The sequence below is a fragment of the Numenius arquata genome, chromosome 15 (genome assembly GCF_964106895.1).
Source record: "Numenius arquata chromosome 15, bNumArq3.hap1.1, whole genome shotgun sequence".
NCBI classification, from domain to species: domain Eukaryota; kingdom Metazoa; phylum Chordata; class Aves; order Charadriiformes; family Scolopacidae; genus Numenius; species Numenius arquata.
The window spans coordinates 55282-199460 of record NC_133590.1 but is presented as its reverse complement, the minus strand read 5'-3'; the positions used below and the strand labels follow the sequence as shown (position 1 = coordinate 199460).

Below are 144179 nucleotides of genomic sequence, written 5' to 3'. Positions count from 1 at the left end.
AATCCACAGGAGCTAGAGAGGAAGTGAGACAAAGAAATTTGGTCAGGAAACAGAAACAAATAGCAGCAGGATGGACAAAGAGTGTCTGAGCAGCAGGGAAGAAAGTGAACTAGAAATTGATGAAGACTGAATTTGTAAGTAGGCCTACCTAGAAGTCCTGAAGTGGTCAGAAAAGTTTATAAAAGCTTTTCTGAGCCACCATTTCTTACTGGTCTCAGCTTTCAGGTAGGATACTCAGCAAATATCTGTCCTAGCTTTGTTGCTCTAGGGGGCACTGTAATCCTTGATTTGCTTTAAGAGTAGAGGAATTACGAAGACATATACGTGAACATGCATTTAGAGAAACTAATGGGGTCACAGTCCAGCATCTAGTTGTCCTAGTAAGTTCCACAAATTTACTTCAACTAGTGATACAATACAAATAACCATTCATATTTTTCATAATACACCTAGATACATATACAAGTTTCCTTCTGATCTCAGTAAAATAACTGTTTATATATCTGGAGGAAAACTTGTTCTTCCAGATGTTACAGTAAGAGTGGTATCATTAAGTATACAGTGATGTATAGAAATGTCACTCTAAATGCACATCATTTATGCTAAATCAGGTTTTCCAATTAGCAGTGCCAGTTTTTGTCTTATGACAGCATAAGAGACAGAAAAGAGCTACAAAAAAACCCAACACAAACAATGAGTCAGACTGCAGGTCTATCTAGGCACTATTCAGTCTCCAATAAAGACAATAAAATACATCTGCAGAGCAAGTAAATGATACTTTAAGTACTCTTCCAGCATTAGGTACTCTGTATTTCACATACCTGTTAAAGTTCAGGACCTTTATAGGCAACAGTTCATAACAGGTTTCTTCCATTAGTTTATCCAGTCTCGCTCTCAACCTGCACACATTTTTAGCCCTAACAATATTCTGGAATATGGTCTTCTACTCTGGGAAGGACTTTCTTCTTTTAATTGGTACTAAGTTGTCCCTGAAAGCTCTGACAATGCCTGTCTAACCTTTCTGTTTGAAGAGAAAGGGAATAGTTGTGCACTGTTCATCTTCTGCATTCTATTACTGATTTTATAGACATTCATCGTGTGCTTTTCCTTTCTAAGCCATCTCCTTTCCAGGTTAGCATGCACTTGCACATTCAACTGTAATTCCTTATATAAAAGCACACCTTTAAATTGATTTCACTAACCTCCTCTCCCATTTCTGAAGAAAGTTTTCCATCTTTGAGATGAGGGGCAGACCTGCAATACTATCCGAAAAGGTAGGGCAGTCTAGGTTTTATTAAGTGGCATAACAATATCCTCTTTTATTCCCTGTTCCGTTCCAACTAATTCATAGCACTCATTTCTTTTCTGACCAGCACTGATCTGATGTCAGATCTAGTAGAACTGTGAAGTTTCAAAATTTCCGAAACTTTTACTAGGTCATAAGCTATCACTGCACACAAGGAGCTGGAATTATTGTTTCCTCTATGCCATTTGCTATTTTCGTGCTTTTTCATGCAAATCTTCTGCAATCTTCATGTTTGTTTTCTAACTTCCATCACTCTGCATAGCTTAGGACTGTAAACAAACTTTGCTTCATGTTCTTATTCGCATTCTCACCAGACACTGCAATATTCCCTAGCTCACACTCTCCAACTGCAATAGCAACAACGGGAACCAAGCCTCCTGCTTTTTCTGAGCTTCAAATTCATCCGAGGGAAGATACTTCCAAAGAAAATAAATATTTCTAGTCAATACACATATCAACTACATTTACTAGAAGTGATACATCTGTACTCAAAGTAAATAGATGCACCTGAAACTAGAAATATTTGAACAAGTGGTAACACTTCACAGAAGTCCATTTGCAAATACATTGTTTCTGATCTATAGATGCTCATGCAAAAAATTGGTCGAATAAATGTATATTGTACCATTTCCCTCCTTCTTTAATGGGGAATATTCTATATATATTATATATATTATATTCAATAATTTAAAAATAATTTAAAAACCACCCTGTCCAACATGACATCAAATATTCTGTGTTATTTTACTACTACTTATAAAGCACTCCGTCTGGGGGAGAAATAGACAACTGCTGGGATGATCAGTTGGTTTCAAGCACTAGCCAAAAAAGTGTCCTGTCCTACTTTATAATCTGCTAGATCGGGTGACGACAATAGATTGTTATGGGTTTTCTTAAACTATAACATTTTCTCATGCAAAAATCAGGAGTGTGAATTAGTCACGGGCTAGTTCCTAGCCTACGATTCTTAACAACTGAAGGCACTTTTAGTGAAGAGTCCCAATCATGCCATTTGCTCCCTCTCGTGATTACAGCTCAAATCTGTGTTTCAGAGATGACTGCAAAGCCTATTACTCAGGGGAGGCTGAAGGGATGGGGTAGGGTGTGTCCCAATTGAGACTAGTACTTTATACAATGAAAATAAAATGCTGTGAAGAACCTATCCCATTTAAACCAGTACTTAACATTAAATTAATCAGGAATACTAGGTAGTTTCCCACTGTATCACTGGAAAGAAAACAGAGCTATTGTTCAGAGGGCTGTTTCAATTTTTTTTCCAAATGCCAAAGCCACCTTTTCAAGATATTTGGTTTACAGTATGGCTTAACTGTGACTACTTGATATTCCTTCAATCTAACAATACAATCAAACTGCATCCAAACATCCCTCAAAAACATACAAATATTTCTTTGAAAAAATCCAAGCCAAATCACTGAATGCAATTTTTCCCTTTTCAAAGGGGACTCTGCTCCCATCAGCTGCACTGATGCAAATCCACACTACTTCCATTCAAAAACAAAAGAAGAGCTACTACAGATTTATACTAGCATTGCTATTAACAGACTTTTGTACTTTTAAATTTTCATTTATATCCCCAAAAACTCTTCTTTGATTAAAAAGAATAAAGACTCCACAACTTCAAATAATGATTCAATTAAAAATGTAAGTGCCCATCTGATGTTTAGTAACTATACAGGAGATTAAAAAGTGAAGTTATGCTAAAAGTAATATGCAAAAATAAACAGGTATGAACTATCAGTTTGTACTGAAAGCCAAGAGGAATAATCCAATATGAAAACCATCACAAACAACATCTGGAAAGCATATTTGTAAGTTTCGTAAATGAGGCATCTCAAAAATGCTGTATGAAAGCACTTACTCTAGGGCAAGAGTGAAGAAAGTTTTTGAGGAAGTAAGATACAACAGAGCAAAGAAGATCAAACTCAAAATATTTGCTTAAAATATTTAATGTACATGATCCATGTTAAATGATACAGTACCAAGTAGATGTCAAAACATATTAATAAACAAATTATGAGGACCAACATTACAGCAGCTGTTTGACTGCAAATCACAGTTTAAATTTTCAGAACAAGCTTCTAATACCAACAACCCTTCTGGCTGTCATCCACTGATGACAACTCAAGAGTAGTGTGCAGGAGTACATGGGAATAATTAAGCAAACCAAACAACATCACCTAATGAAATTTCAAGGACATTAAAAAGAAAAATTAATTGGTTTAAAGCAAGGAAGATGATTAGCTGTTTTTTAAATCTGCATTACTCGCATATCCTTGACTAAGGAGATGGTCAATTTTGAAACATCTAGTTAGAAAAGAAGCTGGCATGAGCTCTAGCTGTGAAGGAGATACTCCATTTAATCCATGCTGCTACCATATCTGACACTACACTCAAGTGACAGCGAAGAAAAGCGTCAGCTTTGGGAATGTGTCATAATTTCAAAGTACATTTTGTGCTACTACCAGAAAATTGCATCTAAATAGGGTTGAGTGATAATGAGAACTTGACTTGAACCTAGAGACCCCCTTGTGACCTACAGATGAAAAGGCACTGCACAGACCAAATAAAGAAAATATAAAATCTCAAAAAACCCTGTACGGGTGACAGAACAAAACTGATGAAAGAATGTTAAATTCTGGCAGAACTAAAGCAATGCATATTTTTCAAGGTACATACACTCATACAAGATATTTTTTAATAACAAAGCTGCTCTACGCAAGAAACGTACATTACACCTACAAAAGGTAACCTGAAAAAGCAGTCACTGTAAAAAATTAACTGGAAGTTAAAAACCAAAACCAAACTGCAGATAAAATTCCATGTAAATGTAAAGCAAAAAGAACAGGTATAATCTTTGGTTGTAGAAACAGTAACAATGTAAGAGCACAGAGGAATTGCAAATCTAGATAGCACTGACCAAGCCAACACTAATGCAACTTAAGGCTCCGTATTTTAAAACACGACAGAGGAAAACAAGAACCAACACAGTAAAAAGCTGCAAAATAATTATGAGAAGGCTAGAAAAGTTTCTTATAGAGGGATTCGAGAACTGTAATAAATTATGTGGTATTGAAATCATATTTCCATCTTCTTAAGCACAGTGAAAGAACCTACCATGCCCACAATGACTACTCTTGTAGAGAAAAAGAAGTAAGAACCAGGAAACTGAATAAAAACTATAAGTAAAATATGTTAGTGATTAAATATGGGTATAAACTAAGACAAGGAAGTGGATGCTCCATCCCCAGAGAGATACAAATGGAGCAGGATGGTTGCTTGTATTCTAATTTTTAATATAGGTGTAAATCAATTAAATTGAGCAAGCTGAAATATAAAGGGAGTCATACTCAAAAACAACAGCCCAGCCTGCCCCTCCCCCACCCCTTGCAGGCACCTATGAAACAAACCTAAACATAATTCAACACAACAGAATTTAGCAACAATTTCTCCAGGTGCAGACAGTAATTAAAGCTGTTCAAGTTCAGACTACAAATATTATTCTTCTTGTCCAAAATAATGACATTTTACAAATTTCCAAACAAAAAAATTTGTATCACTATAATCCAAATACAATTCAAATTTAGTATTAACAATTAAACAAAGCCTGTTTACAACAGAATCCAATGACCTTCACTTTGAAGAAAAAGTTATTTTAAAAGGGTCCACAAGTATTTACTTGCAAAATACATTTTTTACAACTTCAGTTCCTTAGAGGATAGTTCTGCTCTTTCTTGATAAAACAGCAGTATTATTAGTTGTTTTAGTAAACTAGACTTAAAGCCAATTTTAAATTACAAGACCACTAACGGATCAGTTTTTTTTTTTTCTCTAAATGTGTTAAAACTGTGTAACTACTAGAGAAGAGCATCACTAGTTATTTGTACTGCTTATGCAGCTGCTGTCATTCATACTGATGCATAGTAAGGTATCCCAAAACTACATACAGGAATCATAGCATTTTAATTACCTGAGAAATGACAACGATGAAGTACTTTTGTCTTTAAATACAAGGACATTTGGTTATACTTACTACATTAAAAGATAACATTAACAAAGCACTTTTTTTTAACTCTCCTAAAGATTTTTTTTTTCCCCCACAACTCTTTCTTCTTTCTGGCTAATTAAAAATAATATTGTAGAGATGGATTACATGCTTACTGTTTATAGAATAACATCACTAATATGAGATGACAATAAAGTTGATAATAAATTGCTGTAACGCACAAGGTGACAGCTCAGAAGTCCCGGAAATTAATCAGTGCCTTGACATCCTACTTCAACTGTGCAGCTGAGAAGTTCCAACTACTGTCTTTGCTTTTCCTTGTTGCACTACCTGGCTGAATGACTGCTAATTACATGTTTGCCTGCTGTACTCTAACTTGACGTGGCAAGCTCTGGCAGTATCCTATGCAAAATATTCAGAAGAGACAGAAACCAGAAAACAGGCATTTTCTTTGTTAAAAATTACATACCAGACCAAATATATCAGCCTTCTTACTCTAGGGCTACAAAGATTATTTTACTTGAATCCTAATATAGTTTCAAAAACTTTTTCCTCTGACGCTGGCTTTGTAAATTATTAGGTAATAAAGTGATTGCATTAACTACATCACACCTTGCTTAGAAGGACCTTACTGATGAGCAAATGTTTTCTAGCAAAAGAAAGAGGACGCTAAACAACTGATATCACTTGAATTATTAGGTTTTAGTATGAATACTTTATACTTAAGCGTTATGAGAATTTCAAGAATTTATGGCCCTCTCTTAAAAAGAGCACCTTATGATTCCACAAGATTCTTCTAAACAATTGTGAGTTAAGCTATGGCCTTTAGCTTTCCCTCAGATTAAAATATTTTAGGATTTACAAGTTTTGTTTTCTTCCTTGAAGACACAGGATTTTTTTCCGCCCATTTCTGGAAGTGAAAAAGACAGCATAGCACTACCCTTGCATAAAGTCTTGAAAATACTGCTATAAAACACTGATGACTATGTTATACTTGATGGCTAAAATATGAGTAGCTTTCACAGCACTCACAAACCTGAAGAAAACCCAAGATATAATCTGCATTTTACTATTCTCAGACTCTTAAGTTTTATACTCAAGAACAAAAAACTTAAGAAGAAAACCTCTAATACTCCTATTGATCAGATTTCACAACAATAAACTTATCCAAAACTGTGTTGTGGTAAGCATACAAATCATTACAGTCATCTCTAAGAAACAAATGCTTTACAGAACCCAACAGCTACCCAGCTAATGAAAAGATACAATGCCAGTTCAATTTTCTAAAAACCACTATTTTACTCTCAGCAGATACAAATTCAATAACCCTTCAGTACACTTGTCTTTTTACAGTGCAGTTACAACACACATGTCCTCATAGATGCAGTTCAATCCATTTTCCTACATAGCACTTTTAGAGAAAAGCAGAGAAGACACTCTATGGCCCACTCCACTCTATACTGAATACTTCAGGGTGCTTGTGTGCCAACTGGATGGGAGTTTAAACTTGCTGACCCAGATGAGGTGGCACGGAGGTGGGGAAGGAGGAAAAACAAGCCAAAAATGAACTATGAGAAGCTCAGCCGAGGCCTACGCTACTATTACGACAAGAACATCATCCACAAGACTTCAGGGAAACGCTACGTGTATCGCTTCGTGTGCGATCTGCAGAACCTGCTGGGGCACACGGCGGAGGAGCTGCACGCCATGCTGGGGGTGCAGCCCGACATGGAGGACTGAGCCCGGAGACGTGGTGCTGCAGGGGTTAATTAATTTTAAAAAAATTTAATTCTTTACGGTGAGGGTGACAGAGCCCTGGAACAGGCTGCCCAGGGAGGTTGTGGAGTCCCCTTCTTTGGAGATTTTCAAGACCCGCCTGGATGCAGTCCTGAGTAGCATTCTCTAAGCAATCCTGCTTCAGCAGGGGAGTTGGACTAGATGATCTATATGGTCGCTTCCAACTCTAAAAAATTCAGTGAAATTCAGTGAAACTGCTACAGTATCATGAAATAGCAGCGCAGAAAGCCAAGTGATAAAATACCGTGGAATAGCTGTCCCCATTTTCTCAGAATAAACCACAGAGGCATGTTCAGACAGCACTTCAGCAGAGAATGAACATGACTGCTCTCACAGAAAACTTACTTGGTTAATAGCTGGAATAGTTGCTTGGTTAAGCTACTAACACCTCACTAAAGGCGTGGTCACGTACTGAAGAATTGTTTTCCTGCACACATCAAATGGATTTCAATAAGACTGGCCATTCTACATGGAACTATGTCACAACTTCTCAGCTTCAAATTGAGGTTTGGGGTAGGCTGGAGGGATGTTGCTTTATGTTTTAAAGAACATCAAGCTATTTCCATTCTTACATGTATCAAAAAGATTGTTACCATCTAACCTGAATGCTCAGCTGTAAAGCATCAACTAGAGACCTTCTGCTCTCATTCCACTGATTTAGTGAAATCAGTCATGAAACATTTCTTACACGGATGTGGTAAAAAGGTAGAAAGCGAAGACTCCTAGCAAAACAGAACACTTACGTAACTCAACACATTTGGTATGTATTTTTCCAGTTCTTACTTTACAGTAGTGTGAAAATACTTCCCTTCATTATTTCATCTGACAACATTTTATTTCTGATCAGGATCCATTTGTTTTAAGTGTGTGCATTAAAAAAAGAAATGTTTTAACATGCATACTGGAAAAAGAAGCACTGCTTCAGAGTACATTCAATTCAGCAAATATATAAACTTTGCTTTAAAGTGTGCGATAAACACTTTGAAGCAGTAAGACACTAACATATATTCAGGAGCTATAGTTCTTCTTTCTCCATGCATTAACTTAAAAATAACCCACACAACTGCTGAAATCTGTAATACTCTAGTAGGAGAAATGTTAAAAGTTTACCATCTTGACAAACAGAAATAAAGTTGTTCTGTTTCTCCAATATCAGCATGATAATTTCAGACTAAATTGCAGCTCTGAAATTAATAAACAGGCTTATCAATAACGTGGTAAAGGACTTCGGGTGTGAAATTTAACACTGGCAACTTCTGCCTCATATAAAAAAGCAGATGGGAAGTGCAAGAATGCTATTACCATTTCACAGCGTTTGTACATTAATACACTGTAAGCTATTTTAAATGACAAACACTCTGAGGAGTTTCAGAAACAACTTAAAGGCCAGCCTTTAGTTTATGAAAAGTAATACCGCAGACTACACATTAAAGTAAGTGAGCTAGCACTAGCTCACCCATTACCTCTCCTTCTCTCCCTGTCTGCCTTCCATTTTAAAAAGAAGAGGCCACGTCCTTCATCTACCCACATGTCAACAGAATATTGCCGCAAACCAGAGGCGGCAGGCAGGGCGGCGGACAGCGATCCACAGTAAAAGAAAAAAAAAAAAAAAAAAAAACAACAAAAAACAAAGCAAAGCAAGCACAGCGAGAAAGAATCGAAAGCAGCCTCGAAGAGCTTGGCGTCTCTTCCGAGAGGAACGGCGCAGACGGGGCCGCAGTGCATCTCTCAATGTAAGCTGAGGGCAGCACGTCCTTCCTGACCCGCGCGCTTCTCCCTCAGAATCCTTCAAGCCTCCACAGCTCCGCGGGGCTTCCGCTAAGGGCTCACGCAGCGGCTCCGCCAAGCCCCAACTCCCGGGCCGCACCTGACACAAAACTTCCCCATCAAGAAAAAACCCCCATAGCCATCTCTTTCCGCCCGCCCATAAGCCCAGAAGGAGCCGAAGGGCCCCTCACCGGCCACCCCCCAGCACCCGCCCACGCTACGAGCCGCCGCGCGCAGGCTCGGGCTCCGGCCTCGCCCCGCGCCCCGCTGCAGACGCATGCGCCCTGAGCCTTGCCCCTTCACCCACGCGCTTGCTGCGCACGCGCAGAGGCACACACCCCCGCGTCCTATTGGCCAGCAGCTTATTGCACGCTCCGGAGCCGCTCGCCCGTTCTCCAGCTGCTGCGCATGCGCTCTCGGCGCTGCGCGGTCCGGCCGCAGAGGAGCAGGCGCAATCCCCTTCCGCCGCCGCACTGGCCGGCCTCTGCGCAGGCGCAGTCGAGATCTTTTTCGGGAACGTTCTGTCGCTCAACAACATCCTCTGCAAGGGAAATCCTGTCAGGGTACGGGCCGCCCGCAGCCCCGATCTTCCCCGCCCCGCCTCACCGGTGCCTGGGCCTTTCCCTGTTACCGACTCCTGCTGCAGCCCACTCCCTCTCCGACTGCCCACCCCTTCGCAGTCGGACCGCGAACCCCCCCCCGCCTCCGTCCCTGGTCTCCTTTTGCCCTTTTCCTCTTTTCCTCCCCCGAGCTCGGCTGCCTCTCGCTAAGAGAGCGTCCCGAGCCGGCCTCGGAGGCGGTCCTGCCCGGGGCTCCCCGCCTTGGTGGGGGCATGCGGTTGTGAGGAAGAAGCCTCACGCCAGCCTCAAGCGTCTTCTCTGCAGTGGCGGGCATGGGCCCTCCGCGGAGCGGGGGAGCTCCCCTCGCCCCTCTCCTCTCTGCCCCGGTCCGGCTGAGATCGGCGGGCGCTGAGGGTGCCCCGGATCCGGCGGCATCGGATTCATCTAGCTTAGAGTGGGACAGGTGACAGTCCTTCCCTTGCTGAGGTGCCGGCCTCGCCTCTTTCAGCTGCCTGGAGTTTCTTCTTGAGACAAGAGTTGTAGCTGTGGGAGCACGAGGTCAGAACAGACTGCTCCGAGCCACAGGAGAGGGAACGGGAAGATCTTCATCCCTGCAGCGCTGCTGCTAAGAGTTAGAAACCTGCTGCCTCTCCTCTCTGTTTCTTTTGATCTCCCGGAGAGGAGAGGTGAGTTGTTGTCTTTCCCTCTTGCTGTACTGTAGCGGTGTGGAAAATAGGCTAGCTTGCAAGCTGCAGAACTTGTTCAGGATGGCTTTAAGCCCCAGCTGACTGCTCGGTTTATTTCACTTGAGAGTCAGTCCTGTGAAAAGGCCCACTGATGGAGAAAGAGACTAGCACCGTGTTAACTGCGCGGTTCTCTCTCCTTTGCTGCAGTGCCCACTTTCACCGCTGTCTCCTGCTCTGCTTGCTCCTGCTTTCAGTATGGTAAAGAAGAATACTATCCCTGACGGGTAAGTATCTCTCACACTAAGCAAGAGGCAGGAGCAGGCACAGTCCTGCCCACAGAGAATGGGCACTGACTGCCCCAGGCACTTTCTTGCCACGAGCATCTTCAGCACCTGCAGCCAGGTAAGGTAGGTGTCTCCTTCAAGACAGGAACAACCCAGCCCTTCATCCCCCAGGTGAGTATAATGCTCCAGCCTGTCTGTGAACACTTCATCAGCCAAACACAGTCCCTTCTTCCTAACCTTCTTATGCCCAAGTGTATACTTACTGGGGAAGTGGGAGAGTAGTCCGTCCTTCTGACTACTTAGATGTTTGCTACTAGGAGTTGGGGAAGAGTTGATAAGACGGGAGCAGGTGGTTGCATGCATGTGATCAAGGCTTCAGGTCCAGAAACATGGTGCGGTTTTGTTTTTAAGAAGAGGAGAACAGACATGTTTTATCAGCAAAAATAATAATAAAAAAACCCCAAATGCATGACAGAGGCTTTCTGATGACTTGATTTGGAGTGCATATGGAGACCATAGAATGATCTCATTTAAAACAGATAGAGTTCTCCAGCTCTACTGAGAAAAAAAAAAAAAAAGAGGGAAGTCAAGTTTAAAAGTTTAGCCGATGTGTTATTGGTGACATCAGTATAAACTTGGATAGGAGGTTGTGCTGAGATATAAAGGCACACTATAATGGGGCAATAACTTGTGGTTTATACATTATTTGAGGGACGGTTGACATCCTGGTTTCAGGGGAAGTGTTAGATAAGTTTATTAACATTTTTAAGAGGAGCAATAAAATACAAAAAGCATGATTTCCTGCATAATATGTTGGCCTAAAAGCAATAAATAGAAAGAAAAGATGAACAAAATTTCAAAAATAACTTCAAAAAACTGAAGTTTTTTTCATAGCTGACAAACTCGGGGATTAAAATTAGAATAAAACTTAAGCCATTAAGCATGTCTTGCTATGAAGTTTCTATGAAATTTCAGTTTTAACAGTTGGACAAAATTGAGGTAAAGTGAGTTAGGTTTGCTGCTGAAAGCCTGAAAGAATAACTGTCCTACTTGTTTTCTCTATACTTGGAAATTATTACTAAACCTTTGGGAATCGGGTGCTTGTTTCTCCTTTCTTTTTCCCCCTGGCGTTTGAACTGGAGCAGCTTTCAAGCTACATGCATTTCTTAAGTATGGAAGAAGCAGTGGACTGTACTTTCAGCTTCTGTGATTGGAAACTAATACCTGTGTGTCTTTCAAGGAGAGAAACATCTACTGTGGAGTAATTGGTTATAAAATTAGTATTACCATCTGACAAAACTCATCATACTGTAAGTGCTTTCAGCTTCTCCAGATACTTACTTTTTGATACTATTACCAAGTCAGACTAGGCACTATGGGGTTTCTGGCGGTAAAGGAGTTTAAGGAATTGTCAGTCTCCCAGTCTGATTCAGCAGTATATTGATGTCATCCTTGTGCTAGCACAGCACGTTGTAGTTCTTCACTGTGAATTAGTTTAGTACACCAGGAAAAATAGCAGTGAATGCTGGAAGAGGACTTAAGGAAATGTAATTTTAGCCTAGGTAATCCTGCACATGCAGTTTACTGGCCCCAGAAATAGCTGTTAGGAGAAGTGAGATTGTGGTACACTATAGCATAAGGACCAGGACGGATGGTAGCATACTATGGAAGTAAAACCTCAGTCATGTCACGGTATTATTATAATGGCAGTAAATATAACAGTAACTGTTTTGTTTTTAACGATGCTGCAAGAGAAACACCCTCATAGATAAACAGACATAGAAGGCATTTTTTGAAATTGTCTTTCTGTACTGCCTCAGTTCTTTATACAGTTCTTAACAGTTTTAATCAAAATTCTATTATGCTAATTAAAGTGATACAATAAACTTGAGTTTTCAGTTAAGTTAAAGTAGGTAGGAATAGTGAAACTAAGCAAGAAATGCTGATTTTTTTTTAAACTGGTCATCTAATTACTAACACCTTTTGCAATACTGTGTCTGCGGTATAATTAAAGCTGGCTTTATGTAAGGGTTGTGCTATAGTACTGCACTTTGAGTGTACTTAGCACCTAAATTAATAAATGGTATTAATAGCCAGTGTTTCCACTGCACTGGATCTGCACTGCTAGTCTTGCACCTTGTTCTTCTTAGCACACTCTTGTTGTGTCCCTGTCACTCAGCCCTAGCCCTGAATGTTTGATCTGATGCTATTTGCACAGTCTTTGCTCCAGCAGTGAGAGGAGGAGGTGGACTGGAAGTAAGACTTCCTGTATTTCTTCATGGCAAAAAGCATTTCTCCCTTTTCCCAGTAATGTCTTGGAGCAGAGCTAAGGTGTACAGGGTCCATTGCAATCTCAATCATAGGAAGTAGTGCTGGAGAAGTATTTTTGTAATGAAGTGAGACATCAGTATAAGAGAGGGATTCAAGTGACCCCTTGCACTGGAGATTCCACCATGTAGTCAAGTTCTGGTTCTTCACAGTGTCTGAAATGCTATTGTCCTTCAGTATTGTATACTGCAGTATTTTATTGGAGAACCAGCCAGTAAAGAGAGTTCAAGTTACATTAACAAACAGTCATAAAATACTATGATGTTTTTACAGATTTATACATTTGTGCATCAGCATCCAAAATCTTACTGTTGGTATAATTTCATAAACTCAGGTTCAGTTCTGAAATGCATGTGCAGAGCGTAATGTACACCTGTTTACGCTGTTTTACTAACAGTGATTTTTAACTGTTAGATGAAAATCAATCTGAATTCGTGCCTTGAGCTCAGTACTAGTTTCTCTTACTCTGGAATACTGGACACATTATTGCTGAACTGAATGTTACACATGGAAATGTAAGATAAGAGAACTTACTTATTTTTATACTTTGTATACTTAATTTTTTAATATACTTTTTAAATATACACTTTATACTTAATGCTTTCATATTAGTAGGTGATTTTTGCTAGGTTTTGGTGTGACAGAATATTCTCTGTATTTTTCAAAGTACCAAGAGAAAGTAGTCAAGACTTTCTTTGAAAAATAAGCATATTACAGAGTAAATGCGTTTGCAAAACCTAGAAGCTCTGTATTTTTAATAAAAGTAAACTTTGCATTTCATTGTCAATTAAATGATTGATGCAATCATATGACAACTTTCGAAATATGTTTGATTGAGCTAAGTTGAAAAATTTCCACCAACTGTAAGAATACCTTTTTACCTGTTGAACTTTGCCCATCTGCTTTGCTTCATATCGGTGCTACTTGCTTGTAAATGCTGTCCTATCATTTTGAGGGGAGGAATTTCTTGGAAGTTGAAGAAGGAAGGAAGAAGACTGTTTTCAAACATCCTCACAATACCTTGAAAGCACTTCATAGAATGATTCCAGATTTAGGGACATAATTGTACTGCATGATAAGAGCAATCATGCATATTATCTCTAAGAAGCATTTTTCTTGTGTGGTGCCCTGTGGAGAATAAAGATTCATTTTATTATGGCTCCTGACTTTAGACTTGCAAACAATAAAAATGTCTTTATTTAAGCTGTGTAGTGTGCTAAATAAGCTTCTGCCCTGATCAGTGCTGTAGCAATAATCGGTTTATATTCTTCCCAAATCTGTTTCTTTTATCCCAAAGTAATGCTAATCTATTAGCTTTATTCAAATATATAATAAATTTTTACAGTTATTCTGAAAAGATTTTTGTTTCTTGGTGAAACAGCAGGTTACTAATGGAAGATGGATTTTTAAAAAATATTTTACTTATATATCAGGATTTAATGGGTCATTTTTTTAAAAACTCGTGCACATCAGTTACTATTTCTTGCTTAGTGTTCAAGGAATTTTAGGAACTATTGGTTCCTGCTGTTTGGAAGTCTAAATCTTAATATATTGTGCTAGTAGCTGCATGGCCCATTGTAGGAAAAAAAGATAACTATCATATCTTTCTGCTTGGAGATATTATATTCAAACTGTGTCAATCCGGCACCAGATTTGCCTGATATTTGTAAGATACTTCACATAATTTGAAATAACTGTTATTATAATTTTAAAGGAACATAATTTTTATATGTCTTGTTTTACCAAAGTTTTTAAAAATATTTAAAAGTAACTGTTTGTTTCATTACAGATGGCGGAGTTTGACACCAGTTGGACAGCCTATACCAGGAACTAGATTTATTGCATTCAAAGTACCTTTAAAAGGGGTATGTATAAAAAGTAACTACAGATTGGCTTTATTAGATATAGTGCAAAAGTAATAAAGAACAGCATGAATACTCATGCAAACTTCAGGAAAGCTTTATGAAAAAATAATTTATTCAGATTTAGCCTTTCCAGTCATCTACTAGTGATTTTTTTACATAATATTCTATATTTTTTCTCTTTCTTTTAAAATTTGTATTTGGTGTTACTCTTTTTATTTACCTTTTAAAACTCATAAGATCTTTAACCAATCAGTAAAATTCATTTGATCGCTATTGTGGCCTAAATTCATTATCTTATTTCACAGCTTTTCATGTCTGTTGTAAGAAAATCATATGGAAGGGCTTATGATATGAATAATAATCTAGGTAATGTAAGCCAAAAAATAATTTTACAGAAATAAAAGACTACAGTTTTCCCACATTCTTAGAGCAGTTTTTCAGAAAATTCCAGATAGTCTTTCAAAACGTAGTCTATCATAACACGTTTAACTGTTTACTCATGCAATTAAGCAATATGTCTAGAGAGACCTTATTTTTGAAAATTGTATTCCACCTCAGTTTGTGTGATTTCACATAATAAAAAAATCAGGAACATTCTACCATAGACCTTTTGCAGATTCACTGTTGTCACCTCAAAGTTAGTAAATTCAGTTTCAGATTTTACTAAAAGTCACTGCTGAATAGCAGTGAAATAACTGACTCGGGCTCATTTTGTTTGAACCTCAACCAACCTCCACTGTTTTTTCAGCAGTGCACCAGTATCTGAAATACACAGGACTGAATACTTCTATATGCTTTCTACCTTACTCTTTTTAGCTTAAGCTTCATGATGACCAGTTTTGACAGGACTGTTCTGCTCTTTATTCTTTAATTTGGTTTCCTGTCCCTGTTTCTAGGGTCAGGATAAGTGCTTGCTAGCATCTTAGATTATAATCCGTACAGTCAAAAGAAGGAATGGTTAATTGCCCTATAGCATGTGTGGTTCTGAGAGGTACGTGGTCTGTGACTGCCCTCCTTTCCATCAGTTCTGAGTCCAGTCTGCTTGAATATCTTGTTGACAAAGGAACTGAGAGGTGGTTGAGGCTGCTGTGTCTTTTGACACTGTCTTTATTAGTTATGGCTGAGCCTGTGTCAAAAGGCTCTCACAATGGACAAGCGCGCTATTCAGAGAAAATCCAGTCTTGCGTATATGAGGCATTTTCATACCTAGAGTGAAGAACACATTTCAAAAAACACAGCTACAATAGGGTGAGTAAACATTTTTCCCACTGGGTATGTCAAATGAAGTTATTATTCATTACCCACCAACATGCAGCTTTCTTAGTCACCGTATTTTAGTCTTATCCAGTGCTGAATGACATGCAAGTACACTCTGCCTAGAGATGAAGCAGGAATAGAAATGTCTGCACATTTGTGGGGAGAAAGTTAAAACCTTTAGAAGAAAGGAGCTCTCGGTCACAACTTCAAATATTTTACATCAAATATACTGTTAATTTTGTGTTATCATGCAGGACAAAGTGTGCTTGGGGAAAGGGGATTGTGGTTTACTTCTTGCTGATGTTTAGTTACTTAATCAGTAATACATGATCAGTATGCACATGCTGCATTTTGCAGGATTTTTGTGCCTATCAAATTAGTGCTTATTTTAATAATATTTGTTAACATTGTACACGTGGAAATTCTCACACAACAAATTCCTGCTTTTTATTTGGTTCCTTTTTATTTTTTTTTTGTATAGTACGTGGACATGGTTCTGATACTGTAAACATTTCCTTCTGAATACTGATATTTCCTAGTCCTAATTAAAACAGCTGAATATTAGAAATGTCATGTTACTAGAACTTAAAATCTCTCTTTTCCATTTTAATTGTAGGCAATTAACCAGAGGCTTACCCCAACCCAGAAATTTACACCAAAAGATTTAATTGCTGCAATGAAAGCCCTAAATGTGGAGCTTGGATTAATTATTGATTTAACATATACCACACGATACTATGAAGTTAAGGTAATATAAGCATAATAACAAAATTACTCAGTTACTGCAACCTTTGTTGTGTTTCCAATAGAAACAAAATGCTTTATCACAGAGGAAGTAACTCTATCTCCCAGCTAGTTGTATTTGTGGCTCATTTGTATTATGGGAACTCAGAGTAATGGGTAAAGACTTTAGTGCCAGGCACTGCAGAAAAGATGCAGGAGATTTACAGGCTGTGCCCTGAAAACATTCTTGTTTATTCCAAGGGTCTTTTTTGTCACTGATCTTTAGCGGAATCCACTAAGAAAGTGTACGTTTTTAAACTACTCTATTAATTTCACATTTTTTATCAGTACGATCCAAACAATTGTGATTAATCAGCCTCCTATTGAAAAGGAGAATAAATAGCAGTGTTATAACTGCATGTTAATCTTTCAACGTACACGGGCTGTAAGCATTAAGGGGGTGAACATGTGAGTATATATATGATTGTGGTTGGGAAGGACAAATATTGCTAATAATTGTGAAATGGGTTCGAATGGAATTACAGGAATCTCGTCTCTTTAGTCAATGTGCTATATCTTCTGTAAAAACTGTTCTTTGTTTGAGATCAGGTCTTTAAAGTGGAAATATAAATGGTAGTTTCTGAGAGTGCATCTCTATACAATTGCATCGAGATTGTTTTCAGTTTCTACTCAGGATTTGAACTACTGTTTTACATTGGCATTATGTTAGATACTGCTTCAGGTTTTTCATTGATGCAAGAAATCAATAATTTTTACCATTTTTTTTTTTCTTCTTGTTCCTAGGATTTACCTAAAAGTGTGCAGTATAAGAAACTTTATACAGTTGGACTTGAAGTCCCTGATAATGCTACTATCCTACAGTTCAAAAAATGGGTCAGAAAATTCCTATGGGAAAATGCAGGAAATGGTAAATATCAGCATTTTATGCTGTAAAAAAACCCTAAAATTTTATTTCAGTGCTTGCAGTACCATTTATTAATTTTAAGAGATATGTAAAGCACCAGGGATCTCAGACTTTCCATAGCACTTTCCACTTTGCTATCACAATAAGATACACGTGAAACACTACATATCATTTTGCATTCAAAGCATGTCTTTTTCAAAAATGACTGCTAACTTAAATGCCCTTTCTAATACTGATATTTGCCATATATGTCAAAGCAACCACAACAAGGCTTTCATCTGTCTGACCCGGTTGTCCACCATCAGCTTAGTGTTGTAGCTGCCAGCCTTTATGGATGTTCTAAATAGCACAGTATTTCTCTGATGGCACTTAACACTGATACATGTGAGCAACCTAAGTCCGTTTAGTCTGACGTAGCAGTTTTTTGATTTATGAGTCCATTATTGGCTTCATATCCTAGCAATTCTTAAAAATCATATTACAGACACAGGGCCAGTGTTTCCACAGTGTGGATCTGCTGTTGTTTTAGTGTTTATGCAATAGTACAGTTCTTTCTGAGATGGTATAAGGTACTTTTTGCATAAATAGATTTGCATGTATTTTGCCAAAGCCTGTATGCAGCTCTTACCTTTTCCCTTTTTCTGCTAGTGATTCTTTGTAGGTAGATTTTAACTGTTTGTCCAATATTGGAGGACCATTCTTTCAAGCTTTTTCATGCTATTTGCTGTGATTACTTTGGCATTTTCTGTGAGAAAGTACATATTAACCACCCAAGCGCATACAGTGTTTGCTGCAGAGCATAACCGTGGTTTTGCTGTGGATTGTCAACTCTGTTTTGTGAAAGAGCTCTGACCTAAATCTCAGGTATGAGAGCCTGAATTAGAAGTGCTGAGAAAATTAAAAGGTATAAGAAGAATCCTTTGTCCCTGCTCAGGAAATTAGTGTGCATGTTCTTCCTTTGCTCTTTTTTGGCCTAGGGAAAATACTTGGAGGTTATTAGTTTTCTTCTGGTTTTGATCTAGTGACTTCTTGTGTGACAAAGAATAGTCTGTATTGGAATCTAATTATTTCCGATTCTCAGAATTGAGAAAATTAATTCCTAATTTGTTACTGGATGAAGACCTGCAGTTCCAGCTAGTAAGACCATTTTGGCAGGGGTTATGTAACTTCAGAGTTGGGAGAACTTTCATTTTTATGTTAACTTACTCATTGTAACTTGCCCTCTGATTTAATTACCCCTAAAATTTCTAAGGATTCTTCTTACAAATAATTTTTGAGAAGTTAGGTTTTTTTAGCGTCTGAATTGTTAGGACACCAACTTAAAATAAACTTACATGGCAATGTGACTATGCTGTGGCAAACAGTTATATTTTATCTCGCTCAAAAATTTATCAAAGTCCCATTTCAAAGACCATCTGTCAGTATTTAATTTCTGCAACAACTTTGTTTTTCTGATGATTAAAGTTTTGTCATCTAAAACTCTCGATCACTTAAAATACATTTATTCTTATGCTGCCTTTACCCTTAAGTATTGTTGTTCTACATGCCCGTTACTATATTCAGTATCTCTGATTTGGTTTTACAGACTAAATAAGACAAGCTTCCTAGACCCCTTTTCATAAATCTGTTTTTGTGACCATCATAGTAGCCCTTTCTATACGTATTTCAATTTTTTTTTTTAATTAAATATGGGTAATTAGAATTGTATGGAATAGTCTGGATGAGGTTTTATCAGTGCCTTGCATGACCATAGTAGTGTTTCCCTATTTCTGTTGGAAATACCTCAATAGTTAAGTTATTCTGCTTTTTAGCCTTTAACTGATGAGTATAACTTTTCCAAAAAAGACAGGATTTCTTTAAAGATTACTGCTTCCCATTAGAGTGCTTCTTTTCTCCATGCATGAACCTAAATTCCTCATTGCTATGCTTCCTCCCAATAATGATCCAAATTTTTAGTTAACTTAAATGAATTATTCTAGTAATGTATTTCATACTCCAAGACATGAGGGGTGTTTATTTTCTCCTTTTTGTAAGGTTTACAAGAATCTAAGTTAAGTTCCTCAATTCTACATGTGCTTGTTTAGATTTGCTTTCAAAACCATATTTTATTCTTTTTCTCCTGTTACTGCAGTTCTGGCTGAGGCCAGCCACTTTATCTGTCATCGCTCCTCTTTCTTTTTTCCTGTGTTCTGCAGCGTTAATCTCAGTCTTCACAGGTTTGGAAATAGTGAGCTAACTGCTGCTAGAGATCCAGCATGAAGAGGACAAAGTCTGGATGTGTCTGTTCTTTTACAGGCGTGACAGTATAATTTTGTAAATAGCAATCATTATTTATCATTACTTTGCTAGAAAAGTACAGCTTTTTTTTTTTTTTTTGTCTTGCACTAATCTTTTAGTAAATTCACTTTCTGAACTATTAAAGACTATGTTTTCCTTTTTGATAGAGAAACTTATTGGCGTTCACTGTACTAATGGAATTAATAGAACTGGCTACCTTATATGTAGGTAAGGGTTGTATAAAATCAGAAATCATTGTTCACAAAAGATAGTGTCCTTATATTAACCTGTAATCCCTTTGGGACAATAATCCAATCATATTTTTCTTCAGATATCTTATAGATGTTGAAGGCTGGGATCCAGAGGCAGCAATTCAAGGTATTTATAGTTTGAACTAAGGTACATGTTGGGCTGTAACTCACAATGAACTACAATTGTATTCAGAAATACTACAATTCTATTTTAGTATCCTTATTTAACATGCTGGCTTCCATAGATTTTCTCTGACTGTTGATTCTATTCCAGGCAAGGCTTGAGCATTAGCAAATTGACGGCATAGTAAGAATATTTTCAGCTGCTTAAAATCTTTTTTTGTTTTCCTTTTGCTTTGAAGGGTTTTCAGTCATAGGTTGCTACCACTACTAGTTTCAGTTGTTAAAAAAAAAAAAAATCAACAATATTGCCAGCCTGCTGAAGTGTTTAATATCAAGTTATAATTGTTTCAAAGTCAGCATCTCATGGTGAACAGAAACTTGCCTTTCACGTTCTTGTGGCTCAGTTTGAGCACATTTCATTAGACTTGTATCATTTTTTTGTAGCTTTTGGTGATGCTAGAGGTCATCGCATGGATGGTCTTGTGTATCTCACAGATCTCAGAACACAACCAATGAGAAGGTAAACAAAAGCTTTCAGTTGTATGGTTAAGATTTTCCAGTGTGTCTACTGGTATTTTGAAAAGTTCACTTCTAGTCATAAGCCAAAATTAACCCCCTCTTAAGCCTTTAATGTGCAACTACACGTGTATTGTAAGACTTCTGATATGAATAACACGAAGTGCAGTGTACTTCCTTTGTTCATCTTTTCAATTTATATGATTCAAAAGATTTTTTTTTTAATCTGACATACTATTGAGCATTGGTGTGGTTTTATCATACTATGACAAGTGTATTGAGTCTGTAGTCTCTCATTTTAAGAGGAAAGAAGCCACTGCAAAGATTTTTTTTATAAGCTCTATGATCTGCCTGCTGTTGTTGGCATGGTAGAACCAGATACTTAAAAAAAAAAAGGTACAACAGTTTTAGGAATAAAAAAGTATGGGAAAGTGGAAGTTTGTTCTTAACTCCTCTATTCATAGTAATTGTATCCCTGATGTGTAAGAATGTTATGCTTATCATATTCACCTAAGAATAGCTAACCTTTACATCTTCCTCAGTTATGTGTGCCAATGGTATCTTGTAGCAGTAAATTGATTTTAAAATAATACCTGACTGATTTGTGTCTTTTTAGTTTATGTCCTTTGGTTTACTGCTATCATTGTTTTATAGTCTGTGCGTGACTAAGTTAGTCCCGTGCCAGATTTTTGAATACGTATGGTGCTTGTCTCACATCCTTTAGGATGGTGTTCCAAGCTTATGACATCTAGGTATTCTCTTTGTTTCCCTGCAGCCCTTCCCAAATGAATTTACAAGATTAAAATTTGATAAGTTTTGAATATCTGTAAATTTAACTTAACATACAAAAATTTCTGTCATTCTAAATCGAAGAATTTCATGTGGGATTTTTTCCTCTCTCAATGGTATGTTTTAAAAAAAGAAACCTATTTGAGATGTTTTTATTCTTCTTAGTAACCTTGGAATGGATGTATGGGATTCAGATGAAGAAGTTATTCCACCCCCACCTGCAGAGCGGTTCCCAAATGAAGATTTTCAGGGGTAATAGTCTGAAACATGGAATTAAAAGCCAAAAAAACCCACACTGTGGGAAAGAGAACTGTTTCTTATTAAAAACACTATAGATACTCTAATGTAAAAGAAATTTTATTAATGTAGCCTACTCATGCAAAATATATTTACAGACTTTGAAGAAACAGTGAAAAGACAAGGGAAAGGAAGAGAATGTGTGCTATTATAAGTCTCTAATTAGTTCACTTGGAAAAATTTAGAGTTTTACTTTGCCTGTCCTTCTTTATTATTCTACAATTATTTTTAATTTGCAAATATTTTTAATTAATTTGGAATCACTGGTTTTCACTGTTTAACAAGTGCTATAGAATTACAATTTAATGTTTGTCACAGCTATGACATGGAAAGTTTTACAGTCTTACTTACAGTTTGGATTCTTAGTAGCTTTGATACCTATATATTTGTAATGTTTTTCGTATCAATTCTTAGTTAAAAAAACTTTGTTTTCATTAATGACTTGTAGCACTTAGAAGTATGATGTTCTGTTTAAGATAAAAACTTCTTTACAGGTCTGGGAAAAGATTAAGAATTTATGATGACCACTCTCACAATGATTTGCAAGGACAGATGCAGTTGAGAGATTTTGATTTCATTAATAAGGGGCCTGGACAAAGACGAAGACTGTTTCATGACCATCAGACTCAGGATGATTTAAGAGCACCAATGCAGATGAGAAATTGGGACTACAATAGGGGACCAGGACAGAGACGAAGACCCTTTCCTGATCATCAGTTTTATGATGATTATCAAGAAGACATGCAGCTGAAGGACCTGGACTTCAATAGCAAGGGACCTGGACAGAGGTTGAGGCCTTTCCATGGACACCAGTTTCATGATGATTTACAGGCAGAGAGACAATTTAAGGGCATTGAATTTAACAGAGGCGGTGGACAAAGGCAGAGATCGTTTCCAGACCATCCATCTCATAATGATCTGCAGGAAGACATGCAGTCAAAGGATTTTGATTTTGGTAGCAGGAGCTGTGGCCAGAGACGAAGACCATTCCATGACCACCAGTCTTGTGATGAATTTCAGACTCAAGTGCAGTTGAAAGAGTTAGATTGTGTCAGCAAAGGTCCTGGCCAAAGACTAAGATCTTTCCATGACTATCAGTCACATGATGACTTACAGCCACAGATGCAACTGGGAGATTTTGAGTTTGGTAATAGGGGTTGTGGGCAGAGGTTGAGACCTTTCAATGATCACCAGCCTTGCAATGACTTACAAACAGAGATGCAACTAAAAGATTATGATAATAAAGGTCCTGGACAAAGGCGCAGACCTTTTCATGACCATCAGCCTTATGATGACTTACAGGAACAGACTCAGTTAAAAGACCTTGATTATGTTAATAAAGGGCATGGACAAAGGCCAAGACCTTTTCATGATCATCCAGGTCGCAATGACTTGCCACGTGAATGGTGTTCAGACAGGTAAAGCATCCTTGAGCTGTAAGACCAGAATTAGAAAATAAAAGTGTAAACCTCAGCACTTATAATTAATTAATTTCAAAAAATAAATTAATTTGAAATAAATTAATCATCCTTTTGAAATAATATATAAATGATCAGTTAATTAACTCTTTTTATTTTGACATATGGAAGGGTTTGATGTAAGCTGGAGTGTTGCAGCTTTGAAAGCCAATATTTCCTACATTAGAAGGTTGCGCTTATTTAAAGCTTATGTGTTTCCTTTACTTTTTTAGAGTCAACTTGAAACAAAACTCTTTGTCCCACTTTGTTTTGTATAGAAACTTAATTTAAAAAGCAATCCTCAAGACAGAAGAGGAAGATCCTTCCGTATATATTTTGTAGGAGAGTGAATCTTCTGTTATGGAATAATTAAGAATTAAAATATTTGGAGCCATAAATCCAAAGTATATTATTGCCTGTTAAACTATGTTCTAGAGAGCTGCTATTACATATTATCCACAAAAATGAAAACATGGGTTTAGGAACAAAAATGGCCCCTGGGTAAAGAAATGCTCAGTAAATAGGGAATTTTAATTAGAAACAGCACTTTAAACAAAACAATCTTCTAGTAGAATTACTTAATATAAAGCCATAATTTTAATTGCTAGAATTGAAAAATTAATATAAACAAGTTTGCAATGTCTGGTAGAGAGAATTTTAGGAGGTAAAAACAGGATTGAGGGTCTGAATTGTTCTTTCAAAGTTATACAAGTTTAATGTCTAATGGTGGCCACCAACAACAAATCAGCTGTTTTATTTCTAAGGATTTCACCGTTCATATTTGTTCTTATTACAGTAATCGACCAAATTGTCCCGAAGACCATAGGAGAATGCATCCCTCAGATGAATTTAATAGAGGAAAAAACAGATTTGCACCATATTCTTCCCGAACAATGTATCCATCTTCATCCGTACACCAAGAAGATAATTCAATAGGGTATGAAGGAAAACCTTTTCAAGGTGAAGCTGCCAGAGAGATGGAACAAAGCAAAAGATTACCGGTTGTAACGGTTGATTACAATTATGGTCTGCCATTAGATTATGGACCTGAAGAGGAAGAGAGAACACATAATGATTTACCTCCAAGAGACTGCTACAACTGGAACTGAATAAAAAGGACAATGTTTGCTCAGCTTATATTTACTTTTACCCATTTTACTTTGTATGTGGACCAATTTTATTTTTTTTTTAACAAATCAGGAAAATACAAATTTCAGTAGTAGAGAACTGGTCTCTATTGTAAGGTTAGCTTCTGCTGATGTTTGGTTCTTTAAATTTATTAGGGTGTATTCGTTAAGTGTAGTTGAAGACAAGGTCTCAGTACACATGGAATTAAAGTAGCCCTTCCTTTTAGTGAAATTGGAACCCTGTAGCTTAAAAGAAGCTTCTTTTGCAGTGATTGTAGTTGTGTCTTTTGTATCACATTTCTTTAAAATGTAGTTTCCAGATGCGAAAGTCATAATAAAATACTGCACTATGCAAAACTAGCATTGAGATTATAGAAAAAATACTATGAAATGAATGAAGTTATGTCCACTTGATCCTTTAATTTGAAAATAGTTTGAATTATTGCTAACAATCTGCAGCATTGCAGTTTAATTCCATATTTTCTGTACCATCAACTGAACTCTTTTTTCATAGCAGAATTTTTCCCAGATTGCTAAGAACACAGAAGCAAATGGTGTTTGAATACTCTAAATGTGAAACTTGCTTTTCGGTAATCTGCATATCCCATCATGATTGTGTATTTTTTCCTGGTGCCATAAGTTATATGTGTTTTAGAATAGCCCAGTGCAGGTATATGTCACAGTTTTCTCAGCAACACATCCAAATGAGGTAGCTTATGTTGTCATCAGCTTACCTGTCTCTACTGGCCAAGATCACTGGTGCCTGTATAGTTACACCACCTTGTTTGTCAGTCATATTTGTCCAGTTCTATTTTTTTACTAGTTTATTTTTACAGCACAGAAGAGTAATGTAATCAGAATAGAAGAATAACCTCTTCAGGTAAGTTACTTTTAAAAGTCATATATTGGACAGCCTCCTCTGAATTGCCACGTCAGTGGTCTCAAGAAGGTAGTACAACAAACAGGAACAGGCAGCTGCACGGCAGCACCAAGAGTTCCTACTGTGGATAAAGAAATCTTAGTTCATAGGATGGAAAACAATGTAATACTTGGGTAAATTTAAAAATTTACATTTTTCATTGTTATTACATTTTCATAAATTCATATTTTTAAAAGGCATCACAGTGAATAAGGATAAAACTAGACTGTGATATTAAAATAAGCAATTGAGTGCTAGATATGTAAGTCAGGCAGTTAAGAAACTGCCTCAAAAGCAGCGTAGCTGTAGAGCATAAAGCAAGAGGGTGCAGGTATATGGTAGAAAACTTTAAAAAAAAAAAAAAGTTCATAACCAGAACCCACAGAGCTTTTCTGCCTTTTAATTAGCAGTATAAACCCCAGATTTCTGAATTCATGGTTCTATAGCTGCTAAATAAGGACTAGATTTGAAAAGCGTGGAACATGTGGCAGCTCCTGTTGTTTTTTAACACGTGCAAAAAGTTCCCCAAATGAAAGGATTCTGTGGATATGAATTTAAACTGAAAAAGCTTCATTGCCTTTGCAACTGATAGAACAACTTTGGCTTTGTTTACGTACAAAGTAAATAGTTTCCTCATTTTCACAGCGGCTGGTCAATTGTATTTCCCATTAAATGTCTGAGTGTGAGCCTCATTCATGTGGTTTCAGGAGTGAAGCGCTCTCTGTATAAACTGGTTGTGGGACTGAGCACTAAGTGTTTAAAAAAAAGCATTTGTTCCTTCGCTTGCCTTTTTTTTTTTTTTTTTTCTTTTTCAAATGAGGGGTAAACAGAATCTTGAGGCTTCTTTATTTGGAGGCGAGGAAGATCTGCAACATGGGCCACTATATTGCCAGATTCTTTAAAAAAAAAAAAAAAAAAAAACACAGAAAAACCTTTCCTGGTATTCTGCAGCAGGAAGCTAAGAATTAGGGACTGATATTACAACCATTTGGTTTTGTTTGGGGTTTTGGGGTTGTTTTTTTACAGTATGTATGCAGTATTCATAAAGTGAATAAAGAGCGAACATTCGCCCATCATATTTTTGTTTTGGCGTTTGAATTACGTTTTTCAGGATTGAAGTGACCCTAACGGTCAGTCATTTGTTACCCCAGACCGGGGGTGCCGGGACTCCGGGGAGAGCCGGGAGGCGGCTGCGCTGGGAAGTTCAGCGCAAAGAGAAACGCGGCGTAAGGAGCCGGATCAGCGCTCGGCGCCCGCGGGACCTGGGGCGGGGGGAGACAGACGGTCAGAGACGGTGTCGCTCCTGTTACCTGACAGAGTAAGTATCACTTCCGCAAATATATTGGATTTATCTTCTCAAGCAAAATTAAAAGACACAATGTTTCCATAAATAGCTTTGAGATGAAAATAGCCAAAGCGTGTGCCGCGGTTTGGCCTCAGACGGCGACAAAGAACCAGGGGGCAGCCGCTCGCTCAGATCGGGCCCCCACCGCCAGCGCGGCCGGGAGGGGAGAATGGGGAGAAAAAGGCAAAACTCACGGGTTGAGACAAAGGCAGTTTAACAGAACAGCAAAGGGAGCAAGAAACAACAACAACAATAACACAGAGAGGAATATACACCCACGATTACAATACCACCACTTGCCGCCCGGACCCGGGACGCCCCAGCCCGCTCCACTCCTGTCCCTCCCCTTCCCCGGCCAGCTCCGGCTACCCCTGGGCATGGCTCCCCCTGGGCATGGCTCCCATGGGATGGGATACCGGTGTCCCTGCTGGATCCTGGGGAGAATTAACCCTATCCCCGCCAGACCCAGGACAGGTGGGTTTGTATATATTTATTTTTTTAGCATTGAGGATAATAAGGCTTTTCGCCCTGTTGTTGGTGATGGAATTGGGCAGAGCTAAGCCCACATAACACATTACATACTGACATTTATCTCAAATTCCACAGCTGAGTCATCACTGCGTATTCACATCTGTAGTATTCAATTACTAATTGATCCACATGGTGGAGAATGAAATTAAATGAAATAAAATGCTTCTCTTTTTTTAGCTGAATATTGTGTTACAGTGACACTGAAAAAAATCACACAAAAATAATTCCAACACTTTTATTTATTTCGCAGTTCCACAAAAATGTCATAAAATCTTGCTGGCCTCCTTTGTGTATGTTCTCAGAAAATCTAGAACGAGCTATTGTTCTATCACAGAGCAGTAAAAAGCAAGACTTGGATGGACAGCCTTGGTTTCCCACTGCCCTGATTGTGAAATCTTGAAGAACACCACAAGGATACAGAAAAATCCAGAGGTAGCACAAAACTATTTGAAGGACTTGTAAGGGGTTTAATATATGTAACTATTGAACTCTGAATTCACAGAAAACTGCTTTTTCTGTTGCTGTCCTGAAGCCCTGATTTAATTGCGGGCCTGATTTTTATTGGGTGGTGAAGCCATGGGGCCAGCTTGCCCAGAGGTATGATCATACTGAGTTAGGAAAGGTTCAGGTGGTTCCTGGAAAGTGCTGGGAGAAAGTTCGGGAGAGCTCTATGCAGAAGGATGATTCCCAAGAAGGGGTTGGAGAAAAAGAGAGGTTTCCAGTGGAAAACTAGAACAACTAAATTTATACTTAGAAATCTGCATTATATGTACAGCTAATTTAGTTTTGTGTGTGAAGAACAAACAGTTATGTAAAAAAAGGACTAGAGAGGTTTGCGTGTGACTCTCAGCTGGAGTAAAAGGTAAATGTCCTACAAGGAGCCACAAGTACAATTAGGATCATTTCCTGTTTTATTTTCATCTAAAGTAACTGCTAGCAAGCTGCAGGCTTTTTTTTTTCATGTGGAAAAGTGATCAGTGATGTGTTATGAATCAAATTTGGGGTGCGCTAGTACAACCAGTGGGCCAGGTGCAGTGGTTAAATGACCTGAGCACTAGCTTCTGAAGATCTGGTCCTTCTTAAGATGTATCATAGGAGGCAACCAGAAATGCAGATACCCAGAGATCATTTGTGGTTTAGAATCTGCTCAGTGGTGGCGAAATGTATTCTCCGTCTGGTTTCAGCAAGGGTATATGTGAACCCCTGGCTGCTGTGAACAGCGGTTTATTTAAAACGTGTGCAAACAAAAAGCAATAGCTTCCATGCTGTTATCAACCACTAGTGTTTGCTTCCTCTCCAGAATGTCTCTTATTTGCTCCAGTTGTCAGCAGACCGTGCTTCGCTGGTTCCAGTGGACAGCAATTACCAAACCTGCAGACCCCTTTCTTCTTCTTGTGGGGAGTCAGAAAAAACATGACAAAAAGGAAGCTGGTGAGAAGGCAATCTGATTCTCCTTCCTCCTGAGGTGAGAAGACAGTAGGGTGGTGGGAGGCGAAGGGCAGGAAAAAAAAATATTTGAAAAGAGAAAAATGAAGGGGGGGGGGAAATGCAAATGGGAATGTCAGAGGGAGAGAGTTATCAGTGTGAGGGAAGAAATGTGCAAGAGATGTACGCATAAAGAGCTGGTCAAAGATTACTGGGTATAAAGAGAGGGCACATGCTGCAGGAATTCCTGCCAACTTCTTATCTGGACCTTCTGTGTGACACACTGTGTGAGTGCCATGCTGGTGTAAATAACAGTTATCAAAAAAATACAGAAGCACTTGGACCTCTAATCCTAGCAAAAAAGTCGCATGGGAGTTTAAAACTAATTAAGGCTTCCCTTTAGGCTTTTAATCTAGTCTATGTGTAGTATAATATCCTGAAGGTATTCCCTCCAGAATCCAGTGAGACTTTCAGACAATCAAGTAAGAAACTACTCCACAAATCTGTTTCACACATTGAAAACGAGCTGGGTTTTTACTGGATATCAGGAATCCTATCATTTGAAGAATCTGAGAATCAAAGCCAATTTGTTTATTACAAATCGTACCTGTCTTATTGCAAGCTTTCAGAACGGTGTCAAAACACACTGCAATGTTGTTATTGCTGTACCCACCACACAAAACCTACAGTTATGAATTAAAGTGTGACAAACATCTGGAGTACCCACCTCTATAAGAAGTACAATGAGCAAGTTAATGTAGAGTCATACTGAAAGCAGGAGGCATCTGGCATTTTCTTCCTCTGTGAGGAACATTCAGGTCTGGATGTTCCACAAGGGAAGATAGATAGAGAAGCCACCACAACAGATAAACTTAAAAGTTGACAGAGATGAGGATCCTCATGCAGTTCTTCAAAGGACCTCTTCTAACATAAACAGAGATAAGTTTTTATGTTGCAAGTTAATACTACCAAACAAAAGCAAAATTAACCCTTTAAGGAGAAACTAAGAGAGTACAAGCTATTGTTGATATCTCTTAATCACATCTCAATCCATCTTTGGGATGCACCTAGTAAATAGAAGACAGTTAAGTACAAACTGACATTGCAAAGTGAATGCCACGGCTGATTGTCTGCACACCCCAGATGAAAACTGGGACCACCATATCCTGATATCTACATCGTGTTGGAGCAATGCAATAGCAATTTTGGTACATGGTGAATGGTAAATCTTTAATAGGCCTAAAATATATTCTGAGAAATAGTGTAACAAATTAAAAGAAAAACTTTATTGTTTTCTGTCACTTAATATACTAGTTATAATAAAATATATAGAGAGCAAAGGATATGTTCACCCAATTTGTTTTTAAATCTAAGGTAAACTTATTAACTGCAGCAGAACTTGTGATGATGGCCACAGATTAGCCTTCTGTTCTGTCCTGTCTTTTCTATAGCTTTTGGAAAGAGCTGGACTAGATGTGAAACCTCTGGCTCTGTTTATTCAGCATTATAGTGTGTTTCTGAATCCTTATGTCTCTGATGATAGAGGTGCTTTTCTATTTATGCTCTTTGTATTCAGTTTGTGCACAGTGGAACTATATGCACTGTTTTTTTTCACTGCACAGGCTAATGTCCCTCTTGCCTTAGCCCATGAAAAAAGGAACAATCTGACTACTGAAATTAAATAAAGGAAAAAAAACCTTACAGCCACAAAAGCTTAAACAATAGAAGAACTTAATAAATAAGTCTCTACTTGTTTCTCTCATGTTATTTTCAGGTTGTGTTTAGAAACCTAAACACTGTAGAAAGACCTGCAGATTTATAGGAAGAATTTGACCTCATTATTTCCACTTCTCTTTGTCTCTAACTGTGACTCATTTTTGCCTGTTACCTTGATGTAAAAAAAAGCCCACTTAAATACTTAACAGGAGCTTTTTGCCTTCATGCTTCTTTCTGGATATGAAATATTAAATTCATTTTAATATATGTGTGTGCATCTATGTATAAAGGTATCTATATGTGCATTATAAACATGTATATAAATTTCTGTATATAAATGGAGATCTCTAAATGGCAGTGAGAGATCGGGTATAAAGATGCAATTGTCCATGTGAGTTACTATTGTTACAAATCTCCTAATACTTGAGAGCTCATAAGCTGGATTTAGTGAATGTACATAAACTTTAGTCACTTGCTTGACAAGTGGTGTAATTACTAATAACACCCTGCAGAGAGAGGTGAAAAGAGGGAGGATTTAAATGTAAACGTAAAAGGTTTTTTTGGGAAAGAACAACTGTATCAAGTTGATAGATTGTACTGTTTCCTACAAAACATGTCACAGGCACAACAGACTACAGAAAGTATAAAATGTTTATTTACATCAGAAGCATGGATAACAGCTAGACAAAACTAAGGAAATTCCAGTTTTTATATGTAAAGTGTATCTCAAGAATATCAGTAATTTAAGTCTTCATCTGTTATAAAATAGTGCAGAAAGTGGAGCTGAGGTAGAAAATGAAACATTTGACATCATGGAACTAAATGCTGGAGAAATTACAGACCATGGTTAACAAAACTGAGGTTGTTGTACAACCTCGTACAACAAGGTTGATCAGTTGTACAGAATATCTGTTTATAATGAAAATAATGGGGATGGGCAAGGAGCAGCACTTCTGAACAAGTCTGTGCAATCTCATGAGATAAAATCCCTGGGAACAGAAGATCACAAAAGAGAACCACAAGTTTTCTCTCTCTACTTTGTAATATCAGGAGCCTCTCATTCAGGAAAATTGTCCTGAATGTACAATGTTAAATATGATCAGAAGGAATGAAATGTAATGAGACAATTACACAGCATTGATGACATTTGGAACCTTTTAGATGTTGGTGATTTTTCACTGATTGTTTTTATAATCCTGTTTGATGTTGAGAAATCGGAGCCCATCAAACTTTTTTCTCAAATGTTGCTCTCTTGTGAGTGGCAGTGACTTCACCCTGATTTGTATTCTGATACAGTATTTCACTGGTATCTCTGAGGTGCTTTTTGGACTGCAAGAGCTACCAGTCAGCATCCAGCCACCATCACTTATGGTGAAGAAATTAAAAGGAAGACCGTGTATAAGTTACCACTTTTTAAGGAGGCTTTCAAGAAGGTTATGCAGCTAGTCAAAAATTTCCTTGGAGTAGAAATGAGACAATTAAAAGCATGAGAGTTGCCATGGAAGCTAGTGAAGCTTGAATGATAAAAAATAAATACACCTTTAAATAAAAAAATAAGAATAGCAATAAAAAGTATTGATTATCAAGAAACAGAGATTACTCAAGAAAAAATATCCTGACACTAGTAAAAAGGGGCCTAACCTACAGAGATAGAATGTAAAATAAAAACTAGGAAGATTAAATAATACTTGGAGAAGAAACAGTTAAATATATAAAAATAAATAAGAATTTTAAAGTATGTTAGAAATAGCCTACAGGATAACTTGTTAGTTTGCAGACCTTGGAAGAGAAAGCATCATGAAGAAATACATGTTGCAAAGACCCTGCATAATTTACCTGCGTAAGATCATAGTACATAAATTTATCTCAGAGCAATTTTCCCCCAGATAATCAAAATAATGATAGTGATTAAGACACCAGCAGAGAAGATGTCTGAACAAACTGCTGGGCAGGAACAAGCTTCTAAGACTAGCTTCTCTTCAGACAAGATTTCTGAGGGAATTTAGAAATCAAATAAGACAGCCGTTAAAATACATGCAAACTATTATGAAAATAATCTTTTTTACCAGACTAGGAGCTGTCAAATGTTATACCTACAGTTAAAGAGAGGCTGGTGGGATCCTAAGCGATACAAATCTACAAAACTTCAGGACACTAAAAACTAACTGGAAAAATAAAACTAGAAGACTAGAACACTTAGAAGATTATGCTATGTCAGGTCTAATCGGGAGGGATTCCACCAGGAAAACTGTGCCTCTGTCATCCACTATTTGCACTGTAGCTGTAGCTGCAGCACTTGGAGACTGCACCATTTTCCCCCTGGGCTCTGGAGGCACACACCAAGCAAGAAAGCAGCAGTTGCTATGAATCTGTGGACTAAGCAATAAGAGTTCACGGGTGGACATAGCTGGCAGCAGGAGGAAAACAAAAATAATTGAGATCCATGCAGGAAGTAATCATCATAACATACCAACTGAATGGAAATTACTGAGTTTTATCTAATTTAGGAAGAGGTTTGAGAGAGTATACTGGCACACAGCAGATATGCAGAGGGGGTTCTTGTATGTGAAAAGTAACAGGAGAAAATGTATGGCTACTCCTTGAAAAATGGATCAAAAGAAAACAAATGTGCAAAAAGGATTGGTATGACATACAGAGCAGGTGAACAGATGCATGGACAAATAAGAATTCGTTTTCGTAGGGTGTAGGAAAAATACTGAGCAGAAGATACAGGTGAATAGTTAAGTAACGATGTGCTTTACATAAATGTCAAGTCAAAATACAAAAATATATGTTGTGAAACTTGAATGTATTGTGTTTCAGTCCAGAATTTATTAGGTAAATAACAGATCGTTCTTTCTGTCTTGCAGATTGTTTTGCTTGGACTGCAGTTTATCATCATTTCAGCAAGTACTCGGTGCATAAAACGCACTACAAATATTTTCCCTGCACTTATTTTTATCAGGTAGGCTAACCCCTATGAAGCTGTTCTAAACAACTTTTATTGCATGTTTGACGTGCGTTCTGCCTTGACTGCTATTAAACCAATGCACAAAATGTTTTTAAGGAACCTAAGAGGAAATAGGGTGTTGGAAATAGCACCTGAGGGTCATTTCAATAATGCTCAGAGCAGGACAGGACTTCTGACTAAGCAAACGCAGAAATATTATCAGGAATGTTTGCTATACATCTGTGTCAACAGCATCGAACACACAAGAAAAATATATCCACCTTCAGCCTGCTCCTCGCCACTCCATACCTCAACCCCCTACCGTTCCTCCCCATGATGTGGCTGAACAGCAGGCAGCCCATCATGCGAAAACACATCACACATGGGACAGGAGCACGCATGTGCCTTGGATCATGGGTCAGGGACCCAGGCAGATGCACCTGCAACACAGGATGGCAGAAAGGAAGGTGCATGTAGTTTTAGAGTACTTGAATAAGAGGGTCTTGGCCTCCAATTAACCCTTGGTATTCTTTGTGTATTCTGCTACAGGAGTCATACTGAGCTCTCTAAAGGTAGCTACTACATCAGAGCCGTGACAGGGAAGAGAAAAATGCATTATCTGGGTCATTGTGTGTAGCACTGTGGCAAAAACCATCTTTGCCACCAAAAATCATAGAATCGTCTAAGTTGGAAGGGACCTTTAAGATCATCTAGTCCAACCATCAACCTAACTCTGATAAAAAAAACCCACAAGCACAAAAAAACCAACCAAACAAAAAAACCCAACAACCCACCACTAAACCATGTCACTAAGCACTATGTCAACCCATCTTCTGAATACCTCCAGGGATGGGGACTCAACCACTTCCCTGGGCAGCCCATTCCAAGGCTTAATAACCCTTTCAGTGTAAACTTTTTTCCTAATATCCAATCTGAACTTCCCCTGGGGCAACTTGAGGGCATTTCCTCTTGTCCTATCACCTGTGACTTGGGAGAAGAGACTGACCCCCCCGGCTACACCCTCCTTGCAGGGAGTTGTAGAGAGCGAGAAGGTCTCCCCTCAGCCTCCTTTTCTCCAGGCTGAACACCCCCAGCTCCCTCAGCTGCTCCTCACAAGACTTGTTCTCCAGACCCCTCACCAGCTCCATTGCCCTTCTCTGGGCCTGCTCCAGCCCCTCAATGTCTTTTTTGTGGTGAGGGGCCCAAAACTGGACACAGCCCTCGAGGTGGAGCCTCACCAGTGCCCAGTACAGGGGGACGATCACCTCCTGAGTCCTACTCACCACGCTGTTCCTGATCCAGGCCAGGATGCCGTTGGCCTTCTTGGCCACCTGGGCACACTGCTGGCTCATGTTCAGCCCACAGTCGACCAACACCCCCAGGTCCTTTTCTGCCGGGCAGCTCCAGCCACTCTGCCCCCAGCCTGTAGCGCTGCAGGGGGTTGGTGTGACCCAAGGGCAGGACCCGGCACTTGGCCTTGTTGAACCTCACACCACTGGCCTTGGCCCATTCATCCAGCCTGTCCAGATCCCTCTTCAAAGCCTTCCTACCCTCCAGCAGGTCAACACTCCCACCCAGCTTGGTGTCATCTGCAAACTTACCGAGGGTGCACTCGATCCCCTCGTCCAGATCATTGATAAAGGTGTTAAAGAGAGCCGGCCCCAATACCGAGCCCTGGGGGACACCACTCGCAACTGGCCACCAAGTGGATTTAACTCCATTCACCACCACTCTCTGGGCCTGGCCTCCAGCCAGTTTTCTACCCAGCGGAGAGTCCTCCCATCCAAGCCATGGGCAGCCAGTTTCTCCAGGAGGTTGCTGTGGGAAACGGTGTCAAAGGCCTTACTAAAGTCCAGGTAAAAAATGTCCACAGCCTTTCCCTCACCCACCAAGCGGGTCACTTTGTCATAGAAGGAGATCAGGTTTGTCAAGCAGGACCTGGCCCTCATGAACCCGTGCTGGCTGGGCCTGATCGCCTGGGTGTCCTTCATAGATTCATAGATTGGTCCAGGCCGGAAGGGACCTCCAAAGGTCATCTAGTCCGACCTCCCCGCAGTCAGCAGGGACACCCCCAACTAGACCAGGTTGCCCAGGGCCTCGTCGAGCTTCACCTTGAATATCTCAAGGGAAGGGGCCTCAACCACCTCCCTGGGCAACCTGTTCCAGTGTTCCACCACCCTCAGAGGAAAGAACTTGTTCCTAGTATCCAATCTAAATCTCCCCTTCTCCAACTTAAAACCATTGCCCCTCGTCCTGTCACTGCAGGCCTTTGTAAACAGACCCTCCCCAGCCTTCCTGTAGGCCCCCCTCAGGAACTGGAAGGCCGCTATGAGGTCTCCCCGGAGCCTCCTTTTCTCCAGGCTGAACAACCCCAGCTCCCTCAGCCTGTCGTCATAGCAGAGGTGCTCCAGCCCCCTGATCATTTTAGTGGCCCTCCTCTGGACCTGCTCCATCAGGTCCATGTCCTTTCTATATTGAGGGCTCCAGACCTGCACACAGTACTCCAGGTGAGGTCTCACCAGAGCAGAGTAAAGTGGCAGAATCACCTCTCTGGATCTGCTGGCAACACTTCTTTTGATGCAGCCCAGGATGTGATTAGCCTTCTGGGCTGCGAGAGCACACTGCCTGCTCATGTCCAGCTTCTCGTCCATCAGCACCCCCAAGTCCCTCTCCTCAGGGCTGCTTTCTAATACCTCATCCCCCAGTCTGTATTTATACTGAGGATTGTTTCTTCCCAGGTGCAGAATCCTGCACTTGCTTTTGTTGAACCTCATGAGGTTCATCTGGGCCCACCTCTCCAGCCTGTCCAGGTCCCTCTGAATGCCATCCCGTTCCTCTGGTGTATCGACAACACCACACAGCTTGGTGTCATCTGCAAACTTGCTGATGGTGCTCTCAATCCCTCTGTCTATGTCTTTGATAAAAATGTTAAACAGTACTGGCCCCAGCATGGACCCTTGAGGGACACCACTTGTCACTGCTCTCCATCTGGACTTAAAGCCATTGAGTACCACCCTCTGGGTGCGACCATCCAGCCAGTTCCTTATCCACTGAACAGTCCACCCATCAAATCCATATCCCTCCAATTTGGCAAGCAGGATGTTGTGAGGAACCGTGTCAAAGGCCTTACAGAAGTCCAGATAGATCACATCCATAGGTTGCCCCTTGTCTACTGACCTAGTCACTTCATCATAGAAGGTCACTAGGTTAGTCAGGCAGGACTTGCCCCTAGTAAAGCCATGTTGGCATTATGTGAGTGCCACATAATGGCACTCAGCATGGTCTGTTCCATGACCTTCCCAGGCACTGAGCTCAGACTGACAGGGCTGGAGTTCCCCCAAAAATGAAGTCTGTGGTTTGCTCTGGCTACATGCAGAGGCCTTGGGCTGTCCCTTATTGCTGGTGTTTGGTGTCCCCTGAAGTTGCTGCTTTAATGCCAGCTGCTAGTCACTGTAGAGCTCCCATCAAAGGACAGGAGAGGGAACAGACAGGAAAGAGACACCCAGGGCAAACCTTATAGACAACTCAAGTATAGGCTGGACCCATGTGGATATGAGTTATTATGCACCACTGTCTTGTTTCTAGAACCATAGAAAGACAGTCAACATGCAGATGATATTAGTGTATCAATTTGGAATGTGCCTGTTAGTGGGAAATGAACGAGTGAACCCACACCTGAAGAGTTAACTACTACAGGGAAAGGGGAGCCATCCAGTACCGAGGCTGGGGGCGAGCAGAAATCCCTTTAGAAAGGTTTGCTGTGAAATACACACCACAATAGGCTTCAGAGCAAAACTTTATCATACAGTATTATGCAAATTCATGTATTTATGCAAGTTTATGCATCGCTTACAGGAAAGAAAAATTATTGTTTTCAGCTTTATCAGATGAAAGGTTACACACATCAGCTAAATTTACATCCCCGTCTAGGATCATTAATTTAAACGAGTAGTCAAAAGCTAATTTCTCAATTCGTATTTCCCTGGGTCTGACCGAAGCCGACAGCAAGCACTTGCACAGCTCGGTGGTCCTTCCCCAGAGCTAAGGTCAGCTGCGGCCGCCCGGGGTACCCGCCTGGCGGAGGGGACTGCCGGCCGCCATCCTGGGGATCTTTTAAGCCCTGTTCTGCTTTGCAGGCCGCCCGGAGCCCCGCCGGGATGGGCTGGCTGCCTCAGAGGAGGCGGCGGGAAGCGAAAGGAAGGCCGTACCGCGAGGAGCGGCCCGGATACCCCCGTGCTGCCTGGGGTGGCGGCGGCGGTTAATAACCCCTTGCGAGTAACCGAAGGAAAGCGCTGCCAACCCACCGCCACCCCCGAGCGCCCAACTCCCCGCGAGCAGGGACGGGGCCGGCCGCCCGCTGGGCCAGGCCCGGCCCCCGGAGGCGGCGGGGCGGTGGGGCCGAGGCTCTGGGCGCGCTGCACGCCGGGAGCCGTAGTCTCCGTGGGCCGAGCGGCTGCGCTGCGGCACCGAGGGGCAGCGCACCTCGGCGGCGCGGGGAGCTCGGCGGGAGCTCGGCGAGTTCCCGGCCGCCCTCTCCCGCCACACTGGCGGGGGTAAGGGCCATCACCCGGTGGACTGACAAGAAAACACGCGTAGTTCGCGGTCCAGTTCCCCTCTTCTCCCCTCGGGGTGAGGCATTAGGGCGCTCTCCTTTGAGCCTCCACCCTTGCAGATAGTACGCCCCGCCGGAGGCCGGCGCACCCCCCAGCCGGCTCGGCAGGCTGCAGGGCCGATCCTGCTTAGTCCAGGCGCTGTGTGCGCCCGCCCTCCTTGTGCTTAGAAGCGCTCCCTCCATTGGCTGTGGCTGGGCGCTCTTGCCAATCAGGAAGCGGCTATCATGGAGGAAGGGAATAAATACAAGATGGCTGCTCATATAAAACCAGGCATTGGGCTTTGCCCCGGCGATGGGGGAATAGAAGCTTTAACTCGTGCTCGGAGGGTTGTGCACCGTTCCCGCCCGCGCTGCTGCCGCCCCCCCAGGGGGAGCGAGACTCTGATAGTTGTCGGCCACAGCTGCGCTCAGCCGCTCCCCGCGGATCACCGGTGGGGCCGAGGCCGGGTGCGGCGCCCGAGAGGCTTGAGCTAGGCCCTGCGCCCTCCTCCCTGGGAGAACGGCGCCGGTCCCCCCCCGCCCCGCCTGCTGTCCCGCCGCTCGCCTCCAGCAAGCCTTAGCTCCGGGCGGCCATGGCCGTCTCCAGGTCGGTAGGAGCCGGGAAGGGGAGGAGAGGGAGGGACGGCAGCGGCGGCCCGGCGTCCCCGGTTCTCCGTGTGGCCTGGCTTGGGGGGGCTGAGGGGGTGGAGAGGGTTGCCCGGTATCCACCCCGCTTCTTGCTTTGGGAGGCTGTGGAGGCTTCGCCAGGGCCTCCGCGCTCCTCGGCGGCGTGGGTCGCCTCTGTGGGGTTTGGGGCTGACTGCGTACCCCGGCGCCTGGGTTTGGTTCCTGGCCCGGAGTGAGCCCTGTCCCTGGGCGCAGGGAAGCTCTCTCCCGTCCCCAGGCCGCAGGGGCTCTGCCTGGGGCGTTTCGGGCTTCCTCCTGGATTCGATGCCTTCGTTTTGTTGGCCAGTCTTTCCTCGGGTTAAAGTGCTAAGGAATAGGGGATAATGATGTCGAGCCTCAAAAACTGGCAACAAACCGTTTTGCCTTTCAGAGAGCTTAGTTGTAAAGTAAGTGATATAAAACAGGCTTCCATGAAGAAAAGTGATAAGTGTGTTCTGGCTCTGCCTCAAGATGTTGGGCAGTATCTGCTTACACACATGTGCGCTGGGGTGTGCCAGCATTTAAAGTACTCACAGATACAGAGGTATGCCTTAATAGAGCTGTTCTATAAAAAATGCTGAGCAGCATTTCTTACCATCTTTTTTGTGTGTGTGAACTGAGCATGTTAAGCTTCCTAATAGGATAGTTGAAAGGAAACCATAAATCCAAATTAACCTTGTGATAGATTAGCCTCAAGTCACGTGTTCGTAGTATCTTTGTACTTCTGAAGTGCTATAACAAAAGTAAATTCTTTTTCTGAAGCTGTGTATGAATAAGTTTACAATTCTATTTAGCGAAGTAAAGGTGTGCATATTTGTAATAGAAATCCATTATTAATCAAAATTTATAGGAGCAATACACTTTTTAAGACTTCTAGTAGCAGGTGTCTTAGCTTGAGCTTTCTAGTTTCTATAAAGTATCCCTTTATCTTATTCTACTTTTATATTTAGCATCTTGTTATATATTAGTTTTACTTTTTTTTTTTTTCCAAAGCTGTTTGTAAGAATCTGGAAGTAGTAAGTATTGCTGTAACAAGACTGCTGTGTACATTAAAATACTACTGTAAGCCATCGTGTAAAATAGAGTACTATTCTAATTATATTAGGTCTGGGACAGTCTGCTTAAATAACTACTAATGTACATGTGATACGAGGGCTAACTGGAATATGAAGATACGTCCTCAGCATACAGCTGAAAAGCTGTGTCTACTGTAAAGATCAGTTTCAAATTCAGCTACCAGTGTTGCTGTATTTCTGTAAAACCATGTGGCTTTAGTGAAAAGCAGTAGTGCTCTATGCAAAGATTTAGTTAACGCCTGTTTAGTCTGGTAACTAACAGGAAAAAAAAATCTGTTTTAGATAAGGCTCCTTCTAAGCTTCACTGTGGAGCACTAAAAAAGTTGGTATGTTAATATGTCACGTGATAGATTGCTTCAGAGTACGGTTTTAAGATCAAAATGTTACACAAGTTGAACATAAGGTATAGAACTTTAATAAAGGTGCTGTAATAGTTGTGTGTGGATATAGAATTGTTTCAAGTCCATATGTAAATTAGGTAAAAGAATTACACATTAAGTGCTGTAACATCCTGGTTATTCCTGATAAGCTCCAATGTTCCTATAATAGTAAGAAGTGATACTGTGTAAATTTGGCCTCATGCATGTTTTTTAATAGATATGGCAAAATCTGTCCATATCCCATTGAAGTTACACGGCAGCTCCTGACACATGAACCTTTTGGCAGCTGTACCATAGGAGCACTGATGATACAATGTCAGTGTAGCCCTTGTAAATAAAAGAAATCTTGTCTTCACCTTTTACTTCAGAACATTTAATTCCTAAGGTTCTTTCTTCTTCAGACATATTACAAATAATTGTTTTGTACACTCTTATACCACATAGCTATGTTTCTGTGAAGGATGTAGTTGTTACAGCTTCTGTACCAGCTCAACTTAATTGTAGAGTTCTGCACTTTTCCTCATTTATATTTTGTGTTTTTGAAGGACCAACATAACACTTCATTGTTGAACGATTCTACCTATACAATCGTGGAGGGTGAGGGAGATGTTGGTTCAAATTAATCTTTCTCCAAGAACCATAGTCTCTGCTGAGTGCATACCAAACACTGATATTAACAAAAAACTTCCTTAGGGTTTGTTCTGTATTGGAACCATATTTTTAAAAAATCTCCATTTTTGGAGGTGGAAGGAGGGATATTTCTGCATTCTCAAAACAACAAATTATCAAGTGGTTGTTTTCCCAGTAAAGTTTAGTTTCTGCTGTTTGGGCAATTGAAAACCTTTCTTAAAACCCTTGTCTGTTCAGGAAAATCTAAACAAATAGAGGGATTATTCTGAAATTTCTCAGAATTAGATTGAGAATTTGGAGCTTTGCTATTAATAAGGTAATCTTAAAAATAATTGTCACTTATTTGTAATCTATTGACAAAAGAGATTCTGATGTTTATTCTGCTTTATATGAGCATACATGCTTGTTTTACCAGATTCTGCTATTACATGGACTGAAAACTGGCTTCTATGTAGCACTTCTGTGGTGATAATGCTAGAAAACAGACCTAAAAGCTGACCAGTAGATACTTCATACCAAAAAATGTTGCAGAATAGTTGCTTCATATATGCTTTTTGGTAGTTTTATGCTGAAAAGACTAACTAATGAATACCATCCTGTAGAAGTATGTATAGGTGAGTGGGAAGGTTAATGTTCTTTCTGTGAATGCGCAAGCTAATTTAGGAGGCTTTATCTCATGTCTCTGGTCTTAAAAGTATATATGAAGTAATATAATGTTTGCATAACTAGAAAAATAAAAATAATTCTTGGTAGTGGAACTGAGAAGGAAAAAAGGAAGAGAAGTTTTGCTTCAGTTTCATTCCAACAAAATATATGAACCAAAAGAATAAATACAATGGCTCACTAATGATCTTTTGTGATACTGTAGTTGAAAAAACAATACTACCAGTTAATGGAAAACGTCAATGCTCATACATTACTCACGGTGATTGAGTTTCAGTGGTAATAGTGTTGATAGTACCTTTCAATACTGAAGAAAACTTTTTTCCAGTTTTTTAATGTGTTCAAAGGTGCCTCCTGTATCATTCCAACACCAAGGCTGTTAATGGCTTTCTACTATTTTTTGAGGGCCTTCACAGTATGAAGGAGAACAAACATGCTTTCAAAATGTGGTGAAAGGCATGAAGCTGGTAAGATACATAAAGTTATCTGTTAAAATTGTTTATTCTTAAAGTTCACCCTGAAATACCTTAAAGGCAACCTCTTCAGGGTATTTTCAAGACAATTCCTTAAGCAAGTATGGGAGAGCATAACAACTTGCTGTTCTTGCAAGCCGTCCTTGATTTGGTCCCTGTAAGTTTAAAACTGATTTCTAGAGTTTTCTGTGGTTTTGTTTACTTGGATTTGTGTATGACTGGTAATATGTAGGTTAGGTACCTAGTTTTTATTTTAAAATAAATAATAATGTCAGAAGGCTGTAATAGTAAAGCTCCTCATGCGTTGCTTTTGGCTTTTGAAGTGTAGGACTGACTTCCTAAGAAGAAATGGCTGCACTGGCTGACACGATTTCTTACATAACACTTCAAGTTTAATACTGCATCATTGGGAGGTTGAAGTTCTTACAAGATGGCAAAATTATCCAAAGTCTCTTTTAGGGGCCCTTTGTACCTTCTAGAAACATTCTTTTGGAGTTACCACAAACTTTCTAAAGAGAGAATTCAGCTTCTGGCTAGTTTGGAAGCTACTATTTCATGACTGCTCTAGTATGAAAAGCAAGAGTTAAACTGAAAAAGTATGTTTTCACAACTACTTAAAGGCATATGCCTGTACCATCAGAACAGGTAAATGCTCTATAGCCGATGAGATTACAGGAGTTCTGAATCAAAAGGGCGTGAAAAAGAATAGTGTAACTCTTCTCTCCTTGATGGAGATTAGCTTGAAGACCAGAGCAGTGCCTTCTGTGTTGCTGTTTGTGGGAGGCAGTGCTGACACAGGGTGGAGGGAAGCAGAAGTACCAAAATGATACCAATACCAATATACCAGTAGTGTCCAAATGAGATAGAGCTGTGAAATTTTGTGGACACTTAACAGACTGAAATAGAAGCTGAAAGTCAGGATTGCACTCTGAGAAGAATTCTAACCTGCTCTAGCAGCTACAACTTGAATTCTTACCAAGGCATTCTTTATATAACTTGTTGATACACTTTTTGTATTATATGTCTTTGCAGCTGTTTTAATTTCCTATTTTTTCTCATAGTTTTTGTAATGTAATTGGTCATACAGTTTTGGGCTGCATTGTTGGATGTAGATACATATGCAATAGTTTACAAATAAAACTTGTACAGCCTGATGCTACTGATCACATATGAAATACACTTTCCATATGGAATTAATTACACTAATTGCAGCATTCAGTTGGCTTCCATATGCAGTATATAATACTTTGACCAGTGTGGTCATAGAGCTCTTGTTTCATCCAAGATGTCCCACTGCTCTATAGGAAACAACAAGATTTCTTCATAACTGTTTACTTCATAGTCTCCCATCTACGAGAAGGAAAATCACAATCCATTCTTTGTGTATCATCACATTTTTTTGTTCTGAATTCTGTTCAGTGATTATTTTTTTTCCTCTTGCTTGCTGATTGTATATTGGAAAGTTGTTTACTTGATTATTTAACAGTTTGTGTGGTTTAGTAGGGGTTGGAGTTTTTTGAGCTGTGAAGGTAACCAAGCTGGGATTTGATCAAATGATGAAACACCATCAAAGCAACAAGAAAAGCAAAGGCATCTCCATTAGAACTTAGATTTGAATTTTACAATGTTAGCCCTTGTCAAGTCTAAATTCTAATTTAGTGGTTTGCTAGGTTTCTCAGCTATTTCTTTATGAAGAAATAGTGCCTGGGAGGAAGCTGCTGGGTGTTGGCATACGATTTATACTTTTAACTCCTAAGAGTACTCCCTTGCCTTCTGATGGGTGCTAGCTAGTGGTTTTCTGAAGAGCTCTAGGCAGAATTTGACATTAGAGTGTTCCAGGGACTATGCCACTAAAAGTTTTTTGTACAATCACACAACTTTATAAGGTTGGAGGATATGCTGGGATAGTTATCAGCTGTTCTGTACCAGTTGGCCTTTACTGTCAGAGACTGCTCCTTGGCCAGTTAAACAGGCTGGTGCACACAGAGATGAAGAGTCCAAGCAGATCACTTCATTGGCAGCAGTGATTGGTTCACTGTCCCTTTCAAGCTTCAACTCATTGAAATCAAGAAATTGGAAGTTTCCCCATTTGAAGCTCTGCAGGGACCCAATCCAGTCAGAATGCTTACACTGGGACCATCAGGATCTTTATACAATTCACATGTCGTCTTTTGGAAACATTTTGGAGATACTGTTGATAACCTCTGTATCCTGACCTGGTCATTAACTATCCCGCTACTAGCTTTCTGATGCCTCTCTAGCTGAAGGGCTTTCAGGTTGACATCATCTGGTTTCCACAGGAGTGTCATAAGGCTCACTTTAAATATTATAACTGTCCCTTCAAATGGAGATAAGCCCTCTGTTTGGAGACCTATCTTTGGGCAGCAAAGAGCTGAAGACTAGCATGAAAAACAGAACAGGTCCTTTGTTGCAATATTTGCCTACTGTGCCATATCTTAGTTCAATGCTGAATATGCAAAACTGATTGGAAAGCAGACTAGAACATAAAATCACCTAGCTACCTGGAGAGTGCCACTGAGTTAGTTGTCGTGGCTCTTTTGAAAGTACTTGCTCTTGTGTTTGTCCATTGTCTTTTTTTATTATTTTTTATTTGTAGTCTTTGCTGTGATAATGCACTGGAAGAGGAAAAGGCTTGTTATGTTTAGTGACTGGGTGTCAATAATAGTTTCTATGTACTTTTAGTCACAAAACACACTTTAGTTAACTGAACTCAGCCTGTATACATAATCATTCTGCATAACAGCGTTGATTAGAGAGATGATATTCCTCCTTATGACAGTGAACCTTGCTATTCTGATTAATAGCAACACAAATAAAATTTACTGTTAGAATTCTTGTTGCCTGCAATCTTTCTCTAAGAATTAATATTTTTTTTTTTCAGGATTGTTAGATAAAATTGTTTGAGTGGTAGTAGTCTAGTGGTGGAAGTCTGGTCCAATTTGGGATGGCTGCTCCACTTGACATCCTGATCATAGCCCTCCTGATTATTCTTGAGTATCTCTCAGGTGGTTCTATTCTGAAAGTAAGAATTCAAGCTTTAATCTTTTCAAAATTAGTGTGCTTTAATGAAGTGCTCTGGGTTTGACTTGGAATATTTGTGTGGGGAGGATTTGCTTGCCTAATTGTAGAATGGTTCAGGTTGGAAGGGACCTTAAAGCCCACCCAGTACCACCCCCTGTCCTGGGCGGGGACACCTCCCACCAGACCAGGTTGCTCAAAGCCCCGTCCAGCCTGGCCTTGAACCCCTCCAGGGACGGGGCAGCCACAGCTTCTCTGGGCAACCTGGGCCAGGCTCTCACCACCCTCACAGGAAAGAATTTCTTCCTGAGATCTCATCTGAATCTCCCCTCTTTCAGTTTAAAACCGCTACCCCTCGTTCTACGGCTACACTCCCTCATAAAGAGTCCCTCCCCAGCTCTCCTGTAGGCCCCTAAGGCTGCTATGAGGTCTCCCCGGAGCCTTCTCTTCTCCAGGCTGAACAACCCCAGCTCTCTCATCCTGTCTTCATAGGGGAGATGCTCCAGCCCTCTGATCATCTTTGTGGCCCTCCTTTGGACCCGTTCCAACAGGTCCATGTCCTTCCTGTGCCGAGAACTCCAGAGCTGGACACAGTATCCCAGGTGGGGTCTCCGCAGCGCAGAGTAGAGGGGTAGAATCGCCTCCCACGACCTGCTGGCCACACTTCTTCTGATGCAGCCCAGGATGTGGTTGGCCTTCTGGGCTGCCAGTGCACACTGCCTGCTCACATTGAGCTTCTCATCCACCAACACCCATCCCCAAGTCCTTCTTGTCAGGGCTGCTCTCAAACTATTCTCTGCCCAACCTGTATTTGTGTTTGGGATTGCCCTGACCCAGGTGCAGGACCTTGCACTTTGCCTGGTTGAACTTCACGAGGTTTGCACCTAGGTCTGGTGCCGGTTTAGGTGACACAATGTCTCCTTGCCCCTTCAGAATGATGTGAGCCATGCAGTGCTTTGCTTATGGCACTGTCTAGCATGAGCGACAGAACCACATGCTGTTAGAAAGCTCTTAGTTCTCTTTGCCTTTAAGAACTAGTTTAGAGACTGTAAGTTTGTTCTGAGAATGAAAACCTTGTCAGAACATAGGAAATTTCTTTCCAGACTGCAGGTCCTCAAAATTAAATCACTTAGAATTTTTACTGTGTTTTTGTTCTTAATGAAACTAAGAATGAAAGTTGTAATTAAAAAAAAAAAAAAAAAAGAAAAGCACTGCTTCTCAGTGGCAACTGTCTCAATGCTGCCCTTCTTACTAGAGCTGGAGTGTTCAGGCTCTGCCATACTCTGCTGCAGCAACACCAGAACTTAATTTAAGAATCTTAATACCTTGAAAATATTACCTGTTTGGGAATTGTACATCAGGGAAGTCTGGTGGAGGGAAAGGAAGAATGATTAGTGTGACCAGGAGTACTGTTAGTCAGATATTGTTAGCTCTGTTTGCTAATCTTGTTCCATTTATTTTCCCGGGGTTGAACACTGAAACCTTCCTATGCTGATGTGAGACAGTAGAAAGATTTTTTGTTTGTTTGTTTGTTTTGCATTTGTGTGTAAGTTAAGCGTATTACAATTTAAAATTACAAACTACAAACCAGGCATACTGTAGGTTAAAAAAAAAAGCAAAACAACAATACACAAACAACTGTATTTTGTAGGTAATAGCTTCAAAAAGTTGTGGGTTTTAGGAGTGAATAGTTAGTGTTGTAACTAAGATTGGAATAAAAGTTGAGGTTTTTTGAGGGTAGGCTGTCACAGTGGTTTCCTACTGTTTTGACACATGAAGAGTTCTAGCTGAGGAAGTGGTCTAAGTTGCATGTTCTGCTTGACTTTAGAGATGAAAAAAGATACTTTGATAGTTAAAAGAGTGGGTGGTGCTAAATGGCAAACTGTATGGAATGCTGACGTTTCATAGAGAGACGAAGAATGAAAGGGGTGAGTTTAAGAATGAGAGAACAAGCAAGTTAGAGCAAGCTGTGGTTGCTCTGCAAGCTAGCATATTTTGTATTGGATAATACTGAGTGCTGCAAATCAGGTTGGGTTATTAGTGTCAAATGTACTAGGGAAAAAATACTGGTAAACAACTAAGTATCTGGTATGTTCCTCCTGACTAGTCGACTAGCAGTGATTTGGAAGAGTTGGATCTATAAAGCTTTTGCTTTCCTTGACTGTCTAATGACACGAAAGTTCTGGTTTAGATATGTTCGGGTTTTCATTTTTGTGCAACTTTAAATCAATTCGCTAACTAGTAAATCACAGCAATTGAAACTGCAGTTCTATCTACAGAAATTGAAATGGACTCACCTATTTTAGTAGTAGGAAGAGAATTATTTCAAAGCTGGCAAATACCAGAAGTGTGTCTAAAATACTGGAATTATTTGAAATACTTTCAGTTAGAAATTATTTTTTTATCTAATGACTATTTAATCTAGTACCTCCAGTTGTTACAACATTTGGGTTTTGGAACTTTATTTCTGTGATGTTACTACCTTGGCTCTGTAGCACTTCTTTTTCTAATGCATTGTGACACATTAATAAGATATTCTCAGGAATAACTGTGTTTTAAGTGTCAAAGAAAATACAAAATCCAGTGATGGTGGAAAGAGGGAATTTTGTGTTTTAAATGATTGGAACTAATGTTAAAGGCAATTTTGGTGAAATGTAATTAGTGGCAATGGACTAACAGGCAAAAACATTTGTCCAGTGTTTGCTCAAACCTAGGATTTATGAGGAAGGGGTGTCTGTATCCTTATTTTGTTAGGCTGAACTAGGTGAGTTTTACTGCTGTGTAAATTCCAACTTTATATTGTTGCAATATTTGGAGGAGGTTTTTTTATGATTAAGGCTAGACGGGACAATTCTGATTGTACTATATGGACAGATTCTAGACTTGCATTCAGTCAGTAATAACCTCATACTGCCCAGGAACTAATGGATAAATGAGGCACCCTGTAAAGACAGTTCTAACTGTCCCACTTACAGTGGAGCGAATAATGAAAGCTTGTTACTTCCATCATTGATTTGATTAGGTAGTTGCTATGTAATGACTTTCTTACTCAGTAACTCTAAAAAAGAAATAAGCTAACTATTCTGAAAATAAATCATCAGGTCTCTTTCATTACATACAGAGTTACTGTGAAAACAGATCTGCTGATTATATTCCTGTATTTCATGGGAAGACCAGAAGTATCGGATTATTTCAAAGCTGTAAATACAACAACAGGTTTGGTCTAATATATTCCAGGTAGTTAGGGGAAAAATATGTGACAAGTAGAAAATTGTGAAATCCTGGAAAAGCAAAGTTTGATATTATAGATCGCAGGCTATGTCTTCAAAAGAAATGATAATGCACAATACGAGCAGTGAAGCCCTTTGCTTTCTCTTATCAGACAGAATTTGCTAAAGATCATTTACAACTTAACAGTATTTGTTCTGTGATTGAAAATGCTCTTATCTTGAACAATAAAGAAGGGAACAATTTAATTTTTTCTTGCAACTGCAGTTTTTTTTTAAACTAATGTTTTTAACAATTTGTCTTTTGTTTTTGCTTACCAAATTAAGTGTGCTTTTAAGAGCTATGCTTAATACTAGGAAAAAGTACATTTGTCACCCAGTCAACTGATACTCTCCAGGCAAACATTTATTCTGTTTGCATTAGATAAACTGAAAGATATGGGGGAATATTAATAGAGATGGGTAGCTGAACTATGAATAGTGTAACATTTTTGGGTTTTGTCAATCGTGTTTAGGCTTGATCGTCTCTTTATTTTACTGGACACCGGTACAACACCAGTAACAAGAAAAGCAGCTGCACAGCAACTTGGGGAAGTAGTGAAACTGCACCCTCATGAACTGAATAATCTCTTATCTAAAGTAAGCATCTCTTTTTTTTTTTTTTCCCCGTACTTTAATGGCGAGAATAAAACTAGTTTAAATGGGGTGTGGGTTCTGTGGGAAGAAGAAAAAGCGGAGTAGTCTTGTGTTCTCATAAAAAAGGAGACTGAAGAAAATTAGGAGACTACTTCTGTTAGGAGACTATTTCTGCTATTTTGTCAGCCTCTGAAATGGTTACATAAGTGAAGCTTCACTTTGCAGTCAGTATTGATATTCAATGTTTGCTGTAAGTTTATATTTCCTTCTATAAAGATAAGCTGCCTTATAAAAATTTCTGCTCCTGCCTTTAAAGATTGTTACTTGTGTGATACAGCATTAAAAACATAGGAGGCTGCATGTCTTTAAAGGGGCTGGGAAATGGAAAGAGTTTTCCATTAGTTTGAGACTTCAGTCTGGCCTAGTCTAGTAAAACCACCAGAAATAGGCTGTATCTGACAGCTGGAGATGGCTGAGTGACCTCAATTCTGCTCTTATTGAACAGGTGCCCTCGCCACAATTGGTGGTATCAACAGAGTGGCCAAGGAATCATGAATGTCAAACCACTTTCAGAGAAAGAAGTAGTTTTTCCAGAATTGAGACATAGTTGTAAATTGATTTAGAGGAACATGTTGCTTCAAGTGACCCATGTTGTTGCTCTTCTTGGGTTAAATGACTTCAGAGTTTTAAGGACTATTAATCTCTTTTGAACACTTCCTTTTAGAAAGCAAAACCCAAAAGTCTCAAGCCTTGTTCAGTACTGGGAGGAAATCAAGATTGAGTTTGACTGATGGGACTGAATATATCTTATAAATTCTGAATGTCTGGCTGTGGCAAGAGCTCTACTAAGCAGTGAGCAATATAGAGAAGGCTACTTGCATTTCTTTGGTTTGTTTTCTTGTCTTTTGTTTTTGTAGTTTGAATGTTGTCTTAATCCATAGCAGCAAAAATAAATGTTAAAACATAGAGCATAACAAATGATGGATTTTCTGAAAGTATGTTTTAAGCAAATCTTTATTTTATTAATCTCTCCCTAAAGGTGTTGGTGTATTTAAGAAGTACGAATTGGGATACTCGTATTGCAGCTGGCCAGGCTGTTGAAGCAATAGTGAAAAATGTACCCGAGTGGAATCCAACTCCAAGATCAAGACAAGGTGCTTCTTAAATGAATTATGTGGAATTCATTGGTTATCTGATGCAAACTGTCTTTGATATGAGACTTTTCAAGGCAACCATGTCATTCTGGTTTTTTATGAGCATAGACTTCTGGCTTTAGATGTTCATATTCAGTTACAGTGATGTGCCTGACCTTTGTTTCTTCTAAGATTCCCATGGTTGTGCTCTGTGCCCTCATAAAGCTTTTATAAATAAAAAGAATAATAACTGGGAAAATGGCCAAACTTTTAACCAATCAACTTCGTCATGTTATTTTTGCAGACACTCTTTCTTCTCTGTTCCCTTGCTAAAAGCACCTTCTGAGGGAGCTTGCTGGAGTCTATTCTGTTTGTACTCACTCTGCATCTGAAATTCATGTTAGGGGTGTCAGAGTTGTTTTTATTGTCAACTTATGGATCTGTTGTCAGTGATTTTGTCTAAACCTCTTGGCACTATGTTCACAACCGTATGTGGCACAGGTTCCAGAAATTCAGTAACAGTAAAAAAAAAAAACCAAACCGAAACACAAAACCCAAAAAAACCCCCCAAACCCAACCAAACAAAAAACCCACCCCAAAACCCAAACAGAAAACAAACACACAACCCAAAACAAAAAAAACCCTCCAACAAAGCCACTACCCAAAACAACAAAATTTATATCTGTTTTGTGGTGACCTCATATTTGTTTATTTCAGATCCTCCAGGTTCTGTTGCTATAGGATTTGACAAGCAAGTTCTGCATTTGCCTTAATGATTTTTATAAGCTGTTGTACTTGGTCTCCTCCAACAACTTGGCTCCACATTGAAGAGTTGCAGTCTCTTCAGTCTTTTTCTCCCAAGCCAGCTGCTTTGTCTTTTAGATAACTTTATTTGTCCTTCTCTGTGCTCTTTCTTACTCATGTCCTCCTTGAGAGACACTGTGTGCGGTTCTGTGCATCTCCATCCCTAGAGTACTGATATTTATACATGGTGACAAAATGATGCACTTTGTCATGTTTTCAGTGTCCTTCTTGATGATACCCAGTACTTAGTTGGCTGTTTTGCCTATCACTGTCCAATGAAGACAGAACTGTTATAAGTGCCTCCAAGATCTTTATTAAGTGCCAGTTCTGAATTCAGTGTTGCGTAGGGATGATTTAGGTTATTAATTTTGCACCTTATCTGCCTCTTTGCCCATTTAGTCTGCTCTGAGATTCCTCCTAGGATTCCTTAGTGCCATTGTGACTTTTGGTTACCCAAAAGAGCTTCATGTAATCTACATGCTTGGAGAAGAGTGTGTAGTGAAATCTCCTTACCATTGCTAAAGACTAATAGAATTGGTTCCAGCACTGATCCCTGAAGGACTCCAAAGCTAACTTTTATCCTTTTTAACCACCTTTCAGTGTGTGAAAGGATGTTTTCCCCAATTCTGTGGTAACTTAGTTCCTTTGTGGTTTCTTTTTTTAATATGAAACCTTGCCAAAAGCTTTTATATGTCCATTGCACCCCCTCTATCCACTTGTTAAAGCTTTTCAAGGACATTGATAATGAAGTTAATGAGAGGGTTGGTTTGTTTCAGGAGGCATCCTGAGTTTCCTGGTAAATCAGATGTATTCATATACTTTATAACTTTATTTATAGATTCTACTGTCTTACCAAAGATAGAAGTTAATTTCACTAGCCTAGTTCCAAGAATTATTTACAGCACTCCTTTTGTACTTGGAAATTGGGCAACCTCTCAGTCTTTGAGTACAGCAGATTCTTTCGAATGCATTGCCTCTGTACTCGGCGCTGGTGAGGCCTCACCTCGAGTACTGTGTTCAGTTCAGGTTGTGGGAGTTTGTTTTGGTTTTGGTGTTGGTGTTGGTGTTCTGGGATTTTTTGGGTGTGTTTTTTTTTTTTTTTGTTGGTTGGACTTGATCTCAAAGGTCCCATCCAACCAAAAATATTCTGTGATTGTCCAATTCTTGCATATCTATCAGATATGAAATGGAAAAGGTAATTATTTGTGTTTGAGAAGAAGGTACCATTTGATAGGGCTAACTGCCTATGCAGACATTCGTTTCTTTTATTTCAGTTAAACTGTTTGATGTAGTAGTCAAATATGCAGGTTTTACAGTGGCCTGGTTGTGTTTAGGTTCTCAGGCTTGCTATAAATCATTTATCTTTATGCAAATGTCTAACGAAATGTTAACTTCAGGTCTGAAGAAATGTAGGTGGTGTTTATATTGTACAGTGTTCTGTGCACTCTAGACTCATTCTACTGTAAATGCACAAACTGTCATAAATAAGTGTGAGTGTGGGATGTAACAGACCAAACTAAACGTTGTATTTCCTGTAGGCAACAATTGTATTTATACTGCTGGTTGTAATTCAGGATGTAAGCGTGCTGGATTATGTAGGAATATCCAGTCTTTTTGGATACTAAGCAGCATGTGACTAGGAGCCACAAAACACACTATTGTTTGAATGTTGAGGGAAGGGAATACTTTGGAAGCGAATTCATAGCTAGGAAATGATAAGACACCTTTGTGAGGAACAAATCTCTTCCGTAGCAGTATTGAACCACACTGTACCTGCAGTCTTCCGCAGCTCTTGGTGGCTGACTTTCTTCCATGCCTGTAAAGACTACTGTCCAGCTTCCATACCAAGGATGCTTGGCTGTTGGTGGTATGATACAGTATTGGCATGATAATTGTTCAAACTATTTGTGAGCCATATGCAGTTCAAATGGCAAGTTGGCCATATGTGTACAGAGAAGACCTAGTGGTATGTCAATGTCACAACAACCCCAGGCAATGCTACAGGCTTGGGGAAGAGTGGCTGGAAAGCTGCCCAGCAGAAAAGGACCTGGGGGTGTTGGTGGACAGCCGGCTTAACGTGAGCCAGCCGTGTGCCCAGGTGGCCAAGAAGGCCAACGGCATCCCGGCCTGTATCAGGAATAGCTGGGCCAGCAGGAGTAGGGAAGTGATGGTGCCTCTGTACTCGGCACCGGTGAGGCCTCACCTTGAGCGCTGTGTCCAGTTCTGGGCCCCTCACTACAGGAAGGACATTGAGCTGCTGGACCGTGTCCAGAGGAGAGCCACCAAGCTGGTGGGGGGTCTAGAGAACAAGTCATACGAGGAGAGGCTGAGGGAACTGGGCATGTTTAGTTTGGAGAAGAGGAGGCTGAGGGGAGACCTCATTGCCCTCTACAACTCCCTGAAAGGAGGGTGTAGAGAGCTGGGCGTTGGCCTCTTCTCCCAAGGGAATAAAGACAGGACCAGAGGAAATGGTCTGAAGTTGCGGCAGGGGAGGTTTACATTAGATATTAGGAAGCACTGCTTTACCGAGAGAGCGGTCAGGCACTGGAACAGCCTGCCCAGGGAGGTGGTGGAGTCGCCATCCCTGGAGATATTTAAGAAACGTTTAGACGTGGCTCTCCAGGGCATGCTCTAGTGCCCGAGATTGTTGGTTTGTGTCTGTTTGTGGGTGGGTGTGCTGTGTGGTGTTTTGTGGGTTTTTTGTGTGTGTGTGTTTTTTCTTTGTGTGGTTGGACTCGATGATCTCAAAGGTCCCATGCAACCATGAAGATTCTGTGATTCTATGTCCAGGTTTTAAAAAGCTAAATTTATCAAGGGGAGAACATTTAAAATATTTTCTACTCAATTAAGTGTGTTAAGTGAGCTTTTTCAGTCTTTGCGAAACAGAGCCTTTACACTTTGTGAATCAAAATGCTGTATGTCTGATGATTCCTTTGGAGGAGAGACATTATTTCTTCCTCTTGCTTAATCTTGTGTCAGAATTTTGAACAAAAACTTCATCACGTTCTCCTTAATATTATTTTCAATGTCCTATCTAGAACCAGGCTCAGAAAGTCCTATGGAAGATTCACCTTCAACAGATCGGTTGCGTTTTGACAGATTTGATATATGTCGGTTGTTAAAACATGGTGCATCTCTTCTTGGATCTGCTGGTGCAGAATTTGAAGTCCAAGATGATAAATCAGGTATATCTTTATATTTTACTTGCAGATGAGAAAACTTACCGATTTGAAAAAGTTTGTTACGGCGATATTATGAGTCTAGTCATCCATGGTTTCTCAGAATGCTAGGAAATAACCAAAGAAAATATTCCCCAACAAAACTGTTTTGTGTTAAGTTAAATGACTTTTTTAGGGGTTGTGTATTGTTTGGTTTTTCTTTCTTTTATCAGAATTAGTATGTGTACAGGGGGAAGAGGAGAGTGGAAACCTGAAAGAGGAAGCAGAAAAAGCAATATTACAGACTCCTGTAGAATTTTTATAGACTTTTTAACAGGTGCGGGAGCTATCACCACTTTTTCTTCATTAAAACAGAGTTCCTAAATATAGTAGTAGGATGTGGCTTATTTAAAAGCTGGAAGGTTTCAAGTATAGAAAGATTGTGTGAAAAATACTGTGATAAAACTGTCGAAGTGGAAACGTCAAATATCGGTGTCTGTGTGATGTCTTGTTTCAAGTGACTTGTCTGATATCTTTCTGCAACTTTTTAGTTGAGAGTTGGTTTATATCAGTGTAATGACATTGAATTATTTTAATCTGTTGCTGTTTTTTTGCTATCACTGTACTTTCCTGCTCTAATTCCAGTTCATCTTCCAGTTTCTGCACCAAATGAAATAATGCTATAGATAAGAATCTGCTCTGATGGCATAGCCCTGATTCACTTGTTCCCTGCGTGTGTTGCGTTCTGTGCAGTGTACACAGAAGATCACTAGCTCAGCAAGCAACCGAGCCTATGGCTGCTGGCACTTAAACAGTATCCTGTCTGTTAAGCCTGGCTGCTATTTTATTGCTTGCCATCTTCTATGCTAGGTTAATAAAGTGTTGTACAAGTTTCATCTCTTCTAATGAAATCCTACCTGTTCAGAAATCGAATAGATGGAATAGGACACTTCAGTTCATAGAATTCTGATATTTAGGCCAGTGTTGTATGATTGCACATAAATGATTTTATGAATGAGTAAAAATTAAAAAAAAAATCAAAAAAATAGCTATTTTTCATTTAACTTTCTTTTGTTGCTGCTTTTTTAACTGGTGGGGAAATGTACAAAAGCTACTCTTCTCCATGTTGTAGCAGCTTTGCTTTTCAAGTAAGTAGCCAACATGAATGAATGTAAAAACAAGTTAAATAATCTTGAGAATTAGCAGTCTTTGACACTTTTTCTTAAGGTGAACTTGTGAAAGTAAACGTACTTTCTAGAGATGGAAGTTGTTTTTATTTCTCAGCTTGTTAGTTAAATGGAATTAAAAAACCAAACCTATTGGTATAGATATAATTAACTACTAATTACTACTCAACCTGGTGTATATACCAAAATTCTGCCAGTGTTGGTCACCTACTTAAAAGTTTATGTGCAGATATTTGACCAAAAAAACCCAAATCTCTTGACTGGTTTCCATACCATACACGTAAAAAGAGAGAGTAAAGTCTGACAGCCATACAAACCACAAGTTTTGGTTTACTTGGAGGGTTTATTTTCCTTAGGCACTACAATCTTCTATTTTTTTATGTAAATGTGGGTGCTCCTAAAGTCTAGGTGTTCAGTAATTAGTGTTGAAGCTTCACAACATTGAGGTAGCTTCTATTAACTTCCTAAATGAGCCTTGCTTGACATGTGGAAGTTGAGGATAGGCTTGTTAACAGACTGCAGCACCCTGGGAAAATCATGCTTATGCTTCAGTCTGTTTTGCCATCAGGAGTTAGTTTGGGCAGAAGGAAAGGAGACACCTGTGTCTAGTGCATTTTACAAGGAAGAATGTTTCTGAAGAAAACAGGTTCAGATTCAACCTAGCTTAATACAGGATATTGGCTTGAATATCATTTGAGGGGTTTTATTGGTGGTTGTTGTTTCTTAGGTCTTTGTTTCCCAACAGAAGATAAAGATTAGCAGGAAAAGAAACCTTTTAAGAAGAAAAAAAAAAACACCACCCCAAAGCCCAAACTGCCAAAATTAACAGATCCCACAAGGATGCACGTGCTAAATTAAAAAACACTAGTTCTTGAATCAGTTGCTGGATTTAGTGTGTTAATTCAATACTTTCAAAGTGCACTTTCCAAAAAAATCAGGGAAAATTTGGGGTTTCTTATGTAGACCAAGTGTAATTTAATGATTTTCAGGGGCGTTACTTTGTGCTTAAAAATTGATCACAGTTTTAAGTACTAGTATAGCTTCAGCAGTTCTTCCTAGGAATCAGTGTGATTTGGTTTATAAGATTCTATTGATGTATCAGCCAAGGACAATTTAATTCTGTAACTTTTGGGTTTCTTATGTTGTTCCATTGAGCAAACCTTCCATAAAACATCTGGCTGGAAATCTGTCACATCTTCTCTTTTTAAAAACTTTTTTTTTAAGGTGAAATTGATCCTAAAGAGAGGATAGCACGACAGAGGAAACTGTTACAAAAGAAACTTGGCTTAGATATGGGTGCTGCAATTGGAGTGAATACTGAAGATCTCTTCAATGATGAAGATCTGGACTATTCTCCTTCTTCAGTTTCACTAGTAAACAAACAACCTGTAGGTAAAACCTCGGGCTGTTTAACTGCAAGGAATAATAGAGTGGGTTTGCTTTATTTATGCTTCTGCAATTATAATATCTATACTTAAAGTATGATGATCAACATCTAATATGCTATGCTTTGGCTTCCTGAATTCTTATGCCTCCTAGTTGCGTGTTAGTATTTGATGTCAAACTGCTGCTCTGAGTTTGAAATGAAGGGTTGGGGAAGTTGAAAGAAATGTGGGTTTGAGAATTTTTCAGGACCTTCATTGTAAGAAGAATTGACAATGACTGACTTCTCTTTCAGACTCTTCAGGCTGCTGAGTTAATTGACTCAGAATTTCGAGCTGGTATGAGCAGTAGGCAAAAGAATAAAGCCAAAAGAATGGCTAAGCTTTTTGCAAAGCAAAGATCCAGAGATGCAGTGGAAGCTAATGAGAAGAGGTATAACAGTGAACTGGTTCGCTTTTATTTCAGTTAAACTGGGATTGTGATTTGATTTATCTGTTGAAAAACTTCCTACAGTCTTTGCATCTTAATCTTTTATGTGCTAATTGTGCTGATGGTAAAAAGCTTGCGTGCTGTGCTTATTCGCAGTTGAACTTTAAGGACCTAGCTTCGGAGCGATCTTGAAATAATGGGATGCTACCGCTAAAATTTGCTGTTTGTCCCTGTTATTAAATATAGCGTGAGAATAGTGCATGAAAATGGGGGATTTAAGAAGATAAATGATAATAAAAATTTAAGATACAAATTTCTGATATGTGCTGTGTTCCTCAGTGTAGTTCATAGTGACATTATTGTACCTTGTATGTTTATAACAAGCAGTTAACAAAATTCTTTTTTCTTGACTTTAAGAATTTCTATTTCTTGGAAACAACTGAGACAGTTTGGGACAGTATTCTGCTGTCTCCTCACTGAATTTTTCTACATGTAAACTTACCTATTTTACAGTATTAGACCTCTTTGTTTTGTATGCTTGCCACACTTTATTGTATCTGAAGACTTCAGTTGTAGAAGTAATTACTTCCCCTAAAGCATACTTTCAGTTCATAAACTTGTACTCTTCCTTCTCAGCAATGATAGCACTGATGGGGAACCAGAAGAAAAGAGAAGAAAAGTTGCAAATGTTGTCATCAACCAGACTGCCACAGACTCAAAAACTTTGGTAGAAACTGCTCCAGAAGAGGTACGATGTATTGTTCTGCTTTTAGTAGGAATGATCATTCAATTTTTTAACAGAGTAATGTGAACCAAAACTCCTTTATGCTCAAATTCTCTAGTCATTTTAGCATTAAGAGAAATGGAGTAAAGAATGCTATTGTCAGCTTACATTTGTATGTAATGAAGAAAATGGGCTTCAAACCGTGTATATCATTGAGGAAGAAAGCAAATTTAATCTACTAGTAGCAGTTTGTGACCCAAATGAACCCAAGTAGGTGGATTACAGGTATCAGACCGGGTATTAAACCTTAAAACTGTGCTAAACACTTAGATGATAGGATTACACTGAGCCATAAATAATTTGATCTAAATGTTCGTGTACACTTTATTTAATCTTTGCCTTACTTTAATTAGGCTTATTTTAGAATTAAGTTCTAAATTTAGCAGTTGAAAATTTAGACAGTTGCCTTTAGTCTTAGAAAAACTTGCATTTGATTCAATAGAATTAAAAGATGAAAAATTGTAAGAAGTGCTATACCAGAACACAAAAGGTACATAGAAGTTTATTTGAAGAGACTTTATCTCCATTAGTCTGTATTCTACAAAAAATAAGACTTTTACAGACATAGCTTAGTAGTTAAATTCATATTTGCAAATGATGATTGGAAAATTAATGTGAGATTAATGGTAACTAGCTGCTGGTTGCTAGCCTTTCAAATGCTTTGTGTTTGTGGTGGTGTGAACTTACTGATGTCAGTATCATAATTTCCTTTCCGCAGCCATGTCAGTTTCCTGGTAGGAAATTTTGGAATAGTGGATGTGGTTCTAGTTATCAAAAATGCAGAATGTGTTTTGAAGAAGGTGGTGTTTGTTACTGGATTAATTGACCCAGTTTGATTATGTAGTGTAATTTCAAACTGAAACTTGCCATCCAGAGTGACCTGGACAGGCTTGAGAGATGGGCTTGTGCAAACCTCATGAAGTTCAACCAGGCGAAGTGCACCTGGGTCAGGGCAATCCCAAACACAAATACAGGTTGGGCAGAGAATAGTTTGAGAGCAGCCCTGACAAGAAGGACTTGGGGATGGGTGTTGGTGGATGAGAAGCTCAATGTGAGCAGGCAGTGTGCACTGGCAGCCCAGAAGGCCAACCACATCCTGGGCTGCATCAGAAGAAGTGTGGCCAGCAGGTCGTGGGAGGCGATTCTACCCCTCTACTCTGCACTGCGGAGACCCCACCTGGGATACTGTGTCCAGCTCTGGAGTTCTCGGCACAGGAAGGACATGGACCTGTTGGAACGGGTCCAAAGGAGGGCCACAAAGATGATCAGAGGGCTGGAGCATCTCCCCTATGAAGACAGGATGAGAGAGCTGGGGTTGTTCAGCCTGGAGAAGAGAAGGCTCCGGGGAGACCTCATAGCAGCCTTAGGGGCCTACAGGAGAGCTGGGGAGGGACTCTTTATGAGGGAGTGTAGCCGTAGAACGAGGGGTAGCGGTTTTAAACTGAAAGAGGGGAGATTCAGATGAGATCTCAGGAAGAAATTCTTTCCTGTGAGGGTGGTGAGAGCCTGGCCCAGGTTGCCCAGAGAAGCTGTGGCTGCCCCATCCCTGGAGGGGTTCAAGGCCAGGCTGGATGGGGCTTTGAGCAACCTGGTCTGGTGGGAGGTGTCCCTGCCTGTGGCAGAGGTTGGAACTTGATGATCTCTAAGGTCCCTTCCAACACAAACAATTCTGTGATTCTAGGATTATGTTCTTTAAAGGCAAAGCTCATAAATTTAAAGAATCACTGGGAGGATAAGGAACTTTGCTCAATTTTCTGCCTTAGCATGGTTCCTAAAGGGAGGCCGAGTTCTAGAACATCAAAATTAATTACCACAGAGAAGAGGTTACAATACTAACAAACTTCAAAAGCTTTTTAAAAGATTCAGTGCCAATCAGCAAAGTTTCTGAAATGTGGAAGAAGGTGGTTGTTTTCAATTCTGTCCAGTAACAAGGAAAAACACTTAAGCTTTTGGAGGTCTTTGTTATCTTCACGTATCTAAGTGGCGTACAATATAAGATCCCTTTCTGTTTTAATATCTTAAAATTTTTTTTATGAATTTAGGCAAATGAATGGCCTCTGGAAAGCTTTTGTGAAGAGGTGTGCAATGATCTCTTTAATCCTTCTTGGGAGGTAAGACATGTAGTATCTAAGGTGTAACTAGATTTAAAAATGGCTTCAACAGAAGCACAAAAATTGTATGCATAGGACTTAAGAGCGTTTTGCTAGATACCGAAAATTACGTCCAATCTGCTTTAAAAATTTAAAAATTACAGACCAATCTGCTTTTAGAGAACATAAGTGGTTTTAAAGACTAATTTAAATGGGAAATGAAAACAGGTATGTAACGTATACTCAAGTGGAGAGTGGGAAAGATATGGAAAGTGGTAATTATAAATGAGAATTCTTCAGGTGTTGAAATTCAAGCAAAATAAAAGCATGTGAATCTATAGTCAAAAAGCTTAAGCAATTAAAACAGGCTTGAATTCATCAAGAGTTTGAGGAGTATTGTATATGTTGCTGATAACAGTGGCATGTTTGTCTAGTGCTAAGCTAGCAGAAGAGGGGAGTGGGATCACTCCTTTGGTAACAGAGGGTAGGCTGCAAATTATTAGTTGTTCTCTTCATTTGTAAAAAAACTTCTATTTTTTTTTTTTTTTAGAATTATAGTAAATACTAACTACAAAAACTATATATTTGGTTGCCTAGACAACTTATTTTCGAGGTTCAAAATCTGTTCTGCTCACTCGTACTATTTTCCACAAACTTTATCAGTTCCAAGCGAAAATATGAAGTAGCTGACGATGGTCTCTCTTCCTTGAGCAGACAATGGAAATAACTGTTGTCAAGTAACTTTAGTTTTTTAATCAAAAAGTTGATCTTTTGAAAGATTAAATGTTACTACCAACTGTAGCATAATTATGTGTGTCTGTAGCACAGTTTCAGTGGTAGCAAATTGGCTCTGCCCATACTGACCTCAAACTTGGAAACACAGAGATAGATCACATGCAGCCAGCACAATTATTTTGGGCCCAGAAAAATTCAAGTGGCACATCACGGCATGTGAGCTAATAAGCCTCACCTTATTTGAAAGCAGACTGCTTGCAGTTGAAGCCAAAGTCCACTCGTCTTCTGGAATGCAAACATTCTCAGAGCTTTCTTGGTATGTTTGATACAGGGTGCACACATCTTAATTAAGGAAGTGGATCAATACCGAATCATTATTACGGTATGTTCTAGATGAAAAACAGGTTAAACTACCTCAAAATACATGTTTATAAAACGGCCCTGTGGCATTATCGTGCACTGTCTAGAGGCAGTCTGGATAACTAGTTCAGACTGCTTGTCTACCTTATAGGCTATAAGCAGCTGAAGTCGTGTGAGATGAATCCTGCTACTGGTATTTCCTTTATACACTTGTCTGTTTTGCTGTTGTTTCATGATTGCAGAAGCTGAGCATTTAACTAGTAAAGTCTTCATCTTTTGACTTGTAAAAACTAGCTCATAAGTAATCTTGGACCAAGTAAATGATTGGTGTATTAGGAACAATTAGGATTTTAAGACTAGGCTCTCTGGCTTGTTTTTATTGGCTTGCTTATAGCTTCTACCAACAGCCACTGAGCTGTATGTGTGGGGATGTGTTTGTTTGCATTTCATCTAAGATATTCTGATTAAGGGAGGACCTACCAGCTACTCAGTTCTAGTTGTTACTGTCATGAAATGAAATACAATAATTTTCTGCTAGCAACAAACATGTTACTCAAGCATATCAAGTACCCTCAAAACAAACCAAAAAAATGAGGAGTAAGATCTGGTCTAACCGATGAAAAGGCCTCAATAAAAACCCAGTTCAAAGCTTTGCTTTTGCAACTTTCTGTATATCTATTGAGTGTACTTTTCTGGAGTAGCCAATTACTAGTTCAGTTAGGTATCAAAAATACTGGGAAACAGGTGTGTAGCACATCTTTATACTGGTCTTCTGGTCTTCTGTAAGAATTTCTGAAATTTTTACTACTCTTTTCAACTGTCTGGTGGGAACATACAAGTGGCTATAATTTGCTTTCCCATATCACTTGTTCCCTTATTTTTTTTAATATTTAGCCAAGCAAGGTACGTTTGTAAGCTATGCTGAATAGCAAATGAAGGAATTCTTGTAAATTTATTTTGCAGACCCCAGAATATTCAGTGGGGATCCAAACTCTGTTTAAGAAATACAGAGTTTTAGGGAAATATATACTATAAAGATAAATAGAAAGTGCTTAAGAAATATAAGAATATTGCTTTTCTTTAGCTTATAAACTTTCTAAAAACAGTTATATCTTCTAGTTGCTCTTTCTCTGAAAACCATAGTGATGTAAAACATGATAACACAATATGATAACAGTATCTTCCGTGTTAGAAAATAGAAACAATTCTTAATTGCTTCTGTCCATAAGCTGACAAATATTTAGGGAAAAAAAAAGGTTTGTTTTGGACAGATTAAGTATATGATTTGATCTAATAAAATACTACCCTTTCCCACAAGTTGTAGCACTTGAACTCTGCAGCACTTGAAATGTCTCTATTAAGGACAAAGAAGTATTGTTTCAGTTACCCAGTGTGGTTCTTCTGTTCCTAAATATTTAAAAGCTGACTTTTTATTTCACTTTTCTAGGTTCGACATGGTGCAGGTACTGGACTGAGGGAGATACTTAAAGCTCATGGTAAAAGTGGTGGTAAAATGGGAGACAGCTCTTTAGAAGAGGTAAGTTTCCAGTCATGTAGACTTGACATATTTCTTAAATGAAGTTTAGAAAACTGACTTCTTATAATACTTAAGCTTTGCAGGAGGTGGGTGATTTGGGGTATATAAACCATGACATTTGTCTGCTCAAAATAACCTGGATGAAATCACTTTATGCATCCCTTAAATGTTTACATTCTTTTTAAAAGGCCTGTGCAAAAACCAACACTACTGTATAAGCAGCTATTAACATGTAGGCTGTGCACAAAGTTACTAAATGCTACCTTCTGTACTAGAAAATATTGTTTTCAGGTCATGGTAAAGGTATGCTGAAACAAAATTTACAAGTTCATTATGTAACTCTAGTGAAGTGTCTCAGACCATCTAATTCTATTCACTTAAACAGTAAGGTGACTATCAATCTGCTTGCTTTATTATGAGAAAAAGTACTTAAATAGTCTATTTAAAAGGAAAACACTTTTAAAAAATATGCTGACAGTAATAACTTGATTACTAATAGTGAATCTCATCCAGATTCATGCGAACTTCCATGCTGTAAAAGCCACTGGGAGAGCTTGTGGTTTAGAGATTGTTGAAGAAAGAGGACATACATTTACCAATTGTAAATCAAGCTACATTTTCTATAGGGAAAGCAAAAGCTACTATCTCTCCTTGCTTCCACGTGGAGTAGTATTTGTTCCATGGAGATTGCAGGGTAGTAACATCACACACTGCAATGAAAAGATACTTTAAACAGTTTCTTAACTATTTACAGGAAGAGTGTGTGTACTCTAGGCTAGCTTCAAATGCTGCTGTACATGCTATATGCAGGTTATAAATCTTTGACATGTATTGGAATATGATATCCATAATACGATGGAAGTGTTGTTCATAAAAATCATGGTTTTCAAGGGATGTGGTAATTTAGTAGGCAAACAGCGGGTATGACAGATGGTGCCAGAGCAGTTGCTTTTATGGGGCTTCTTCTCTGAGATTCAGAATTGCAGAGCTATTGGGTCTCTAGCAGAGGCCAGAACTTCAAGAAAAGCTAAATTGGTCTAAATTGCTGCTTTGAATCTGGAGGAGACTTGGCTGAAAAGCAAATTCCTGTAACTGGGTCTCCCACAGTAGAGAAGTACTGCTTCATAGGCTATTTTTATTTGTAAGTATCCTTCAAACACACATTAATCGATTTGCCTAGGATATGTTCCTATCAGTCAGTATAAGTTATCTGAATGACCTTACCTTTATGTACTGTGTAGGGATAAAATTATCTGCCTACCTTACAAGGTGCTCTCTAGCCTTTTGATGAAGGTACTATGTGTTTGTTGTTTTTTTTTTTTTTAAAAATATACACTGTCATGTTTCTAATAAGCCAGGTGACCTGAGCCGGGTCATGTTTCTAATAAGCCAGTGCTGACTATTTTACCTTGACTATCTGTGCAAGATGGCTGTATTCAGTCATTTTAAACGTATGTTGTCATATCTTTTATATAAATTTTAGCTAAAGCAAGCATATCAGAAATCCTTTATGAATAAATATAGTGAAGGTGTTTAATTTTTCTCTTTCTACAGATGATTCAGCAGCATCAGGAGTGGCTAGAAGACTTGGTTATTAGACTCCTTTGTGTGTTTGCATTAGACAGATTTGGAGACTTTGTGTCAGATGAAGTAAGTTGTCGCTGAGTTGAACAGTTAGATCAGCAGGCTTCTGTAGGAGATACTGTAGCAGATCAGCTGTGCTGTGGACAGTTCTACTGCTTGTGCCTGTTGTAACTGTTCACAGATGCTTATTACAAAACAGCCAATATATAAATTTCACCTTGTTTATATAGCAGTTTTGGTCATCTGACTCACTGGTTTTTTTCTAAGTCAAATTTCGTACTTATGTATGAGATTATATAAATAATCTGGTTTATCATTTACTTTATCCTAGGTGGTAGCACCAGTACGTGAGACTTGTGCTCAGACTTTGGGAGTAGTATTGAAACACATGAACGAGACTGGAGTTCATAAAACTGTGGATGTTCTCCTGAAGCTGCTTACACAGGAACAGTGGGAAGTGAGACACGGTGGTCTCCTAGGAATAAAGTATGCTTTGGCAGTACGTCAGGTAATAACCCTCATGACAAACTGCAGAGAGCTTTGGAACAAAAAGCTCTGCTCAAAATTGAGGATGTGGTCGAACGTTAATAGGTATGACAAAGCAAGCTTGCTTGTGTTGCAGCTTCACGTGGGTTATAAATGTGTGCCTGCATTTTTATATCCAGGCTGCAGAAGTCTGCAAGTATATAGCAAAGTTGTACTGTTGTAACTTGAAAAGTTACTTGAACAAAACATGATAAATAGACACTATGGTTCTCTGGTTTTGATAATGCTTTCATGTTCCAGGATAACAGAGCTGAGTGCTACAAGAGTTTAGTCTATTCACGGTGTTTTTCTGCAAACACTGAGCTTTGTTTACACAAAAAAACCCCACCCCAAATCTGAGCTGAGTTACAGTTCATTCAAGTTTATAACCTAGGTTTTGTTTCATGAATGGTGACTTACAATATTTAGATTATAGTCTTGGACCTTTTGCTTCTGTTTTATATAACAAACAGGTTTATTCACACACTCAGAGTACATCTTAGTTGTTTGGGGCGTTATATCCTTTAAGTTTAAAAATGCTTGTGGTCTTTCTGGCAGGACATGATCAACACTCTATTGCCTAAAGTGTTGCCTGCAATAATCGAAGGTCTCCAAGATCTGGATGATGATGTCCGAGCTGTTGCTGCAGCATCTTTAGTACCAGTAGTGGAAAGCCTGGTCCAACTTCAGTCTCAGAAGGTGACCAAATTGTTTTCCATCAGTTCTGACTGAAAATTTCCCTTTTGGTCCGAGTGAAGAAAATAACACTTACAGTCAGCACTTGTTTGTTTTTTTTTTTTTTTTACCATAACCTTTCCTTATTTGTGTAGGTGCCTTTTATTCTTAATACCTTGTGGGATGCACTTCTGGAGTTGGATGACTTGACAGCTTCCACAAACAGTATCATGATCCTTCTTTCTTCCCTTTTGACTTACCCTCAGGTCCGCAAATGCAGGTAACTTTTAAATTAGTATTGCAATTTTTACTCTTGCTTTTCCTTAAAGTGAAGGTTAGGACAGTGCTTCCATTTTCATTACACTAGTAAAGGGCAGCAAAATAATTAAAAGGTACTAGACATTGTTTACGTGTGACTTTCTCCTTTTTTCATCTTGGGTATTTTAGTAAAGGGTATTGGTTCCACTTATGTGGTGGTCCTGCCCACAAACTACTTGTTTGTCTGTTCCTTATTGACAAACTCAAGAGAGTATGAACATCAAAACACATGCATGTACCTGTAGAACTTTACTATTGGAACAGTTCTACAGAAAGCTACAAACTTGAAAATTCACATCAATAGTACAACCAGTAATTCTGTGTGACTGGTTGAAGACAATACCTAGTTCCTTTCTGTTTGGGACTCTGTCTAAAAGAATTGCATGTCAGTATGTTAATATTTTTCATAATACACGTGGTTAACTCACAGCACCTGCACTTAAGGTAGATGTTTTACACATCTTATCTTCCTCATCCTATGTGATTGTCACTGCTGAAGCTGGTTTTTGCCCAGATGCAAAATTATAATGAAGCTTTGTCACTAATGTGATCTTTAATTCAGCATGTACTACTTGCATCAGCTGATGTGCAAGTTCATGCACAAAAGATCCAAATTGTTTTAAATTATTTCTAAACTCATAAATGTCTAATAATACATTCAAAACAAGCCCAAAACACCTCTTTTTATAAATAGTTGAACAAACCCAAAAGTATAATCTAGGAGACAACATAGTAAAAATATATGCTTGAATCAAGTAGTTCTTTGTACCAGCAAGAAAAAACAGTATTTTCCTGAAAAAAGATACTGACTCACAGTATTTTAAATGTTTAAGCTGATCCTTCACTTAAAATCACCAAGCATATGCAGTAATACTTCTGTTTTTTAAAAAAGCATTCTGTTCAGTAAAATGTTAACTGAGGATAAGAAAAATTAACTCAGCTGTGTGGCTTTTTTTTTCCCCCGTCACTGCCTCTATATCTTTCCTTCATGTAATAGTATTCAGCAATCACTCACAGTTTTGGTCCCACGTGTGTGGCCGTTCCTGCATCATACTATATCTTCTGTGCGAAAAGCGGCACTGGAAACTTTATTCACACTTCTGTCTACCCAAGACCAGGTAAGAATTAGTTATTAGTGTTTTATTATGATACATATTGGAATCTGCTTGATCACATGATGTCCTTGTTTCAGAGCTCTTCAACATGGCTGACTCCAATTCTGCAAGACATGTTGAGGCACATATTTCAATTTTGTATTTTAGAAAGCAACCAAGAAATTCTGGATCTTATTCACAAGGTATTTGCATGGTTTACACAAACACTACATATCGCAGTTGTATCCTGCTTTTTCATATCTTCTGCACTTTTGTACCGATAAAGAATAGTTTGTTCATGTTAATTATTTTGTAGTTAGCCTGTTCTATGCTTTACTGTAGAGTGAGGGAGAATAGGATGGTTCCTACAGTTTATCAGCACACATACGATCTTATGTAGACCTCGTACACATTTGTCATGTTTTCCACTGTTTCTTTCCCCAGGTGTGGCTGGAACTGTTAAACAAGGCATCTGTACAGTATGTGGTTGCAGCTGCTTGTCCATGGATGGGAGCCTGGCTCTGCTTAATGATGCAGCCATCTCATTTGCCCATTGACTTAAACATGTTGCTAGAAGTAAAAACCAGATCAAAAGTAAGTGAAATGTGACCTCTCTAAGTGTTCTGGGGAAAATAGGAAATTGATTAGTTGTGTATAAAGACATGTTTTAAAGGTGTTAGAGGGCAGTGATGGTGGCTTTCTACAACTCTAAATGTAACCTGTCTTACAAACCTCAAGTCTGTGCAGCAAAATAGTTGTCAGATTATCCGTGAGAACTCAAAGCTCTGTCATGTAGCATGCTCCCAGTGAATACTTGATTTACATGGTTCCAAAACTATCTGTTTGCAGGACTGAGTTAAGTCTGAAAGTATTCTGGTGTTTATGAAAACATGCTGAAAGAGGACCATCGAATACTTAGCAGAGAGATGATTTGCAATGAATAGCTAGTTTAAGAAGTCTGTTATCCAAGAAATGTTCTGGCTTACCCTGCAAAAGTTGGACTATGCTGGCTATTGGAAATGTTACGGAATATGAATTCATCTTTTCTATTACGAACACATTTACTTTCAATCTCTCCCAACTTTATTCTGTAGGAAAAGGCAGGCGCTAAACTGCGGCAAGGTCAAACCCAGAATAAGGAAGTGATTCAGGAATATATTGCTGGGGCAGACAGCATTGCAGAAGATCCAGCAACCAGGGACTATGTTGTCATGCGAGCTCGGATGATGGCAGCAAAGTAAGTTTACTGGACATCTGAAAAAAAAAAATATTTAAAAGCAATTTATCTTTTTTATTATATAGTTTTTTGACAAAATCTAATTGTGTAGACTTTTTTTTTGGCATCTTCATTTTGAATCATTTAATGCAGAGTAATTTTAACACTGAAGTGACTGTTCTTTCTCCTTTTGTCAGGTTGCTGGGAGCACTTTGTTGTTGCATTTGTGACCCAGGTGTAAATACTGTTACTCAAGAAATAAAGCCAGCTGAATCATTAGCTCAGCTACTGCTCTTCCACTTGAATTCTAAATCTGCCTTGCAGAGGATTAGTGTTGCGTTAGTAATCTGTGAGTGGGCAGCCTTGCAAAAGGTAGGATGTTTCTGCAGCAAAAATAAATTTTACTTACTATTTTAATCCACAGCTTGTTGTCTGCTATTTACTTTGAAATAACATTTCAGTTGATTGGCTAAATCGTATTTATACATCTAAATACTAAAAGCTTGATTGTTAGACAATAGGAGGAATACATTACTGGGTAGCTAAATGCCAACTGTCAGAACTATGAATCAGTAAATGTGTTCACATTTCTTCTACAAAGTAGTCTGTTCTCAAGTTGCATGTTATTTAAGGTCAATGCTTCCTTTTAACATGACTGTCTTCCCTGTATTCATTATCACTTCAGTTCTAGTCGCAGACTGAAGGTTTTGTTCATAATCTTTATTATTCTGGGTTGCAAATGTTACTGGTCCCTCTAGAAACTGGATTTTTGTAGCTAGATTGCACTGTTTAGTGCCCAGAACCAGACAAAATTTTGATTTCTTAGAAATATAAATCATGTCTCTTCCTGTTATAGGAGTGTAGAACTGTGGCCATTTGTGTGCAACCTCGTTTACTTGGAGTCCTTTCTGAACATCTGTATTACGATGAAATTGCTGTTCCTTTTACACGAATGCAGAATGAATGTAAACAACTTATCTCCCTGTTAGCTGATGCACACATTGACATTGGAAACAGAGTAAACTGCAGTGTATTTACAATAGATCAAGCTAATGAGCTGGTAAGTAGAGGCATGCTTTCCCTTCATTCAAATCTATTCTTGTATTGAAATACATCTTCAGCATAATTATTACACAGCTAGTAACTTCCAGAAATAATGTGATGACTTCTACACATCCTTTGACATGAAATCTGTAATAGATACTTACTACTTCCCCTGTGGTGTTTATAGACTATGCCAAAATTAGAGTAGAATGCAAGGTAGATACTTAACAGGAGAAAAAACTGACAGTGTTCTGATTTCAGGTGTAGATCCACTACTGAAATCTACACAGAATAAACCAAAGCAGGCTGTAAATCCTTCAAAGCCACTGTCAAAAGACTAGTAAATAAACTATGTACATTCTAGCACCTTCTACCCCTCAAGCACATGTGTTAAAGTTTTTTTTTGTTTATTGTTTCCCTGGCAGCTCAATTGTTTTGTCTCTTTAAATCTGAAAACATCAGTTTTAGATGTGCTAATAAAAAGGCAGCTCTTGACATGAAAAACTCTGTAAGTAAAAATAGAGCTGATAATGTTGGGGCAACAATTAAAAAGGTTTTTCTTCCAACCCCAAACTGGCCTCTGTATCAGAGAGAAAGATATGACTATGGACAGATGAGGTAGGATGTAAATGAAGAGCTTGTGGATTTGAAAGCCTGCAAAAAAAAAACAGAACTGAGGTGGGAGAGGTGTGTAGATCTGCGGAGATAAAGGAATGGTGATAGACGTGGTGCAGCTTAGGGCAGGGGAGGAGGGCATTAGGGTCCCGAATGTAACTGGGTTGCTGAGGATAAGAATAAGAGAAGGTTTAAGTTTGTATGATTATGGCCTTGATGACTGTAGCATGATGGATCTTGAAATTCTCAGATGGTAGTATTTACGTAGCGATATGCAGAAGCTTAACTTGGAAATCTCAACGTAGCTTTAAAGTTATCTGTAACTGTGTATATGGGCTGAGGGGATTGTGGCAACCAGTCTGATTATGGCTACCATCTGAAATGAATAAATTCCTAAGGTAAAGCTAGACAGAATCATGTGAGCTCATAGCCTGTGAAGTACAGGAGTCTTCATACACCTCAACTGTTTACTTTTGAGTCTAGGAATAGGGCTGCTTGACCACTGCATGTTTTTTTCAAAAAATACGCATTCTGGATTAGAAGACACATTCAGTAACTACTTAACTATTTTCTGTCTTCTGCACCCTTTCAACTCTTCAATTTTTTTTTTTTTTTTAAATGCAGACATCAAACCTGCTTTGCATTGATGCATGGGTCTTCATGTGTTAGATGTAAAAGCCCTGTGCTCCTCCTTGCATCCTTTTGTGATATTTTTTGCATCCTTTGGTGATTCCAATCATCAAAGTTATGTGGGGTAGAACTTGAAGTATCTATAGAATGAAGCAGGACAAGTCTGACAGTTGAAAGACTTGACCTGAACATTAAAAGTAAAAGACAAAAACCAACAAAAAAAGCCCCCTTGGACTAACCCTCTCAAAAGCTGTCATCTTCCCTTAGGAGCCTCACTACCTTATCAGTAGACTAAGCTCAGCATTTCCATGATTCCACATTGCTTGTAATCTGTTTCCTGTGAAAGATCTAAGCAACAGTGTTCAGCCAATTATGATTGGGGAGGATATGGCAAGTCCTGCAACTACTGTATTATGCTGACTTTTTCCTTAGGTTTTTATCCCAATCTCTTTCCTCAAAAGAAAATCAGCTTAGAAATAACTTCTTTATGCATGGGACCTTGCACGTCCTTTCTGGCCTCTGGTATTTGTAGCATATTCTCCTTGGCTTATCTGTCATGTGCCAGAATATCTGGATATATCTGGCAGATACAGGACAATCTAAATTTGGAGGAGTTATGTAAACTCCTCTTTTAGCTTTGGGAATCTAGACTTCAAATATTTGTAATATGCCTGATTTTCCCCTTGAAAGTTCAGGATTCCAGAAACTACATTTTGGAGCATTTCCTGCTATTTGCTGGAAAAATGGAGATGATAATACCTGGTGAAGTGATTCGTGTTCTGCCATGAAAACCATGTTTTCTGGAGGATAACTCATTTTTACAGTAAATGAAATAGATTTGTAATTCTTTTTTCCTTTTCATTAGGTTACTTCTGTTTTCAATGAAGTGACATCATCCTTTACTTTGAATCCTAAAATTCTACAGCAGTTGGACAGTAAACGTCAACAAGTCCAAATGACTGTTACAGAGACAAATCAAGAATGGCAAGTCTTGCATCTGCGAGTCCATACGTTTGCTGCATGTGCAGTTGTGAACTTGCATCAACTTCCAGAAAAACTAAATCCTGTTATAAAACCCTTAATGGAAGCTATCAAAAAAGAGGAGAACACGCTTGTACAAAACTATGTGGCTTCATGTATAGCAAAGTTACTTCAGCAGTGTACAACAAGGTCTCCTTGTCCCAACTCAAAGATCATAAAAAATCTCTGCAACTCCCTCTGTGTGGATCCACATCTTACCCCACTAGCAGCATGTCCTGCACAGCCTCAGAGTAGCCATGAAAACTCAAAAGGTATAATACCCAAAATATTGCCAGGATTCTTAAAATGTCTGCTTGTCTCTGAACTGTTAAAATGAGTGTTTGACTGAGTCTTGTTTTCAGTGGTTTTAAAATGCCAGCAACCGAGTCTTCATTTATTAGTAATTTCATTTAGATAAATTACACACTGCGTAACTAATGTGTATAGCTTTCAGAAACTTCATGTATAAAAGACTTTTGTTCCAATTTTCAATTATTTACTCTTGTTCAATTATCTACTTCTGATCACATCTCATTTACTTGTGTTATGAAGCACTTCGTTGAAATTGAATCAGTATGGAAATTAGAGTAGCCTGTTAGAAAAAAGTCTAACTTGTGTTATGTTCATAGGCTAATAGTAAGATAACAACAGATGAGGTCAGTGTTGGAAAGGAGAGTCAAGGCCAGGCTGGATGGAGCTCTGAGCAACCTGGTGTAGTGGGAGGTGTCCCTGCCCATGGCAGGGGGGTCAGAATGAGAGGATCTTTAAGGTCCCTTTCAACCTGAGCCATTCTCTGACTCTATGGATGTTCTTTAAATGACTATCACTTGCTAAAAATGTAAGGATTGAATGAACAACACAAATTAAGACCTTAATACTCAAAGATTCCAACGTGCTTTAAGGTTTGACCATTATACGTTTTACTTAATCAATGTGACCTCCTTTGTCTCAGAGTAGAATAACATTCATATCCGATTGAAAATTAAGCTGATTGGCATAAGAAGAAATATCAACAAATCCAAAGATACCGATGGCATCTGCTATTGTATCACAATAGAAGTCTTGAACTGTTTGTAAAGGACACAGAACATAAGCTTGTATAAAATTTAGAACATAATGTGCTGGTTTACTTATAAAAAGTTTGCACAATTAATTTTTATGTGACTGAAGCTTTGTTACCTGTATTTCTTGCTGAATAAGAATTTATGGCAATTTGCCCACTTAGATTTTTTTTTTTTTTTCCTGAGTCTGTAATGTGCTCTTAACAGAGTAACTCTACTCTACTTAAATTTTTCTATCCTTGAGGACCATGATACCTGTGGGGTTTTTTTAAAGCACATTGAGATCTGCAGATGACTTGTAGGAAGCTGTCACTTCCTCCTACATTTTAAACTGCAGTTTAAATCATTGTCAGCTATTCTCCCTTTTCCTTTAGGGCCCAACTCTGATAAAGATGGGATGCATCATACAGTTACGAAGCACAGGGGAATAATTACACTTTACAGACATCAGAAAGCTGCTTTTGCCATCACAAGTCGGCGAGGTCCTACTCCAAAAGCTCCGAAAGCCCCAATTGCAGATCTCCCCACTGGCAGTAGTGGAAGCATTCCTACAGAACTTGATGAGGTAAAGTTCAAAAACTTGCATTTGCAACTTGTACATCCAGTGCTCCCTTCCATCAGTTTGAATTCACTGGAGTTGACAGCATTATAATAGGGATGTCCAGGATCTTTTCATGAGATAACTGGGTTGATGTAAAATTTTGTGATGCAAGGAGCATATGTTAGTTGATGATTGTATGAAGTCTTAAATCTTCAGTGTGTCATTAAGAAAACTAATATTCCTGAAATATCATACATTTAGCACGGGATATGAATGTTTCAATATAAACCCGTGCAAATGGATTTCCACAAACTGTGCTGTGACTGTGTCCCGTTACCCATTTTAATGTGGTCGTCTTGATGCCAGTACAATCTCTGAAGCGTTACAAACAGTATTTGAAATACAACTGGCTTTAGGATATTCATGTGACTTCCACACCTCATATGCTAAATTTTCTTGTTACTGTTTTATTCAGCATGGTTTAGTAAGACCCTAATCAGGCCTGTGATACCTGTGGATTCTGTTCTTAATTGTTAAAGTGATTTTTATCAATGCCACTTTCTGAAAAGGGTGGGAGCAAGAGAAGAGGATTAATAACAAATCAAGTATTGCTTTTGGGAAGCTTTTTGAGCATGCTACTGTTCCTGGTGTCCCCTATGTTGGCAATATCTCAGGTTCTGGAGCAAGAATTTGTTGAAAAACCTCTTGTTGAAGAGGGACCTGTGTCGGCAACAGCCATGTCCCAAAATGTATAGGATTTAAATAATCTTCATTTTTTACCCACGTTAAAAAAAAAAAAAGCTAACTTACAAAGAAAAAAACCTGCAAATGTGTTGTAGGTAGCTATAAACACAATCAGAATTGAATGCCTATATAACAATGGGAGTCGCCTTGAAAATAATTGTTATTCTTAAATGTATCTGTCCTCACTACTTTGTTAAATTGTTTAATTCTAGGCTCAGAAACCTTATGTTGTACAGAGAAGAGGAGCTGAATTTGCCTTATCAACTATAGCTAAACATTTTGGTGCTGAAATGGCAACAGGATTGCCACATCTCTGGGATGCTATGGTTGGTTCATTAAGGAACAACATTCACATAAGTAATTTTGGTAATTACACTTCTGATTTAACCTGGGGAGGGAGGTGGGGCTGGTAGGCTGGGTGCAGTATGTCAGTCCAAAACTGAACCCCTTTTCTGTTTTTAACAGATCGAAAGTCCTTACTGGAAAAAGGAGATGCTCCTGCCCAGGAGCTAGTAAATTCTTTACAGGTTTTTGAAACAACAGCAGCTTCAATGGATACTCAGCTACATCCTCTGGTAATCACATTCCAAAGCAGCTTTTGTATGAAGCAATTAAGTCTGTTCATTGCCACTGTTTTAAATCTGTGTTTTAAGGTTTCTTTTTAGATGCTTTTTTAACTTTGCTCAAATCGTGTTTTTATTGCTTTATTGCTATCCTGCCTGTTCTCCAAGTCCTGTATCCTAGTCTTGATAAACTGAAGACATAGCCTTCTATTTTCAGCAGTTAAGCTGTTATGTATGCTTCAAAGCTATTTCTTCCCTGTGTCCTGTTGGGTGTTACATTCTGTATTTGTTTTTGTGGGTTGTAGGATAAGCCACAAAAGCAAACACCTACCTACAATTTAGACTTGGCATCTCATTCAGAAAAGGGTAGGCCCAAACAAGATTGTGTCCAAAGTTTGAGTTATGACAGTATTTATGCTATTGCGTTACATTGAAATCAACATCTCAACTCTTGCTTTATTCTAATTCTAGATTTCCTAAACCTGGAGAACAGACTGACTCCCTGTGCGGGGAATGCAAAAATTATGGGAGACTTCAGTTACCCCCAAGTGGACTGGATTAGATTCATTTTCTTAATTATTTCTTTTTACTCAACACTTAAAGTAAAAAAACTTAACATCTCATATGCAGCAGTAGGCTCTGAACTGACTATCTCTACTCAGGAGAGAGATCCTGGAGTTAGGATACTTCTGTGAAAGTATCAACTGAATATAAAGTACTGGTTAAAAAAATAGAAAGTTAAGAAAGAGACAGCACAAGAAAGTCACTATTATTCGTGCATCTCAATGCAGCCTCCAGTGCTAGCCAGCCAGCCTCCAGTGCCATAGTTCAGCATAAATACAGTAGCACTGGAAGAGGCATAGAGAAAGGAAACAGGGTGATAAAAATACATGAAAAAGCTCCCATGTAGGGAATAAGTAGGCCAGAACTCTGTCCAGAAAGAATTGGCAGAAGGAGTGGCTGTAGAATTCTCAGCAGATGGAAGAGATTCCTATGGCACACATGGAATTGTTTCTTACATATTTTAATAAAATACTGAAGGGATTTTGAGTTAATTTAGCATATGCCATGGAAAGACATTTTTATATGTATGTATTTTGCATATATAGATATACATATAATGTGTAGTTATTGTGTAGATGGTTTTGGGGGTGCCAATACTGTACATAGGCTTCAAAAAGAACAAAAAAATCATAGAAAGTCAAGGAGAGTAGAGCTGGTTCATCAAAGGTAATATTTAGGGGCTTTCCACACTAGGAAAAATGTGACCATCTAATATCTGACATAAAAAGGTATTTGTGGTCATGGAAAAAAAGGCATATATGTACTTGGGAAGATGTGAATTTCCTTCTGTGTGTTGTCCTTGTCACACAGAGTTAATAAGACTCCCAACATGTATAATTTATCTGCCTAAACATAAATGTAATGAGTATAGGACAGATTTGATAGCTGGAAGGAATTCTTTAATCGATGTATCTGTATTTAAGCAATAATTTTTTTTAAATAATAAAAAAAAGTTCTGAGTATCTAGTAGTGTATTTTTCCAGTGTGAAACACTTCCTTAATTATCAAGGGCTTTAATTTGCATTTTGACTAAAACCCTAAACATTTTATTACTCTCTGAATTCTAACTATTGTGGAGCAATGTGTTCAAAGTTCCACTGTCTTTTTCTTCTGAAACAACTTTTCTGTTCAAAACAATTTTTCGGTTTGAAACAATTGGATCTTCTGAAGGAGCCATTTCACGCATTCTTTAGGAGGCAACAGTGACTTCAAAAGACTGTTTACTTCAAAAGTAAATCAGTAATTTGTTTATAATTCATATTAACGTCTTTTTTTCTCTCCACCCTCTTCTATTCAGTTAATACAGCATTTGTCTCATCTCTATATGTGCCTTCAACATCCCAGCACTGCAGTGAGACACATGGCTGCTCGTTGTGTAGGTGTTATGAGCAAAATAGCTACCATGGAAACAATGAATATCTTTCTAGAGAAAGTTCTGCCGTGGTTGGGAGCAATAGATGACAACACCAAACAAGAAGGTGCAATTGAAGCACTTGCATGTATCCTTGCTTGAGTATTCAAAAAGGCGGAAACCTCTTTGCAGTTGCATAATTTAGGGGAACAAAAACTGTTGCTTGAAAAAATGGAGGAATGAAATAAATTGTTAAGCTATTTTTCTCCTGTGTAGAGAAGAAATAGAAGAAACTTTCATTTACATTGCCTTTATTTTAACTATCGAATGAAGTTTTGGTGGAGGTAATTCAGTGTCTCAAACCATGGAATTCACTGGGCTGAATGTAACTGGGTAGATCAGACTTTTTTTTTTTCCCCATTGGTTTGTTAGTATAGATCTTTGTCAGCTGATGTAGTAATGACTTTCTGTCCATTGAGTGTGAAATCTGCCAGGTACATACTGATGTCAGACAGTCTTGAACTGGGAAAAACTATTTCCTTAATAACTGATCCAGGTGTAATGGAGCAGCTGGATGTTGGTATCGTTCCATACATTGTTCTTCTAGTGGTTCCGGTTCTGGGTAGAATGAGCGATCAGACAGACAGTGTACGTTTTATGGCCACTCAGTGCTTTGCAACGCTAATTAGACTAATGCCTCTTGAGGTAAGCTCAAGTTGTAAGTATGTTGAGTATGTGAACTGTCCTGTGTCCGCTTTTTCACCAACCACAAAGTCCAAGCTTCTGGCTTATTAAATGCTAAACAGATGTTGAGACCATTATCAGATAATTGAAGATGTGTCCTTTATAATGTAAAATTGGACTATCTGTTACCAATCTTTATCTAAATTAATGTTACAGTAAAATTTCTCATTTCAATTGTGTACATTGTTAAAAGTGTATATTCATTAATTTTGTGTGTAATTCTGCTTCTCCTAGTTTTGGCTCAAAAATCTTAGGAGTTATATGTGTGCTCTCCTTAGGTATGTGTGTTGTGTTATGTGGTGAGAACTGCATAAAAAAGGAGTAATAGAAATAGTGTGAAGATGAGTACAGTTACTTATTCCTAGTTCTTAAAATCAAAAAGCCCCACCCTACAGCTTTGGGCAAAATATTACGTGTATTATGATCCAGTAGTATTTAATCAGTAATTAATTTGCTTCAGTTTTTCACTTCTACTAAAACTTGCATACCTCAGACACTGCTTAATATTGCACTTCAAGGACTACGAGGCTTCCAAGTAACTTATTTTCACCACCAGACGGTAATAGAAGACAGTTCAAAATTTGTTTGTGTTTCTAATGAAAAAGAAAAGTCAGTTTAATGGGTTTAGTATATTTTATCTCGTGTTTTTTTAACTTAGTGTAATAGAGTCTTAGAATCTGGTAACTAGCAATCTGCCTTAAATGGAGCACTTTCTACATGCTCACGCTGAAATGATCAACAAGTTGAAAATGAACAAAGTAGAAAAAAATTTCTGGCATGCTGCTGTTCATTCCGTTGCCCTTCATGTGCATCTCAATAGAGTCCTATGGAATACATACAGCTTAGATATTTTTTTCTTTACAGCTACTTTAATAGAATTTAGTGAGCATTTCTTAAAAATGTAGAATACTTGTTTTATTAATTGCATACATATGCACAGTCAGTTCATGTTTCTTTTCCATAGTTACTCAAGAACTCCCTTAGGACTTCCCTTTCTAGTTAAGGAAGTTCAATATCGGATATTGAACTATATTAAATATGCAAACAGAGTAAAGTAGATATGAGAGAAAATACCAGTGTTGTCGTGGGACCATCTTTTGGATGCTAGCAATTTTAAATGTTAGGCCAAACAAGGAATTTAAATTGATAAATGTAGAGGGGTTAGTCACCTCAGTAGAAAGAGCAGGGGGTAAGTTGATAGGGACTAGGGAAATGTATGTTTTTATGGGGAAATACTTTATTAAGGAGTCCTTTTTTTGAATCAGAATAGCTTGCGTTGGAAGGGACCTTTAAAGGTTGTCTAGTCACCCCCCCCTGCAATAAGCATCTTCAACTAGATCGTGTTGCTTAGAGCCCCATCCATCCTGACCTTGACTGTTTCCAGGGATGGCAAAATTGAGATTGAAATAACTTGATAAAGTTTTCATAGACGAAGTTTCACACATGCTTTCTATGAAAAAAAAAAAACAACTTATGGAGTGGTGTTTTATGGATACAGTTTTACTTTTTTAGATGGGAGGACTTTTTAGGGTAGTCTTGCAGATATTTCATAAGACAAACTCTTACGCTTTTTCAGTAGTTATAGTGGTATTATTAAAACATCAAAAAACCACTTTCCACTCTTTGAATTTCATATCCCTGAAGCATGACTTAGTTCTGTAACAAAACAAAGTGTCTATCTAGTGCTTTTTGTTTATTGCTGATATTTTATGTACTACCTAAAATGCAAGACCTGAATTCAGCTGCTGGATAAGTAAAAGTGACAGGGATCTGAGTAAGGCTGGAGTTTCTAATCTGTATTTTTGTATTGGGTTCTAATTGTGAGAATTGGAAACAATAGCAATACATAAATTGGGAGAACTTAGCTATGCTCAATTTCCTGTATCTTTATTCTCAATTTCATTATTCATTCAACCATAAAAATGAAAAATGTGACAAAGTATTGTAAGATAAATGGTTCAGCTTAATCTGTCCTGTTCTACTTATAAGCAGTGATGCTGCAAGTTGACCATATACTTAAACCAATTTAAATGGTATGGTATTCAGTTTTTAGACATGTTCTTTTAAAAGGGAGGGTAGGAAGAGCAGTTGAAGAAATAGTCTGTTCAGTCTGTGTATATATATGTACTTAAATACCATATTGGAGCACTTCTAACATCTGAAATCTGGGTTAGTTTTCCCCATTCCTTATTAACCATGTACATAGTGGAATTATTCAATAAGAGTTTTTCTTCTCAGCCAGGAGACCTCCCTAAGTGATTAGTAACTTGGGTTTTGAAGTAAAGCTAACTAAAGATGGTGGTGGCCGAGAAAACTGGGATGACAGATGTGATGATGGAAACTATTAGTGCCTCTTTTGCTACTGCATATTATTAGCAAGCAAGAACACCTGAGCATATTTATCCCCAGATAGCTTCTTTGGGCTTCTGGCTTGGTTTGGAAAGTACTTAGGAAGCCAATGTCTGCTGCTACAAACTCGGAGGAGTTAAGGATTTTTTTCTCCCAGTGGTTCTTAACTGCTCGAATTTATCCTATGGATTTCAGTATCACTTTAGATCTAATTCTCCTAATACCTGTAGGAGAAAAATCCATCTAATTTTGGATGGTAGACTGTGGCTAAGGAGAAATGGGTGTCAAAGAATTCTCTAGCCAGCCAGATAAACTCTGATTAGAGGTAGAAGAGCTTAGTCTTCGTAAAATCTTACAAGGATGACTAGAATTTCCCCTCTTCTGTGCAATTGTGTCAAGCTTTTCAGTGTGTCCTTTGGGGCAGAGTTTGTCTTTTGCCCCCTACAGCTCTGGATGAGTTGATCTGCAAGGAATCAGATGCAAGTACAATGCAAGTACAGCACTGAGTTTGGATTTATACAATTGAGACGATTGACAAACAGATGGCAAAGATCTGCAAAATGTCTAAGCTAGTATGAGGCTTTATTTCTTATCGTCTGTGTGAAAATTACTGTAGCCCTTACATTGCTACTTTAAAAATATTATCCTAGGCTGGTATACCAGATCCACCAAACATGTCTGAAGAATTAATCCGAATGAAAGCCAAAGAACGTCACTTTCTGGAACAATTGTTGGATGGAAAAAAACTGGAAAACTATAAAATTCCAGTACCAATCAAAGCAGAGCTCAGAAAATACCAACAGGTAACAGCTTACACTTTTATTTTAAAAGACCAGTAAGTCTGATAGGATTTTATGGGGGGTTAGTAGTTGTTCAGGTGCTTGGTTTTTTTGCTTGTGGGGTTTTGTTTTGATTTTAGCTGTGTAGTATGTATCTTAGACTCTTGGGTAAGGAAGAATAAATAATGTATGCCATTTATACTGTTTTTCTTTGAACACATTTTTTTTTTTCTTCTCTCTGGATTCTATAATTTTTCTCAGGGAATGGTGAATGGGCTGTGCCTTGCTTAAGCTGACTGTTGGAGCTCACCACTATAAAGCCAGGCCTCAGTGCACTGTTTGGCTGCTTATGTTTCTCCCATTTTCCCCCCCCTCTGCTTTGATTGAATGGGCTATAGTGGATCACAGAACCACAGAATCCTCTTGGTTGGAAGGGACCTTTGAGATCAAGTCCAACCACAAAAAAAAATGCATTTATGGTGGGAAACAAGCTCATAGTTTGGCAGTGATGGATGAAAGAACATACAGATGTCTGAACTGACACTTAACTAGCCAAAAGCTAGTTATTACTTCTGAGGCGCTCTTTCAATTTCTGATTTCAGGATGGAGTGAACTGGCTGGCGTTTCTCAATAAATACAAACTTCATGGAATTCTGTGTGATGACATGGGTTTAGGAAAAACTTTACAATCCATTTGCATTCTTGCAGGTGATCATTGCCTCAGGTAAGCTTAAACAAATAACATTCTATCTTAAAGACTTTAATGATAGGTTTTATCTATGGTAATGACTCTGGACATAATCCTGGGCAACTGTCTGTAGATGGCTTTGCTTCAGCAGGGGGGGGGTTGGACCAGATGACCTTCAGAGGTCCCTTCTAACCTCAACTATTCTGTGAAAAACAGTTTTTTGGAACTTATTTTGATATTCTTAAAGAGCTCAGGAATATGCAAGAACAAAACTGGTGGACAGCGTTCCTCTTCCCTCCTTGGTGGTGTGCCCTCCTACGCTCACAGGACACTGGGTGGATGAAGTGGGCAAATTTTGCTCAAAAGAGTATCTTAATCCTTTGCACTATACAGGACCTCCAACGGAGAGAGCAAGGTAATGCACTTCGCATTTATGACTTGGATAAAGTAAAATTCCACACACAGAATTTTGTAATTCACTTTACTACTGAAGCATAGTTTGTGGGCATGGTGAAACGTGGCACCTTTAAAGGCTGAAATAATAACATATGTAAGGAGCACTTGAGTTATGATCTCCTCTCTTTTTTAATTAAGATTACAACACCAGGTGAAAAGACACAATCTCATAGTGGCTTCATATGATGTTGTGAGAAACGACATCGACTTCTTCAGGTAAGAATTAGTTTATTTTCTGAGGTTTGTAATAGCTTAGAATTTTAAGTGCTACTTAAGTCTATGTTCTTCTTTTCTAGAAATATTAAGTTTAATTACTGCATTCTTGATGAAGGCCATGTAATAAAAAATGGAAAAACAAAGCTGTCAAAAGCAGTAAAACAGCTGACTGCCAATTACAGGATAATTCTTTCTGGGACACCTATCCAGGTAACCGCTTTCTTTTTTCCTAAGGAGTTGGGTAAGTAGTAGAAAACGAGCAAGAGAGATCTACTTTGCAGGCCATTTTATTGTGCTTTTTATCAGAGCACAATTTTATCTTGTTCAAAGTACATGTTGTAAAAAAGCTTTTCAGTGCTAAATGCTTGGAACTACCTCTTTTTCCTTTCCCAGTATACCCACATATAGGGGAATGGGTGCAGGATCTGTGATACTAATGGGGCTCAAAAGTTTGCAATGAGACTTTCTCTAACACTTTTTCTTTACGTAGCAGGCAGGGAAAGGGAGAGAGCATTTCCTTATGCCTCTAGTGAAATTAGCAAGAAACTTGACTCTGAGAACTCCAGATTTAGGGGTTTGTCCAGAATGACTTGTCTGTGGAGTATCTGTCTCATCCAGGACTAAGACCACTGGCATCCCCTGAGTTTTGTTGTCCAGAAGAACTCAGGGTGTGACTTAACATATCAGACGCAGTAGAAAGTCCATTTCTATCTTAAAGTGCATATACTTAACAGTTACTGTGCATATACTGCAGTTACTTCCTGTAACTTAAGTTGATGAAAGAGCCACCAAGTTCCAGGAGCTCAAAAATATGTTGAAGTGTTACGTTTGTAGTGTTTTACAGGTAGTGTTAAATATGTATGGAAATGTTTCTGATAACTTATTTTCAAAAGTAAAGAATTGTTGTAATTTAACAAATGTTTCTTTCACGTACAGAACAACGTCTTAGAGTTGTGGTCGTTGTTTGACTTCCTTATGCCAGGATTTTTGGGCACCGAACGCCAATTTGCAGCTCGTTATGGCAAACCAATACTGGCAAGTAGAGATGCCCGGAGCTCCAGTCGAGAACAAGAGGCTGGTAAGGATCAAACATTTAGTCTTAGTTTTCTGTTTTCTTCCTGAAAACTGTGAGAACTGCTAATGAAAAGAGAAAGTGTGGTTAGTGCCAACCTAAGAGATTGGGGAGGGGCTGAATGTTTTGAAATAGTTTTTTCCCTAAAATACTGATTCCGTTGCCTTCACTTAGGGGTTCTTGCCATGGAAGCACTGCACCGTCAAGTTTTGCCATTCCTGCTAAGGAGAATGAAAGAGGATGTACTCCAAGATCTTCCACCCAAAATTATTCAAGATTATTACTGTATTCTCAGTCCTCTACAGGTACGCTTAAGTGACTGGAAGCTTAATTTTTTCAGCACAGTTAAGACCACAAAGAAACCACTTCTCTATTCCTGGGTCAATCTGATGTCAGCTCTGATGCTCTATGGGACCACAGGGCTCCAAAGTTTTTCCAGTATACGCTTCAGAGCTAATTTCAGTCCTGTTGCAATAGTGCATTTCTTTAGCTTAATTTCTGGCATCATTCTACAAGAACATCTAAGCATCTGCAAATTTTTTTAAAGAATACTTCCCAAGCGGAAAGAAAATAAATTGCAAGAGGTTCCACTGTTAATGTTGATCTTGTGCTACATACAAAATAGCTTTCTTGATTTATGTTAATTCAGAACTTTAACTCGGAACTAAATTCTAAAAATAACTGTCTTTTATTCTGTCGGGGAAACATACTTACTCTCTTGTCTGGGGCCTGGTCTACAGGTTCAGCTTTATGAAGATTTTGCCAAGTCTCGTGCCAAATGTGATATTGATGAAACAGTTTCTTCAATTTCACTGAATGAAGAAACTGAAAAACCGAAGCTTAAAGCTACAGGTCATGTATTTCAGGTACAGATTTCTTCAGTAATTTTTACTACCTAGTTCTTTAATTTCTGGTAACTGTATTTCTGAATTTAAAAAATGAGAATCAGAAAAGTTAACTTAGATCATATGGCCACAAATGTATAAGTAAAATATTTAGATTTTTGGATCAGCTTGCCTGGAATGTGATGTATAGCTGTTATGCTCAAATTATGTTTTTGTGTCTTAGTCATATAAAACTGTCAAATTTTTTAATGTGTTCTGCGGAACTAGTGTTCAGCTATTTTGTGGATCATGGATACTACTATCAATTAAAAACTGATGACCAAAGTGCAAAACCTCAGAACAAGAGGGAACTAATTTTGAACTCATCAGTTGTTACAATACAAAATTAAGATTCTAAAACAGTTTCCTTAAGGTTAGATCTGAATGTATGAAGGTTTATGGTCTTACAGAATTGCAGGTTAAGCCTCGGCTACTAGGAAACAATAACATTTAAAGGATCTGCACAGCTTCCAAACCTATCTACTATATCACACACAGAGGAAGGTGTGGTAAATGATAGTCTCTGCACTGTTCCTGCAACAGAAACCAAGATCATTATGGTCCTAACAGTTAGTGGATATAGTTTGAAATGCAGGTTTTCTTAATATAAACGTGCAACTTTATTTTAATGAAAATAGACCCTAAAGTCCAAATTGTGAAATGTGGCTGAGTGGCCCCTCTACTTACAGTCAATTTTGTTAATCCTTTTTCTGTAACTACATCGTTGCTAACCATTTCTTTGAACTTCATTTCCTAAATAATTAAAGGCATTGCAATACTTACGGAAGCTATGCAACCATCCAGCGTTAGTGTTAACAACCCAGCATCCAGAATATAAAAGAATTACAGAGCAACTTGCAGCTCATAATTCATCCCTTCGAGATATCCAACATGCACCTAAGCTGTCTGCTTTAAAACAAGTAAGTAGGCTTGCATTTTGTGCCTTAAATTTCCTAAATATGTCTCTATTGATGTTACAATTTAGAAGGTTTTGTTTAAGACTCCATCAATATGAACACTGATTTTAAACCACTAGTTAAGTATCAAATGCAATAGAGTACAAGGATTTTTTAGGTATATGCCCTATTTTTCCTGTTAATTCAAGGAGGAGGGAGAAGCACAAGTTTGCCTCAAGGTGATGATGTTTACATTTTTGCTGCCTTGTCAGAAACCTTTTTTGTCTTACTCCTGTCCCTCTTATTACAGAAACTTTTTTCTCCTATTTATTATACAGGAGACTTAGCTTGATAATGATAGGTTGCATTACATACTTAAATTATATTGTGAGTAAAGGAAAATGAAGAAAATGACTATTCTGTTGACTCCTTTAATTTTTCATGGTTTGACAGTGAAGCCAAACTTTGCATTATGTCATTTAACTGACTGTCACTTATAGATTTCTTTCTGTAGTTTTTCTTATTTCTACTTCTGATAGTCCATCAATGTCAATATTTACATGAGATCTACTATCACTTTGATACACTTTAATGCTCTTACTTTAAGCTACTGCTAGACTGTGGTTTGGGGAGTGGTGGATCTTCAGAAAGTGGTACAGAAGCTGTTGTGGCCCAGCACAGAGTACTTATCTTCTGTCAACTTAAAAGTATGTTGGATATAGTGGAGCATGACCTTCTGAGACCTCAGTTACCTTCAGTTACTTATTTACGACTGGATGGCAGCATACCTGCTGGTCAGAGGCATTCCATTGTTTCACGGTAAGCATATCCCTTCATAGCTCATTACAGTTGGCCTTATATATGTTATATTATTTATATGGTACAAAATTGTTCTTTTGTCTGCCTCAAAGCAGTTGAGGTTCATAAATTCATTATTTAAATTAAACTTACCATCCTTAACTTTTTTTTTGTATGCAGGTTTAATAATGACCCGTCTATAGATGTTCTTTTGCTCACCACTCATGTTGGTGGATTGGGACTTAACTTAACAGGGGCTGATACAGTAGTATTTGTGGAACATGACTGGAACCCAATGAGAGACCTGCAAGCCATGGATCGGGCACATCGCATTGGGCAGGTGAAAAACTCTTCCATTTTTTTTCCCTTGCTGAACTCCTGTTTCTTTGAATTTGGATAAGGTTGTAGCATATTAGTGACATCTGGGGCTTTCCACCCAATACTGCATTCTTGCAAATATGTCAGATATTGAAGTGTGTACTTATCTTATCCCCAACTTGGTATGCCTTCTCTTCTGTCTTCCTGAGCTGCTGAGGAGAGGCCAGTGAAAAATCACCCTTCAGTGAAGAAGAGATGCAATTGAGAGAAGGAGCTGAGGGGAAGCCCCAAGGGTTGTCCTCCTCTGACAAGGAAAGAGTGACTGCTGTTAGTCTCCCCTACAGCTGTAAAAAGCAGTGAATTCCTGACTTCCTGCATGCAGGTGCCTCTACTGTATGCTAGCACAGTCTCATTCTTTTCATCTAACATCAGTCAGCCTTGTTGAGTACAACTGCTGGAGGGTAACTCCAAGCCAAACTGCTTCCAGACTGTTCATGATGAATACTAAAAGGTTATGCTTTCTTGAATACCTAAGATGATATTGTTTAGTTAAGTGTGCTTTTTCTTCAGAAACGTGTTGTTAATGTGTATCGCCTGATAACCAGAGGAACTCTTGAGGAGAAGATAATGGGTCTTCAAAAGTTCAAAATGAATATTGCAAATACAGTGATCAGCCAAGAAAATGCAAGCCTACAGAGCATGGGAACAGAACAGCTTCTTGATCTGTTCACTCTTGACAAGGTAAAGAATCGTTTTTACAAATACCTACCAAAAATAGAGCTTAGGGAAAAGCTTTGCTTGAAATGTAAAATTAAATCAGATGAACACTTGAAATTGGAATGATGAATAGTAGCCAACTCTGAAAAACAGGAGGAGCTGATACTTAACAAAAAGAATCATCAGACTAGAATAACTCAGTATATTTGTGAACATATTATTCTGTATGTTAATGGATTTTTTTTTTTTCTTCTGTGAAGGATGGAAAAACTGAAAAAGCAGATACCTCTACCTCTTCTGGGAAAGCATCAATGAAATCAGTACTCGAAAACCTTGGTGAACTATGGGATCAAGAACAGTATGACACTGAATACAGTCTTGAAAACTTTATGCATTCATTAAAGTAACGATCGTATATTCGTAATACAACTGCTGCTAGTTCACGTAATTTTCTGCTGATATTCAGCAAACTTCAAAGTATGTATAGTGAACCTTTAGCTTAATGTGTAAATAGACTTATTGAAAGAAAAATCTTCAGAAGACTGGTACTAAGTAGTGTCACCGGTTTCACTGGGGAGTTACTCTGTCTTAAACATTTGCACTGTATAAAAGAACTTTAAATGTAAACATTGTGAGGTGGTTTGAATTTTACTTGTTCTGAACTGCTTCAAATTCTTACTTGGTAGAAGAATAAAACAAAGCAAGTTTTTACATATTAACAAGCGTTACTTCTGTTTGAAGTTAAGTCCACCATTATTTTTTTCTTTATTTATAATAGTTTTGTACAGTTGTTTCAATGAGTACTTCAGGTTGTTCAGTGTACGTTTTTCTTTTAAACATAACTTGCTTTTATGGTGTATTAAAAAACAATTTTCAACTTAAACTTTCATTCAGATCATTTCAGGACTCGTCACCAGAGGCAAAGCCTAGAAGCCTTCAAAGTATTGAATAATTAAAGGGCACTAGGTATGTGCAACCACCTTTGTATATTGAGTATAAATATATTATGCTCTTCAATCTTTTGACACCATCTTGAGAGAACAGCTGACTTGAACTTTTTAATGTAATGAGCTATATTAAATACAGGTAATGGCCTATTTGAGGCCATGTTTGCATCCTATTAGCAGGGGTGTACTTTTTTAATTTATCTATAAGGCTAGAATATAGCCACTTTGAGAGATGCATGTATTCAGTATGTTTCAATCTTATATATTTTTTGTAACTGAAATAAAAAATCAAATATACAGACAGACATTTTCCAGAAGTAGATTTTACACCGTCTAGGATTCTAAAATCCATGCTAAAGTGACTGTTTACTAAACTAATGCATGATTTAAAGCTTCTTAAAGGAAGAGGGTGGACTTTTTTCTTTAGGAGAAAATATACATAGAAATGCCTACATTCAGTTTGAGGGAATTGAATAGTTGAATTTGTGTAACAAAGATAGTAAAGGCCTTCAGTAGCAGTGAGTGAGAATAATATGGCTGTATGTTATGCAGCTTTTTATAAGAGAGGCAGTAGTAAAAGCGTGTTTCTAGATGTGCATATGTACCAGTATATGCACTTTTTATAAATATTAAATTATAGATAACTTACAGCAGTTGTCTGAATACATAGAATATATGTATAAGTATAAAACCTAAGGTTTGTAGCTTGCTGTGTGCTTAAGCATCAGAGCTTAAAACCACCGGAGACCTCAACTATGTAAAATAAGATTGTTATAAAACAATATATATATAAATCAAGACTGTTCTGCAGCATTGGAGGTGAATTAATGTCACGTTTCAGTAGTTATGAACTGCTATATTGTAACTAAATTAGCATTCCATGAAAATAAATAAAACTGGGAATATATAGCTTGTACGTTGTGTTATGTCCATGTTTAGGTTTTTTCTGTAGAGAAGACACTTTCACTGTAGCTGACTAAGTAACAAAACTAGTGCTTTTGGAAATTACAGCTGGATTACTAGTATTATGTTAGTTCACTTCTATCTTCATACATAGACTATTTCTGTTGTGCTTCCAACCGCTAATCCAAGCAGGGGGAGAGACAAGATGGGGCTTGGTGTTCTGTTTGCAGAGAAATTATAACACTGGAATACTGGGTACTCTTAAGGTAATTTAGTGTGGTAATCTAGCGGTAGTGCCCAGAAACAACAAGATACTTCAATAAAGAGGCCTCTTATTTAGTCATAAAACACTGCATATGTTTTTCTTCAAGAGTTTTATTAATTGCAGTGGTAGGAAACTTTGGCTCCTGTTGGAAAATAAATACACAGCAAAGGACTACTTGAAACCAGTTGCTATGAGGTTGCTATGCAACTATAACACTCTTTGTGATGGCTCCTTGGATGTGACACCAAAGAGTCCTGGAAAACGGAGGGAAGCAGAACCTGGAATAAGCGTTTCAAGATTGTATGTACTGACTGATCTTAAATCTGTGAATTAACACTTTCAAAGTGGGCACCAGCAGGAACACTGCATTAAATATATAAAAAAAAATTTGTAGTTACCTTGATATGTAAGTAAGAGGTTTTTTTATGCTCTCCAAGCTAGCAGGCCATCTACTATGATCTGGCTTGTTACTGCAGTGTTCACAGTACACAAACAGAATTCACTTACAGCAAAACTAAAGCAAGAAATATGCTCTTGGAATGCCTCTAACTGCATTTGACCTGTTTAATGGATATTCAGCAGGACCAGATCACAATCTAGGCTGAAATAAGAACTTCAAAGATAGTACAAGGATGTCAGCTTTGCAACACCGGCCATTTTTCTCTGCCCCTACTGCAGTGTATTACGTGCTAATGAAGACGTAGCCTAAACCTTGAATTGACTGCAAGTTCAGTCATTGCAGGCCCCAAAAAATGACCCGTGAGTAGAACCACACAGGCCCAAGGCTTGATGCATTGTGTGTAATTTGCACTGAATTACTAGTCTATATCCATTATTTAATGGCATCGAAAGAACACCAGTAGTCACCAAAGCCAGACCACCAAATTATTGATCTAGTTCCAGATTCTATACTTACTAATTTGTGAAAACTAAGTACCTCTTACTGGTGACCCCATTCTGGGCTGAAATGTATACAGTTTGAAACAACTGTATACATAATGGTGCTTCTCAACCAAACTTTAAGACTGCTTGAAATTCTGCTTCAAACTAAATGGAAAACTACCTTCTGCAAACATGCACCAAGTCTGCATAAACATTCCTTCTGAAATGTCTATTATACTTAAACTAAGAATTCATTCTGACAAGCCTGTCTTAATGCATGTCATCTTTGGAATCCATTTCAGCAGGAAGCTGCTTTCTTTCTGCAAATGTGGACTATTGCAGGGGATTTTCTTTTTTTTATCCTGCTCCCTAATGCTTTTCCAAGCTTGCTGAAATCCAAATTACACTGAAGATCCAAGGTCTGCATACTCATGATTTAGTTTCTCATGTGTTCAAGTTTAGTCTTTCTCTTTAGTCCTTTGTACTAGATGCCCATCATCTCTAGAAAGCTTATGTTTTACCTTAAAATTACCAGTAGTGGTATCCCTGACTTTGCTACCATCCCATGGTTCTACAGGTTACTGAGGCAAATGAGCGCATCTTTCTAATTAAGTCTTAATTCAAGCAAAAGTAGGGCAACTTAAGCCATGTTAGGAACTGTGGAAAACTTCCAAGATGAAAGCGTATTCACATATGTAAGATTTTATTAACTTGCTTACAAATGGCAAATAATGTAGAATATATGCAGTCCTCCCCTGCAGTCTGGCTTGGGCCGGTCTCTGTTGTGAGAGGACGGGCAATAAGCTGACTTTGCCAGTTGTCTCTGAACGTTTGCTATTTTTAAGCCCTGCCCTGAGGCAATTTAAAAAAGATGGATTTGAGGTTGAAGTCGACACAAAAGCTTGAAGCCCCAAGGTTTGTGTGGTGATGCAAGTGGTTCCCAGAGAGAGTGAGAACGAAAGTTTTACCTTGTGTCACCTTGGGTATGGGAGTAATCTCTGGACATTTGCTATTTTTGAGTCCGGTCCCGGGAAAAGTGAAAAATAGTGGGTTTTGAGGATAGAGTCACCATGAAAGCCTGGAGCCCCAAGGTATACGTGGCAATGCAAGCAGTTCCCAGACATCTTCAAAACAAGGACCAGTTTCCCCTGCTCTCACATTGGGTATGGGAGTAAGCACCAGCTGTTTGCTATTTTTGAGCCCAGCCCTGGGGCAATTTAAGAAAAGATGGTTTTGAGGATGAAGTCCCCACAAAAGCTGACAGCTCCAAGGTTTTTGAGGCTATGCAAGGAATTCCCTGGTATCTTAAATACAAGGTGCAGTTTTTCCAGCTGTTACCTTGGGTGCGGGAGTAATCTCCAGACTTTTGCTGTATTTCAGCCCTGCCCTGGGGCAATATAAGAAAAGGTAGTTTTGAAGATGAAGTAGCCAGGAAAGCCTGGAGCCCCAAGGTTTCAGGGGTAATGAAAGCAGTTCCCAGGCAGAGTGAGAACAAGCAGCAATTTTCCCTGGTGGCACCTTAGGTGTGGAAGTAATCTCCTGACGTTTGATATTGTTGAGCCTGGCCCTGGAGAAATTTAAGACAAGGTGGTTTTAAGGATGAAGTCCCCAAGAAAGCCTGGAGCCTCAGAAGTTTTTTGGGTGATGCAAATGGTTCCCAGGAAGAGTGAGAACAATCAACAGCTTTCCCTGTCACCTGGGGTGTTGGAGTACTCTCTGGATGTTTGCTATTTCTGAGCCTGGCCCTGGGGCAATTTAAGAAAAAGTGGTTTTGAGGATCAAATCACCCGGAAAGCCTGGAGCCCCAAGTGTTGGGGGGCGATGCAACTGGTTCCTAGAGAGACTGAGCACAAGCAACAGTTTTTCCTCCTGTCACCTTGGGTGTGGGAGTAATATCTGGACATTTGCTATTTTTGAGCCTGGTCCTGGGAAAAATAAAAAAAGGTGGTTTTGAGGATGATGTCACCAGGAAAGCCCAGAGGCCAAGGTTTCTGGGATGATGCAAGAGGTTCCCAGACCGCTTTAAAACAAGCAACAGTTTCCCCTGCTGTCACCTTGGCTGTGGGATTAATCTCTGGACATTTGCTATTTTTTCACCCAGCCCTGGGGCAATTTATGAAAAGGTGCTTTTGAGGATGAAGTCACTAAGAAAGACCAGAGCTCCAAGGTTTGTTGGGTGATTCAAGTGTGTGAGAAATGCTCCTTGTCCAATATCTACTGCTCAGGCAGTGATCAATATAAAGCACATTTTATTTAAACATTCTTGCAAGAACGGGTGACCTGGCAAGCAGGCACACCAGGATTTGGCGCATTTTGTTTTTATTCACTATTCCCGGCCGAAATTTCCCTCCCCTGTTTTCCCCATTGGCTGGGTACTCCAGAGGGTACAGCCTATCAGATGCTTAAGACTATCTCCACTTGTCTTGCCTGTTGCAGGCGGTGTGATTAACTTCACTCGTGAGAGAGTAGTGGTAAGATATTTATTAAGGTGAAACAGTGATTTAACAAATTAGCAGTAAATGCAACAGTGTTTTACAAGATTTGATGGCAAGGTACATGGTTGTTTACTGTAGAGAGGACAGGGTCAGATAAAGCTGTCAGGGAGACCCTCCCGTTGAGTCACGAGGTTCAGAAAGGACCCCCTTGCTTTCTAAACTCCTTCCCAGAGAGGAGTCTGGGTGCAGCTGGATCAAATCCTAGTCCCAGGCTTGGTCAATGGTTTATGTCTAAAGGATTATATATGTGCAATCAATCCTTCATATCACTTAGCTATGATTTCAAAATTTAGCATGCTATTAGTCACTTACCGAGAATCTGTTGCAGCAAGGAATCTCTCAGCCTTGTGGAGTAGAACCTTAAGCAGGCGTTCCCACTCGAGGGGAGGTCCTGGCGTACAGCCTGCTGCCATACAGGAGAGCTCAAAGGGCTCTTGGGCTGTCCACTATTTATAGAGTGAGATAATTGACCTGCTTTGCATGGGAGCAAAATATCTAGGTCCCCACTCCAGACAGTGTTTTGGCTGTGTTGCCAGCCATCCCCCAAAGTCCAGGTGCAACCCATCACAACTCCCACTGATGGTTATGGCTTCAGCAGGAGCCAGGGTGTAAGAGGGGGAAAAACAGGGAGGGCACACCACCCCTGTTTAGTTCTTTCCATCACTCCACCTATATCAATTACTTATTTATTCCCTTCTTTGGTAATATTGCTCAAGTTTTCCGGTCTCAGTTAAACATTCATCCTCCCATTAAACTGCCAGTCTGGCATAGACTGGTTTCTGCTTTGTCTAAGGGATGAGCATTCTTGCATGTCCCTGGGAAGCCTTTGTGTTGTTAACCACTCCCTAACTACCTCATTGCAGGCCAAGTTGTTCTGCAAAAACTGGCCAGGCTGTTCCTTTGCAAAAACAGCATCTTAATTTTTCTTACAATCCCTCCCCTTTAATTTTCTAAGTTTATTGCTTTTTGCACTAACGTATCAGGGTATAGTCCCATAAGAAGCTTCTAAATTTGAAAACATGAATTCACACTTGCCATCTTTTTTCTTGTTCTTCTCCCCAAGTTGAAACATTTTCCCAAGATACAGAGGAGGGTCTACTTCCATTTGTTTTGTTAAAACAGTTTCAACCAATCGTTAAACAGCCCTCTTACACAGAGAATGATACAACATCCTACAGCCACTAATACTCCTGCTACTATTATAAGAGAAGTAAATATTGATACCACCATACCTTTCCATTTTCCAAACCAGGAATCCAGCCAACCTGTCAGTGAGGTGTCTATTCCAGAGTTCTCAGCTAACTCATCAGCTAGAGTGGTGAGCCGCTGAAGGGCTTTAGTTATAGTGCCATCTGGAGCTGTATTGTTTGGGATGAAGGTGCAGCACTGATTCCCTAACATCACACACACCCCTCCCTTCTCTGCTAAGATCATATCCAGGGCAATCCTGTTCTCCCATGCCATTCGGCTGGTTACATCCAATTGTTCTGCCAATCCTTTTACTGCATCTCTAGTGTAATTAATAAGCCTTTGTTGGTTATAATAAATATAATTTATCCAATCTATATTTTTGTTCATCGTAACTCACCAGAAAAAGACAGATTCAAATTCTGCTCCTATCCGATTTGCTTTGTGTTCATCTGGGACTCCTCTAGGGACTCCAATGGACTCTATATATATCCGTTCATCAAAGGATACACCTAAACAACTTCTTACTCTCTTGCCTAAACTCAGGGATCCTGTTTCTTTTTCAAATGCTAGGGTGAATGGTATTGCCAATTGTACTATTCCGCGCGTGTACCTTTCCAGTTAGCCAGGAACACAGACCACAAGGGTTCTTCCCTCCACAATACCACTAGAGATCCACCCGAGGCACTCATAATGCTGAGAGGTTTCCCATCACATCGTTGGTCACATTCAGAATCTCAGTGCACAGGGTAAATTCCCCCCCCAGGGTTGGTAGCATTCACACCCTGCTGTGAGAGGCACACTGCATGGTTACCAATGCTGTGGAAAATACTGGTGGCACTCAAACATCTCTAGACCCCAAGGCAGGAAACAGTAAGGAAAGTGAGTGACAAGTCTTATTTCCCCAGGTGGTCTTTTCTTGGTATAATGCTATCATACGCCACATTCCTGTGGAATCTTTTGTCTACCCCAAGGGAAAAGGGACAATCTGTGCTGTGGGCCTTCCTGAGGCACAAGCATAACAATTGCTCTGGTTCAAACTATTAACAGTGTATTTTACCCATTCTACCCAAGCATTCATCTCACCATATCCTGTTTCAACTTCAAATGTTTGTCTAAGATCTTTAATCTCGATAACCATTACTAAGGCTGGATCATTTGGTGGTTTCCACTGTTGTGTCGCTGGGAGTTTAGTCTTAGCTGTCCCTTCTGCTTGACTGCTGTTTTCCAGTACTGCTATTCTAAATCTTCCCCTTGGCTCTCTTCTGGACACATCTGCTCCTATTCCATATATTCGGTTAACTGAGTCATCTGCCTTGGTTACAGTTATCAACAGAGGATTACATTCTAAAAGGCTACACTCTGGGGAAGGTGATGCTTTGTAAAAACTTACTCTCTTTTATGGCCTGTGGGTTATCTCCTTTAGCGATATTTACAGTAAACATGATCAGGTAATCTGGGTGTATACTACAGCTTCCTGGCAGGAAGCACAACACCGCCCCTACGACTAATATCACAAAATGCTTCCTGAAATTCATGACTGTGTCAGGGATAACAGAAGATGGTCTGAGTGAGACATGATGGAAACTTACTAGTTAAACTAAGTCCAGTATACTTGCCGAGAAAAAAAAGGGAACTCAGTATTGTTGTTGCCAAACTATGTGCGTACCCATGAGAACCTGACCTTCAAAGAAGGAAAACAACCAGAAGAAGATGCAACAATGTGGTCATGTATCAGAAAGCCGCTGTTTAGCCAAGCTGGAGCACAAGTCTGATGAGGCTTGCTGCATGCGCTAGCCACATGTGCAGTGACCCAAGCTGGCACTTTCCCACTCACTCCGGTGCAGGATATAAGGGGGCTGTCTCGGGCCAGGGGAGAGAGAGACATGAGCACGCTTTAAAGTTACAGGGATGCCCTGAAGGCACTGTGCCTACCTCCCCACCCCCCATACCGATGGGGCTCCTCGCCATCCTGCTGCTCGGTGGTGCTGCTACTGTTTTTGGGTTGGTAAGACTCTCCTAAGTAACTTTTGGGACATTTTGGGAATTGCTTATCAAGGCTTCACAATAAAGCTGAGTTAACATTTTTGTTTTCATGTGAGCTCTCATTTGTACGTTGGAATCTCTCTAAAAGAACCGGTTACAATGACACACACAGATTTATAGCTCCCGACTGGATCCCGCCCCAACCCACTGCTTATTGTCCTTTAGGGTTCCAGTAGGATGGACTGTCAGTAGGATGTACTGTCCACTGTTCTACTGGATCTGTCAGAGGAGGGTTCAACTGGTTGTTTGAGCTGGGTATAGTAAGTCCAACCTTTTTCCACTGTCCTTACTGCTGTTTCAAGAGTGAAGAACACTTGGAATGGTCCTTCCCACTCCAGTTGGAGCTTACTCTCCTTCAAGGATTTGACTAGTACCCAGTCCCCTGGTTTATACAGATGGACAACAAATTCCAACGGCGGAGTCTGAGCAAGAAGGCATTTAGTCGTGAGGGAAAGAAAGAAGACAATAACCGCAGTACATATTTCTTAAGGAATATGTCCTGGGTTTCAAATGTGGGCACACCTTCTCTACCTCCAGTGTAAAGAAAAAACAACAAACCCCTGATGATTATGAAAAGCAAACATCATCCTGTGGGAGAATGGCTAGCTGAGAAGGGTCACGTAGACATGATCCAGCTGGCCGAGCAAAAGCTTGAGAAACATCGGATTCAGCCCCCGTAACTGTTGGGCTGGCAAGGACACCTTGTCCTTGACTATAATTGTTGTATGATAACAGGGAGGTTGCAGCTGCTCAGGCATGGGAAAAGAGGATGAAAGTAACTGTAAAGAAGGAACCAAGGGCGGAGTTGATCTTTCTAAGAACTAACCAATCATGAGCTTAACTTTTGTAATATGTATGAGCTAATTATGTTAGGACATAAAAGGCAACTGTGTGAATCAATAAACGAAGCTTGCTGATCACTCATATTGAGTGGCCCTGTCTTCCCTCCGTCGCGACATCATCCTTCCCAATAGGTTCATTATTCTACTCAAGAGCAGAACACCTCCCCCCAAAACACACGTCTTTAAGAACATGCACTCTCAGGTGCAAAGGGAAACTTAGTAAGGCTTGACAGCTCTTGACTCCCCTTTTACTATTTCTTTAGGGAAAACAGGCCTGGGAATCTATAAACACTAGCTTTTCTATATTTCAGTATGTTGTTCTTCTTCATAAGTACTCTTGTGTATCTTTGCCAATGCTACGATAATATTGTTTTACTGGTGTGTTTTTCACCCGAGTGTAGTGACATACTCACTGTGCAAGTAAGAGCAGAACCCCTTGGGCTGGTCTCAGTGCTGGATGGTGACTTCTATCTTTGTCCCTCTTGCCTCAGGAGTCAAGAAGAGGACAGCACTTAGGAGACCTTCTGAAGGAACAAGTCTCCAGCAGCAGAGCAGGCTGACTTTCACACAAAAGCTGGAGAATAAGTAACATAAAATTGATTGATTCAGTTGAGGGGGGAAAAAAAAATTCAAGGCTGCTCATTAATTACATTTCATAAGTCTTCACTAAACAGCTCCTTTCTGTTAACACAAGTAGGTACAAAAGTCAAATGATTTGTTCACAACTGCTCACTAAGGGCCAAGAAGAAGAGAAATACCCTGCTGCTGGGATTTAAAAAAAAAAACATGCATGTAGCAAACTTGTACTTGCCATTCCTAGCTTGTTTCCCTTCGGTCAATCCATTTCTTACACAGAGGAACATGGCTAAGAAAAGGGAGGACACAAGTGCACTAGTGCCTTGTGCGGAGCCTGCTGGAATTCACCCGGCACACTCCTGGTGATACGGTTTCCCTGCTCGTGTTCTCTCCAAGGAGCAGTAACACAAAGAGGAGCCGTTCACGAATACACACACGTGAGGCAGCAACTGCTGTCCTAACAGGCAGGCAGGGTGGTCAGGAAGAACTCGGCCTCATCACTGCTGACACACAACGATCACAATGCTGTGTGCTCTCACCAGGCCTGGCAACAATTCCATTGCTTGGCTGCATCCGGGCACGGTGGAAACAGGTAGCACAGATTCACCTGTCAGGCAAGCACATGAAGGGCATGACAACTTCTAAGATTTTTGCACAGGTATTGTCCACAAGGTGCAGGCAGCCAGGGAACAGGCAGCTCCATGAGGGGTGATGAGCTGGGAGCCAGGGATGACCTCAGCAGAGGCATCGCCTTCAACAGCCAAGGCATAGGCCTCCCATCCCGCAGAAGTCCAAGCGAATGGGCTGAGCAGGACAGTGGCAACAGGGTCCCCTGACAGGCACAGGCAAGAAAAGGTGCAGGTCTGGATCCCATGCTGAGACTCTGTTTTAGAAACCCAGCTCTCCTCTAAACCTGTACTTGCCACAGTTGTGCACGCGAACCACGACAGTTAGCACCTGAAACCTGCAGGCTTTACACATCTCTGGGACACAGGTACAGACAGACGGGAACACCCCAGAAGGTGCCCAATGCACAGACAACGCTTTGTTGTGAGCGCAAAAGCAGAGCTGGGTAACCTCTCTTAAAACCTACTGTTTTACTGCCGTTCAAAGCATCTCGAGTAGTTCGGCATTTGATATGCTGAAATCATCACCCTTTCACACGGGACTCCTCACAGAGTCAGAGGAGCTACAGACTCCTGGACACACACGGGAAACCCAAGGCCAGCAGCGATCCTACCCCAACCCCGCTCCAGAGCAAAGCGGAGCAGCTGCTCCTCTGACCTGCAGCAGCGGACAGGAACCCGGAAAGGCTCTGCCTTCTGTAGGTACCCCGAGTTTAGCACAGGCTGGCCGTGCCCACGCAAACCGGGCACACCACTCGCTGCTCATCTGCCCTCTTGGGAGGTGTCTCTTCTGCTAAACACATCTCCCTCGAGAAGACAAGATTTAACGAAGCTACAAGGACCTGCTACAAAGTCCCCTCGCACGCAGAGACCTCAAGCGAGCCTCTAGTTCTCCTCAGAAAAAAGGGAGAAACTCCTCCAAAACGACCAACAACTCCCCCAAGTAAAACTTTCAGCGAAAAAAACAAGAGACTGCACTTACTCTTCTGGAGAGACAGAGATCTCTTCACCTCTCCGGACTTCAGTGGCCTTTAGCTTCTGAGGGAGGGACTCCTTCTTCAATCTTTAATTGATTGGTTTCCACTCTACCTGACCCACTCTGTGCAACCGGGCAGACCCACACGGCAACAAACTGCCTCACACGCTCGCTCCGCAGCCTCGCCGGAACAAAGACCGACAAGTTGCTGGCGGCGGCGGGGGAAGGGAGGGGAGCGGCCCGGCCCGGCCCGGCGGCCGAGGGCGCGGCGGCCCCGGCGGCGCTCCGGGGGGACCGGGCGCCTCGGCGGGGCAGCGCTTTTCCGGAGCGGCTTCCTCACCTCACGGGGCCACGAGTCCTCGCTGGGTAGCCATCACCCGCAACGCCCCGGCGGCCACCCCGCCAACCCCGGCCAGCTTCCAGAACGTTCCGGAGAGAACAACTGCGCACGACACTCCGGTGTCTTCCCTCTCCCTCCGCCCCCGCCCGCCATTTTCCCTTTGCCTTCCCTCCCTTCTCTCTCCCTCGGTTTTACAAATGGCGGCTTAAAGACACGATGCCAGGAGGCTCACAGCCCGAAGTTTACTTACACTTCAGCAAGGTTAGCTCGGTTAATAAATGTTAATTGCTGGTTGGACTCCTCTGGTGGCGTTTCCCCTCAATTCTGACATTGGCATCCCATGGACCTGAGTCACCCCAACCCTGGGACGTGACAGCAACGTGTCCCCAGGGGAAAGAGGTCCCCATTTTCAAAAGAGCTCTGGCGGTCCTCATTCTACAGATGAAGCGGCTGAGGAACAAAAAGGAAAAAGGACTTGTCCACGTTCATCTAGAAGTTCACTGGCAGAAATAAAACCTGTGCTACTATGTGCACTTTTGGGCCCACTCCATGACGCTGCTCTCTACCCCTTGTCCCCCTGCAACCTTCCCCAAGCTGCTTCCATGAGCAGCTTTCCTGACCCTCGAGAAAAGCGCAAGCCACACCTGGCCATTATGGTCTTAATTCCAGTGTATTTGTTTGCCTTCTGCTGCAAACTACAACTCTTCTCCCTGACAAGTTGTCTCAGTCACCCAAGAAAAATGGGGAGTGGGCTGCCAAGGATCAACATTTATTGGGTGTTGCTAGTAGTGAACTAATAGAGAGGTACACTTTGTATCCCAGCAGTAATTAAGGTTAGGACAGTAGGAGGCCATGAATGGCACTGAAGCCAGCGGGGTAATTTTTTCTGCTGCGTGTCCACCTTTTCCTTCTTCCCCTGCCTCCGAGGTCGAGGAGGCTTGGCTTGCTTTTCTTCCATCCCTCTGACAAATCACCAGGGGTAGTATCTGAAGCAGCCCACTGCCACTCTCACCATTTCCTGAAAAGAACCACCATGAGCACGAGGCAAAGAGTGCAGGAAAGCAGGGAACGAAAAGAAGCACGAGGAATCAGAGAGAAAAGGGAAGACAGAATCAGGAATCAGAGAGAAGGCAGACACCAAGAACAACAAAGGAAGAAACACTGACCAGAGGGAACTGCTTGCCTTTGTGGGGCGTTCACCAGACTTGTGCTCTGTAGCCTTTGCCCAGTCTCTCCCATGCTCTTCTCCAGTTGCTCTTCCAAGCTGTCTCACCTACTCACAGCAGAAATCACCTTTAGTCCTTGCAGAACCCCTGAGAGTTCTTGAGCGTGTACTAATTTACATCTCCTCACAGCCCACTGCTCTCTGTCAGTTCCCCCCATTTCTAAAGGAATGGCTGTTAAGAGAGGAAGGGAGTGAAAAGGAACATAACAAGGGGGTATCAAAAGTGATTCATGTACCAAAGTGCACGTAGAGCGAGGTGCAACGAGGCTTAGCAGACAGACAGACAGATGCGTATTAGTGGAGAGAGAGATGTGTGCACACAGAAAAATGGAGGAAAGCAGTGAAATGAGAGCACATCATATAACAAACCACTTTTCCTTCCAGGTCACGTTCATCACTGTAAGATCACCAGCTGGCCCACTGGCTGGCTACAACCAAAATTGTTTCTTACCAGGCAGCTGGTCGGTGTCTTCAGAGCAGAGACCAAAAATAGTCTCCTGCTGAATTTCGACTAGTGTCATTTAGTTCTGCAGTAGGAGAGCTCCCACCTCTTCCTTTGACGATTTACCCTTTGGATTAATGCATGTCTAGTCTAATTGTGTTTGTTGATCTGATTTGGCAGTGAAGTTGCAATGGCTGCCATCAGCCAAACAGGTCAAACATCAGTACCTTTCCGGAAGGAAGCTGACACCAGACCCTGGAAGGTGGGACGTGATCCCAGCAGGGAACGGGCACAGGATACAGTTTCATAACCTGGCCACAAAAGTGCTGATCTACCAGCAACGTGGGCATAGGAATATTTGTTCTAAACAACTCCCTGGTCATGAAGTTGCAGCTTCTCTCATCTGTTAATGAAGTAGGAATAGCAATGGGGAAGTGAGTAAATATGGCAAAAATGTCATACCTGAAGTCTGGATTTTTTCTCCGCTTTTTTGCTTCCCTGTAGTTGTCCTACAAAACCAAAAAACTTCATGAAAAAAACATTATGCCATTGCCACCAAACTCAGGAAAATGTCTTACCCTTCACAGTAATCCCGAAAAGGGGTTGCAGGGATCTATTTTCCAAAGACAAACATAAGACACGTTTTCCTTTTCAAAGTGTATCAGATTCATTTTCCAAATAGACCTACCTAGTTTTCCTCTCTCCTTCACTTTTGCCCTTCTTTGGGCTTTTGCCCTTCTTGGTGTCCTCTGGACGTGCATTCTTTGACCATGTGGGATTTTCATCCCTGGTTGGTTTCAGGGAGCCGTGGGAGGCTTCCCATTTCCTTCCCCTCTCTCCTGTGGGGCCTACTGTTTCTGAGACACTTCCATGTCCGTCTTTTCCTTCTTCCACAAGGACCTCACTGGTGGCCACGGGAACCTCACTGTTTTCTCCTGGGACATGTCTTATGGCCACGGGGACATCACTCGTGGTTACGGGGATCTCACTGGTGGAAACAGTAACCTTGCTGGAGGCCACAGGGACCCACAGGTGGCCCAAGGGACCTTGCTGATAGCTACAGGGACCTCATATGTTGCCATGGGAACCCCCTGGGTTGCCATGGTGAGCCATGGGTGGCCACAGGGACCTCACTGGTGGCCACGGAAATGTCACTTGTGGCCACGGGGACCTCGCCGGTGTCCCCAGGAACCTTGCTTGTAGCCATGGAGACATCATTGGTGGCAACGGGGACCTTGCTGGTGGTCATGGGGACATCACTGGTGGCCACAGGACCCACAAACTGCCACAGGGACCTCACTTGTTGCCCCTGCTACCTCACTAGTGGCCAAGGGGAGCTCGCTGGTGGCCATGGAGTCCCCCAGGTGGCCACAGGGACCTTTCCGTATTGCTTGGCTTTGTGGAATGCTTGTCCAGACACTTTGGTCCCTTTTTGGGGAGGGAGGGGGGTCTCCTGGGTCCCCTTGGGGGGTGGGTTTGCTCCTGCCTCTTTCTCCCCTTTCCCCTGTCAATCTACACCCCCACCCACCCCCAAAATTGGGGTGTCATCACGCCCCCATCCCCGCTGAAGTCTTTCTCACCAAAGAGGTGGTGGCTGCTGGGGGGGAGTGGGGCGGGAAGTCTGGAGCAGCTGCCCTCCCCCATCCCCCCCGCAAGCTAATGGGACACCCTCAAAATATTCCCCCAACCCCTACAGGACCCCTAACGCCTCCAACCCCTGGGGTTCCCCCAAGGTAGGGCCACCCCAATCTATGGGACCTCCCCACAATCTATGGGACCCCCCCCCTTCCAATCTATGGGTCCCTCCAAATTTCCCCCCCCTCCCCTAATTTCGGGACCCCCAAATTTGTCCCTCCCCCCCCCCATAGCAACACCCAAATCTACGGGAACCCGCAATAGCCCCCGCCCCATTCATTGCCCCCCCCACCTTGCTGTGCCTCAGTCCCCCCCGGGTCCCACTCAGCCCCCCAATGTCCCCTCAGCCCCTCCATAGCCCCCCACCAATGTCCCCACACCTTCCCTGGGTCCCCTCAGCCCCTCATAGACCCCCACCAATGTCCCCTTAAACTCATTCTGGGTCCCCAATGTCCCCTCAGCCCTCCTCCCCCCCCCTTCGGTCCCCCCAAATGTCACCTCAGTCCCCACTGGGTCCCCTCAGCTCTACCGTAGACCCCCCCAAATGTCCTTTGAACCCCATATGTCCACTTATACCCTGCCAATGTCCCCTCGGTAACCCCCATGTCCCCTCAACCCCTTCATGTCCCCCTAAAGCCATCTGGGTCCCCTCAGCCCCCCCTCCCAAATGTCCCCATAGCCCTCCCCAGTGTCCCCTCAGCCCTCAGTGGGGATTATGGCCCCCCCGCATACAGCAGAACCCCCAGGAGGTGTTATGGGGGGGGCACCCCTACAGGCACACACACCCCCCAGTAACTAACAGCTGCTTTTAATTGAGGGAGGACCCATAGGGTGCCCCCCCATAGGTGCCAGTCTCCCCCTCCCCACCCATCAGGGTACCCCCTCAAACCCTATGGGAGCTAGCCCCTCCCCCCCCTTACCCTGTAGGGTGCCCCCACACCCCATAGGGTGCCACCCCTGCCCTCTAGGGTGCCAGCCCCCCCTTCCCATAGGGTGCCAGCCCTGCACTCTAGGGTGTCAGGTCCCCCATCCCACATCTATAGAGTGCCACCCTCATCCCGTAGGGTGCCACCACCCCTCTCCTCACATCCCCATAGGGTCCCCCCCGCCATGGGTGCCAGCCCACCCCCCGTAGGGTGCCCTGCCTGCCCCAATGGGTGCCCCCCTCTCAGGGTGTCCCCACCCCATGGGTTCCCCCGCAAGGTGCCCCCCCTTCCTCCTCCCAGCCCTGCCATCATGCTCCTGCTAGCCCTCAGCACCCTCAGCCCCCTGTGGCTGTGGGTGTCCCCCCTGCCCCTTTGCCCACCTGCTTGGACTATGCTCTTCTCCTCATGTTGACCTGCACCATCTACACTATCAAAGCCCGGGGGTTCCTCAAGGCCTTCAACAAGGTCAAACCCATCGGCTTCACCATGTACACTACCTGCATCCTCTGGTTGGCCTTCAGCCTGATCTTCTTCAGCACCACCCACTTGGCCAATAGGGTGAGGACATCTTGGGGACCAGCTCAGGAGATGGAGGAGGTGGGACTGTGGGGGGACACAGGAGGTTGGGGAGACACAGGAGGTCAGAGATGGGTGTCTCTGGGGGAAGCCAAAGGGTTTGGAGGGACCCAGGAGGTGAGGGAGGTGGGATCTGGGGGAGGACCCAGGAGGTTTGGGGGGGACAAAGGAGGTTGGGGACAGACAGGAGATGGGTGTCTTGTGAGACACAGGAGTTTGGGGGGACCTGGGAGATGGGATTTTGGGGGACCAGGAGGTTGGGGGGATCCAAGAGGCTGGAGATTGGGCTCTATGGGGGGAGCCAGGGCTTTGGGGGGACCCAGAAGACTGGGGAGATGGGTGACTGGAGGAATCCAAGAGTTTGGGGGGACCCAGAAGGTTGGGGAGAGGGGTGTTTGGGGGTCCCAGGCATTCAGGGAGGACCCAGGAGGTTTGGGAGGACCCAAGAGATCGATGAGTTGGATTGTGGCCCCTCACACACCAACCCCCACCCCCCAGGCCCCATCTCAGCCCCCTCCCCCACCCCACAAACCCTCGTGCAAGGCCTTGTGCGAATCCTCATGTTAATCTTTGTGTGAGCCCTTGTGCACAAACTCCCGTGCAGCAGCCCCCACCCCCCTCTGAGCTCCCCCACCCCTCCAGCCCCCCTTGTACCCATCCAGCCCCCCTTGTACTCCTCCCCAAAACAAACCCCCCAGGAACCCTTGTGTGAATCCTCGTGGAAATCCTAGTGTGAATCCTGATTCCAGACCCCGCGCAAAACCTCCCACCCCCCTACCCACCCCCAAAATCTCCTCTCAGCCCCCTCCCCTATCCCCCCCAGCTCCCTAGCCCTCTACCACAGGCCCTTGTGGAAATCCTCATTCAAACCCTTGTGCAAAACCACCTCATAGGACACCCATCCCCTGCCGCTCAAATCCTCCCTCAAACCCCTCCACAACCACCCCAATATTCCCTACACACCTGTTGTGTCAAGAGGCAAAATAGTTTTGGCAGAAAATAAACCCCCTTGCGATCTAACACTCCTCACAGAGGTGGGAGGCTAGGGGCGGCTGGGTTTAAATTCTGAGTGATGCCCAATTCACCACTATCAGTCCAGTCGTGTTTAATATATATTAAACTATCACGATTCCAGATACACTAACAGTGGACTGCACCTTCAATCTAGTCGTGCTCACGAACTAGCACGGCCGCACTCTGGTGTTTGGTCGTGTTCAATGAGAAACCGAAACGGCTAGCTACTTAAGCAGTGCAGTTTATTTAAGCAACAGATATAAAGGTTCTTATGGTTTGCCGGTGATAAATACACTGTCTGCAAAGCACGTGCAAGTAAAAATATTGTTAATAGTACAAAGCGCGCAACAAAGTTCCAAACAATACAGCCTGGCTATAAATGTAAAAAAAATAACCCTCTAGAGAGATTTCTGAGTTCCCCGAGGAAGCACTCGGCACAGTCTAAGTCTGACCCACAGGCGTCCCTATGGGGGGGAAGAAAGGCTCAGCCCCTCGACTGGTCCCGGGAGTCAGAGGCAGTCCCTGATGGGGTCCTGCCTGACTTGTTCACGATGGTGTCTTCCCCAGTATCCCTCCCTTTCTCAGGCTATTTTTATACTATTTTTTACCTTCAAGGTGGAGTTTGAGTGACTTTAGTCATAAATACCTTTATTATGATTGGTGTAAAATTCTCTCGCCTCACATTTAAAGGTAGAGTTTACGAAAAATTCAGGGCGCAGACTCAAGGAGGAGTGGTCGCACCTTGGAGGCGGGCAGCCTTTGGGCTGGAGGTGTGTTTTGGTATTAAAATGACATTATAATGAGCAAAGTTTGCACAAAGGACAGCATTTCATCAAAATTTGACGGACTGTTGGCTCAGGGTAGCAAGCATGCAGCTTATCAGTTCCATAGGATCGCCTTGTTCCCATTCTGCTGTGTAATCACAGAGCTTGGCCGTGGAATCTTCACTCCACTCCATCCTCCGTGGTGCTGTTGTAAGCAATATTGTTCAGGGAGTCAGAGATGTAGCGGATTCCTCGCACACCAGCTGCTGCTGTGTGCCACCCTGGAAACGTTTTGATTTTATACCTTTCCTTAATGTGTGAACAATGCTGTATTTTTAATATAATTTTATTTTAGGAATTATTCCACAACACCCTCGTGTGAATCCTTGTGCAAGCCCCCTCCTGTGCCACCCCTCTAAATCGCCCCCCCACACTTCCAACCCCCAGCCCTGGATGCACCCTTGTGCGAGCCCTCAGACGAGGTCTTGTGCAAATCCTCTTGCAAATGCTCATGTCCCATCTTCCACCCCCTCCCCACCTCCCAAATCCCTCCCAACCCCTCCCCCACCCTCCAACCCCCCCAAACCCTCCTGCTAACACCCGTGCCAGCCCCCACCCACACGCCTTCCCCTCCCCCAACAGCCCCTCTCCCACCCCCAGCCCCGTGTGAACCCTTGTGCAAACCGTTGTGCAAGGACTTGCGCGAACCCTCGCACACCATCATCCACCCCCTTCCCCCCACCCTCCAAATCACCCTCAAACCCCTCTCTCACCCCACAGCCCCTCTACGGACCCTTGTGCAAATCCCTGTGCAAAGCGTCGTCTGAGGCCCCTCCCACGCCAGCATCCACCTCCTGCCCCCTCCCCCACCCCCAAGCCCCGCCCCCCCAAACCCATCCAGCAAATCCTCATGCGAGGCCTCATGCAAAATCCCAACCCCACGCTGTCATCCCTCTACGAACCCTCGTGCAAAGTCTTGTGAGAGCCGCCTCCTGTGCCACCCGCGCCCCACTCGCCCCCTCTCCACCCCAAATATTCTCTTTCCCCACTGCCCCCACTATCTCCCAGCCGCCTACAAACTCTCACGCGAATCCTCGTGCAAGGCCTCAGGCAAATTCTCGTGCGAGACCTCATGCAAAATCTCCTCGCGCCCCACCATCCAACCCCCTTCTCCCAGTCCCCAAATCAACCCTAACCCCCCCCGCCCCCCCAACAACCCTCGTGCGAGGCCTGATGAGAATCCCGATGTGAACCCTTGTGTGAGAACCCCTCGTGCAGTAGCACCCCCCCCCACACTGCAAATCCCCCCTGCACCCCTCCCCCAACCCCCAGCCCCCACCGAACCCTGATGCGAATCCTCCTGTCAGTCTCCTCATGTGCCACCCTCCACCCCCCCACCCCTAAACCCCTCTCAACGCCTCCCCCACCCCACTATGAACCTCGTGCAAATGCTCCTGCAAGATCTGGTGTGAATTCTTGCCATAAGCCTTGTGCAAGCCCCCTCCTGTGCCATCACCCACCCCCGAACCCACCCTCCAACCTTTTCCCCCATTGTGCAAGGTCTCTTGTGAACCCCCTCCTGCCCCACCCCCCATCCCCCTCTCCCCGTCTCTCCCCCCTGCAACAGTCCCCAGATCCCTACAAACTCTCGTGCGAGTCCTCTTGCACGGCCTTGTGCATCTCGTGCAAGTCCTTGTACCAAATCCCCTGAAGTGCCACTATCCTCCCTCCCCCGCCTCCCCACCCCCAAATCCCCCTTCAACGCCCTCCTTCACCCCTCCCCCCCCCTACAAACCCTCGTGAAAAATCCCCCTGCACAAAATCCAAAATCCACCCCCCTCCGCCATCCCCTAACCCCTCACAGCTCCCCCCCTGCCCAATCTTCCATCCCCCAACAAACCCTTGTGCAAACCATTGTGCAAGGCCTCACACAAATCATCAAGTGAATCTTTGTGGGAGCACTTGTGCAAACACCCTCATGCACCGCCATCCATCCCCCTCAACACGCAACACGCCTCAACACACAACACACCTCAACATGGAACACGCTTACACACCAAACACACCTCAACATGGAACATGCCTCAACACACAAAATGCTTTAACATGCTTTCCGTGTTTAGCCATGTGCCATGTTGAGGCATGCTCCATGTTGATGCATGTTGCATGTTGAGGCATATTTTGTGTTGAGGCGTGTTGTGTGTTGAGGCGTGTTAAAACATGTTTTGTGTTGAGGCATTTTCCATGTTGAGGTGTGTTGCATGTTTAGGCATAATGTGTGTTGACGGGCATTGTGCATTGAGACATGTTAAAGCATGTTGCGTGTTGAGGCATGTTACTTGTTGAGGTGTTTTAAAACATGTTTAGCCATGTGCTGTGTTATAGCATGTTGTGTTTTGAAGCATGTTAAAGCATGTGGCACACTGAGGCGTTTAGAGCATGTTGTGTGTTGAGGCATATTTGTTGAAGCGCATTGCGTGTTGAGGTGTGTTACAGCATGTTGTGTCTTAAGGCATGTTTTGTGTTGACGCATGTTGCATGTTGAAGCATGTTGTTGAGGCTCGTGTTTTGAGGCATCTCAACACCCAATTTGCTTCTAACACAGAACATGCTTTAACACGCCTCAACACGCAACTTGCTTTAACATGCCTCAACATGCAAGACGCAACATGCCTCAACTCACAACATACTTTAACATGTCTCAACACATAACACGCCTCAACATGGAACACTCCTCAACATAAAACATCCCTCAACAGGCAACATGCTTTAACATGCCTTGACATGCAACGTGCTTTAACACACAACATGCTTCAACATGCAACATGCCTCAACACACAACATGCTTTAACACGCCTCAACATGCAATGCTGCTATACAAACAACACGTCTCAACACACAACATGCTTTAACATGTTTTCCGTCCTTAGCCATGTGCTGTGTTGAGGCGCGTTGTTGTTGAGGCAGGTTAAAGCATGTTCTGTGTTGACACATGTTGCATTTTGAGGAGTTTTCTGTGTTGATGCATGTTGTGTGTTGTCATGTTAAAGCATGTTGTGTGTTGAGGCGTGCTGTGTGTTTAGGTGCATTGCATGTTAAGGTTTGTTATAGCATGTTGCATGTTAAGTCCCGAAAAAGCATGTTCTGTGTTGACGTGTGTTGTGTTTTGAGGTGTGTTCCATGTTGATGCACGTTGTGTGTTGAGGCATGTTAAAGCATGTTGTGTGTTCAGCTATGTGCTGTCTGTTGAGACACATTGCATCTTGAGGCATGTTGCGGTATGTAAAGCATGTTGCGTGTTAAACCATGTGCCGCGGTTTGGCCTCAGACGGCAACAAAGAACCAGGGGGCAGCCGCTCGCTCAGATCGGGCCCCCACCGCCAGCGCGGCCGGGAGGGGAGAATGGGAAGAAAAAGGCAAAACTCATGGGTTGAGACAAAGGCAGTTTAACAGAACAGCAAAGGGAGCAAGAAACAACAACAACAATAACACAGAGAGGAATATACACCCACGATTACAATACCACCACTTGCCGCCCGGACCCGGGACGCCCCAGCCCGCTCCACTCCTGTCCCTCCCCTTCCCCGGCCAGCTCCGGCTACCCCTGGGCATGGCTCCCATGGGATGGGATACCTGTGTCCCTGCTGGATCCTGGAGAGAATTAACCCTATCCCCACCAGACCCAGGACATCATCCACCCCTTATTCCATACCATTCCATGCCATGCCCAGCTCCTACAGTTTCCAATTAAATGCTACCAGTTTCCCTTGACATATATATATATATATATATATGTACATGCAGGTATAATGTCCTTAGTCTGTGGGCCATCACTCTACAATGTCCATTGAGTTCATTTAATCCATGACTTTGAGCTCCATCTGTTAGAACAGTCCCTCAGGGCATGCAAGACGGTGTGTGTGGGGCTGGACTGTCGCATGCTCTATTTCTGGGGCTTGTGGCTGATGTATCTGGTGCAGCTCATGTCCATGGTCCATGGGTTGAAGATGTCAATCTCAATGAAGTTGCTGGGCGCCGGCTGCTGAGGTCAGTTCTGGTCCCTTCGCTGCTGCACTTTACTGGGTTTTTCATCAGAGTCCATCTGTCATTAGTTTGGGTGACTCTCACTATAGTACAACCAATAGCAGTTACAGAAATGAGATGGACAGTGGCAGGGTCATTTAGCAATTAACATCATACAGTTTCATTCACTGGCTATTCTTGCCCCAAATCAGGTCTCTATGAGGTACACATCAAACTTCCCCATCCTTCCGCATCACCCACCAAGTGCACCCAGGTCCTTGAGCAAAGGCAGTCCCACGGATGGGTTTGCCTTTGCCTGAGGCAGGACTAACCCAGACGGTCTTCACCAACATATTCTTCATGTGCACTAAGGGGACTTTATCTCCCTCCACAGTAAGTGGAGGTTTTGACTGATGGATTCATAGATTGGTCCAGGCCGGAAGGGACCTCCAAAGGTCATCTAGTCCGACCTCCCCGCAGTCAGCAGGGACACCCCCAACTAGACCAGGTTGCCCAGGGCCTCGTCGAGCTTCACCTTGAATATCTCAAGGGAAGGGGCCTCAACCACCTCCCTGGGCAACCTGTTCCAGTGTTCCACCACCCTCAGAGTAAAGAACTTTTTCCTAATATCCAATCTAAATCTGCCCTTCTCCAACTTAAAACCATTGCCCCTCGTCCTGTCACTGCAGGCCTTTGTAAACAGACCCTCCCCAGCCTTCCTGTAGCCCCCCTCAGGTACTGGAAGGCCGCTATGAGGTCTCCCCGAAGCCTCCTCTTCTCCAGGCTGAACAACCCCAGCTCCCTCAGTCTGTCCTCATAGCAGAGGTGCTCCAACCCCCTGATCATTTTAGTGGCCCTCCTCTGGACCGGCAGGGCCAGCTCAGTTGGTAGATCCCCTGGTGTTAACTAGCCAGGTAGCCTTTGCTAAATGTGTATCCCAGTGTTTTAAAGTCCCACCACCCATTGCTCTCAGTGCAGTTTTTAACAGTCCATTGGACCGTTCTATCTTCCCAGAGGCTGGTGCATGATAAGGGATGTGATAGACCCACTCAATACCATGCTCTTTGGCCCAGGTATCAATGAGGCTGTTTTGGAAATGAGTCCCGTTGTCCGACTCAGTTCTCTCTGGGGCGCCATGTCACCACAGGACTTGCTTTTCAAAGCCCAAGATGGTGTTCCAGGCGGTGGCATGGGGCACAGGGTATGTTTCCAGCCATCCAGTGGTTGCTTCCACCATTGTGAGCACATGGCGCTTGCCTTGACGGGTTTGTGGGAGTGTGATATAATCGATCTGCCAGGCCTCCCCATATTTGTATTTCAGCCATCGTCCTCCATACCAAAGAGGCTTTAATCGCTTGGCTTGCTTGATTGAAGTGCATGTCTCACATTCATGGATGACCTGTGCAACAGTGTCCATGGTCAAACCCACCCTCAGTCATGAGCCCATCTATATGTGGCGTCTCTTCCTTGATGGCCTGAGGAGTCATGGGCCCATCGAGCTATGAATAATTCATACTGGCTTATGTTGCCAGTCCAGATCCACCTGAGCCACTTCAATCTTAGCAGCCCAATCCACCTGCTGGTTGTTCTGATGTTCCTCAGTGGCCTGGCTCTTGGGTACACGGGCATCTACATGATGCACTTTCACAACCAGATTCTCTACCCGGGCAGCAATATCTTGCCACAATTCAGCAGCCCAGATGGGTTTGCCTCTGCGCTGCCAGTTGCTCTGCTTCCACTGCCGTAACCACCCCCACAAGGCATTTGCCACCATCCATGAATCGGTGTAGAGATAAAGTACCGGCCATTTTTCCTGCTCGGCAATGTCCAAAGCCAGCTGAATGGCTTTCACCTCTGCAAACTGGCTTGATTCACCCTGTCCTTCAGTGGCTTCTGCAACTTGTCTTGTAGGACTCCACACGGCAGCCTTCCACTTTCTGTGCTTTCCCACAATCCGGCAGGACCCATCAGTGAACAAGGCATATCTCTTCTCATTTCCTGGTAGTTCATTATATGGTGGAGACTCTTCTGCACGCATCACCTCCTCCTCTGGTGACATTCCAAAATCCTTGCCCTCTGGCCAGTCCATAATCACCTCTAGAATTCCCGGGTGACTGGGGTTTCCCATTCGAGTTCGCTGCGTGATCAGTGCAATCCACTTACTCCATGTAGCATCCGTTGCATGATGTGTGGCAGGGACCCTTGCTTTGAACATCCAGCCCAGCACCGGCAGCCGAGGTGCCAAGAGGAGCTGTGCTTCCGTACCAACCACTTCCGAAGCAGCTCGACCCCCTTCATATGCTGCCAGTATCTCCTTTTCTGTCGGAGTATAGCGGGCTTCAGATCCCCTCTATCCCCGATTCCAAAACCCTAGGCGTCTGCGTGTCTCCCCTGGCGCTTTCTGCCAGAGGCTCCAAGTAGGGCCGTTCTCCCCGGCTGCGGTGTAGAGCATGTTTTTAACATCTTGTCCTGCCCGGACTGGCCCCAGAGCTACTGCATGGACTATTTCCTGTTTAATTTGTTCAAAAGCTTGTTGCTGCTCAGGACCCCATTTAAAATTGTTCTTCTTCTGGGTTACTTGATACAGAGGGCTCACAATCAGACTGTAATCTGGGATATGCATCCTCCAAAACCACACAATGCCCAGGAAAGCTTGTGCTTCCTTTTTACAAGTTGGTGGAGACATAGCTGCGATTTTATTGATCACATCCATTAGGATCTGACGGCATCCATCTTGCCATTTTACTCCTAAAAACTGGATCTCCTGTGCAGGTCCCTTGACCTTACTTCATCTTATGGCAAATTTGAATTTTTGAATTTGGATTATTTTATTCCCCTTCTCAAAAACTTCTTCTGCTGTGTTGCCCCATACGATGATGTCGTCAATGTACTGCAGATGTTCCGGAGCTTCACCCTGTTCCAGTGCAGTCTGGATCAGTCCATGGCAAATGGTGGGGCTGTGTTTCCACCCCTGGGGCAGTTGGTTTCAGGTGTACTGGACACCTCTCCAAGTGAAAGCGAACTGTGATCTGCACTCTGCTGCCAGAGGGATTGAGAAAAATGCATTAGTGATATCAATTGTGGCATACCACGGGACAATCACACCCGTCCTCGGGTCCCACCATGCTCGGCTCCAGAGCCCGGCTTCACCTCACAGCTGCAGCAAAATCACCCCAAATCACCCCACAAATGGCCAGGGAGGGAGCTGCAGGCCAGGCAGGGACCCTCCTCCCCTTCTCTGCCTGTACCTTGGGCAGCCGCAACACCAGCAAGCGGGGAAAAAAAATAATAATAATTAAATAAATAAAAATATCACTGCACTGGTCAAGAAGTGCCTGGAAACTTCATCTCTTTATTGCCCATTTCCCATCCGAGCTCCAGAGCCCCGGGCCAACGCAGCCACCGTGCCTTCGGGAAGCGGCCACCCCTCTCTGGGTCCGGCTGGCAGAAGGTGCAGGGGGGGGTCCCCAGTCCCTGTCATGGCACCCCCGGGGTGAAGGGCTGAGCCCCTTCCCCAGGAATGCCCCAGGGACACCATTTTTGGGAGCGTGCAGCGGTAGGTACCATCTCCAGGTACCGTCTCCTCCTGGGTGTCACACACCCAGGGAAAGCGCAGCCCCCTCCGAGGGGGACCGAGAGCTGGTTGTTTCCCGATCAGGAGACTAAAGGACCCGACGGCACAACTTGAGGGAGGGCTGGGGGGAAGCGTGAAACTGAGTGACGCCGACCTTAACCTTGCACCCTCGAGGTCATTTTTCCTGTCTCTGGTTCACTCCAGTCAATGCAGAAGCACAGGTGAGGGTCACAAAGGCATCTGTTGAGTGACACAAGGAGGCTGCGGCTGCACCTTGGTCCCCAGACACCTCGGCTGAATCCACTTGTTCTTCCCCCCCCGAAAAATACTGTTTAAAGCAAAAAGCATTTGCACCCAACAGCCCCAGGGTAAGGGACGATAGGGGCCAGGGGCACCTAGACTCCCCCTTAGACCCTGCCCTCCCCAAAAAGAACTGGGGAGGCTGCTAAGAGGAGGGGGTTGTGGGGGGTGTGGGTTGCCACAGGGAGCCCCAACATTCCATCCTGGGTAACCAAAGAGTCCTTAGCAGTGGAGAGACCGAGAGGACCGACGATGGCGCTGCCACCACTCTGGCTCCCACCGAACGGCCCCCGGGCCCCCATGGCAACCCAGACGCTTCATAGTTTTGTGCTCCCCCAAACCTTCAACCCCCAAGGTAGGGACTGACCCCGACCTGCACCCTCGCGACACTCTCGAGGGCAAGAGTGTCTTGACTTAGACTTCCCTAAGTCTAAGAGGGACTTAGGGAAAAAAGGAAGGTTTACCACCTTTGGATGAAGGGACAGGCAACTCAGGAGGAGTACAGAGATCTTGTTAGGTTACACAGAGAAAAAATTAGGAAGGCAAAAGCCCAGCTGGAACTCAGCCTGGCCACTAATATAAGGGACAACAAAAAAAGCTTTTGTAAATACGTCAACAAAAAGAGAGTCAGGGAGAATCTCCATCCCTTCCTGGATGAGGGGGGAAACATTGCGACCAAGGACGAGGAGAAGGCTGAGATACTTAATGCCTTCTTTGCCTCTGTCTTCAATAGTCGGACCAGCTATCCCCAGGGTGTTCAGCCTCCTGAGCTGAAAGCTAAGGATGGAGAGCAGAACAACCCCCCCATAGTCCAGGAGGAAGTAGTTAAGGATTTGCTTATGCACCTGGACACGCGTAAGTCTATGGGGCCGGATGGAATTCACCCAAGGGTACTCAGGGAGCTGGCGGGAGAGCTCACCAAGCCTCTCTCCATTATCTATCAACAATCCTGGTCAACAGGAGAGGTACCAGATGACTGGAGGGTGGCCAGTGTGACGCCCATCTACAAGAAGGGCCGGAAGGAGGATCCGGGAAACTATGGGCCTGTCAGCCCGACCTCGGTACCGGGAAAGATCACGGAGAGGATCACCTTGAGTGAGCTCTCACGGCAAGTGCAGGGCAGCCAAGGGATCCGCGCCAGCCAGCATGGGTTTATGAGAGGGAGGTCCTGCTTAACCAACTCGATCTCTTTCTATGACCATGTGACCCGCCTGCTCGATGCGGGGAAGGCTGTGGACGTTGTCTACCTGGACTTTGGTAAGGCCTTTGACACCGTCCCCCACAGCGTTCTCCTGGAGAAGCTGGCGAATCATGGCATAGACAAGTGTACTCTTCACTGGGTGAAAAACTGCCTGGATGGCCGCGCCCAGGGAGTTGTAATTAATGGGGTGAAATCCAGTTGGCGGCCGGTCACCAGTGGCGTCCCTCAGGGCTCAGTTTTGGGGCCAGTCTTGTTTAATATCTTTATTGATGATCTAGATAAGGGGATTGAGTGCACCCTCAGCAAGTTTGCAGATGACACCAAACTAGGTGGGAGTGCTGATCTGCTGAAGGGTCGGAAGGCTCTACGGAGGGATCTGGACAGGTTGGCTCCATGGGCCAAGGCCAATGGGATGAGGTTTAATAAGGCCAAGTGCCACGTCCTGCATTTTGGTCACAACAACCCCAGGCAACGCTACAGGCTTGGGGAAGAGTGGCTGGAAAGCTGCCCAGCAGAAAAGGACCTGGGGGTGTTGGTGGACAGCCGGCTTAACGTGAGCCAGCCGTGTGCCCAGGTGGCCAAGAAGGCCAACGGCATCCCGGCCTGTATCAGGAATAGCTGGGCCAGCAGGAGTAGGGAAGTGATGGTGCCTCTGTACTCGGCACCGGTGAGGCCTCACCTTGAGCGCTGTGTCCAGTTCTGGGCCCCTCACTACAGGAAGGACACTGAGCTGCTGGACCGTGTCCAGAGGAGAGCCACCAAGCTGGTGGGGGGTCTAGAGAACAACTCATATGAGGAGAGGCTGAGGGAACTGGGCATGTTTAGTTTGGAGAAGAGGAGGCTGAGGGGAGACCTCATTGCCCTCTACAACTCCCTGAAAGGAGGGTGTAGAGAGCTGGGCGTTGGCCTCTTCTCCCAAGGGAATAAAGACAGGACCAGAGGAAATGGTCTGAAGTTGCGGCAGGGGAGGTTTACATTAGATCTTAGGAAGCACTGCTTTACCGAGAGAGCGGTCAGGCACTGGAACAGCCTGCCCAGGGAGGTGGTGGAGTCGCCATCCCTGGAGGTATTCAAGAAACGTTTAGACGTGGCTCTCCAGGGCATGCTCTAGTGCCCGAGATTGTTGGTTTGCGTCTGTTTGTGGGCGGGTGTGCTGTGTGGTTGGTTGTGGGTGTGGCTACCTTTTTTTTTTCTTTGTGTGGTTGGACTCGATGATCTCCAAGGTCCCGTGCAACCACGAAGATTCTGCGATTCTGTGATTCTGTAATGTTGGGTCATCAGGGAGGGAAGCCATAGGACAGGGGGGAAGGGTTTGGAGAGCACCTTGGAGGAGAAAGACCTAGGAGGCCTGGTGGACAATAGGATGACCATGAGCCGACAATGTGCCCTTGTGGCCAAGAAGGCCAATGGCATCCTGGGGTGCATCAGGAAGAGTGTGACCAGCAGGTCGAGGGAGGTCATCCTCCCCCCTCTACTCTGCCCTGGGGAGGCCCCACCTGGAGCACTGCGACCAGTTCTGGGCTCCCTGGTTCAAGAAGGACAGGGAACTGCTGGAGAGGGTACAGCAGAGGGCTACAAAGATGATGAGGGGACTGGAGCTTCTCCCTCATGAGGAAAGGTTGAGGGACTTGGGTCTGTTTAGTCTAGAGAAGACTGAGGGGGGATTTGATCAATGCTGATAAATACTTAAAGGGTGGGTGTCAAGAGGACGGGGCTGGTCCTTTTTCAGTGGTGCCCAGTGACAGGACAAGAGGGAACGAGCAGAAACTTGAACATGGGAAGTTCCACCTAAACATGAGGAGGAACTTCTTTCCTGTGAGGGTGGCAGAGCCTTGGAACAGGCTGCCCAGGGGGGTGGCGGAGTCTCCTTCTCTGGAGACATTCAAAACCCGCCTGGACAAGTTCCTGTGCAACCTCCTCTAGGTGGACCTGCTGTGTGTGTGTGTGGGGGGGGTTGGACTAGATGATCTGCAGAGGCCCCTTCCAACCCAATGTGATTGTGTGATTGTGTGATTCTGTGACACCGACAGAAAGGAAACTGAGAGGAGATCAGGGGAAGAAATTCTTTGCTGTGAGGGTGGTGAGACTCTGGCCAACGGTGCCCAGAGAAGCTGTGGCTGCCCCAACCCTGGAGGCGTTCAAGGCCAGGTTGGACGGGGCTTGAAAAACCTGGTCTGGTGGGACGGGTCCCTGCCCAGGGCACAGGGTGGGACAAGGTGAGCTCACAGGTCCCTTCCAATCCAAACCAGTCTAGGATTCGGGGACATGCCTTCCAGCCCTGTCACCAGCTTGGTTGCCCTCCTCTGGAGGCATTTGAGGACCTTCCCATCCTTCTCCAACGGTGGGGCCCAGCCCTGCACCCAGGGCTCCAGGTGAGGCCGCACCAGCGCCGAGCACAACGGGACAATCCCCGCTCTTGGCCGCCTGCTTCGACTGGGTTTGATGCCCCCCAGGATGGTGCCAGGGGACACCGATGGCTCCTCCTCAGCTGCTGCCCCCAGCACCCCCGGCCGGACCCCTTTCTGCAGGGCTGCTCTCCAGCCACCCCTCTCCCCAGTTACACTCCTGCCCAGAGTTCCTCCCTCCCAGGGCAGAATCCCGCACTTTTACTGCTTCAGCTTCACGCCACTGCTGATTGCCCAGTGCTCCAATCTATCTAGAGCCTTCTGCAAGGCCTCTTGGCCCTCAAGAGGGTCAACAGCACCTCCCGCTTTGGCATCATCAGCTCGTTAAGGGGGCATTCAACCCCCAAAATCCAGGGGAGCAACTCTTCCCACCAGTTTTCTCATTCCACTGACGATGTTAAACTCAACCATTTCATGATGACTGCGGCCAAGACCGTCCCATCTCCCACCAGGCCTCCAGCAGGAGATGGGGAGGCTATTGGAGGAGGGGGCGGGGCACAGGGAGCCCCCACATTCCATCCCTGGTGACCAAAGAGTCCTTAGCAGCAGACAGACCAAGAGGACCGATGATGGCGCTGCCACCACTCTGGCTCCCACCGAACGGCCCCCGGGCCCCCGCGGCAACCCAGACGCTTCAGACTTTTGTGCTCCCACAAACCTTCCACCCCCAAGGTAGGGACCGACCCCGACCCGCAGCCCGGGGACGCTCTCGGGGAACAGAGCACGGGAGGTGACCACGGCCATGGCTCCTGTCTCTCTTCCAGGCTCAGTCCCCCTGGTTCGACTGCCCGGCCAGGAGCAGCCCTTCCCCGCAGCCTGGCCACCCACCGTGAGGGTGGCCCCATGGGCCCCACAGGCCACACTACCAGGTATGGACCCCCTGTGCCCTCTGCCACCTTCCGCCCCCGAGGACCCTGGTCACCTGCACCATCCCACCTCCCCTGTTCCCCCCCAGCAGTTTTCGTACTGGGTGTGGAGGGTTCAACAAGCCCGGCTGAGCATCCCTGCCCTCACCTGCCCAGGAAATCCAATTTCCAGGGAATTTCCCAACCTGTGGGGGCCATCTCTCCTGTTTCCTCCCGCAAAGCACGTCCCCTCCCCAGTTTCCAGCCCCAGCCCCTCCGGCACAGCAGCTCACTCCGGGGAGCGACCGGCCACCAGCTCCCCAGGGGCCTGCCTCACAGCCGCGATGGGGGCCACGGGGGACAGCTCGGCGGCTGCCCTGGAGGCTGCCCACGGCCCACCACGCCTCCCTTTCCCCCCTCCCAGGGCTGCAGAGGGCCCCCTGCGGTTGCTGCTTCCATCCCCGCTTCTTCCACCTGGAGTGGACCCTCACCAACCAGCCTCCGCCGGCCACCCCCACGCTCGGCCACGGCGCCGCTGCTCCCCCGGGCCCTGCCCTGTGGGGCCTCGCAGGCTGTGAGACCCTCCCGGCCTGGGCAGCCCCCGGCAGCCTCCAGGGACAGCCCACACAGCCCCCGCTGACACAGCTCCCAGCCTACGGCCACCAGGGCAGAGCGGTGCCCGCAGCCCCCCCGCTGCTGCTGACCTCCATCCCCGGCCTCCAGCACGTCAAGGGACCCCCTGCACGGAGCAACATCTTTTGCACGGCCAGCCCTGCGGGGGCACCCCCACGCAGCCACCTCCCCCAACGCAGCCACGTGCCCCCCAGACCCTCTGCTGCCCCCCACAAACCAGCTCCTGGGGACCCGGACAGCAGCGTCGAAGTCACCGAGGAGATGCTCCTCCAAGAGGCCCTCAGGCTCTTTGGTTCCTCCACGGACACGGTGGGGGCCGGCCAGGACAGCACCAGCAACATCCCCAGGCCTGGGGACCCTGATGCCACCAGAGGAGAGGGGAGAGCAGTGACACCAGCACCCACCGCAGTGCCAAACTTGATCCACGGCCATGATAACATCAAGGACCTCTCTTCAGGGACCAACAGCTCCAGCATGGCCACCCCTAAGGAGAGAACCCCGGACAGCAACATCCCCGCATACAGTGACACCTCCTCAGACACTGACATCTCCTGGGACAGCGTCACTTCCGTGGACATCAGTGTCCCCACCAGCCCCTCTGCTGTGCCCTACAGCCAAACCCTCGGGGACCTCAATGTGCCCCAGGAGGTGCCTCTGGAGGAGGCTCTGAAGCTCTTTGACTGCTCCGGGGAGGTGGCAGGGGTCGGCCAGGACAGTCCTGGCAGCAGCCCAAGGCCTGGAGACCCTGGTGACACCGGCACAGCCGTCTCCCCCTGTGACTTTGACTCCGTCGAGCTGCCCGAGGAGCTGCTGAGCCACAACTACAGCCTGGAGGAGACCATGGAGGCTGTGCGCTTCCTGGAGGAACTCCTCTATGGGACGGAGTCCCAGGAGCCCTGGGGGGATGTGGGGTTGGAGCTGCCACCAGAGTCCAAGGAGCCCTGGGGGGACTTGGGGACGGAGATGACACCAGAGCCCCAGGAGCCCTGGAGGGATGTGGGGACGGAGATGACCCCGGCACAGCTCGCCATGGGGGAGAGGCGGGGGACAAAGCGGGGAACCAGTCCCCCATCGCCACCACCCAGCAAGCGCAGGGCTCTCTCAAGGGGGCCGGGGACAGAGCAGGGGCCGAGTCCCACCGCAGGGACGAGACAGAGGTGATGGTGGGGGGCGGGATTTGTGTGTATTTGAGGGAGGGGTTGTATTTGGGGAGGGGCTGTGTGTACTTGGGGAGGTGGGCATCGTATTTAGGGGAGGGGGGGCCTCGTATTTAGGGGAGAGGGGTGTGCAGTTGTGGAGAGGGCTGTATTTGGGGGGGGTACTTGGGGAGAGGGCTGTATTTGGGGAGAGGGCTGTATTTGAGGGAGGGGGGGGTGTTTGAGGGAGGGAGGGGGGTTGAGAGTAGCTTCAATAGGACCTTTTCTCTTGTGATAAAAAGTTGTTTCAATTAAAAGTTGTTTCTCCAGAACCGCTCCGTGCCTGTTTAGGGGCGGGGGCGGGGGCGGGGAGGGAGGGAGCGCAGGGGGCACCGGGAATCAGAACCCCCACCAGGTGCCACAGCCCCCGTGAGCCCCCAGTCGGAGCCCACGAGCCCCAAAGGGCAACGAGCTGCCCCCAGGGACGAGCCACCACCAGCGGGGTGGCAGTGGCCGGGGGGGGACTCCCCTGTCCCCTTCCCCAGGGGCAGCCAGGACAGAGGGGTCCCTGCAGGAACCACCGACACGGCCCCACGCAGAAAGCAGCACGCAGCCCCCGGGACAAGGACAGCCCTTGGGGACCGAGATGGGACACACACACACCACAACGCGGGCTGCAAGGCCTTGCTCTGGAACCCGGCCAGCGCTCCCTCCTGCGGGGACAGGGCTCGGGACACAGTCCCCCAAAGCCTGGGGACAATCACACCCGTCCTCGGCTCACACCGCGCTCGGCTCCAGAGCCCGGCTTCGCCTCCCGACTGCAGGAAAATCACCACAAATCACCCAAGAAGGGCATTCTTAAGGGCTTTGTCCAAACGCCTCTCAAACAAGGAGACGCTTGCGGCATCAACCACCTCCCCAGGACACCTCTTCCAGCGTTTGACCACCACCTTGGCAAAGAAATGCTTCCTAATCCCTCTAAGGGGGATTTTGTGCTGGGAGTCTTCTTTAGTAACCTCCTTCCTTTACCTGCCTAAAAGGGGCTGTTCCGGAACAGCTCTATGCCCTTCTTGAACTTAAAAAGCCTGTCCTGAAACCGTCAACCTCAGTCCCTTACCAGTGCCGTTCCCTCAGTTTAGCTTTCAGAGAGCCGGGGGTCTGAATTCATCCTTGACAAAAACCACAACAGCTAACTCATTTTCCTGCAGTCACTTGGCTCCTCTTCATCTGCAAAGAAGAAACCACAGCTCCAAGACTGAGCATCATAACTGCAAATTCCAACCTCTTCCACGACACCCTCATCCGCAGAAGCTCCATGGAGTTCCACTCACCTGCTCCATGCCGATCCCAGAACTGGAGGCTGCAGCAACAATTAATTATGGCACCTAAGAGACCAAGAAACACAAAATTACCACGGCGCTTATGAACCCTCACCGGTCCTGTACTCCTCTTTGATACATCCCGGCTCATCTCAAAAGTAACAAACTAGAACACACCAGACCTCATTGAAACCCAAACTGAAATAGAAAGCCAATATGAGGGAGAGCGATGAACCTGCCTCCCTTTCCTAGCCATGCCTCAGTCCCAAAGCTCACCCAACCAGGATGAGCACGTTGATGAAGTATTCTGTAAGCGGCTGGCTGAAGTCTTGCCATCGCCAGCCCTTGTTCTGGTTGGGGGCTTCAACCTACCGGATATCTGCTGGAAATAGAACACAGCAGAGAGCAGGCAAGGCTAGGAGGTTCCTTGAGTGTATGGAAGATAACTTCCTTACACAACCGGTAGGAGAGCCTACTAGGGGAGGCGCCTCGCTAGACCTACTTTTCACAAACAAAGAAGGACTAGTGGGAGATGTGGAGGTCGGAGGCCGTCTTGGTCTTGGCGATCATCAAACGGTCAAGTTTTCAATTCTTAGGGAGGTAAGGAAGGGGGTTAGCAAAACCTCCACCTTGGCCTTCCGGAGGGCGCACTTTAGCCTGTTCAGAACCCTGGTTGGGAGGGTCCCTTGGGAGATAATCCTGCGGGGCAAAGGGGTCCAGGAAGGCTGGACGCTCTTGGCGAAGGAAATCCGAAAGGCCCAGGAGCAGGCTGTCCCCATGAGGCGCAAAATTAAAGGGCGGGGAAAATGGCCGGCCTGGTTGAACAAAGAGCTCTGGATGGGACTTAGGGAAAAAAGGAAGGTTTACCACCTTTGGATGAAGGGACAGGCAACTCAGGAGGAGTACAGAGATCTTGTTAGGTTACACAGAGAAAAAATTAGGAAGGCAAAAGCCCAGCTGGAACTCAGCCTGGCCACTAATATAAGGGACAACAAAAAAAGCTTTTGTAAATACGTCAACAAAAAGAGAGTCAGGGAGAATCTCCATCCCTTCCTGGATGAGGGGGGAAACATTGCGACCAAGGACGAGGAGAAGGCTGAGATACTTAATGCCTTCTTTGCCTCTGTCTTCAATAGTCGGACCAGCTATCCCCAGGGTGTTCAGCCTCCTGAGCTGGAAGCTAAGGATGGAGAGCAGAACAACCCCCCCATAGTCCAGGAGGAAGTAGTTAAGGATTTGCTTATGCACCTGGACACGCGTAAGTCTATGGGGCCGGATGGAATTCACCCAAGGGTACTCAGGGAGCTGGCGGGAGAGCTCACCAAGCCTCTCTCCATTATCTATCAACAATCCTGGTCAACAGGAGAGGTACCAGATGACTGGAGGGTGGCCAGTGTGACGCCCATCTACAAGAAGGGCCGGAAGGAGGATCCGGGAAACTATGGGCCTGTCAGCCCGACCTCGGTACCGGGAAAGATCACGGAGAGGATCACCTTGAGTGAGCTCTCACGGCAAGTGCACGGCAGCCAAGGGATCCGCGCCAGCCAGCATGGGTTTATGAGAGGGAGGTCCTGCTTAACCAACTCGATCTCTTTCTATGACCATGTGACCCGCCTGCTCGATGCGGGGAAGGCTGTGGACGTTGTCTACCTGGACTTTGGTAAGGCCTTTGACACCGTCCCCCACAGCGTTCTCCTGGAGAAGCTGGCGAATCATGGCATAGACAAGTGTACTCTTCACTGGGTGAAAAACTGCCTGGATGGCCGCGCCCAGGGAGTTGTAATTAATGGGGTGAAATCCGGTTGGCGGCCGGTCACCAGTGGCGTCCCTCAGGGCTCAGTTTTGGGGCCAGTCTTGTTTAATATCTTTATTGATGATCTAGATAAGGGGACTGAGTGCACCCTCAGCAAGTTTGCAGATGACACCAAACTAGGTGGGAGTGTTGATCTGCTGGAGGGTCGGAAGGCTCTACGGAGGGATCTGGACAGGTTGGCTCCATGGGCCAAGGCCAATGGGATGAGGTTTAATAAGGCCAAGTGCCACGTCCTGCATTTTGGTCACAACAACCCCAGGCAACGCTACAGGCTTGGGGAAGAGTGGCTGGAAAGCTGCCCAGCAGAAAAGGACCTGGGGGTGTTGGTGGACAGCCGGCTTAACGTGAGCCAGCCGTGTGCCCAGGTGGCCAAGAAGGCCAACGGCATCCCGGCCTGTATCAGGAATAGCTGGGCCAGCAGGAGTAGGGAAGTGATGGTGCCTCTGTACTCGGCACCGGTGAGGCCTCACCTTGAGCGCTGTGTCCAGTTCTGGGCCCCTCACTACAGGAAGGACACTGAGCTGCTGGACCGTGTCCAGAGGAGAGCCACCAAGCTGGTGGGGGGTCTAGAGAACAACTCATACGAGGAGAGGCTGAGGGAACTGGGCATGTTTAGTTTGGAGAAGAGGAGGCTGAGGGGAGACCTCATTGCCCTCTACAACTCCCTGAAAGGAGGGTGTAGAGAGCTGGGCGTTGGCCTCTTCTCCCAAGGGAATAAAGACAGGACCAGAGGAAATGGTCTGAAGTTGCGGCAGGGGAGGTTTACATTAGATCTTAGGAAGCACTGCTTTACCGAGAGAGCGGTCAGGCACTGGAACAGCCTGCCCAGGGAGGTGGTGGAGTCGCCATCCCTGGAGGTATTCAAGAAACGTTTAGACGTGGCTCTCCAGGGCATGCTCTAGTGCCCGAGATTGTTGGTTTGCGTCTGTTTGTGGGCGGGTGTGCTGTGTGGTTGGTTGTGGGTGTGGCTACCTTTTTTTTTCCTTTGTGTGGTTGGACTCGATGATCTCCAAGGTCCCGTGCAACCACGAAGATTCTGCGATTCTGTGATTCTGTAATGTTGGGTCATCAGGGAGGGAAGCCATAGGACAGGGGGGAAGGGTTTGGAGAGCACCTTGGAGGAGAAAGACCTAGGAGGCCTGGTGGACAATAGGATGACCATGAGCCGACAATGTGCCCTTGTGGCCAAGAAGGCCAATGGCATCCTGGGGTGCATCAGGAAGAGTGTGACCAGCAGGTCGAGGGAGGTCATCCTCCCCCCTCTACTCTGCCCTGGGGAGGCCCCACCTGGAGCACTGCGACCAGTTCTGGGCTCCCCGGTTCAAGAAGGACAGGGAACTGCTGGAGAGGGTACAGCAGAGGGCTACAAAGATGATGAGGGGACTGGAGCTTCTCCCTCATGAGGAAAGGTTGAGGGACTTGGGTCTGTTTAGTCTAGAGAAGACTGAGGGGGGATTTGATCAATGCTGATAAATACTTAAAGGGTGGGTGTCAAGAGGACGGGGCTGGTCCTTTTTCAGTGGTGCCCAGTGACAGGACAAGAGGGAACGAGCAGAAACTTGAACATGGGAAGTTCCACCTAAACATGAGGAGGAACTTCTTTCCTGTGAGGGTGGCAGAGCCTTGGAACAGGCTGCCCAGGGGGGTGGCGGAGTCTCCTTCTCTGGAGACATTCAAAACCCGCCTGGACAAGTTCCTGTGCAACCTCCTCTAGGTGGACCTGCTGTGTGTGTGTGTGGGGGGGGTTGGACTAGATGATCTGCAGAGGCCCCTTCCAACCCAATGTGATTCTGTGATTGTGTGATTCTGTGACACCGACAGAAAGGAAACTGAGAGGAGATCAGGGGAAGAAATTCTTTGCTGTGAGGGTGGTGAGACTCTGGCCAACGGTGCCCAGAGAAGCTGTGGCTGCCCCAACCCTGGAGGCGTTCAAGGCCAGGTTGGACGGGGCTTGAAAAACCTGGTCTGGTGGGACGGGTCCCTGCCCAGGGCACAGGGTGGGACAAGGTGAGCTCACAGGTCCCTTCCAATCCAAACCAGTCTAGGATTCGGGGACATGCCTTCCAGCCCTGTCACCAGCTTGGTTGCCCTCCTCTGGAGGCATTTGAGGACCTTCCCATCCTTCTCCAACGGTGGGGCCCAGCCCTGCACCCAGGGCTCCAGGTGAGGCCGCACCAGCGCCGAGCACAACGGGACAATCCCCGCTCTTGGCCGCCTGCTTCGACTGGGTTTGATGCCCCCCAGGATGGTGCCAGGGGACACCGATGGCTCCTCCTCAGCTGCTGCCCCCAGCACCCCCGGCCGGACCCCTTTCTGCAGGGCTGCTCTCCAGCCACCCCTCTCCCCAGTTACACTCCTGCCCAGAGTTCCTCCCTCCCAGGGCAGAATCCCGCACTTTTACTGCTTCAGCTTCACGCCACTGCTGATTGCCCAGTGCTCCAATCTATCTAGAGCCTTCTGCAAGGCCTCTTGGCCCTCAAGAGGGTCAACAGCACCTCCCGCTTTGGCATCATCAGCTCGTTAAGGGGGCATTCAACCCCCAAAATCCAGGGGAGCAACTCTTCCCACCAGTTTTCTCATTCCACTGACGATGTTAAACTCAACCATTTCATGATGACTGCGGCCAAGACCGTCCCATCTCCCACCAGGCCTCCAGCAGGAGATGGGGAGGCTATTGGAGGAGGGGGCGGGGCACAGGGAGCCCCCACATTCCATCCCTGGTGACCAAAGAGTCCTTAGCAGCAGACAGACCAAGAGGACCGATGATGGCGCTGCCACCACTCTGGCTCCCACCGAACGGCCCCCGGGCCCCCGCGGCAACCCAGACGCTTCAGACTTTTGTGCTCCCACAAACCTTCCACCCCCAAGGTAGGGACCGACCCCGACCCGCAGCCCGGGGACGCTCTCGGGGAACAGAGCACGGGAGGTGACCACGGCCATGGCTCCTGTCTCTCTTCCAGGCTCAGTCCCCCTGGTTCAACTGCCCGGCCAGGAGCAGCCCTTCCCCGCAGCCTGGCCACCCACCGTGAGGGTGGCCCCATGGGCCCCACAGGCCACACTACCAGGTATGGACCCCCTGTGCCCTCTGCCACCTTCCGCCCCCGAGGACCCTGGTCACCTGCACCATCCCACCTCCCCTGTTCCCCCCCAGCAGTTTTCGTACTGGGTGTGGAGGGTTCAACAAGCCCGGCTGAGCATCCCTGCCCTCACCTGCCCAGGAAATCCAATTTCCAGGGAATTTCCCAACCTGTGGGGGCCATCTCTCCTGTTTCCTCCCGCAAAGCACGTCCCCTCCCCAGTTTCCAGCCCCAGCCCCTCCGGCACAGCAGCTCACTCCGGGGAGCGACCGGCCACCAGCTCCCCAGGGGCCTGGCTCACAGCCGCGATGGGGGCCACGGGGGACAGCTCGGCGGCTGCCCTGGAGGCTGCCCACGGCCCACCACACCTCCCTTTCCCCCCTCCCAGGGCTGCAGAGGGCCCCCTGCGGTTGCTGCTTCCATCCCCGCTTCTTCCACCTGGAGTGGACCCTCACCAACCAGCCTCCGCCGGCCACCCCCACGCTCGGCCACGGCGCCGCTGCTCCCCCGGGCCCTGCCCTGTGGGGCCTCGCAGGCTGTGAGACCCTCCCGGCCTGGGCAGCCCCCGGCAGCCTCCAGGGACAGCCCACACAGCCCCCGCTGACACAGCTCCCAGCCTACGGCCACCAGGGCAGAGCGGTGCCCGCAGCCCCCCCGCTGCTGCTGACCTCCATCCCCGGCCTCCAGCACGTCAAGGGACCCCCTGCACGGAGCAACATCTTTTGCACGGCCAGCCCTGCGGGGGCACCCCCACGCAGCCACCTCCCCCAACGCAGCCACGTGCCCCCCAGACCCTCTGCTGCCCCCCACAAACCAGCTCCTGGGGACCCGGACAGCAGCGTCGAAGTCACCGAGGAGATGCTCCTCCAAGAGGCCCTCAGGCTCTTTGGTTCCTCCACGGACACGGTGGGGGCCGGCCAGGACAGCACCAGCAACATCCCCAGGCCTGGGGACCCTGATGCCACCAGAGGAGAGGGGAGAGCAGTGACACCAGCACCCACCGCAGTGCCAAACTTGATCCACGGCCATGATAACATCAAGGACCTCTCTTCAGGGACCAACAGCTCCAGCACGGCCACCCCTAAGGAGAGAACCCCGGACAGCAACATCCCCGCATACAGTGACACCTCCTCAGACACTGACATCTCCTGGGACAGCGTCACTTCCGTGGACATCAGTGTCCCCACCAGCCCCTCTGCTGTCCCCTACAGCCAAACCCTCGGGGACATCAATGTGCCCCAGGAGGTGCCTCTGGAGGAGGCTCTGAAGCTCTTTGACTGCTCCGGGGAGGTGGCAGGGGTCGGCCAGGACAGTCCTGGCAGCAGCCCAAGGCCTGGAGACCCTGGTGACACCGGCACAGCCGTCTCCCCCTGTGACTTTGACTCCGTCGAGCTGCCCGAGGAGCTGCTGAGCCACAACTACAGCCTGGAGGAGACCATGGAGGCCGTGCGCTTCCTGGAGGAACTCCTCTATGGGACGGAGTCCCAGGAGCCCTGGGGGGATGTGGGGTTGGAGCTGCCACCAGAGTCCAAGGAGCCCTGGGGGGACTTGGGGACGGAGACGACACCAGAGCCCCAGGAGCCCTGGAGGGATGTGGGGACGGAGATGACCCCGGCACAGCTCGCCATGGGGGAGAGGCGGGGGACAAAGCGGGGAACCAGTCCCCCATCGCCACCACCCAGCAAGCGCAGGGCTCTCTCAAGGGGGCCGGGGACGGAGCAGGGGCCGAGTCCCACCGCAGGGACGAGACAGAGGTGATGGGGGGGGCGGGATTTGTGTGTATTTGAGGGAGGGGTTGTATTTGGGGAGGGGCTGTGTGTACTTGGGGAGGTGGGCATCGTATTTAGAGGAGGGGGGGCCTCGTATTTAGGGGAGAGGGGTGTGCAGTTGTGGAGAGGGCTGTATTTGGGGGGGGTACTTGGGGAGAGGGCTGTATTTGGGGAGAGGGCTGTATTTGAGGGAGGGGGGTGTGTTTGAGGGAGGGAGGGGGGTTGAGAGTAGCTTCAATAGGACCTTTTCTCTTGTGATAAAAAGTTGTCTCAATTAAAAGTTGTTTCTCCAGAACCGCTCCGTGCCTGTTTAGGGGCGGGGGCGGGGGCGGGGAGGGAGGGAGCGCAGGGGGCACCGGGAATCAGAACCCCCACCAGGTGCCACAGCCCCCGTGAGCCCCCAGTCGGAGCCCACGAGCCCCAAAGGGCAACGAGCTGCCCCCAGGGACGAGCCACCACCAGCGGGGTGCCAGTGGCCGGGGGGGGACTCCCCTGTCCCCTTCCCCAGGGGCAGCCAGGACAGAGGGGTCCCTGCAGGAACCACCGACACGGCCCCACGCAGAAAGCAGCACGGAGCCCCCGGGACAAGGACAGCCCTTGGGGACCGAGATGGGACACACACACACCACAACGCGGGCTGCAAGGCCTTGCTCTGGAACCCGGCCAGCACTCCCTCCTGCGGGGACAGGGCTCGGGACACAGTCCCCCAAAGCCTGGGGACAATCACACCCGTCCTCGGCTCACACCGCGCTCGGCTCCAGAGCCCGGCTTCGCCTCCCGACTGCAGGAAAATCACCACAACTCACCCAAGAAGGGCATTCTTAAGGGCTTTGTCCAAACGCCTCTCAAACAAGGAGACGCTTGCGGCATCAACCACCTCCCCAGGACACCTCTTCCAGCGTTTGACCACCACCTTGGCAAAGAAATGCTTCCTAATCCCTCTAAGGGGGATTTTGTGCTGGGAGTCTTCTTTAGTAACCTCCTTCCTTTACCTGCCTAAAAGGGGCTGTTCCGGAACAGCTCTATGCCCTTCTTGAACTTAAAAAGCCTGTCCTGAAACCGTCAACCTCAGTCCCTTACCAGTGCCGTTCCCTCAGTTTAGCTTTCAGAGAGCCGGGGGTCTGAATTCATCCTTGACAAAAACCACAACAGCTAACTCATTTTCCTGCAGTCACTTGGCTCCTCTTCATCTGCAAAGAAGAAACCACAGCTCCAAGACTGAGCATCATAACTGCAAATTCCAACCTCTTCCACGACACCCTCATCCGCAGAAGCTCCATGGAGTTCCACTCACCTGCTCCACGCCGATCCCAGAACTGGAGGCTGCAGCAACAATTAATTATGGCACCTAAGAGACCAAGAAACACAAAATTACCACGGCGCTTATGAACCCTCACCGGTCCTGTACTCCTCTTTGATACATCCCGGCTCATCTCAAAAGTAACAAACTAGAACACACCAGACCTCATTGAAACCCAAACTGAAATAGAAAGCCAATATGAGGGAGAGCGATGAACCTGCCTCCCTTTCCTAGCCATGCCTCAGTCCCAAAGCTCACCCAACCAGGATGAGCACGTTGATGAAGTATTCTGTAAGCGGCTGGCTGAAGTCTTGCCATCGCCAGCCCTTGTTCTGGTTGGGGGCTTCAACCTACCGGATATCTGCTGGAAATAGAACACAGCAGAGAGCAGGCAAGGCTAGGAGGTTCCTTGAGTGTATGGAAGATAACTTCCTTACACAACCGGTAGGAGAGCCTACTAGGGGAGGCGCCTCGCTAGACCTACTTTTCACAAACAAAGAAGGACTAGTGGGAGATGTGGAGGTCGGAGGCCGTCTTGGTCTTGGCGATCATCAAACGGTCAAGTTTTCAATTCTTAGGGAGGTAAGGAAGGGGGTTAGCAAAACCTCCACCTTGGCCTTCCGGAGGGCGCACTTTAGCCTGTTCAGAACCCTGGTTGGGAGGGTCCCTTGGGAGATAATCCTGCGGGGCAAAGGGGTCCAGGAAGGCTGGACGCTCTTGGCGAAGGAAATCCGAAAGGCCCAGGAGCAGGCTGTCCCCATGAGGCGCAAAATTAAAGGGCGGGGAAAATGGCCGGCCTGGTTGAACAAAGAGCTCTGGATGGGACTTAGGGAAAAAAGGAAGGTTTACCACCTTTGGATGAAGGGACAGGCAACTCAGGAGGAGTACAGAGATCTTGTTAGGTTACACAGAGAAAAAATTAGGAAGGCAAAAGCCCAGCTGGAACTCAGCCTGGCCACTAATATAAGGGACAACAAAAAAAGCTTTTGTAAATACGTCAACAAAAAGAGAGTCAGGGAGAATCTCCATCCCTTCCTGGATGAGGGGGGAAACATTGCGACCAAGGACGAGGAGAAGGCTGAGATACTTAATGCCTTCTTTGCCTCTGTCTTCAATAGTCGGACCAGCTATCCCCAGGGTGTTCAGCCTCCTGAGCTGGAAGCTAAGGATGGAGAGCAGAACAACCCCCCCATAGTCCAGGAGGAAGTAGTTAAGGATTTGCTTATGCACCTGGACACGCGTAAGTCTATGGGGCCGGATGGAATTCACCCAAGGGTACTCAGGGAGCTGGCGGGAGAGCTCACCAAGCCTCTCTCCATTATCTATCAACAATCCTGGTCAACAGGAGAGGTACCAGATGACTGGAGGGTGGCCAGTGTGACGCCCATCTACAAGAAGGGCCGGAAGGAGGATCCGGGAAACTATGGGCCTGTCAGCCCGACCTCGGTACCGGGAAAGATCACGGAGAGGATCACCTTGAGTGAGCTCTCACGGCAAGTGCACGGCAGCCAAGGGATCCGCGCCAGCCAGCATGGGTTTATGAGAGGGAGGTCCTGCTTAACCAACTCGATCTCTTTCTATGACCATGTGACCCGCCTGCTCGATGCGGGGAAGGCTGTGGACGTTGTCTACCTGGACTTTGGTAAGGCCTTTGACACCGTCCCCCACAGCGTTCTCCTGGAGAAGCTGGCGAATCATGGCATAGACAAGTGTACTCTTCACTGGGTGAAAAACTGCCTGGATGGCCGCGCCCAGGGAGTTGTAATTAATGGGGTGAAATCCGGTTGGCGGCCGGTCACCAGTGGCGTCCCTCAGGGCTCAGTTTTGGGGCCAGTCTTGTTTAATATCTTTATTGATGATCTAGATAAGGGGACTGAGTGCACCCTCAGCAAGTTTGCAGATGACACCAAACTAGGTGGGAGTGTTGATCTGCTGGAGGGTCGGAAGGCTCTACGGAGGGATCTGGACAGGTTGGCTCCATGGGCCAAGGCCAATGGGATGAGGTTTAATAAGGCCAAGTGCCACGTCCTGCATTTTGGTCACAACAACCCCAGGCAACGCTACAGGCTTGGGGAAGAGTGGCTGGAAAGCTGCCCAGCAGAAAAGGACCTGGGGGTGTTGGTGGACAGCCGGCTTAACGTGAGCCAGCCGTGTGCCCAGGTGGCCAAGAAGGCCAACGGCATCCCGGCCTGTATCAGGAATAGCTGGGCCAGCAGGAGTAGGGAAGTGATGGTGCCTCTGTACTCGGCACCGGTGAGGCCTCACCTTGAGCGCTGTGTCCAGTTCTGGGCCCCTCACTACAGGAAGGACACTGAGCTGCTGGACCGTGTCCAGAGGAGAGCCACCAAGCTGGTGGGGGGTCTAGAGAACAACTCATACGAGGAGAGGCTGAGGGAACTGGGCATGTTTAGTTTGGAGAAGAGGAGGCTGAGGGGAGACCTCATTGCCCTCTACAACTCCCTGAAAGGAGGGTGTAGAGAGCTGGGCGTTGGCCTCTTCTCCCAAGGGAATAAAGACAGGACCAGAGGAAATGGTCTGAAGTTGCGGCAGGGGAGGTTTACATTAGATCTTAGGAAGCACTGCTTTACCGAGAGAGCGGTCAGGCACTGGAACAGCCTGCCCAGGGAGGTGGTGGAGTCGCCATCCCTGGAGGTATTCAAGAAACGTTTAGACGTGGCTCTCCAGGGCATGCTCTAGTGCCCGAGATTGTTGGTTTGCGTCTGTTTGTGGGCGGGTGTGCTGTGTGGTTGGTTGTGGGTGTGGCTACCTTTTTTTTTCCTTTGTGTGGTTGGACTCGATGATCTCCAAGGTCCCGTGCAACCACGAAGATTCTGCGATTCTGTGATTCTGTAATGTTGGGTCATCAGGGAGGGAAGCCATAGGACAGGGGGGAAGGGTTTGGAGAGCACCTTGGAGGAGAAAGACCTAGGAGGCCTGGTGGACAATAGGATGACCATGAGCCGACAATGTGCCCTTGTGGCCAAGAAGGCCAATGGCATCCTGGGGTGCATCAGGAAGAGTGTGACCAGCAGGTCGAGGGAGGTCATCCTCCCCCCTCTACTCTGCCCTGGGGAGGCCCCACCTGGAGCACTGCGACCAGTTCTGGGCTCCCCGGTTCAAGAAGGACAGGGAACTGCTGGAGAGGGTACAGCAGAGGGCTACAAAGATGATGAGGGGACTGGAGCTTCTCCCTCATGAGGAAAGGTTGAGGGACTTGGGTCTGTTTAGTCTAGAGAAGACTGAGGGGGGATTTGATCAATGCTGATAAATACTTAAAGGGTGGGTGTCAAGAGGACGGGGCTGGTCCTTTTTCAGTGGTGCCCAGTGACAGGACAAGAGGGAACGAGCAGAAACTTGAACATGGGAAGTTCCACCTAAACATGAGGAGGAACTTCTTTCCTGTGAGGGTGGCAGAGCCTTGGAACAGGCTGCCCAGGGGGGTGGCGGAGTCTCCTTCTCTGGAGACATTCAAAACCCGCCTGGACAAGTTCCTGTGCAACCTCCTCTAGGTGGACCTGCTGTGTGTGTGTGGGGGGGGGGTTGGACTAGATGATCTGCAGAGGCCCCTTCCAACCCAATGTGATTCTGTGATTGTGTGATTCTGTGACACCGACAGAAAGGAAACTGAGAGGAGATCAGGGGAAGAAATTCTTTGCTGTGAGGGTGGTGAGACTCTGGCCAACGGTGCCCAGAGAAGCTGTGGCTGCCCCAACCCTGGAGGCGTTCAAGGCCAGGTTGGACGGGGCTTGAAAAACCTGGTCTGGTGGGACGGGTCCCTGCCCAGGGCACAGGGTGGGACAAGGTGAGCTCACAGGTCCCTTCCAATCCAAACCAGTCTAGGATTCGGGGACATGCCTTCCAGCCCTGTCACCAGCTTGGTTGCCCTCCTCTGGAGGCATTTGAGGACCTTCCCATCCTTCTCCAACGGTGGGGCCCAGCCCTGCACCCAGGGCTCCAGGTGAGGCCGCACCAGCGCCGAGCACAACGGGACAATCCCCGCTCTTGGCCGCCTGCTTCGACTGGGTTTGATGCCCCCCAGGATGGTGCCAGGGGACACCGATGGCTCCTCCTCAGCTGCTGCCCCCAGCACCCCCGGCCGGACCCCTTTCTGCAGGGCTGCTCTCCAGCCACCCCTCTCCCCAGTTACACTCCTGCCCAGAGTTCCTCCCTCCCAGGGCAGAATCCCGCACTTTTACTGCTTCAGCTTCACGCCACTGCTGATTGCCCAGTGCTCCAATCTATCTAGAGCCTTCTGCAAGGCCTCTTGGCCCTCAAGAGGGTCAACAGCACCTCCCGCTTTGGCATCATCAGCTCGTTAAGGGGGCATTCAACCCCCAAAATCCAGGGGAGCAACTCTTCCCACCAGTTTTCTCATTCCACTGACGATGTTAAACTCAACCATTTCATGATGACTGCGGCCAAGACCGTCCCATCTCCCACCAGGCCTCCAGCAGGAGATGGGGAGGCTATTGGAGGAGGGGGCGGGGCACAGGGAGCCCCCACATTCCATCCCTGGTGACCAAAGAGTCCTTAGCAGCAGACAGACCAAGAGGACCGATGATGGCGCTGCCACCACTCTGGCTCCCACCGAACGGCCCCCGGGCCCCCGCGGCAACCCAGACGCTTCAGACTTTTGTGCTCCCACAAACCTTCCACCCCCAAGGTAGGGACCGACCCCGACCCGCAGCCCGGGGACGCTCTCGGGGAACAGAGCACGGGAGGTGACCACGGCCATGGCTCCTGTCTCTCTTCCAGGCTCAGTCCCCCTGGTTCAACTGCCCGGCCAGGAGCAGCCCTTCCCCGCAGCCTGGCCACCCACCGTGAGGGTGGCCCCATGGGCCCCACAGGCCACACTACCAGGTATGGACCCCCTGTGCCCTCTGCCACCTTCCGCCCCCGAGGACCCTGGTCACCTGCACCATCCCACCTCCCCTGTTCCCCCCCAGCAGTTTTCGTACTGGGTGTGGAGGGTTCAACAAGCCCGGCTGAGCATCCCTGCCCTCACCTGCCCAGGAAATCCAATTTCCAGGGAATTTCCCAACCTGTGGGGGCCATCTCTCCTGTTTCCTCCCGCAAAGCACGTCCCCTCCCCAGTTTCCAGCCCCAGCCCCTCCGGCACAGCAGCTCACTCCGGGGAGCGACCGGCCACCAGCTCCCCAGGGGCCTGCCTCACAGCCGCGATGGGGGCCACGGGGGACAGCTCGGCGGCTGCCCTGGAGGCTGCCCACGGCCCACCACGCCTCCCTTTCCCCCCCTCCCAGGGCTGCAGAGGGCCCCCTGCGGTTGCTGCTTCCATCCCCGCTTCTTCCACCTGGAGTGGACCCTCACCAACCAGCCTCCGCCGGCCACCCCCACGCTCGGCCACGGCGCCGCTGCTCCCCCGGGCCCTGCCCTGTGGGGCCTCGCAGGCTGTGAGACCCTCCCGGCCTGGGCAGCCCCCGGCAGCCTCCAGGGACAGCCCACACAGCCCCCGCTGACACAGCTCCCAGCCTACGGCCACCAGGGCAGAGCGGTGCCCGCAGCCCCCCCGCTGCTGCTGACCTCCATCCCCGGCCTCCAGCACGTCAAGGGACCCCCTGCACGGAGCAACATCTTTTGCACGGCCAGCCCTGCGGGGGCACCCCCACGCAGCCACCTCCCCCAACGCAGCCACGTGCCCCCCAGACCCTCTGCTGCCCCCCACAAACCAGCTCCTGGGGACCCGGACAGCAGCGTCGAAGTCACCGAGGAGATGCTCCTCCAAGAGGCCCTCAGGCTCTTTGGTTCCTCCACGGACACGGTGGGGGCCGGCCAGGACAGCACCAGCAACATCCCCAGGCCTGGGGACCCTGATGCCACCAGAGGAGAGGGGAGAGCAGTGACACCAGCACCCACCGCAGTGCCAAACTTGATCCACGGCCATGATAACATCAAGGACCTCTCTTCAGGGACCAACAGCTCCAGCACGGCCACCCCTAAGGAGAGAACCCCGGACAGCAACATCCCCGCATACAGTGACACCTCCTCAGACACTGACATCTCCTGGGACAGCGTCACTTCCGTGGACATCAGTGTCCCCACCAGCCCCTCTGCTGTCCCCTACAGCCAAACCCTCGGGGACATCAATGTGCCCCAGGAGGTGCCTCTGGAGGAGGCTCTGAAGCTCTTTGACTGCTCCGGGGAGGTGGCAGGGGTCGGCCAGGACAGTCCTGGCAGCAGCCCAAGGCCTGGAGACCCTGGTGACACCGGCACAGCCGTCTCCCCCTGTGACTTTGACTCCGTCGAGCTGCCCGAGGAGCTGCTGAGCCACAACTACAGCCTGGAGGAGACCATGGAGGCCGTGCGCTTCCTGGAGGAACTCCTCTATGGGACGGAGTCCCAGGAGCCCTGGGGGGATGTGGGGTTGGAGCTGCCACCAGAGTCCAAGGAGCCCTGGGGGGACTTGGGGACGGAGATGACACCAGAGCCCCAGGAGCCCTGGAGGGATGTGGGGACGGAGATGACCCCGGCACAGCTCGCCATGGGGGAGAGGCGGGGGACAAAGCGGGGAACCAGTCCCCCATCGCCACCACCCAGCAAGCGCAGGGCTCTCTCAAGGGGGCCGGGGACGGAGCAGGGGCCGAGTCCCACCGCAGGGACGAGACAGAGGTGATGGGGGGGGCGGGATTTGTGTGTATTTGAGGGAGGGGTTGTATTTGGGGAGGGGCTGTGTGTACTTGGGGAGGTGGGCATCGTATTTAGAGGAGGGGGGGCCTCGTATTTAGGGGAGAGGGGTGTGCAGTTGTGGAGAGGGCTGTATTTGGGGGGGGTACTTGGGGAGAGGGCTGTATTTGGGGAGAGGGCTGTATTTGAGGGAGGGGGGTGTGTTTGAGGGAGGGAGGGGGGTTGAGAGTAGCTTCAATAGGACCTTTTCTCTTGTGATAAAAAGTTGTCTCAATTAAAAGTTGTTTCTCCAGAACCGCTCCGTGCCTGTTTAGGGGCGGGGGCGGGGGCGGGGAGGGAGGGAGCGCAGGGGGCACCGGGAATCAGAACCCCCACCAGGTGCCACAGCCCCCGTGAGCCCCCAGTCGGAGCCCACGAGCCCCAAAGGGCAACGAGCTGCCCCCAGGGACGAGCCACCACCAGCGGGGTGCCAGTGGCCGGGGGGGGACTCCCCTGTCCCCTTCCCCAGGGGCAGCCAGGACAGAGGGGTCCCTGCAGGAACCACCGACACGGCCCCACGCAGAAAGCAGCACGGAGCCCCCGGGACAAGGACAGCCCTTGGGGACCGAGATGGGACACACACACACCACAACGCGGGCTGCAAGGCCTTGCTCTGGAACCCGGCCAGCACTCCCTCCTGCGGGGACAGGGCTCGGGACACAGTCCCCCAAAGCCTGGGGACAATCACACCCGTCCTCGGCTCACACCGCGCTCGGCTCCAGAGCCCGGCTTCGCCTCCCGACTGCAGGAAAATCACCACAACTCACCCAAGAAGGGCATTCTTAAGGGCTTTGTCCAAACGCCTCTCAAACAAGGAGACGCTTGCGGCATCAACCACCTCCCCAGGACACCTCTTCCAGCGTTTGACCACCACCTTGGCAAAGAAATGCTTCCTAATCCCTCTAAGGGGGATTTTGTGCTGGGAGTCTTCTTTAGTAACCTCCTTCCTTTACCTGCCTAAAAGGGGCTGTTCCGGAACAGCTCTATGCCCTTCTTGAACTTAAAAAGCCTGTCCTGAAACCGTCAACCTCAGTCCCTTACCAGTGCCGTTCCCTCAGTTTAGCTTTCAGAGAGCCGGGGGTCTGAATTCATCCTTGACAAAAACCACAACAGCTAACTCATTTTCCTGCAGTCACTTGGCTCCTCTTCATCTGCAAAGAAGAAACCACAGCTCCAAGACTGAGCATCATAACTGCAAATTCCAACCTCTTCCACGACACCCTCATCCGCAGAAGCTCCATGGAGTTCCACTCACCTGCTCCACGCCGATCCCAGAACTGGAGGCTGCAGCAACAATTAATTATGGCACCTAAGAGACCAAGAAACACAAAATTACCACGGCGCTTATGAACCCTCACCGGTCCTGTACTCCTCTTTGATACATCCCGGCTCATCTCAAAAGTAACAAACTAGAACACACCAGACCTCATTGAAACCCAAACTGAAATAGAAAGCCAATATGAGGGAGAGCGATGAACCTGCCTCCCTTTCCTAGCCATGCCTCAGTCCCAAAGCTCACCCAACCAGGATGAGCACGTTGATGAAGTATTCTGTAAGCGACTGGCTGAAGTCTTGCCATCGCCAGCCCTTGTTCTGGTTGGGGGCTTCAACCTACCGGATATCTGCTGGAAATAGAACACAGCAGAGAGCAGGCAAGGCTAGGAGGTTCCTTGAGTGTATGGAAGATAACTTCCTTACACAACCGGTAGGAGAGCCTACTAGGGGAGGCGCCTCGCTAGACCTACTTTTCACAAACAAAGAAGGACTAGTGGGAGATGTGGAGGTCGGAGGCCGTCTTGGTCTTGGCGATCATCAAACGGTCAAGTTTTCAATTCTTAGGGAGGTAAGGAAGGGGGTTAGCAAAACCTCCACCTTGGCCTTCCGGAGGGCGCACTTTAGCCTGTTCAGAACCCTGGTTGGGAGGGTCCCTTGGGAGATAATCCTGCGGGGCAAAGGGGTCCAGGAAGGCTGGACGCTCTTGGCGAAGGAAATCCGAAAGGCCCAGGAGCAGGCTGTCCCCATGAGGCGCAAAATTAAAGGGCGGGGAAAATGGCCGGCCTGGTTGAACAAAGAGCTCTGGATGGGACTTAGGGAAAAAAGGAAGGTTTACCACCTTTGGATGAAGGGACAGGCAACTCAGGAGGAGTACAGAGATCTTGTTAGGTTACACAGAGAAAAAATTAGGAAGGCAAAAGCCCAGCTGGAACTCAGCCTGGCCACTAATATAAGGGACAACAAAAAAAGCTTTTGTAAATACGTCAACAAAAAGAGAGTCAGGGAGAATCTCCATCCCTTCCTGGATGAGGGGGGAAACATTGCGACCAAGGACGAGGAGAAGGCTGAGATACTTAATGCCTTCTTTGCCTCTGTCTTCAATAGTCGGACCAGCTATCCCCAGGGTGTTCAGCCTCCTGAGCTGGAAGCTAAGGATGGAGAGCAGAACAACCCCCCCATAGTCCAGGAGGAAGTAGTTAAGGATTTGCTTATGCACCTGGACACGCGTAAGTCTATGGGGCCGGATGGAATTCACCCAAGGGTACTCAGGGAGCTGGCGGGAGAGCTCACCAAGCCTCTCTCCATTATCTATCAACAATCCTGGTCAACAGGAGAGGTACCAGATGACTGGAGGGTGGCCAGTGTGACGCCCATCTACAAGAAGGGCCGGAAGGAGGATCCGGGAAACTATGGGCCTGTCAGCCCGACCTCGGTACCGGGAAAGATCACGGAGAGGATCACCTTGAGTGAGCTCTCACGGCAAGTGCACGGCAGCCAAGGGATCCGCGCCAGCCAGCATGGGTTTATGAGAGGGAGGTCCTGCTTAACCAACTCGATCTCTTTCTATGACCATGTGACCCGCCTGCTCGATGCGGGGAAGGCTGTGGACGTTGTCTACCTGGACTTTGGTAAGGCCTTTGACACCGTCCCCCACAGCGTTCTCCTGGAGAAGCTGGCGAATCATGGCATAGACAAGTGTACTCTTCACTGGGTGAAAAACTGCCTGGATGGCCGCGCCCAGGGAGTTGTAATTAATGGGGTGAAATCCAGTTGGCGGCCGGTCACCAGTGGCGTCCCTCAGGGCTCAGTTTTGGGGCCAGTCTTGTTTAATATCTTTATTGATGATCTAGATAAGGGGACTGAGTGCACCCTCAGCAAGTTTGCAGATGACACCAAACTAGGTGGGAGTGTTGATCTGCTGGAGGGTCGGAAGGCTCTACGGAGGGATCTGGACAGGTTGGCTCCATGGGCCAAGGCCAATGGGATGAGGTTTAATAAGGCCAAGTGCCACGTCCTGCATTTTGGTCACAACAACCCCAGGCAACGCTACAGGCTTGGGGAAGAGTGGCTGGAAAGCTGCCCAGCAGAAAAGGACCTGGGGGTGTTGGTGGACAGCCGGCTTAACGTGAGCCAGCCGTGTGCCCAGGTGGCCAAGAAGGCCAACGGCATCCCGGCCTGTATCAGGAATAGCTGGGCCAGCAGGAGTAGGGAAGTGATGGTGCCTCTGTACTCGGCACCGGTGAGGCCTCACCTTGAGCGCTGTGTCCAGTTCTGGGCCCCTCACTACAGGAAGGACACTGAGCTGCTGGACCGTGTCCAGAGGAGAGCCACCAAGCTGGTGGGGGGTCTAGAGAACAACTCATACGAGGAGAGGCTGAGGGAACTGGGCATGTTTAGTTTGGAGAAGAGGAGGCTGAGGGGAGACCTCATTGCCCTCTACAACTCCCTGAAAGGAGGGTGTAGAGAGCTGGGCGTTGGCCTCTTCTCCCAAGGGAATAAAGACAGGACCAGAGGAAATGGTCTGAAGTTGCGGCAGGGGAGGTTTACATTAGATCTTAGGAAGCACTGCTTTACCGAGAGAGCGGTCAGGCACTGGAACAGCCTGCCCAGGGAGGTGGTGGAGTCGCCATCCCTGGAGGTATTCAAGAAACGTTTAGACGTGGCTCTCCAGGGCATGCTCTAGTGCCCGAGATTGTTGGTTTGCGTCTGTTTGTGGGCGGGTGTGCTGTGTGGTTGGTTGTGGGTGTGGCTACCTTTTTTTTTCCTTTGTGTGGTTGGACTCGATGATCTCCAAGGTCCCGTGCAACCACGAAGATTCTGCGATTCTGTGATTCTGTAATGTTGGGTCATCAGGGAGGGAAGCCATAGGACAGGGGGGAAGGGTTTGGAGAGCACCTTGGAGGAGAAAGACCTAGGAGGCCTGGTGGACAATAGGATGACCATGAGCCGACAATGTGCCCTTGTGGCCAAGAAGGCCAATGGCATCCTGGGGTGCATCAGGAAGAGTGTGACCAGCAGGTCGAGGGAGGTCATCCTCCCCCCTCTACTCTGCCCTGGGGAGGCCCCACCTGGAGCACTGCGACCAGTTCTGGGCTCCCCGGTTCAAGAAGGACAGGGAACTGCTGGAGAGGGTACAGCAGAGGGCTACAAAGATGATGAGGGGACTGGAGCTTCTCCCTCATGAGGAAAGGTTGAGGGACTTGGGTCTGTTTAGTCTAGAGAAGACTGAGGGGGGATTTGATCAATGCTGATAAATACTTAAAGGGTGGGTGTCAAGAGGACGGGGCTGGTCCTTTTTCAGTGGTGCCCAGTGACAGGACAAGAGGGAACGAGCAGAAACTTGAACATGGGAAGTTCCACCTAAACATGAGGAGGAACTTCTTTCCTGTGAGGGTGGCAGAGCCTTGGAACAGGCTGCCCAGGGGGGTGGCGGAGTCTCCTTCTCTGGAGACATTCAAAACCCGCCTGGACAAGTTCCTGTGCAACCTCCTCTAGGTGGACCTGCTGTGTGTGTGTGGGGGGGGGGTTGGACTAGATGATCTGCAGAGGCCCCTTCCAACCCAATGTGATTGTGTGATTGTGTGATTCTGTGACACCGACAGAAAGGAAACTGAGAGGAGATCAGGGGAAGAAATTCTTTGCTGTGAGGGTGGTGAGACTCTGGCCAACGGTGCCCAGAGAAGCTGTGGCTGCCCCAACCCTGGAGGCGTTCAAGGCCAGGTTGGACGGGGCTTGAAAAACCTGGTCTGGTGGGACGGGTCCCTGCCCAGGGCACAGGGTGGGACAAGGTGAGCTCACAGGTCCCTTCCAATCCAAACCAGTCTAGGATTCGGGGACATGCCTTCCAGCCCTGTCACCAGCTTGGTTGCCCTCCTCTGGAGGCATTTGAGGACCTTCCCATCCTTCTCCAACGGTGGGGCCCAGCCCTGCACCCAGGGCTCCAGGTGAGGCCGCACCAGCGCCGAGCACAACGGGACAATCCCCGCTCTTGGCCGCCTGCTTCGACTGGGTTTGATGCCCCCCAGGATGGTGCCAGGGGACACCGATGGCTCCTCCTCAGCTGCTGCCCCCAGCACCCCCGGCCGGACCCCTTTCTGCAGGGCTGCTCTCCAGCCACCCCTCTCCCCAGTTACACTCCTGCCCAGAGTTCCTCCCTCCCAGGGCAGAATCCCGCACTTTTACTGCTTCAGCTTCACGCCACTGCTGATTGCCCAGTGCTCCAATCTATCTAGAGCCTTCTGCAAGGCCTCTTGGCCCTCAAGAGGGTCAACAGCACCTCCCGCTTTGGCATCATCAGCTCGTTAAGGGGGCATTCAACCCCCAAAATCCAGGGGAGCAACTCTTCCCACCAGTTTTCTCATTCCACTGACGATGTTAAACTCAACCATTTCATGATGACTGCGGCCAAGACCGTCCCATCTCCCACCAGGCCTCCAGCAGGAGATGGGGAGGCTATTGGAGGAGGGGGCGGGGCACAGGGAGCCCCCACATTCCATCCCTGGTGACCAAAGAGTCCTTAGCAGCAGACAGACCAAGAGGACCGATGATGGCGCTGCCACCACTCTGGCTCCCACCGAACGGCCCCCGGGCCCCCGCGGCAACCCAGACGCTTCAGACTTTTGTGCTCCCACAAACCTTCCACCCCCAAGGTAGGGACCGACCCCGACCCGCAGCCCAGGGACGCTCTCGGGGAACAGAGCACGGGAGGTGACCACGGCCATGGCTCCTGTCTCTCTTCCAGGCTCAGTCCCCCTGGTTCAACTGCCCGGCCAGGAGCAGCCCTTCCCCGCAGCCTGGCCACCCACCGTGAGGGTGGCCCCATGGGCCCCACAGGCCACACTACCAGGTATGGACCCCCTGTGCCCTCTGCCACCTTCCGCCCCCGAGGACCCTGGTCACCTGCACCATCCCACCTCCCCTGTTCCCCCCCAGCAGTTTTCGTACTGGGTGTGGAGGGTTCAACAAGCCCGGCTGAGCATCCCTGCCCTCACCTGCCCAGGAAATCCAATTTCCAGGGAATTTCCCAAACTGGGGGGGCCATCTCTCCTGTTTCCTCCCGCAAAGCACGTCCCCTCCCCAGTTTCCAGCCCCAGCCCCTCCGGCACAGCAGCTCACTCCGGGGAGCGACCGGCCACCAGCTCCCCAGGGGCCTGCCTCACAGCCGCGATGGGGGCCACGGGGGACAGCTCGGCGGCTGCCCTGGAGGCTGCCCACGGCCCACCACGCCTCCCTTTCCCCCCCTCCCAGGGCTGCAGAGGGCCCCCTGCGGTTGCTGCTTCCATCCCCGCTTCTTCCACCTGGAGTGGACCCTCACCAACCAGCCTCCGCCGGCCACCCCCACGCTCGGCCACGGCGCCGCTGCTCCCCCGGGCCCTGCCCTGTGGGGCCTCGCAGGCTGTGAGACCCTCCCGGCCTGGGCAGCCCCCGGCAGCCTCCAGGGACAGCCCACACAGCCCCCGCTGACACAGCTCCCAGCCTACGGCCACCAGGGCAGAGCGGTGCCCGCAGCCCCCCCGCTGCTGCTGACCTCCATCCCCGGCCTCCAGCACGTCAAGGGACCCCCTGCACGGAGCAACATCTTTTGCACGGCCAGCCCTGCGGGGGCACCCCCACGCAGCCACCTCCCCCAACGCAGCCACGTGCCCCCCAGACCCTCTGCTGCCCCCCACAAACCAGCTCCTGGGGACCCGGACAGCAGCGTCGAAGTCACCGAGGAGATGCTCCTCCAAGAGGCCCTCAGGCTCTTTGGTTCCTCCACGGACACGGTGGGGGCCGGCCAGGACAGCACCAGCAACATCCCCAGGCCTGGGGACCCTGATGCCACCAGAGGAGAGGGGAGAGCAGTGACACCAGCACCCACCGCAGTGCCAAACTTGATCCACGGCCATGATAACATCAAGGACCTCTCTTCAGGGACCAACAGCTCCAGCACGGCCACCCCTAAGGAGAGAACCCCGGACAGCAACATCCCCGCATACAGTGACACCTCCTCAGACACTGACATCTCCTGGGACAGCGTCACTTCCGTGGACATCAGTGTCCCCACCAGCCCCTCTGCTGTCCCCTACAGCCAAACCCTCGGGGACATCAATGTGCCCCAGGAGGTGCCTCTGGAGGAGGCTCTGAAGCTCTTTGACTGCTCCGGGGAGGTGGCAGGGGTCGGCCAGGACAGTCCTGGCAGCAGCCCAAGGCCTGGAGACCCTGGTGACACCGGCACAGCCGTCTCCCCCTGTGACTTTGACTCCGTCGAGCTGCCCGAGGAGCTGCTGAGCCACAACTACAGCCTGGAGGAGACCATGGAGGCCGTGCGCTTCCTGGAGGAACTCCTCTATGGGACGGAGTCCCAGGAGCCCTGGGGGGATGTGGGGTTGGAGCTGCCACCAGAGTCCAAGGAGCCCTGGGGGGACTTGGGGACGGAGACGACACCAGAGCCCCAGGAGCCCTGGAGGGATGTGGGGACGGAGATGACCCCGGCACAGCTCGCCATGGGGGAGAGGCGGGGGACAAAGCGGGGAACCAGTCCCCCATCGCCACCACCCAGCAAGCGCAGGGCTCTCTCAAGGGGGCCGGGGACGGAGCAGGGGCCGAGTCCCACCGCAGGGACGAGACAGAGGTGATGGGGGGGGCGGGATTTGTGTGTATTTGAGGGAGGGGTTGTATTTGGGGAGGGGCTGTGTGTACTTGGGGAGGTGGGCATCGTATTTAGAGGAGGGGGGGCCTCGTATTTAGGGGAGAGGGGTGTGCAGTTGTGGAGAGGGCTGTATTTGGGGGGGGTACTTGGGGAGAGGGCTGTATTTGGGGAGAGGGCTGTATTTGAGGGAGGGGGGTGTGTTTGAGGGAGGGAGGGGGGTTGAGAGTAGCTTCAATAGGACCTTTTCTCTTGTGATAAAAAGTTGTCTCAATTAAAAGTTGTTTCTCCAGAACCGCTCCGTGCCTGTTTAGGGGCGGGGGCGGGGGCGGGGAGGGAGGGAGCGCAGGGGGCACCGGGAATCAGAACCCCCACCAGGTGCCACAGCCCCCGTGAGCCCCCAGTCGGAGCCCACGAGCCCCAAAGGGCAACGAGCTGACCCCAGGGACGAGCCACCACCAGCGGGGTGGCAGTGGCCGGGGGGGGACTCCCCTGTCCCCTTCCCCAGGGGCAGCCAGGACAGAGGGGTCCCTGCAGGAACCACCGACACGGCCCCACGCAGAAAGCAGCACGCAGCCCCCGGGACAAGGACAGCCCTTGGGGACCGAGATGGGACACACACACACCACAACGCGGGCTGCAAGGCCTTGCTCTGGAACCCGGCCAGCACTCCCTCCTGCGGGGACAGGGCTCGGGACACAGTCCCCCAAAGCCTGGGGACAATCACACCCGTCCTCGGCTCACACCGCGCTCGGCTCCAGAGCCCGGCTTCGCCTCCCGACTGCAGGAAAATCACCACAACTCACCCAAGAAGGGCATTCTTAAGGGCTTTGTCCAAACGCCTCTCAAACAAGGAGACGCTTGCGGCATCAACCACCTCCCCAGGACACCTCTTCCAGCGTTTGACCACCACCTTGGCAAAGAAATGCTTCCTAATCCCTCTAAGGGGGATTTTGTGCTGGGAGTCTTCTTTAGTAACCTCCTTCCTTTACCTGCCTAAAAGGGGCTGTTCCGGAACAGCTCTATGCCCTTCTTGAACTTAAAAAGCCTGTCCTGAAACCGTCAACCTCAGTCCCTTACCAGTGCCGTTCCCTCAGTTTAGCTTTCAGAGAGCCGGGGGTCTGAATTCATCCTTGACAAAAACCACAACAGCTAACTCATTTTCCTGCAGTCACTTGGCTCCTCTTCATCTGCAAAGAAGAAACCACAGCTCCAAGACTGAGCATCATAACTGCAAATTCCAACCTCTTCCACGACACCCTCATCCGCAGAAGCTCCATGGAGTTCCACTCACCTGCTCCACGCCGATCCCAGAACTGGAGGCTGCAGCAACAATTAATTATGGCACCTAAGAGACCAAGAAACACAAAATTACCACGGCGCTTATGAACCCTCACCGGTCCTGTACTCCTCTTTGATACATCCCGGCTCATCTCAAAAGTAACAAACTAGAACACACCAGACCTCATTGAAACCCAAACTGAAATAGAAAGCCAATATGAGGGAGAGCGATGAACCTGCCTCCCTTTCCTAGCCATGCCTCAGTCCCAAAGCTCACCCAACCAGGATGAGCACGTTGATGAAGTATTCTGTAAGCGACTGGCTGAAGTCTTGCCATCGCCAGCCCTTGTTCTGGTTGGGGGCTTCAACCTACCGGATATCTGCTGGAAATAGAACACAGCAGAGAGCAGGCAAGGCTAGGAGGTTCCTTGAGTGTATGGAAGATAACTTCCTTACACAACCGGTAGGAGAGCCTACTAGGGGAGGCGCCTCGCTAGACCTACTTTTCACAAACAAAGAAGGACTAGTGGGAGATGTGGAGGTCGGAGGCCGTCTTGGTCTTG

At 45.2% G+C, this 144179-nt stretch overlaps 2 protein-coding genes across 3 annotated transcripts; both read left to right on the top strand.

The window, feature by feature from the left end:
- Positions 1 to 9394: 9394 nt before the first annotated feature.
- On the top strand, positions 9395 to 26353 carry LOC141472192 (uncharacterized). 2 transcript variants are annotated; one of them, XM_074159053.1, is made up of 12 exons: positions 9395 to 9457; positions 9963 to 10140; positions 10348 to 10424; positions 14542 to 14617; positions 16491 to 16622; positions 17402 to 17525; positions 19967 to 20027; positions 20131 to 20177; positions 20618 to 20693; positions 21644 to 21730; positions 22270 to 23193; positions 24029 to 26353. In XM_074159053.1, exons 3-12 carry the CDS (start codon positions 10396 to 10398, stop codon positions 24339 to 24341), a joined length of 1869 nt encoding a protein of 622 aa, XP_074015154.1. In that variant the 5' UTR covers positions 9395 to 9457; positions 9963 to 10140; positions 10348 to 10395; the 3' UTR covers positions 24342 to 26353. The 2 variants fall into 2 exon arrangements, with proteins under 2 accessions (XP_074015154.1, XP_074015155.1); XM_074159054.1 differs by lacking the exons at positions 9395 to 9457; positions 9963 to 10140; positions 10348 to 10424 and adding an exon at positions 11570 to 11734.
- A 6549-nt stretch (positions 26354 to 32902) lies between these two features.
- BTAF1 (B-TFIID TATA-box binding protein associated factor 1) lies at positions 32903 to 87550 on the top strand. The gene is made up of 39 exons (XM_074159021.1): positions 32903 to 32938; positions 33166 to 33260; positions 48506 to 48629; positions 49666 to 49780; positions 53602 to 53748; positions 56133 to 56296; positions 56587 to 56723; positions 57357 to 57468; positions 59547 to 59615; positions 62137 to 62226; positions 63781 to 63876; positions 64142 to 64318; positions 64894 to 65034; positions 65166 to 65290; positions 66326 to 66446; positions 66521 to 66625; positions 66867 to 67016; positions 67517 to 67659; positions 67836 to 68010; positions 68495 to 68698; positions 70793 to 71219; positions 72383 to 72573; positions 73506 to 73659; positions 73759 to 73868; positions 75718 to 75919; positions 76328 to 76476; positions 79515 to 79667; positions 80246 to 80367; positions 80579 to 80746; positions 80926 to 81003; positions 81084 to 81213; positions 81940 to 82081; positions 82250 to 82380; positions 82816 to 82941; positions 83727 to 83879; positions 84463 to 84674; positions 84834 to 84993; positions 85542 to 85712; positions 85949 to 87550. The coding sequence occupies exons 1-39, from the start codon at positions 32903 to 32905 to the stop codon at positions 86093 to 86095; spliced, it is 5652 nt and encodes a 1883-aa protein (XP_074015122.1). The 3' UTR covers positions 86096 to 87550.
- The last annotated feature ends 56629 nt before the right edge of the window (positions 87551 to 144179 follow it).

Excerpts from the sequence above, each read along its gene's own strand:
- LOC141472192 (XM_074159053.1), top strand. The coding sequence starts at position 10,396 with ATGGTAAAGAAGAATACTATCCCTGACGG. Across the intron at positions 20,694-21,643 it reads AGAACACAACCAATGAGAAG|TAACCTTGGAATGGATGTAT; the intron begins GTAAACAAAAGC and ends TATTCTTCTTAG. Across the intron at positions 21,731-22,269 it reads CCAAATGAAGATTTTCAGGG|GTCTGGGAAAAGATTAAGAA; the intron begins GTAATAGTCTGA and ends ACTTCTTTACAG.
- BTAF1 (XM_074159021.1), top strand. The coding sequence starts at position 32,903 with ATGGATCAAAAGAAAACAAATGTGCAAAAAGGATTG. Across the intron at positions 67,660-67,835 it reads GCTCGGATGATGGCAGCAAA|GTTGCTGGGAGCACTTTGTT; the intron begins GTAAGTTTACTG and ends TCCTTTTGTCAG. Across the intron at positions 84,994-85,541 it reads GGGCACATCGCATTGGGCAG|AAACGTGTTGTTAATGTGTA; the intron begins GTGAAAAACTCT and ends CTTTTTCTTCAG.